Source organism: Dermochelys coriacea, chromosome 7 (genome assembly GCF_009764565.3).
Source record: "Dermochelys coriacea isolate rDerCor1 chromosome 7, rDerCor1.pri.v4, whole genome shotgun sequence".
Lineage (NCBI taxonomy): Eukaryota > Metazoa > Chordata > Testudines > Dermochelyidae > Dermochelys > Dermochelys coriacea.
The window spans coordinates 82,791,125-82,935,303 of NC_050074.1; the positions used below are offsets into that span (position 1 = coordinate 82,791,125).

Below are 144,179 nucleotides of genomic sequence, written 5' to 3' on the forward strand. Positions count from 1 at the left end.
TGCTCCAGCAGTAGGAATTATGATACCTACCAATAGATTTCATGATGCATGACAGAGAGGCCGTTCCACAGCTCCTTCATATTGACCCTGCACTGCAGTGTGTGACTGGGACACACTGCAGTTCAGGGTCAATGTGAAGGAGCTGCGGAACGCCTACCACAAGATGTGGGAGGCAAACTGCCACTCCGGTGCTGTGCCCATGAGCTGCCGGTTCTACAAAGAGCTGGACACAATACTCAGTGGCGACCCCACCGCCATGGCAAAGGCCACGGTGGATACTTCGGTGGCTTGCATGCCAGTCGAGAGTGGACCAAGCCAGGAGGAGGAAATCTTGGACAAGGGTGTGGAGCGGGAGGGGGACCCAGAGGCAGAGGATGACTTGGAGGTCAGAGATGCATGCAGCGAGGAGCTCTTTTCTACCCCAGAGGAGGCTAGCCAGTCACAGCTGTCAGAGCTTGGTGAAGCGCAAACAGGAGAGGAGGCCCCTGGCAAGTGGATTTGATTTTGTGAATAGCTGAAGCGAGTTATTGGGTTCAGGAGGGTTGCAGAAAGCAGTCTTGTCTTCCACTGCATGCCTAGTCTGAGCAGTGGAACAGGCTGTTGATTGACTCCCTCACTTCATGGGAATCTCTCTCAGATCTCCAAGAAATTGTCCTGGAGATACTGGGCAATCCGCTGCCGCAGTTTCTTTGGCAGAGCTGCTTTGTTTCTTGGCCCATTAACAGTAACTTTCCCGCACTACTGTGCCGTCACAGGGTGGTGATGGTGGGGGAGGCCATTGCTGCACACAGGTGAGCCGCATAGGGGCCAAGGAGGAAGCTGCAGGTTTGGAGAAGACCCTCTCTTGATTCCCTGCTCACCCTCAGGAATGGGATATCTTCTATAATGATCACATCCTGTGGAAAGTGTGGGGACAGGAATGATTATCAGGCCGCCCCTACAGTGCTGGTTCTCCCCAACAGCCATGTGCCCAGTGTACAGCAGGGTCCGGGAAAAGTGATTTTCCCTCCCCCTGTGGCTACTCACCATTTTGGGGGTCTTGTGGCTCATGTGTGCTTGTCTGGGATCAGCCAGTTAGTGACAGGTGTGTGAGTACTGGCTGTGTTTTAAATCACTGAATCACTGTTCTCTGTGTTGCAAACAATGCTGCTTCTGTAAAATGTTGTGTTTTAAACTTCACAGAGATGACCTTGGGAGCCCAGCCTCCCTCTTTATCAGTGGCAGAAAGGCTGTGCAGAATTAGAAAGTGGCCGAGAAGAACTAAGGAGGACTTTCTGCGTGATGTTATGATGCACTCAACCACTAGGAAACAGGATTTGAAGGAGTGGCTGGACAGCGAGAAGAGGGACTGAAAGGAGAACAAGGCATGCCAGAATGAAGCCGCGGAGCGGCTCTTAAAGGTTATGGAGCACCAAGCAGACATGCTCTGGGCGAGGCTAGCTCTGCAAACCGAGGAGCTCCGCGCCCACCCTCTCCTGCAGTCACTGTCGCAATCACAAGCTCTTTTCTGTGCTCCCGCTCCCCCCCCGACAACACCAACACACTCTTCTGACTGCAGTCTATATCCACAGCATTCCACTCCTCCCCGCTCACAGTTTAGCACTGTGGACTCCCACTGCACTCAACATCCATCCCTCTGAAGTTTGGCCCTGCTGAAGTACAGCACCTGCTGCACTTTACTCCAAAGGAGAAGGTTGGAGATGATACCTGGACATACACAAATCTTTAGATGTCCCGGGACCCCACCTTCTCCTGGGACCTTCCCTTCCCCCATCCCCCTCACTGCCGATGGTTTTTTTTTTTTTTTTTTTGGTTTGACGCTCCCCTCCAGTTGTTTTTTGATAAAAGAATGGCATGGGTTTGAAAGCAATCTTTATTCTACTAATTGAAAGCAAACAGAGCCCTGCAAAGTAGCAGACAATTATGTTAAACCTTCATATTGCATCGTCTGCACCAATCACAGTCACCTCCTAGCATTACAAGCCCTGCACTCCTGAACATAGCAACAAATATTAGTGGCTTTCAGCACAAACAGGAGATCAAATGGCTGCCTCAAGGCATCCCTGATCCTTATGGCCCCGTGCTGTGCCCCTCTAATAGCCCTGGTCTCTGGCTGCTCAAAATCAGCCTCCAGGCGCTGAGCCTCAGCGGTCCAGGACTGAGTGAAGCTTTAATCCTTTCCTTCACAAATATTATGGAGCGTACAGCATGTGGCTATAATCATAGGAATATTGTCATTGGCCAGGTCCAGCTTCCCATCGAGGCAGCGCCATAGGGCCTTTAAATGGCCAAAAGCACACTCAACAGTCATTCTGCACTTGCTCAGCCTGTTGTTGAACTGCTCCTTGCTGCTATCAAGCTGACCCATGTATGGCTTCCTAAGCCATCACATTAAGGGGTAGGCAGGGTCTCCCAGGATCACAGTGGGCATTTTGACTTCCCCTACAGTGATCTTCTGGTCCGGGAAGAAAGTCCCTGCTTGCAGCTTCCTGAACAGGCCTGTGTTCCAAAAGATGCATGTGTCATGCACCTTTCCGGACCAGCCTGAGTTAATGTCTGTGAAATGCCCACGGTGATCCACAAGCACCTGGAGAGCCATTGAGAAATACCCCTTGTGATTAACGTACTCGGTGGCTAGGTGGTCTGGTGCTAGAATTGGAATGTGCGAGCCATCTATCGTCCTTGTGCAGTTAGTGAAGCCCATTTGTGCAAAGCCATCCACAATGTCATGCATGTTGCCCAGAGTCATGGTCTTCTGGAGCAGGATGCGATTAATAGCCCTGCACACTTCCATCAACAGAAGTCCAACTGTCGAATTTTTCACTCCGAACTGGTTAGCGACCAATCGGTAGCCGTCTGGAGTAGCCAGCTTCCACAGTGCAATTGCCATGTGCTTCTTCAATGGCAGGGCAGCTCTCGTTCTTGTGTCCTTGCACCACAGGGCTGGGGCGAACTCATCACAAAGGCCCATGAATGTGGCTTTCCTCATCCAAAAGTTCTGCAGCCACTGCTTGTTATCCCAGATGTGCATCACGATGTGATCCCACCACTCAGTGCTTGTTTCCCAAGCCCAAAAGCAGCGTTCCACTGTGGTCAGCACCTCCATGAATGCCACAAGCAATCTCGTGTCGTAGCTACTACGTGTGGCAAGATCAATGTCGCACTCCTCTTGCCTTTGTAGTTTAAGGAATAACCGTGTTGGTCAGAGCGAGCAGCCCACTGGTCAGCGGTTAGAGATCCATTCCTGCAGCCCAAAGAGGCAGGGCGTGCAGTACACGAACTGTTGAAAAATGGCATCAAATGTGGATGGATGCACAGGAATTGCTGGGATGTGAAGCAATCCATCTTGGGACAGGACCCAGGATGCCCCGTGACCCCCCCTCCGTCTTCCCACAACTCTTAGTGGCAGAAGAGGAAGAAATGCTCTGTGGGATAGCTCCCCAGAGTGCACCGCTCTGAATACCACTGCACGTACCACAAGTGTGAACACGCTATTGTGCAGGCAGCTGACAGCATGAACGCACAACATCAGTTTTCCTTCAGTGCTTTCTGAGTGGCGCTGTAACTGCTGGCGCTGTAACTCTGCCAGTGTAGACATGCCCTAAGACTAACTTATTTGTGTGTCTGCTTGCTTTAACCTTGTCAATAACTCTTTAATTTCCTTTTTCTATTTAAAAAGTTTTCATGTTATTTACTATAGCATTGGCTACCGCTATCGTCTTCGTGTGAGACTAAAACTAAAACCTCTCGATTTAAAGGGCCCTGGGGTCCAGCTGTTGTGGTGGCTGGGAGCCCTGGGCCCTTTAAATCACTGCTGGAACTACCAGTTGCAGAGGCGGCTGGGAGCCCCCGGGCTCTTGGGCCATTTAAAGGGCCCAGGGCCCCAGCCGCCACTACCACAGCAGAGCCCCGGGCCCTTTAAATCGCCGCCTGATCCCTCCTTCCAGAGCCCTGGGGTAGCGGCTGTGGGGTTCCGGTGGTGATTTAAAGGGACACTGCCACTATCGCAGTGGAGCCCTGAGCCCTTTAAATTGCTGATGGAGCCCCAGGGGTCCCGGCTGCCGCTGCTACCCCAGGGCTCTGGCAGCGGGGCTCTGGAGGTAAATTAAAGAGTCCAGGGCTCCAGCCGCTGCTGGGAGTCCCAGGCCCTTTAAATTGCAGCCTGGGGAAGCCAGTCCAGTATGGTGTACTGGCTCTTGCCGGCTTACTTTCACCTCTGCAGATAGGGTTATCATACATCTGGGTTTTCCCAGACACAGCCTCTTTTTGTAGCCACCTTTCTCTGTCCAGGGCAGGGGTGAGTGGGGGTGGAATGGGTGGGTAAGGGAGAGATTTTAAAAATAACAGGCAAAGTCCAGTGTTTTTGCAGACCAGAAAAGCTGGCCTCAATTGGTCTGCTTCCTGATTGGTCGCTCCACTGCATCTGCAGCTGATTGGTCCATTCCCCTACAAGCCACAGGTACTGGATCCTGCCCCCCACCCTACCCCAGCTCTCAGCTCTGAGGAACGGGTCCCACAGGGGGTGCTGACTGATGGCTGTTGCTGCATCCTGGGCTTGCAGCAGTCGCCCTGCCCCCCATCTCCAGTGAGCACCCTGCTGCAAGTACTCCCTCCAGCATGCCAACTGTCATCATCCCCCCCGATCTCCCCTATTTCTCCCCTCCTCCAGCAGTGTCCTCTTTTGGGGAACTTGAAATATGGTAACCCTAGTCACAAAGAGATGCTTAGCTGGGTGGCAAGACAAACCAGAGTATCCAATGGGACTGTTTGTGACTTTATGTTAAGGTGGTTAAAGTGACTGAGGAGTTTGCTCTTGGTGCAATTGGTTGGTGAAATCTAAGTTTAGAACTCATGACCAATTAGGGGTTTGTGTCCTGGTTTTTAACAGTCTGCCCTGAGGTTGGTACTCATACTTTTGTGTCACCACTGGGAGCTTCACAAAGTTTATACTCCTTCCTCTCTCTTACCTAAGTGTAGGGCTGGCCTACACAGTTTTTGTGTGAGTATAACTATGTTGGTTAGGGATGTGATTTTATTAACAATGTAGTTATATCAGTACAACTGCTGGTGAAAATGGAGTTATACTGGTGGAAGTGTGCTTATACAGTGTAGTGTATTCCTCTTTTTGTAGAAGAATAAACTAAACTGTTATAAGCACTTCTATACTGATATAAGTGTGTCCGCGCTGGAGGGATTGTATTACTTTAATTTTACTGGTACAGTTAAAGCAGTAGGACTTTTGTATATAGACAGGGCCCTACACATTATGATCCATGCCTTTATTATTTCTAGGCGGACGTACTGCAATGCCTTCTACCTAAGGCTAAAATAGGAAAGGCTACTTTAACACTTAAGCCATCATGTTAGTAGTTTTCCCTGTTACACCATACTCTTCTAACCCTGCAGCATGTAACTTATACCAATTTAAATGTACTTATTCCACTATTTACATCACCTCTGTGTTATATTTGCTCATGAATATAATTGTTTACTGTGAATTATATATACGTTGTTCACATACGGCTTTGGGCATGGATTACTCTATTATTTTCAAGCAGAAACACAGGGCATGTCTATACTACCCGCCAGATCGGTGGGCAGCGATCAATCCAGTGGGGATTGAGATACGATAAATCGATCCCTGAGTGCTGTCCTGTTGACTCCTGTACTCCACCGCGGTGAGAGGTGCAGGTGGAGTTGATGGGGGAGCGGCAGCAGTCAACTCACCATGGTGAAGACACCACGGTAAGCAGATCTAAGTACGTCTACTTCAGCTATGTTATTCACGTGGCTGAAGTTGCGTAACTTAGATCGATTCTTCCCCCCCTCTCCCCCCCGAGTGTAGACCAGGGCACAGTTTATCAGAAACCTGTTTTGTAAAATTGGGCCTGCTCCTTTTCCCACTAAAGACAACTGGAGCAGGGGTGGTCCAATTTTGCCAATTCTCCTTCCAGCATGTCATACTTTGAAGTTTCATTTGCAAAAATCAGAGGTTATATGAAAGATGAGATGAGGGCAGGATTTGAAAGTAGTAAAACTAAAACTGTTAATTTATTTAAAAAAAAAAACCTAAGGAAAAAATTATATAAAAAAGAAATGTGTGTTCAGATTTAGATGAAGTATATAATAGAGTAGATTTTAATGTAAAGGATTGGTATAAAATGCAATGTAATTTTATTGAACAGCATCTGACTGGCAGATTTCAGGCATAATAATTAAATAAAATATTAAGAATGTGATCTGGAAGCCTTATTTTTTTGCAGGGTGTGTGTATGTGTGTGTGTGTGTGTGTGTGTGTGTGTGTGTGTGTGTGTGTAAATAAATACTAGAACTTTAACATACATACCAATGCTACATTTCACACATTCTTCCATAAATGTATGGGAGATTTCAAAGTGTAATTTCCACTAACAATAATAGGAGAAATACAGGTAAATCTTTTGTGCATTAGTTTGAAAATTATTGTTCTTCACATTTTAGGAGATGTAATACAGCTTTTTTATAAGTATTCATCTTATTGATAGATCTGTATAAATGGATGACGTATTCTTTGGCTGGCATGCAGGCTGGACCGTTCTTCTTCCAGAAGCAAACGTGGTTCAGTATTGTATATAGGATCAAAGGATTCCAGGGAAATTATTGAGATTTTACATAATTGATTAATCTATAAATATACAGCGTAATACATAGCTAATGATTTTGTAGTGTTAAAAGCTAAGGTCTTTAATATTACCAGTTTGTCATAAGTATATGACAAAGTGATAATGACTGACTGCAAATCTTGAAGAAAAGGGCAAGAGATTATGAAAACATTGAACCTTTTTAATTTCAGAAGGATGACTATTGTATAACGATTAATGCTTGCTGTTTCTCACATTAGTAAGACTTGGGATAAGCATCTGCTTAGCTGAGAATGCTAGAGCACATGACTGATACGCAAAAAAGAAAAGGAGTACTTGTGGCACCTTAGAGACTAACAAATTTATTTGAGCATAAGCTTTCGTGAGCTACAGCTCACTTCATCGGATGCAACCGAAAGCTTATGCTCAAATAAATTTGTTAGTCTCTAAGGTGTCACAAGTACTCCTTTTCTTTTTTGCGAATACAGACTAACACGGCTGCTACTCTGAAACATGACCAATACGATTGCTGTGGCTCCAAACTAGTAACTTTGGCACCAATCCTTCAATTTACAATGTATTGGTGGACTGCTGCGCTCACATGTTGTAAATTACAGGATTGGTGCCTTTTATTATGTAGAATAGCAGACATTATTACATATTATAATGCACAATAATAGTGAAAGACAAATGATTAATTGCAGGTGCTTAGAGATCCATTGTAGCAAGCATTTTACACACATTACAAAAGAACAGTCTCTCCTCCAAAGAACTTACAATCAAAGTTTCCTATTTTACAAAGAGTTAGGTAGATGATTAGCATTATGCACTGAGTAGTCCCATTAAAGCAAATTTCTTGTGCTTACAAGATTTAAATATGTGGGGCCATGTTCAGTTAACCTCAGGCTGACCCATAATTTTTAGATCACAAAAATACATTTATGTTTATGTTCACAAAATTGGATATGTACCTGTGTTTGTGTATGTAGTTTTTAGGTGCAAACATTAATGTATATATTTTTGGAGGGAAAAGCAAAGGGTATAGCTGAAAATTTGGCCTTAAATATTTGTGTTAACAGTGTCTTAAAACGGGTAATTGTCAACTGCACAGGATATATTGCTAAACTCAGGAAACACTGCTGAATAGTTACTAAAGCTCTGTGGATGATGCACGTTCTAATTCATGATGGATTTTGACACTTTGAAATCTGGCTTTGTTCTGAATTGGAATGAAAACCAAAAATTTTGAGATTACCTGAAGGAAAATTCTGAAAAAAAAAATTTGTTTCAGGTCAAACAATATGTTTTGTTTTAACAAGTTTCATTTCGAGTTTGACTTTTTTACATAATATTATTTATACAAGATAAAAAATGTGAAAAATTGTTTCAAAACAAAATATCAAAGTATTTCATGCACAAAAATGTCAAGTTGAGATGTTTCAACATTGTTGGAACTATTTTTTTTTGTTTCTTCTGAAATGAAATTCCAGCAAAATTAGGTCAATTTCACAAAGCATTTTGATTTAGACAGACCTGCATATTCTGACGGAATATGGTTCCGCTGAAATTTCTCCAACCAACTCAGTTGTTGTTGTTGTTATGTCTTTTAGGCTTAATATTTGGATAGTCAGCTTCATATTTGAGAACAGGGTTCTTGTAAATATTAATATTCCGTTTGCTTTGGAGAATGGAGAAAGCTGGCAAAATGGAGGAATAATGCAATTTGTGTATTCATGTACCCATGACTGGAAATAATTGTTATTGTTGGGCTGCTCAGCTGAGAAGCTTTGTTTTCTTTTGTTTTCCAGTTTTGTTTTGAAGAGCTGATAAATTTCTTAGGAATAAGAATATTTAGCACATATGTAGGACTTTATATGTTCAAATATTTTATAAAGAATAACTAAATGGAACAGTAGGGGATTAAGAAAACAATAACAATGGGCCAAGTTTCCCGTGACTTCAACTCAACCTATAGCTTTGTGGATGAATAGGGTTACCATCTTTGGTTACACAAATTCCTCGAGGTTTCATCACATAACATTATCTTTAATTAAAGATAGGTTTCAGAGTAGCAGCCATGTTAGTCTGTATCTGCAAAAAGAACAGGAGTGCCTGCCATCTTGATTATCACTACAAAAGTTTTTTTCTCCTGCAGATAATAGCTCATCTTAATTAATTAGCCTCTTACAGTTTGTATGGCAACTTCCACTTTCCTGTATGTGTATATCTATATCTATATATATATCTATATCTTCTTACTATACTTTCCATTCTATGTATCTGATGAAGTGGGCTGTAGCCCATGAAAGCTTATGCTCTAATAAATTTGTTAGTCTCTAAGGTGCCACAAGTACTCCTGTTCTTTTTTTTAATTAAAGATTAATTTTTAATTCCTGGAGACTCCAGGACAATCCTGGAGGGTTGGCAACCCTATGTATGCAGCATTGCATGCACCAAAGTTCCAGTATGCAGAATATGGAGATGCAAAACTCCCATTACCCAGAGTGGTGAATGCTCAGAAGAAATAAGTGGAAGCTTTGGTTGGGTAAGGTGAGTATTCCAGCAGCGGATAGGTCCATCAATGGCTATTAGCCAGGATGGGCATGGATGGTGTCCCTAACCTCTGTTTGCCAGAAGCTGGGAATGGATGACAGGGCATGGATCACTTGATGATTACCTGTTCTGTTCATTCCCTCTGGGGCACCTGGCATTGGCCACTGTCAGAACGCAGGATACTGGGCTAGATTGACCTTTGGTCTGATCCAGTGTGATGTTGCACTCCATATGCTTTATGAAAATATGTTTATGAATGTGAATATAATGCAACTGGACTATGCTTTATGCAAAAGGTCTCTTGTAAGATATTGTTACAAAGCTTATGATCTACTGAGTGTGTTCATCCTATTTGTTTGCACGTATTATTTCTATGTCTGGAGTTAGGAGAATAAGATATAAACTTTTATTACTGATGTAAATGTATTAAGTGGAAGCCATTAAAAGTGCTTCAGAATCAATGAACAGTGAATGGCTCTGTTTACTTGCAAACCGTCTTGTGTATGTGTGGGCCAACCCAGGAAGAATGGAGGCTGGGGTCTCACGGGACATGTGACCATGTCACATGATACTGGAATCCATCTTAAATCTGACACTTTTCCATTTAGGAGGGGTGGGGACCCAGGGAGACAAAAGATTCCCACCTGGTGCCAAAGCTATAAAAGGAGGTGGAACAGGACAAAAGGAGGCCAGTCATGAGAGAGCCCCTGCTTACTGTCTAAGATGTCTGCTGGAACTGACAAGGATTGTACCAGGGAAAAGGATTGGGTCCAGACTAGGAAGGAGTCTAGTCTATGAAAGAAGCTTATTGGAACATCTCTGAGGGTGAGATATTACCTGTAATCAGTTTCTTAATGTATTAGGCTTAGATTTGCATATTTTGTTTATTTTGTTTGATGACTTGCTTTGTTCTGTCTGTTATTACTTGAAACCACTTAAATCCTAGGTTTTATACTTCATAAACTCACTTTTGCTTATTAATAAATCCAGAGTAAGTAAGTAATACCCAGGGGAGCAAACAGCTGTGCCTATCTCTCTGTCAGTGTTACAGAGAGCGGATACTTTATGAATTTACCCTGTATAAGCTTTATACAGAGTAAAATGGATTTATTTGGGGTTTGGATTCCCATTGGGAGCTGGGTGTCTGCATGCTGGAGGCAGGTAACCTGCTAAACTGTGTTCATTTAAAGCCTGCAGCTTTGGGGGCATGGTCCAGACCCTGGGTCTGTGTTTGTAGCAGGCTGGGGTGTCTCGCTCAAGAAGGCAGGGCCCTGAAGTCCCAAGCTGGCAAGGAAAACAGGCTCAGAGGTCATTTTCAGCACGTCAGGTGACAGTCCCAAGGGGCTGTCTGTGAAGGAACCCGACGCCCCCAGTATGGTCGTAATTACGTTCCTCCCAGGGCCACAATTAGAAATTAGAGGCAGGGTAAAGGTTTGCTCCTGGGGCAGCGAAGGGACACTGTCAAACTCCAGGCCATGGCTGAAGACTCAGTGTGACTCAGAATCCTGGAAGTTCTTGAACGACTCGTGCCATAACTCCTCAGCTAGGAGCAGAAAGAAAAGGAGGGCGGGTGCCACCTTAGAGCCTAACACATTTATTTGAGCATAAGCTTTCGTGAGCTACCGCTCCCTTCATCGCATGCATTTGGAAATGCATTTCCAAATGCATGCGATAAGCTTTCGTGAGCTACCGCTCACTTCATCGCATGCATTTGCAAATGCATCCGATGAAGTGAGCGGTAGCTCACGAAAGCTTATGCTGCAATAAATGTGTTAGGCTCTAAGGTGCCCCCCGTCCTCCTTTTCTTTTTGCGACTACAGCCTACCACGGCTGCTACTCTGAAACCTGTCCTAGGAGCAGAAAGGCTCCGCGCTCAGAAGCCCTGGGCTTCTGCCTGGGCTGGTCGAATCGTTTTCCTTCGCAGCTTGAATGTAGGATGGAGGGTTTGAAGTACGTGGCCGGCTCGTGTCCCCTCTCAATGCTGCACGCTCCCCGCCAAGCGACACCCCCCCGCGGCTCTCACTCATCCCTCCCTGGTCGTCCCCCGCCCCCAGCTGAGCCACAGCTCCCGCGCCGCTGCCCCCCAGTGGTGCTGGTCGCGGCGGCGAGACTCCGCCGCCGGCTGGGTGCCGCTCGCGGGCTGCGCTGCAGGTGGCGGCGAGAGAAGCAGGAAGCGGGCCGGGCCCGGGGAGCAGGATGGCGGCCGGGGACTCGGAGAACATCCGCTACTGTGCGCGCTTCTCCTACCTCTGCCTCAAGTTCACCCTCGTCACCTACTCCACGCTCTTCTGGGTGAGCGCGGGGCCGCCGGCCGGGGACACGCGCGGGCTGCGAGGAGCGACCCGAGCCCCGCTGGGACCCGGCTGCGCGGGAGGGCTGCGGTCACCGCCCTGCCCCGGGGGGGGGGGGGGATACAGCGCCCGCCTGGAGATGCTGCGCTGAGGCGAGCTGGCGCCGGGGTCAGTGCGGTCCTGGAGCCCAGCGCCCCCGGGCCGGGCGGGTGGGTGGGTGGGGGGGGGCACCGCCTCTCCCGCCCTGGCAGTGTCACACCGGCAACACACCCCCCCCCCCCAAGGGCGAGAGCTGCCCGCGCGCTCCGCGGGACGGAGTTGTTGTGCTGGGGTTTTGGGGGGGGGGCGGACTCTCGAGTCCTCCTCAGCGTGGATGTGGGTTCCCGGCCGGGCTCACGCGGCGAAGGCCAGGGACGTTTCCCCCTCGGGCAGGGCTTAGTGGATGGGCACATGGAAGAATTCTGCAACTGAATGAGATCTCTGGCGTCAATGCACCGCGGGCCCTAGTAGGAAGCCTCTGGGGTGCGGTTTTGTGGTTGTCACTGGGTGATAATCAACTGGTTTTGGCAGTTAGCGACTTCCAGAGCTGGAAGGGTGTAGCAGGTAGCATGAAAATCAGTTGCGTACACTAACCACACCACATGGCTTTGTCACACTCAGGTGGGAGCAAGAAAGCTACGAGGGGGAAAGGCTTCAGCCGCTACAGAATCAGTGGTTTTGTGTCTGATTAATGTAGGATGATTTCAATGTTAATCCTAATCGCGGGCTGTTCGGTGATATTTCATCTGCTCTGTTCTGTGCTTTTAAAAGAGGAACGTGCGATGTTGTTTGATGTCTTTTACTGATTTTCATAGGAAAGGTAGTACGCAAACTCCGCTGTGTGGTATTTATACTAGTGTGCAAAGCAGCGGACCAGCTTTCATAGTGCTGAAGAAAATTGTTCAGGCTTGTTAGGTGAAGAGAAAGAAGTCTAATAGAAAGGAAAGGAGGACTTGTGGCACCTTAGAGACTAACAAATTTATCTGAGCATAAGCTTTCGTGAGCTACAGCTCACTTCATCGCATGCATGCAGTGGATCCGATGAAGTGAGCTGGAGCTCACGAAAGCTTATGCTCAAATAAATTTGTTAGTCTTTAAGGTGCCACAAGTCCTCCTTTTCTTTTTGCGGATACAGACTAACACGGCTGCTACTCTGAAACTAGTCTAATAGAGTTTCTGTTGAAAGAGACATCATCCAGGGTGTTACAGCCCAAATCTGACTGACATGTCTGTCCTTCTCAAAAATGGCAACTTCACCTTTGATATGCATCCTGAATTTGAAAACAATGACCAGTGGTGAACACTCATTTAGGAAAAAAAAATTAGCAAATTTCCATTTTCAGGGTGTGAAGTTCTGGATTTACAGTAGAATCTGACAGACTGTTTTCTGTGCTGGGAAATGTCACATATGTTGACATTTCAGATTCCTAGATGAGATTTGTTTCTGTCTTTGTCTTCAAAAAGCTCCAAAGTCAAGCCTACTGCATTTCTTGTTTTGAAGATCTGATAATTTTTCCCTAGTAGGGATAGATTTTTAAAGTAAGGCTTTTTGTTTTTAATGCATGAGTTGGGAGAACATGTTACCTTGGGTTTCTGAGTCTTTATAGTGTAGTATCCCTTTAGGTTTTGTTTTGAAGAAACAACTACAATTTGAGGGATGTCTGAAAATCAGAACATAAAGCGCATTGCCTTTAGTTCAGACTTTTTTGGTTATTAGGTATCTTTTAGCCTTTTTTGTTTTATTATTTTTTCTGTTTTTTAATAGAAAATTAACCTTTTCTCCTCCTTCGACTCCTAGTTTCACTCCAGCAACCAGAACCTTCTGCAAAAAAAGGTCAGGGCAACAATAATTATTGCCTTCCCACATTAGGATACTTGTCCTACTAATAATATTTTACTGATTTTGTTCTGTGTTCAAAGGGTTTCTAGTAAATTGATTTATACACTGGTATGCCTTCTGTTCTTAAACACCACATTATCTTTTTTTCTGTAAGCAAGCACACTTGTACTTCATTTACTTGTCTGCTCTTTCATTTGGCATGGTAAGCTTGTTCTAGTGTGGCATAACACGCCACTTAGTAACAGAAAAGTCAACACTGGTATCACTGAGTACCTGCCCAGACCAAAGTAGCTTTCAAACACCTTAAGAAACTTAGTCTTTATTTGTAATTCTTCCCTCCCTCCCCCTTGGATTTTCAACTAGGAAAACTTGTTCCTCCTATCAAATATCAAAATACATAAGGTGCAGTCTAACACCATGGAACAGTTGTTAAAAGGAAATTAGATAGAATGTTTTGGTAATTAGAAATGTTAGTTCATAATAATGTTCGGGTGAGCTAAGATTAGCTTATGTGAATGGAGTTTGCAAACATATAGTTTACAAATCAATCCTGAAGAGACGGAATTTAAATTTGTATGTTAATGGAGAAAATTTATACACACTGTATCTTCCTTTAAATAACTCCTTGTCACCTCAGCACAGAGCCCAGGAAGGTTTTACCATGCCACCCCACCCTCAACAAAATGACTGTAAATGTTCCAAAAATGAAAAGAAGAAAAACTATAAATAACAGACCTGCAAATACAGAATTCCCAAGGCATCTATATTTTAGTGATCCTTTCATTTTATTTATTTTAACCTTATTTATATCTAAATGCTTAACTCATTAATATATTAAGAAGGCAGTTTTCAACTTGAAAGTGGGACAGTGGCCACAATGAAAGAGCTGTTGGAGGAGGAAAGGATGGGGGCTGATGGCATTTATTCTCGCAGAGGGCTTCCTTTGTTAGTATAATTGTCTTCTTTCACAGCTTTAACGTATGATGTATTGTTTGAAATATGTCGCAGGCTTGTTTTCCCTCTAAATTCTGCATTCTCCCAGTCAAGTGAAACAGCTCTCCTTACTTGTCCAAATGTGTAATAAGTACCTAAGGCTGCATTCTTTTTTCTGTTATGCTGACACAATCCCACTGACTTTGGCGAGAGTAGAGTTTTGTTCTATGTAGTGAACAACCCTTCTAGCTTGTGAAGGAATTTCAGTATGTTATACTCACTTGCTTAAATCTTTATTCACTGTACTTAACTGCTCTATACTTTCCCTTTTGTTAGGGTTATATTTTGTTTTGTGCTTAGCACATTCACCTCCCATTACTTCTATTAGTTTCTGTGGGCAGTACCCTCTTAAGTACACTTGCAAAGCAGCCAGAAAGCTGGCCAACTGGGGCAACTGGAAATTCCTCTGGTGTCAAGAGTTTTGCTAACCTGCAATAGGGGTCAAATCACCTGCTGGAAGTCTCAGCATAGAATTGAGGCAAAGGTGAGGTAAAGCTACCTTTACCCCTTCTTTCTCCTGGTAATCACCAGAATTACTGTTCTCGTAATATTTTTTAACTCTTAACATTAATGATTTTTTCCAATAATGGGTCAGGGCTGGAGCATTTAATTAAAGAATAAGTTTAAAATTTGTAAATTGTAAGACTTTTTTTTCTTAATTTGTGGGTTTGATCAAGCAAATGGGTCTCTCAAAATCTAATCCTGTTGCTTGCGACATGCACATTTTACAGATTTTCTGAGACACATCTGTTTGATTAAACTAATTTTTGCTCCTGTAAACATTATTGAAGATGCACAAAGAAGAATAAAAATAGTCTGAAAAAACTTGTTTTGACTGTCAAAATGAATAAATTTGTTGCTAGGTCAACAATAGTGTGACTTATCACTGCTATGGTTTCAACTGTGCATCTAGAACTCTGTTCAAAAACTGCTGACTTTTCTAGACAATTGATTTCCAACACTTCCAGCGAATGAGGTAGTAGCATAATTTATCTCTCCAATGTGAAGAGGTTTTTATGTTATGCTAGCCGTAGTAACATTATCAATTCTCTTTTCTCCCAAGGCCTGCATCCTAGGTTGGCCTGTAGTAAGGTTTGTAACAATAGTGGGTGTGATGAGAACATAAAGCATTTTACAACACTGTTAGACTGTAACTGAGTTTTGAAATTCATGGCAAACACAAATACAACCTTAATGTACAACCTAAAGATCTTAGTCACTGATACAATTTCAAAAAGCTGTTTTTCCAGAGGTTCTAACCATAATTATGTTTTAAAATAAACCCATTTCCCCCTTCAAGGTTTCAAGATGAAAATAACTAGTGCTGATAGTCACAGAATTACTTGACACACCTAAACATTTATATGTGAATTAAATAGTAAATTTAGTGCTGGGACCAGTAGTTTAAAAAACTTCTTTTTCTTCCACTTGGGAAAGTGACTCCACTCTTTCCCACACACACAAAAATACAGAGGATGTCCTTATCCTTTGGTGATATATATCCAGTTAATACAAACAAGACCAAATCACTTCTGGTGTGAATAAAATATGATTTGCCAAATTTAAATTCAGTTTGGAATGGACAGGATGCAAAATATACATGTCTGTTTTATCGATAGCCTTGTCTACACCACCAAGTTTTGTTGCCAAAACTGCCCTTTGTCAATCAAAACAGTGAGTGTGTACACACTGCGAGGTGACTTTTGTTGGGAAAAATGCCCAGATTTGGTGACAAAATTCATCCACCCTCATAAGAGAGTTATGTCTTTTTCCTCTACATTTTTGTTGACAAAGTGCCAATGTAGAGACAAGGCTTGATTTCATCTCTTTAATTGGCCTCCAGGAGGTGTCCCATGAAGCCCATCCTGACCGCTGTGGTCAGCAATTTGAACTCCACTGCTCTGCAGCCAGGAAAACAACCATCCTCCCACCCCTCTTAGAAGCCCCGAGAATTTTTGAAATTCCATTTCCTGCTGGCTCGGCGTGGAGAAGTCTCATCACTTCTTCCTCGGTGACCTTCGCGAGTTATTGCACCAAACGCTCTCCTGCTTGGACCACTGCGGAGCGATTGGATCTGCTCAGTATATGGGGAGAGGAGGTTGTGCAGTCCCAGCTGCGCTTGAGCTGTAGGAATTGGGATACCTATGGGCAGATATCTTGAGGCTTGTGCAAAAAGGGCTATGATCGGGACATGCTGCAGTGCAGAATGAAGACAAAGGAGTTGAGGTAGGTATACCATAAGGCGAGGGAGGCAAACCATCGCTCAGATGCTTCACCTAAGACCTGCCTCTTCTATAAGAAGCTGGATGCTATCCTCAGTGGCAACCCCACCTCCAATGCCAAGAGCTCCATGGATACTTTGGCAGGCCTGTAGGGAGCGGAAAGAGGACATAACCTGGAGGACGAAGTTATTGATGAAGAGATGGAGTTAGACGAGGATGTGCAGCTCCTGGCAGGGTCGCCCGGTGGGGCAGGCAGCCAGGAACTGTTCTCCTCTCCAGTGGTGTCTAGCCAGTCTCAGCAGTCGCTCTCCGGGGAGCAGGAAGCAGAAGATGAGACACCTAGTAAGTGGCTGTGGCTTGTGTAATCCGGAGGTGGGTTCAGGATATAGAAATGTGGGAGGCTGGCTGTGTTTCTGTGATCTGGACATTTCCTTGTGTAGCTAATCGGTATAGTGGAACCAGGTGTTGATGCATGCTGAGATCTCATGGGAATCCTCCAGAGAGATCTCCAGGAAAGTTTCCTGGAGGTACTCGGTAATCTTCTGCAGAAAGTTCCTTGGCAGAGCTGCTTTGTTCCTTCCCCCATTGTAGGAAACTTTCCTGCGCCATTCGGCAACCACTTTTGCAGGGACCAAAGCGGCAGACAGGCGAGTAGCATAGGGAGCAGGGCAAAAGCCATGAGCATGGAGTAGATGTACCCTCATTTCCCTGCTTACCCTTAGTGACATGTCTGCTAGAATGACCCCCGCCTGTGAAAAGTGTGGGAGAATTTTAGAATTTGTCCCTAGAATGCTGCACCATGAACCTTGCAAAGAGTGTGTGCTCTTTTCCCCATGTGGAGTGCTCCTGCCCACCCCAACCAACACTCACCATACTTGGGCTGTTCGCAGAGACGTGTGCCTGGCTAGGGTCAGTGAAAAAGTGATGGCAATGTTGCAAAAGGTATATTTAACCAAAATATTTCAATGCTGGGTGTGAATTTAACAATCCTGCTTCTATGCATTGTCTCTTGTGCTTCGCCAGATGTGGCCTTCAGGAACACTCCAGGCACCCCAGCCGAGCATCTCCACCAGGCAAGAAAGGCCCAAGATGCAGCAAAGAAGACGTTCTGGGAGGTCCTGCAGTGCTCCAGTGCAGAAAAAGGGAACACAAGGAGTACTGGGAAGCCGAATGGCAGGACAGAAAAGAGAATCACCCATTTGTTAAGGACAGAACTGAGTGGATGATTAAAGTAATGGAGGAGCAAATGCAGATGCTTAATAATAATTAATTATAATTAACAGTCCTTAATAATGCTGCAGACTGAGCAGACCAGTGCTCCGCCTCCACTGCAGAACATTCAGAACTATTTTCCATGCCCCTCAAACTCCGCCCACACAGTCCTTTCCACTCTCTTGGACTTCTCGGTTTCCCCTTCACTCGACCCCCTTTGTCAACCTTCACAATGATAGCTGGACCTACACACAGTTGTGAAAGTGTGTCCTTCTCTGGTTCCTCCTTTCCCACCAAGCATCTGTGGGTTTGTGTGTGCTGATTCTTGTGCAATAAAAGCCAAGTTTTATAATAGTAAATCATCTTTATTTGTTTCCTACAAATTAATATTAGCAGTCTACCAATACATGAACTGGCAGTTTAATCACGTCCTTACTGGAATATAAGGCCCCAAATATCACCGTTGCCCCCTAGAAACTACATGTAATGTAACATCGAAGCACCTCTGACAGAGATATACTACTGGTGCTCATTGTCAAAGTGCTGCCTCAAAGCCTCCCTGATTTGAATAATCCCACTCTGGGCTCCTCTGACAGCCCTGGTATCTGGCTGCTCAAAAGCAGCAGCCAAGCTGTCTGCCTCAACACTCTACCCCTGAGCAAACCTTTCACCTTTAGCTTCACAGAGATTATGCAATATACAGAACATGGCTATGACCATGGGAATATTATCTGCAGTGAGGCCTAATCTATCATAAAGGCATCACCAGTGTGCCTTTAATCTGCCAAAGGCACAATCAACTGTCATCCGGCACCTACTAAGCCTGTTGTTGAACCGATCCTTACTGCTGTCCAGGTGTCCCATGTAAGGTTTTATGAGCCATGGCTGTAAGGGGAATGCAGGATCCCCCAGGATCTCTATGGGCATTTCAACATCCCCCACTGTAATCTTTTGGGTTTGGAAAGAAAGTCCCCGCTTGAAGCTTTCTGTACAGGCCAGTGTTCCTGAAGATGTATGCGTCATGCACCGTTCCAGAGCACCCTGCACAGATGTCAATGAAACGCCCACGGTGATCCACAAGTGCTTGCAACACCATGGAGAAGTATCCCTTCCTAATAATGTACTCCGTCGCAAGGTCGTCTGGTGCCAAATGGGAATATGTGTGCCATCTGTCACCCCTCCACCATTAGGGAAACCCATTTCTGCAAAGCCACCCACTATTTCATGCACATTTCCCAGAGTCACAGTCCAGGACACGATTTATTGCCCTGCACACTTGCATTAATGCAGCGCCAACCATCCACTTCCCCACTCCAAACTGATTTGCAACTGACCGGAAGCAATATGAAGTCACCAGCTTTCACACAGTGATTGCCACATGCTTCTCTGGCAAGAGGGCAGCTTTCATTCTGGTGTCCTTGTGCCACAGATCTGTAGTGAGCTCTGCACACATTTCCAGGAAGGTGGCTTTCTGCATCCGAAAGTTCTGTAGTCACTGCTCCTCATCCAATATCTGCATGACAATATGATCCCACCATTCAGTGCTTGCTTCCTGAGCCCAAAAGCGATGATCTACCCTATGCACCTGCTCTATGAATGCCAAAAGCAATCTAAAGTTGCTCTATCCATATCACGCAGAATGTTGGGTGCCTGTGAGTCTTCCTCAGTTAAGAACTTCACAATGAACTCCACTGCCATCCGCAAAGTCTTCATGACAGTTAACAGAACATAGGCGAGCAGGGCAGGATCCATCCCTTCTCACAAAGTTGTCAGGATGCACAGCAAAGAAGGACCATTTCAAAAATGCTGCAAAAAAAAAAAAGCCAGAAGACCCTGGAGTGCTGGGACAGAAAGCAATGCATCATGGGACATTTTAGCCCTGTCCCAAAATGCACTGTGATCCGCAGTGATTTGCTGGTTATGATTATGCCATTTGTATGCATGTATCATTTTTGTATTTGAAGTTATAAATAACTGGCTCTATACCTGGATTTCAAAGGTTTGCTCCTCGGGGAACGTCCATAAGGTAGCTAGCCAGCACATCTTGGAGGTACTATTCAAATTGAGTGGCCCATCAAAAGAACATTTAACTGACAATGAACCATGGGAGATGCCTATTACACTTAATGGAATTTCCTGCAATGACTAGGTGAAATGCATGGACATGTGACTTGTCCATGTGACTCCAACCACCATCTTCTTACTGTACTTTTCCACAGTAAGAACTATGGGATTCTCTCCACATGGCAGAAGATATCAAAGGCTCTGGAAACACCTCTGTTTTGCCTCTTTTCTGCTCCAGCCTCTGGACTTACATTAATGGAAGCATTCTAATTGTAAGCAGAGTCAGGATGAGCTCTACCCTGACATCTGGTGGCGAATCATGGTGGGTTGTGGAAAAGATCTTCAGGGGCTGATCTCATTTGCATAGACACACCCACCCTGCCTAGATGGTCACTTTGGCTGCTGTAGGAGCCCCAATTTCTCTGTTATTGGGGCAGGAATAAACTATTATTATCCTGATTATGTGACTCAAGGACAGTGGAACTATACTCGGCCTTTTGTTATGATGGAGGGACTACACATCAACTAAGCAGCCCTTGCTAGGCAAGGTTCATGGGTTCCAAAACCCAGTGAGGGGAGAGAGAGCCTGGGGACAGGTATTAATACTTGGTGGCATGGGCCCCCTGGTGAGAGCTTTACATGCTAATTGCACTTCCTCCTCTCTCCACTGTGGAATATCAGAGCTAATTTTGATTCCATTAGGAGTCTAGTTACAGGCTGCTGACCTGAATTCACTTTGGGCTAATGGTGCACCAGCACTGAGGCTCCCTTTTCTACAAGCTGAAATCACAAAAGAGCTAAACTTACTAAGAGCTGAAATCACTGACTGTTGTGTAGTGGGGGAGCCTGAAGATATATGGCGGAGCAGTTTGCGGGATGGCGAGCAGAGCAGAGCGGCTGATGGAGCAGAGCCGTTTATGGGACGGCGAGCAGAGCAGCTGGTGGAGCAGAGCATTGCAGTTTGCAGGACGGCGAGCAGAGCAGTTTTTCGGATGCCTGGAGCAGCTCATGGGGGCGGCTGGCAGAGTGGAGCCCCATGGAGAGGTGGGGCAATCAGCTTTGGACCACGTAAGGTGCCCCTTAACCCTTCCCCCCCCATCTCCACCCAGGTTGGGAGATAAAACTCTGCAGATAAACTTTCGAACTCTGGGGCTGCCCTATCAGGGACAGAGACTTTTGGGTCGTTGGACTTTTGGGACTTTGGGTGATTTTGAGTTGCTGGACTCAAGAACCAAAGGGAAACGACACGCCCCAATTTGCTTGGGGTGGATTTTTTTTTTGCTCATGGGTTGTGTTATGAATCCTGTTGGTGGTATTTCCCCAACATAATGCCACATTGTTTCTCTCTATTATTCGAAGGCTTTCTGCTACACTCAGACTATGTGCTTGCGAGAGGGGAAGTATTGCCTCTTGGAGGCGCCCAGCAATGGTGGTATATATTTGTCCCAGGTCACTGGGTGGGGGCTAGAGCTGGTTTTGCATTGTGTTATTGGAATGGAACCCCTAGATACTGAACCCGGCCCTTGTTGCTGCCAACTCTGATGAGCAGAAGGGTTACATAACCAAGGAATTGAGGACCTTCCAATGATTTGGAAGCAGCCAGAGACTTGACTTAAGCCAGCAGTTTATTCCATCACTGCTACGAGCCTGAACCAAGAACTTCGCAATTACTGTATGTATTTGATTCCTTTAACTAATTTTAACGCTTTTCTTTTCTTTTCTTTTCTTTTCTTTTCTTTTCTTTTCTTTTCTTTTCTTTTCTTTTTATGAATAAACCTTTAGATTTTAGATACTAAAGGATTGGCATCAGCATGATTTTTTGGTAAGATCTGGGTTACTGGCTGTGTGGCTGGTCCTTTGGGATCAGGAGAACCTTTTATTTGATGAATCTGGTTGTAAAGAACCACTCACCTTTAAATCCAGTGTTTTTAGTGGTGATATAAGAACTGGAATGTCTAAGGAAACTGCTTTTATGACTTCTGTTTCACCCCACTGGCTAACAAGAAGTTTACTTTTTTTTCTGGTTTGGTATATCCTATGGGGGATTATCCATCAGTCTTGGGGTGTGTCTACCCTATTTTTCATCAGTTTTTCCTGAATTTGGCATCCTCAGTTGTGGCCCATTGCTCACACTGTCGAATATGGTGCCCCCACTGTGGACGTGATCTGCTGACGGAGGGAGCAAGTGTGAACGTGCAATTGCGATTTTTATTATGTCGACTTTTGGGTGTCAACATCACTTTTGTTGACACAAATTGGTAGTGTAGACATGGTCTATGTGTGGTTTGGATTTCTGCAGCATCTGGAAGGAGGAGAAGAGTCAACACTGCCAGAAAAGGGTAAGTTGGAGAGGTTAAAGTTCTTTCCCAAACTGTTACCTCTTGGCTGAGACAAAGCAATGATGCTGTGTTTTTTAGCCATCTAGGCTGTGAGTTTTGTTTTTTAATGGTTTGCCAATAGAAATAATGAGTAGAGTAATAGAGCTGGTTTATTATGCACATTTTACAAAAAATTATTCCAACTGTGTGTAAGAGAAGTGCACACGAGAACAAGTTTGTTCAAATAATGGTATTGCTGGACAGAGGGATAATTATATTATCAGCTTCATACTTTTTAATCTAGGATTTTAAAAAAATTCACATTTTAAAAATATACAAGTAAATATAAACATAACCCACATGCACCAGGATTATAATAAAGTATCTATTCTTTCTTTAGGAATTCCTTCTGCTAAAAGAATTCCTTTATACAGTATGGAATATGTGTGTATTGCTTGATGGTATGGTATAAATGTTTCATTACCATGATTGTGGGAAGGTTGCATTACTCCTGAATGGCAAAGCTACAAATGAGTGCCAATAAATGGTTTATACCTCCCACATTTCTCTATGTCATGTTTTGTAGAATAACTATTTTAGAAATATTCTAGTGAATTTTTATAAGTTTTATTGGCACCAAGTTTTGTAACTGTCTACCTGTCAAGTGCCACTATTTTGAAGTGTGGAATGTTGGAGCCTTTCAGAAGTAGAAGTACATGCTGCATGTCCTGTTGGGAAGCTCAGACTATCCCTATAGTTGCATTTCAAGTCTTGATGAGTCATGAGATATCACATCTTAAACCTGTCATTTTTCCAACACTGAATAGTGTCCATTCTGCTTCTCAGGCAGGCCAGTGTAATCTTTTGGGGAATGGGAAGAAAGGAGACATAGTTGTGGTATGTTGATTTAATAGAGGAAAATAACTGAAACTGCTCCTAAATTTGGAATACCTAAAGTAGTCTTGGAGGAGATGAATTGGCAGAGTGCAGGATTAAGTGGACAAAAGTGCATTTTGTCATATGGCCCTGCAGTTTATTAGTTAGGTATCATCACCAGATATGCAAAATTTGTATGTGGAGCATATGTTCCTATTTCCAGACAAAAGTCTTTAAGAAGATGTGGTTAGGTTTGCAAATATGGATCAATAACTCAAGGGAAAAATCTTTCAACAGAATTTTCTAGTGTTAAAATAACAAACTTCTGAAAACCTGGGAATTCAAATGTAAGTTTCCACAAAGAAACTTAACTCTGACTTTATATCCCCACCACCATGCATGCCCTCTGTATAAGATATATACTTGCTTGACAAGTGTTTCAGCTATTAGACAAATCAAATCCTCAAATCTTGATGGTTTGGCTACAAATACTGACAGTTGAGGACATCTTAAACACTGTATATTGTACTTTAGTGTTTTGAGTGCAGTTGCTTATCGTAGTGCGCAATAAGTTCTACCAACCATACCTTTCCTAGCAGAGTATACTTGGTGTAACTGCAAGTCTATAGTAGGTTTACATTATCTGCAGTGGTAGGGAGCTTGAACAGTGTATAGTAAAGGGTTGTAACATTTACAATTTCTAAACTACCAGAGTGTAAACATACATCTGAAAATTGTTTTTCAGCTCTTACAATGTATACATTTCAAGAGATTATTGTGGACAGATTTCTTATTTTCTTTTTAAACAAATTAATTCCAAACAAGAAACATTGTATACCAGATTTCACTCTGGAGTAGATTTTATTGTTGAGATTTAAGTTCCTGAAAGTTGGAGTTTGTAATGGAAAAACTGACACAGTCCTAACTGTGGTGGCTGTAGGAGGCTTTGATATAGCAGAGTGTAAAGCAGGCATTTGAAATCATGGCAGATCTGAAGGTGCTGATTTAATCAAATTCAGATTTAGACCTGTACAACAGCAGCAGTGTGTAACAGAAAAAGTGGCGCTGTTTCTGGGCAGTAACACTAGGAACTTTATTGGCTTAATAGTGAGTGTATCTATTCTTAAAAGGCCATGTTTTTAACTTTTTATTGCAAATCATTTCACTGCATATTTATTTTTACGGTCTTGGACAGAAAGATCTAACACACAAATTAATATAAAACTTTAAGCTAAGTAAGGAATATAGGGCTGTAAGGCTAACCAAACCCAGATGTATATATTTTAACACAAAAAGGTATTCTCTAGACATTTATCAGTTATATTAATATGCATGCTATAATAGCCGAAAAGCCTGCAATTTATCCATTAAGTTGGTACTCAAGATTTTTGATAAAACAGACAGTTTAAGGAGTGAACTTGAAAAATCATATACAATTGTATTCCACTGATGAGAGACAGATTTTAAATAAACACAGGACTAATCCATTTGTGTGTTCTGTAACTGGCTTTTAGCAAACTATTTTCCCCATCTCAGAGTTCTTTGTAAACTGCAATAACTGCAAAGCATTATTCAGTTTCAACATTTTTAGAATAAGATTAAAATGCTACATTACATAATAATTCTTTTAAAATTAATGGACTTTGCAAATCTACTATTACACAATTGCTATTATAAGGTTTATTGAAGATTCTTTGGGTTGTTTGCCAATGTTCCTAAGTTTCATACCAGCTAGAGAAATATGAATTGTTATGATAAATAATATAATTTATAACTGATAATTCAAAACATTTTGCTTTTTAAAAGCTAAACTAACATTAGAGATCAGCCTTTTAAAGATGTAAAACCAGTTAAAAATAGCTACAGTAGAAAAGGGCTTGTAATGTAAATAGTAAAGTTGAATAAGCGTTGTCTGTCTTTTCTCTTCTGTGATTCATATTCTCCCTTATACAAAAGGCACTCTGAATTGAGGGAAGGGTGTTAGCCTGAATTCAGTCTTATTTAGTTATTTAATGGTTGAATTCAACAAGACAGCGATAAGTGTTAATGCACAAAGAGAAAAAAACACTAATATCAAGTACACCATCTATAGAAGTGTTGTGTGGGTGAAATTTGCTATGACAGCAAAAGGATCAAGAACTTGCAAAGCTCTTGGAAGTTGCATAGTATTACTGGCTATGTCTACACTACAGACTTTACCGCGAGCACAGAAGCTGCACCACGGTAAGGTCTCCTGCATAGCCGCTCTTTGCCAGTTAGAGAGAGCTCTCCCGTTGGCATAATTAAACCACCCCCAACGTCTGGCAGTAGCTATGTTGGAGGAAGATAGTGCTGTCCACAAAAGGCTCTAATGTCTGTCAGGGGAATGGTTTTTCACACCCCTGGCTGACAAAAGTTTTACTGACAAAAGTGCTAGTGTAGACATAGCCTAACAAGAGTAATAGAAGCTGTGACCAAATACACATGTCCATAGCAAATATGAGTCCAAATGCAATCATCTTGTGGACTGAATTGTAGAAAATTTGAATTGGCAAGTTGAAATAGCCATTCAAGAGCAGAATAACAAGTCTAATTTTTTTTCCTGAAAGCCTTCATTTATGACATAAAGGGGAAAATTGCTCATCTTGGCAAAATTGAATTATTAGAGTAACAGTCATGTCTGTAGTTTAAACGTACTTAGGTTTGACTCTTTCCAACTATAATAAAACTTTCTCCTGTTTTTGACTATCTAATCCCAAATTTTATTTTGGGATAGCTAAGAAGATCCACTATATTAAATGTACCAGGAAAATGTTTGAAATAAATGTGAAGTCCTCTAGAACTGTTGCTCATCCTCTGTTAACATGAAGTAATATATAGACTTTTTTGCAATACTGACATAGAAGCAGGAAGATCTGGTCTACCAGGAACATAAAATTCTCTCTTCAAATTCTGTTGGAAGAGGGAAGGAAAAAAGGCAGGTTGGTAAAACTTGAACATGGACTAAGCCCTTGTACATCTTATGCAGAGTTTTGCTAAGTGGAAAAGTGCCTATGTGACTGTTCTTGTCAAAATGTGGAGCTATGAGATTGGCTCCCAAAACAGTATTGTTTGTCAGAGGTGGCCAAGGTTTATCCGATTAAGTGGAAAATGAGAAGTAGCCTTTGCAGTGGAAGATAATTGGAACTGGATGATGCTTAACCAAATATTAGTCCCGTCTTTCCTAGAAAATCCTTCTTTGTATTGAGCCTAAGCATGCACTGTAGAAGTCAGTGGAGTATCTATAAAGGTCCAGTATCTACGGTAAACTTTTTAAATCAACTTTTCATAAAAATTTTCTTGGCATGAAGTGGTGTGCAAATGATTAACTATGTACAGGGTCACTTTGAACTTATTTGCTTGCAGTGTACTTTAATGTTGGGGTCTGTACAAAGAGAACATTATACAAGTTAAATTTAGAAATTAGTACTTTTAATTTTTTTCCTTAACCTAGTGCTCGGTAATTGTAGAAGTAAACGATTTGTAATTCATTCCAAAGCAATTAGTGACAATATTTGTATATGACAAGAAGTGACAAAGACAATTTAATACAATTCATCAAACAACATCTCCATATTTAAGGTAAATATTATTTGAAAAAACAATAACACCTGTTTTTCTTTTTTCATTGCAGTTGATAGGAGCACTTGTTCTTGCTGTTGGAATTTATGCAGAAGTTGAAAGACAGAAGTATAAAACGCTTGAAAGTGCTTTTCTAGCCCCAGCAATTATTTTAATACTCTTGGGCATTGTAATATTTCTTGTATCATTTGTGGGTGTATTGGCTTCTTTAAGGGACAATATATGCCTTCTTCAAGCAGTAAGTTCTCTAGTTTTTTACTTTCTTTTATAGTTTTTGTATTTAATATTACTTGAGCTCAACCTCCCTAATCATTGCATCATCTATCTTTAATAGAAAAACACATTATTTTTTACTTTCCTTCAATTAAATAATAGACAGAAACTATGTAAAGTAAGGCTGGTACACACAACTTTAGAAGCAATACAATCAAGTCACTTTTCTTACTTTTTAATTAAATATTATAAAATCCTTTATGATGATCTGATCTTATGAATATTTCATTGCACAGGTATCTTTGTAATGAATCATCTGGATTATTATTTAATATGTACAAGTGGTACAAGTACTCAGCATTGGCCCAACTATGCTCCCACTGAGATCATTATTGACTTCTGTGGGACCAGAGTTCAGGCAGTGCTGAGCATGTCTGAAAATCTCATCCAATGTGTGCATAGCGCCATAAGTGAACAAATGATGAATAAATAAAAATGTCAAATATTGAGAGATTAGATTGTTTACTTATAAGTAGAATTAATATTATAAATACTTGTAATATTTTCTAATTAGTAGTAAGGTAATAAGATTCCTATCATCATAGTATCTGGTCTCACTTTATATACCTTGAGACTAGAAATGTATCAAAAAGCATCTTCTAAAAACAAAGAGCTTATTCTTTGCAGCCCTTTGTAGCAAAAAACCGAGTTTCTCTCAAGTGACCTATGTCAGATGAAAGTTGTAAATAAACAGTTTTAAGGCTTACAGCTAGAGAAAAGCTAAATAAAGGGTTACCGTATATCTCTCTTTAAAAGTCAGTGAATGCCCAGTGATATCTCATTCTAGAGGGTTCACCACTATGAATGCCCTACCTCAAACTTGTGTGAGCTTCACCCTTGAAAGAGATAGCTGAAGCATTCTTTCTATGTGTTGTTGATATAACAGCACCTAGGAGGAGAGTCAGTCTTTGATGAGATAACTGGGACCTAGAGAAGTAAGGGCTTTATAGATAATAACCCCAATCATGAATAGTCAAAGTGGATTGCACTGACTGAAGCGTACAAATAGCCTTCAAAGTTAGCCCCAGGTACACTGTGTGTGGCATTTGGGTAGCCTAATGATAATAAAGGCATGTATTGTGCTGAGGACTGCATTTGAGAGGAAATGGCACAATCTCTTGGCCAGTTGAAAATGAAAGAAAAAATATCTGGCCACTGCTACTATTTGAGAACAGAGAAGAGTAGAACCTTGAAACTGTGAACCACTTTGATAGATGGATTTTGCAGCAGTTCTCAAACTGTGGGTTGGGATCCCAAAGTGGGTTGCAACTCTGTTTTAATGGGGTCGCTAGGGCTGGCTTAGACTGGCTGGGGCCCGGGGCCAAAGCCCAAGGGCTTCAGCCCTGGGTGGCGGGGCTCAGGTTACAGGCCCCCTGCCTGGGGCTGAAGCCCTTGAGCTTCGGCTTTGGTCTCTCCGCGCAGGGAGGTAGGACGCAGGCTTTAGTCCCCCACGTGGGGTGGCGGACCTCAGTCGGGCTCAGGCTTCTATCCCCCCTCCTGGAGTCATGTAGTAATTTTTGTTGTCAGAAGGGGGTTGCGGCACAATTAAGTTTGAGAACTGCTGGGTTAAGGCATTAAACTGAGAGGGTAGCTGTCAGAAGGAGCATTTTGAGGAGAGGGCAGACTCAGACTGAATCTAAACAAGTTGGCTCGCATCCAGATCTCTGTCTACCATTCACTGGGGAAAGCAGGGGGAATGGTTCTGTGGGGTACATTGAAAAGGAGATGTACACTGCGTATTCAGTATATTGATGGCACTGTAGCACATAGCTCCTCAAAGCCGAGACCCCTGAGGAGGAACAGCAGTAACCTAGCACTTCTCTGCTATTTCTGTGAAAGAATGAGTGTAGCTATTTGAGGGCAATTCCATTCACCCCTGCAGAGTGCTGTGGTCTCAAACTTAAGTTATAAACATACATTACAATAAGGAAAACATATAAACATAATTTTTATTCACCTGCCAAATTTTATTTAAGGAATAGTTAAATGTGATACATAATGTAGGCTAAAATCATGGGTGATTGAGATTTTAAAAAGTACACTGGAAATTGACAGATACCATACAGATACAGATAACACTGCTGAGAATCTGAGGTTGAATGAGTATAGTCTCTAACTGCACACAGTATTGCTTCCCATTCTATGCCAGGAAAGTTTACCATTCTTGCTGCTGTTCATGGTGCTTCTTTCTTAGACTAATTCTGTCTCTAGCAGAGGAAAGGACTTTAATATGTAGTAGTTCCAGGTCGTTCACAACAGTCTGAATAAGCTCAGTTTATTAATGTGGGCAGTCTGCAGTGTTTACTTCTGGGCCTTGTTTACCCTTGGTATGTGTTTGTGTTCACAAGTGACAAACTTTATCTTCCTGGTTGGGGGTTGGGAGAGGAAGGAGTAGGTCAGAAGCAGGAAGTACAAACATTTCCAGTGCTCTATCAACATAGTACAGCACTAGTTTTTGCCCCCATGTTTCTGAAAAAAGGAAGTGTGGTGGTAATTAACATCTGACCCTCTTAAAGTGCTCTCACTTTGCTATCAAATGTACTAAGTCCCAGATTTGACTGACTTTGAATACTACTGATCTTTTTGGGAAGCACAAAACCATAATGTTCTGTGTTTTTTTAGCAATTCATTAATATGCTATTCCAAGAGCTATGATGCTGATATAAAGAGAGGGAAGAGGTGTTTTGGCATGATAAATGCAATGCAAGTCTTAAAAAAGCTTTTAAATTTCAATTCAGTTGAAAAATTTTCAGTGTTGCCAAGTGGAAAAAGATACAATTAGCAATGTGGGGAAAAGGATCTCTCAAACCACAAACAGTTTATATATATATTTTAACCTTGATTTTTCCTGTTGTCTTTCAAAAGTACATTGAGATTTAGAAAATTGTTCAGTATGTTGAAGCTTAAAAATTCCTGACTTAAGGCAGAATAATTGAAGGAATAACTGAGGAAATTCGATCCTAAGTTTATTTAGGATTTTTTTTGCAATTACATTTTGCAGTTTATGTACATCCTTGGTATTTGTCTCTTCATTGAACTGGTCGGTGGAGTTGTGGCACTGATCTTCAGAAATCAGGTGAGCAAAAATTAGTTTACATTTTTACTCCTTAGTAATGTTATGTACAATATGCAAATATGTGGCTACACTGTTTAGAGGGTAAAAGTATTTAAATTGTCATCTGAACACTAAAAGGTGAGGGACTAAAGAAAGGTACTGGTTTAAAAGTTTTTTTCAAATTAGTAGGAAAAAAGGAATTGTCATAACTTGTGCAACTGATTTTGAGACTGAAGAACAAGGGAAAAGGTGATCTGTGTAACTCATTAGTAAGGATCTGCAATATGTGCAGAACTGGTTTGCAAAAGCTTTCTGTGTTGTGAAATGATTTTCTTCATTTTATCTCCCATGTCCCACAATTTGCTGTGCTCTGAAAATTTCAGCTGCCTATGGAGACTTGGGCACTTTTGGGTGAACAATCTGTTTTGCATTTTCACCTTACTTGTATATATTAGTACAGTAGTGCTTACATTATCTCAGTTCTGTTACTAGGTCGGAGTATCTTTTCTTCAATAACCAAACTACTTTGCTTTGACAGACTAGATCAACCAAACACTTTGCATATTGATTAAATTAAAAAATGGACTGATTGATCTACATGTGTGTGTGTTTTTGGCAGATAGGTCATAGATGACTCTTTTCTGTTAAAGTTTTAGGACATAAATGTATATGCCATGTTAAGTAGCAGAAGCCTATACACATTTATTTTTATTTTTTCTATTTTGCTATTGGCAAAATCAGTAAGAACATTCAAAAGGAACAAAGGAGCAAAAAATGAATGGCCACCCCCCAGTGTCCTACATCTGTCTCTTCTAAAGAAAGCGTTCTTATGGATATCTTTAAAACACATCATTTTTAAATGATAAATCTTGCCATTTTACTTCTCACCACTGTATTGAAACAAGCTTTCCCTTTCCCATCACTGCTCTTTCCACTTGATGCTACAGTGAAGTTCTGAAATTGAATTGTAACATCAAAAGATGGGTTATCTTCACTTTTAAAAATTATATTTAACAGTGACCGTAACGTATACTTAACATTGTGCAAATTATTTTTCTAAATTTCACTTAAAGTGAGAAACTAGACATCAGAATGGAACCCATCAAATGTGTTTACACTGTGTTAGAATCAAAATGAATGGATATTATAGTAAATAGAAGATTAGGTTCATGATAAATAAAATATCTGGAATTCAATTTTCTGTTTTTGAGTGTGGGGGAAGGGTTATTATTGATTTTCATAAAGAAAAGGGTCCAAATGATCATTCCTCTAACTCTCCCCTCACAACTTTATTTCTATTGGATTAATTGTCTCAGCAAGGAGATTAATAACTGAAGGGATCTGGGGGCTGTGCTACCCTCTTTTAGGGTTGGTGGAGAGCTTGGTGCTAATGGTTTATGGATAAGGAAATGATTTGTATTCAGCGATGCACTGAATAAAAACGCTGGTGTTTTGCATAAGACACTTCCCTCTGAAAGCTGAAAAGTTAAGTTGCTTTTCTTTGAGTCATACTTACTGTAAGAAATATCTTATTATGGCATTTGTTTACCATCCTTTATCTTTAATAACAGAGAAAGTATCAGTTATGTATTTATTTTTCATGCAATTATTGTGTACAACCTGCCCCCATTATTCTAGTGTCTAAGTGATGTTTGAAATTGTTATAACAATTTCATTTTTATGGGGCCATTTGTATATTCTCTAGGGGATTCTGGTTGTTCATCGAGATTTGGTATTTTTTTTTTCATGTTCACTTTACAATTTAATTGTGGCTTGAAAAATATCATGTAACACTGAAATGTACATCCTTCTTTTTTAAAACAGAGGTTATGTATTGTCCTTGAGCTTCTGACATAAAGGATGATTCCATGGAGTACTGACTTGCTTATTCATCTCAGTGTTCTTTCTTGTTCTTGAACAAGTATATTTTATACTTCCTGAAAGTAACAAGTACATTTTATATTTATTACTACTGATTCTCTAGATGGCAGCATGAAACTGCACCAGACTTCATTAGCTCTGAGTTTCCCATGGGAAGCCAAAATTGAGAATTTGACTAAGCACAAGTAGCATCCTTTCTGGTATCTAATTAGCCAGAATATTGGTTCAATTTTATCAAGAAAGAAAACCATCATGAACGTGGAAATATGAAAGTTTGGTGGTGTGTAGATGTAAGATATACATCTCTTCTCTTCTCTTCTCTTCTCTTCTCTTCCTACTTCTATTTGCCTGTGGAAGGTTGTTTTATTATTTCCTTTTGTGCAGCAGAAATGAATTCATTAGGACAGCAGCACAATGTCTCTTGCATGCAAGTCTCAGCCATTAAGATACACCAGTTGGATCTCAGCCTTCTGAAACATTATCAAATATAACTAAGATGGAGAATATTTATTCCCTCCCTCCCTTAGCAAATATCTGCAGACTTTTACAGATGTCAAATGAGCCCTCCCCTTTGCCTTTCTAGCCAAGGGTTGAGCAATTACAGTTAACTAGAAGAGAAATAGATGAGGGCTTCAGAAGGGAAAATGAGATTCCCAGAATGAAAGAGGTAAGATGACCACTGGATCATCCTTTGGGGAATAAGGTGTGGTCTGTATTACAAAGGTAGATTGACATAAGATGTCTTGTGTTGATCTAATTGTGCATGTGTTGACACTTAAATTTGTCTCCCTCTGATCTAAGCACCCTGTTATGGCTATGCAGTAACATCACCTCCCCAAGCAGCGCTGAGTCTTGTTCGATGTACTGGGGTCGACACAGCATGTGTGTAGATGCTGTGTTACTTATGTTGACCCTAACTGTCCTCCAGCAACTGTCCCACAATGCCCAACGCTGACTGTTCTCGTCACATTTGTGAACTCCGCTGCCCAAGGGACAGGGATACCAGAAGACCTCTCCACCTGTAAAACCCCACAAATTTTTTAAATGCCTTTTCCTGATTATTCAACTCGGCAAGCACACATGTTGGCTCTACATTGTTGTGTGCAAGTGCCCAGCTGTCCATGCCGGCTACATATTCCAGGCATACTCTGGCCTGGAGTAGACTGGAGATATTGGATCTCTTGGTACTGTGGGGAGAAGAGGCTGTGCAGGCACAGGTATGGACCAGCCACAGAAATGTCGATATCTGCAAGCAGGTTGCATGGAAGATCAGCAACAGTGCTGTGTGAAAGTGAAGTACCTGCGGCAGGTATACCAGAAGGCCAGGGAGGCCAACAGTCTATCTGATGCTGAGCCACAGACCTGTCCTTTATACAATGAGCTGCATGCCATACTAGGTGGAGACCTCACCACAGCCCTGCAGACCACTGTGGATACTTGTGAACAGCAAGGATGATGATAAGGATGGGGGAAATGCAACCATGGGGTCCAGCTATGCCGTGAGCCAGGACCTTTTTGAGATTCCACTTGCAGTCCAGTCAGTCATGGCAGCTGAGCCCAGGTCAAGGGGAAGGAAACTGAAGTATGTGTATAAATGTATTTCTCCTTTCAATGATGTACTGATGACACCCTCAACTTAGCAGGACACAGCTATTGATTTACTGATACTGGAAGGAGCATTGATACAACAAACAGAGATAGCGTTGTTATCTGCTTTTCATCCCCCTATAGAGTTATGTGATGGGGGCCATACAGAGCACTTTGTATGTGTACACAGGAATTTCCCTTGAATCCTCTTGAGAGATATTGCTGAAACTTTCATCAAGATACTCACCAATCCTCTCCTGAAGGTTTCTGTGAATGGCAGCCTTATTTCTTCCTCTATGGTAGGATGCTTTCCCACACAGTTGGCGATAACTTTGGCACGCACTATTGCAGTAAATAGGCTAGTGGTTTACGGACCCGTGCGGGACGCCGGTGGCAGCTGTGTTCTCTGTGCTTTTGTTACCCTCAGGAGGAAGATATCAGTTAAAATGACCACTGCCTGTGAAAATGGTGCTAGTTTTCAGTGCCATTGCTCTGTACTCATAGTCTCATGCAACCAAGCAATTTCCTCCTCATATCCCTCACCCCTGGTGGCCCATACTCACCATGGCTGGTGTTATGAGCGGTGCTGTGCACAAGCACTCTGAAGCAGAAGTGTCAGTAAGCATGTTTTGTTTAAAACTTTAGGGGAGTGTGATGGGGTATACAAACCCCACACTAGGCAACAAGGGGTTAAAGGACTGCTCTGGGTTCAGCAGCCCTGCCCCTCCACACCCGTAGGAAATGCACCAATTGGTTAGAGGAGTTAAAAGGCAGGGGAGCAGCTCATTTGGTGTCAGAGCAGGGAAGAGACCAGACTGCAACCGGCAGCCCCAGCAGAAGAGAATGGAAGGAAAGGCAGAACCTTTCCCCATGACAACTGAGGGAAGGGAGGACCTGCTACAGAGACAGCCTGAGAAGGAAGCATTCCCCTCTTCCTCTCATATGGAACTCCCAGTTCTATTAATTTCCCTTTGTTTTGTTTGGACTACCCCAGCAGGGGAAAGCCCTAGGATTGATCTGGCCCAGATGGGTGGGCTGTATTGAAGAAGAAGAAGGTAGTTGCCACATGAGAGAGAAAGAGAGCTACCACACTACATGCAGTTGCCAGAAGATGGCACAAAAGGCACAAAAATCATGGGATATGGATGAAATGATGGGATGGAGAAAGTTGCATGCTGGGAAGTTGATCCCTTGCTCCCAGTCACCCCTGCACAATTCATTACTGCCCCAAGATGCATTGCCAAAACTTGCCAAAAGAGTGTGCTGGATGGTGGTGAGTTGCACATTGGGTTACCTGCCCATCGTGCACCACACAGTGCATCGATTCAAGCACTCCTGGTGAGTATGTGCAGCTCTGACTCAAGGAGCCAAGTATGCATGTGAATGAGTGATATACTACTTGGGGCATGTTTATACTGATATGTTGCAGTCAAAGTTTGTAGTATAGACATGTAGTATAGTGTAGCCTTAGTCATGCTGAGGAACAAGCCATTCTGACAAGCTCATGGGGGCTACCTTGTTGCTGTAATGACCATCCTCTGTTTCTGTTTCTTGAAGTCTGAAGAAAGGTGCTCTCATGAAGGCTTTCTCTGAGGAGCTGACAGCTGAAGAAAATGAGTCCATCTTCTTGCATAGATATGTGTTGGCTATAATGTTAAACTACTACTAATGTTAAGCTACCAGAGCTATAGGGAAAGAACTACTGCGGCCTTCCTTGGCTGTCAGAACTGAACAAAAATGTCAAGAAAGAAGTTGAGGGCTCAGAGAGAGAGAAATTGGGAAGATAAGAGACCAAATATGTGATTAATGTGTGCAGATCTAGGTATACAGATGTATTATACATCTTTAGCTTGCTTTATGTGTGCTCCGTCACTATTGCTTTCAACTAGGTATAAAGGAATACAGGTTTATAGACTCAAACTCTAAACTATTTATTTAACTTTCAATTTTTCATAGTTTAATTTTGCATATTGTAAAGACAAATTTGGTTTTCTTATTGATATATTCTTGACTTTTACAATGTTGTTCTCTTCTTTTGGGATGCTCTTATATAAGTGTACAAAAACTAGAACTTAAAAGACCCATCAATTGAGTGCACCCACTTGCAGCATTTTGACTCTTGGTTTAAGGATGTATTTGATATTGGCAAAAAGATGAAGAGTAGATTTCTTATATAATCAATTATTTTCTGTAGAAGTTTGTTTTATTGGGATTTAAGAAATCTAATGTTAACAGAATAGAAGAAGTGAGCACAATACTTTATTATTTCTACAGACTTTTATTGTGGGGCATTCTCTACATACTAAGGAAACTACTGTACCTATTTCTGATCAGTGAAGTCTAGTCTTGATAAATTTCTTAATTATGGAAATTTTATTTGTAAGGAAGATAGAGGTGTTCTGAGGACTGCCCATTTCAGGAAGGCTATGACTGTATTGGATACTTAAAAGAGAAAAGTTCCAGACATTTTTTTCTTACCTGTTAAACTCTCTTCTTGATTCATTTATGTAATTCCCAATACATTGAGCTCAGGAGACATTGCTTCTTATATCTACATCTTCTTTTCTTGATGACTTTTATATGTGCTCAATGCCATGATTGTAAAGTATGCAAATATTCATTTCTTCCCTCTTCTTTCTATTCCATCGAAACTGAAGGTCTTTGTTTCACTAATGATATTTAGCACAATTATTTATTTTCATGTTAGACCATAAACTATTTGTATGTTTGATGAGAGATTATTCAGCTTTGTATCATTGCGAATGGCAGGAGAACAGTGAGGATAGAGACAGGAATTAAAATATTTTGGCAAGTAACTAGGGTTGCCAACTTTCTAATCCCAGAAAACCAAACACCCTTGATCTGCCCCGTCCCTTCCCTGAGGCCCTGCCTTCTCCGAAGCCTCGCGCCCGCTCACTCCATCCCCCCTCCCTCTGTTGCTCACTCTCCCCCACCCTCACTCACTCGTTCATTTTCACTGGTCTGGGGCAGGGGGTTGGGGTGCGGGAGGGACTGATTGCTCTGGCTAAGGGTGCAGGCTCTGGGGTGGTGCTGAGGATGAAGGATTTGGAATGCAGGAGGGGGCTCCGGGCTGCGGGGTGGGGCCGAGGGGTTTGGAGTGTGGGAGGGAGCTCCAGGCTGAGGCAGGAGGTTGAGGTGTGTGGGGGGGGGGTATGGAGTCTGGGCTCCAGGAGGGAATTTGGGTGTGGGAGGGGGCTCAGGGTTGGGGCAGAGGGTTGGGGCACAGGAGGGGGTTCAGGGTGACAGCTCCGGGTGGCGCTGACTGGGAAGTGGCCGGCATGTACCTCTGGCTCCTAGGTGGAGGTGCAGCCAGGAGGCTCTGCGTGCTGCCCCGCCTGGAGGTGCTGCCCCGCAGCTCCCATTGGCCGGGTGGAGCCAGCGCTCGGGGCGGGGGCAGTGCGTGGAACCCCTGTGGCCACCCCTATGCTTAGGAGCTGGAGGGACATGCCAGCTGCTTCCCCAGAGCTGTGTGGAGCCAGGTAGGGAGCCCGTCAGCCCCGCACCAACAGGACTTTTAATGGTCCAGTGAGTGGCCAAGGTCCCTTTTTGACCAGGTGGTCCAGTCTAAAACCAGACACCTGGCAACATTATGAGTGACAGGAACTGTACTAAACCTTCAACTTAAACATTTTTCCTGGCAGCAGCGAAAAGGAGGGAAGATCACTTTCCAGTGCTCAAAGACAGAGCATCCTAACATATTCTAGCCCAAAGCGAGCCCATGTTACTCTAAGATAGTAGTTCTCAACTCTGGTCCACCGCTTGTTCAGGGAAAGCCGCTGGTGCGCCGGGCTGGTTTGTTTACCTGCCGCATCCACAGGTTCGGCCGATTGTGGCTCCCACTGGCCGCGGTTCGCCACTCCAGGCCAATGGGGGCTGTGGGAAGGGCGGTCAGCACATCCCTTGGCCCGCGCTGCTTTCTGCAGCCTCCGTTGGCCTGGAGCAGTGAACCGTGGCCAGTGGGAGCCATGATCAGCCGAATCTGCGGATGTGGCAGGTAAACAAACTGGCCAGGCCTGCCAGGGGCTTTCCCTGAACGAGCGGTGGACCAGAGTTGAGAACCACTGCTCTAAGACCTACCAAGTCCTGCAGCTGTTCTAAAGTGTGATCAAGGCCACAGTCTTGTGCAGGCTACTTCATGAGGCCTTACAAAACAACCAGGCCTTACGTAAGCAGTATTGCCAACTCAAGCATGCAAAAATTGTGAGGCAGACCTCATAAAATGTGGCTTTTTAAAATAAAAACCAGACCAATTATTGCCCATCTGATTTTACAGCCTTTAAGATTCATGTTTTCAATCTTTTCTTTGCAACCTTGAGGATTAGAAACTTTTTAAAACATGAAAGCTGAGAGTCTTACATAATCACATGGTTCCATGAGCTTGGGATTTAAGAAAAACAACCAAATATGGCAAGGCTTGGGTAAAATTATGAGCGTGAACAACATTTTCTAAGGTTTCAGAGTAGCAGCCGTGTTAGTCTGTATTCGCAAAAAGAAAAGGAGTACTTGTGGCACCTTAGAGACTAACAAATTTATTAGAGCATAAGCTTTCGTGAGCTACAGCTCACTTCATCGGATGCATTTGGTGGAAAAAGCAGAGGAGAGATTTATATACACACACACACACAGAGAACATGAAACAATGGGTTTATCATACACACTGTAAGGAGAGTGATCACTTAAGATAAGCCATCACCAGCAGTGGGGGGGGGGGGGGGGAAGGAGGAAAACCTTTCATGGTGACAGGCAAAGTAGGCTAATTCCAGCAGTTAACAAGAATATCAGAGGAACAGTGGGGGGTGGGGTGGGAGGGAGAAATACCATGGGGAAATAGTTTTCTAAGTGTCTCCATGCATCTCCAGGCCCTTTCTTTAGGAGAATTGGCCTGATACCCAATGTACTAGTAAGGGGCATTACTCTAACTCCTGACCAATGTGGGGTTGAGAGCACCAGTCACGTCTCTGTTAATTTTATCTCCTGAAGGGGAATCTAACCCATTCTGCCAGGGCAAACCAGACAAAGTTGTGATTTTTGCAAATCAAAGACAAATTAATTCTATCACGTGTACCCATGAAATCTCTTCCAACCCAGGAGACCCCACAGCATGTTGTCCTAACCCACTGTGTCTAAATAACTCAGAACAGATAGAGCAACAAGAAACAAATACCTCATGCAAGGAATAACCCTGAAGGAAGGAGGGCAACAGAGGATGGCATGTGCAGCAGCAAGGAAAGTAGAGCAGGAAGAAGCCTGGTTCCACTTTGTGCCTCCCTTTATGGAGTGTGCCTGGATCCATCCAGTTAATCCTGTCAGTTGTAGGCATAGATCTTGCTGGACATGAATAAACTTGCATATATAGCTTGATTTGAGTGCAAGGTTACACTGTAAACAAGGGTGTGAGAAACTGTGTGCTGGAAACTGGTTGTGATAAACGGGAACACCCTGAACTGATAAGCTTGTAATATTAAGGTGAGGACATAAGCAATATGGGTTTACATGATCAGCAAAGTGATTGGTCCTGATGTGATCGATATGATGTAGATTCAAGAAGTATAGATATTAGTAGCTTGAAAAAAATGTCTATATACTGTGTAGTGTGTGACGTGCTGTGTAATTATGGTTTCACCCTGTACCTAACCCCTCTGTATCTGGGCCTGGCCAGGACGGTCATAGAGCTGTTACACCTAATAAAGTAACCCGAATGAGTAGCTAGAGCTGAACTGAGTTTTTGGATCCCAGAGAACTGGATAAAGTGTTTTCCCAGAACTGGACTAGGTGTTCTGGGTAAGCTGAGTGGAAAAGTTCTCAGCGAGCATTCGAGAAATGATATATTGTGAATTTACCATTTGTAGCTCCTCTAACCCAAGAGGGCTGCTTTTGGCAGGCCATTGCCCTCGAACTGCCAGGGATCTGGACCATTCCCCAATCCCACAATCTGAGCTGGCTTGTTAAGGGTCAGGTTGCACTGGACTTGGTCTCAGATGACTTGTGCAGTTTCCTGTCTCTACCACTAGCCTGGCTGGGTGACCCTGGGCAAATCACTTCTTTTCTCCATCCCTCGGTTTCCTTATCTGTAAAATGGGGATAACGGTACTTGCCTGCTTTGTAAAGTGCTTTGTGTTCTATAGATGAAAAGTGCTATGTAAGAGCTAGATAATGTTAATTATTTCTACTATCATAAAAAGTGACATCTAAGACACTGATTATCCAGAAAGGTATGTATGTGCTTAAACTTTAATCCATGATGTCAATGGGACTACTTATGTGCTTAAAATTAAGCAAGTGAATAAGTCTTTACGTGATCAGGGCCTAATTTAGTTACTACCCGCATCTATTATGACAGAATATCTGTTTGTGCTAGTTTTATGCCCACTAGTTACCCTATCAATAAGTGCTGAGTCTTAAATATTGTTGTAAAATATGTAAGTGATGCATCTTATTTTGCTTTTGTCCCCTAGACAATTGACTTTTTAAATGATAATATCCGAAGAGGAATTAAGAATTATTATGATGATCTGGACTTCAAAAACATAATGGATTTTGTTCAAAAGCAGGTTTGTTTTTGTGGAAATATTTAATTAAAACTAATTCTAGAAGGGAACATGGTAAACCCCTGAATGTCACTCTTGATCATAAATATTAAGGAGAATTTCTTCCTTGGTGTGTTAATCTAACTCCCATTAACAGGGGGAATAGACTCCCTTGTGTGAGCTGGAAAATCTCTTGTAGACTTTCTGCTGGCAGGGATTTTATAGAGTTCTAGTTGTCTTTTAAAGCCCCCTTTCCCTCCCAGGTGTGAGGAGTGCAAACTGCAACCCCTACACCTCTGAATGTGAATCTGGGACTAAGGGCACGATCCAAATCCTGCTGAAGACAATGCAAAGATTTCCTTTGAAATCCACTGTAATGGGCATTGGACTGGGTCTCACTTACAAAAGCTATGAAGTACTGTATTTTGCTTAAACAAATTCTTCAAATTTCTTCTTGAAATGCTTACTGAAGGAAATATGTCTGTTACTAAAATTCAGAAATGATGTTGAGCGCAGCTGAACAGTATTTAATAGCATATGTGGTTGACTCATCGCCTTTATTAAAGCTGCTGTGTTAAAATGTTCATTGGATTATTTAAGAATTCTAACATATACTTTTGAGACTATAGAAGAAACAGAAAGTGTTCTGATGTGTATATAGGGAGCCATACAATGTATAGATGTGTTAAAAACTTTTTCTTAAGTGGCTTAGATGGTGCACAAATTTTGTAACATCATTATGGAAACACCACAGTACTTTCAAAAACAAAGTAAACATGGAAAAAGTTTTCAAAAGCAAACCATCTAAGATATCTTGTCATTTAGTTCATACCCTTCTAAGAGTTTCTATGTTCTACAAACAGTTATATATATGGACAGTGATTATAAGTACCAGTGATAGATAAACTCACACTTTTTCCTCATTTTGAAAAAAGCAATAGCGGGGGGGCTTTTTTAATTAACTGAACTACTGTAAATTAACTAATTTGTTTTGTTTGCAGGATCACAGTCCTATTCTGTTAATTAAATCACTTTGAAAACATTCTGCTGTTTTTTATAATTTGCAAGACCATCCCTAGATAAAATACCTTTTTTGCGTTTAAAATTTTTTCATTTTTTACAGGAACCTGGTCAAAATTGACCAGCTCAAAATTCAACTAAAAAAGAAATAAGTTTTGTGTTATTCAGATCCAAACCAAAATCTATCATCTTTCAAAAATAGAGCTGGGACTGAGTATCAGTTACTTTTACTGTCAAATTTAGAGTAATGGCTTAATGAATGATGGAGGGACATGACATGTATCCATAATGCTGCTAGTCATTTTGAATAGAATAGCATATTGAAGTTGGATCCTGCTCTTCAGGAGCCCAATTCTTTAGATGTCTTCATATTCTTTCCATTTTGAGGCGCAATGCAACGTATGCATGTACACGCATGTGCGCGCGTGCACACACACACACCTGCTTATCAAGGCAAAGTTGATAGTCCCATTATAACTACAGCTTCAACACTACCCATTAATGGCATATGTACACTAACAGCAAACTGGATCTTTCAATTTAGCTTTTCCCTCCTTGTCAGTCAGATAGAAACTTTCCTGTGGATACAATTTTATACAAAATATAGTATTTAACCATTGCTACAAACATGATGAGAGCTTTTCCTCTTTCATTTTGCCTCTAATCATGTGATTTTACTGGTTTCTTCTATAAATGATGCTTGTGCTTTTTACTTGAAACATTGACTCTGATCCAATGCATTTTAAATCTGATTTTCCCTTATCCTGCACATTTTATTTGTGACTTTGACTACAATTTTGGGACATGCTGTCCTATAACTTTTGCTAATGAGTCAATGGTATGACAATCAGATGTTTGCTGCCTCTTTTCTCACTGATACTTGAACTTTCTTAAAATTACCAGTAATTCATTTTTATATTTGATTCATTCTGCAATTATTAGAAACATTTTTATTAAAATAGATTTTTTTTCCTTTTTTTTAAGTTTAAGTGTTGTGGTGGGGAAGATTTTAAAGACTGGTCAAAGAATCCGTACCATGAGTGTTCTGCACCAGGGCCATTAGCCTGTGGAGTGCCCTATACTTGTTGTATTAGTAATAAGGTATGTATACTCTATTTGATCTTACTATTTAGCTGGTTTCTGTTAAATCTCAGTGATTCATAGAAAAATAACTATCCTAAATTACTCATTCTCTTACATCTAGGCCACATTTCCATAATTTGCTTATGAGACTGTCATGTGGGACTGTGTCAAAAGCCTTACTAAAATCAATATATATTAAGTCTACTGCTTCTCCCGTATCCACTAGGCTTGTAATCATGTCAAAGAAGAAAATTAGGTTGGTTTGGCATGATTTGTTATTGACAAATCCATGTTGGCTGTTTTTTTACCACCCTATTATTCTTTAGGTGCTTACAAACTGATTGTTTTGTAATTTGTTCCAGTATTTTTTCAGGTATAAAAGTTAGTCTGACTGGTCTATAATTCCCCGGGTCCTCTTTGATCCCCCCTCTAAAGATAGATTCTATGTTTGCTCTTCTCCAATCGTCTGGGATTTCACCCATCCTCCAGGAGTTCTCAAATACGATAATCCCTAGTGGTGCCGAGATTGCTTCAGCTAGGTCCCTTCTGTACCTTAGGTGAATATCATCAGGCCCTGCCAACTTGAATACATCTAACTTATCTAAATATTCTTTAACTTGTTCTTTCCCTTTTCTGGCTTTTGTTCCTTCCCCCTCATTGTTAATATTAGTTGTATTAATAATCTGGTCACAATTTACCTTTTTAATGAAGACTGAAGCAAAACAGGTACAAAACACCTCAGCCTTCTTGGTGTCTTCCATTATTAGCTCTCCTTCCCTGCTAAGTAGTGGACCCACACTTTCCTTCAATCTGGTCTACACTATAAAGTTAGGTCAACATAAGTCACTTTGTGTCAACCTATTTGTGCATGTGTCTATGCTCAGATTTGTATCCAGACGAAGTAAGTGCCCCATTAAAGTGATGCAGTAAAACTAACTCCTTGAGTGGCGTGAAGCCATGGTCAACCTACTGTGACTGACACAGTGCAAGTGTAGACACTTTGTGACTTGTGTCTATCCTAACTGTCCTCCAACAGCTGTCTCACAATAATCCAATCTTTTTGAGAGTGACTGCTCTAGTCACCATAAATTGTACTGGCCAGGTGTTACAGACACCGGAAGCCACCTCCTCTTTAAATACCCTTGTATTTTTGAATGCCTTTTCCTGACTGCCCACCTTGGCAAGCACACCTAGCAGCTCACCCTAGTGTGCCTAGCCTAACCAACCATGCCAGCTCCATGCACAAGACATGATCCTACCTGGACAAGGAGGGCCTGTGAGGAGAAGAGGCTGTGTAGGCACAGCTATGGCTTCACAGCAAGTTTTGAAGTTGCTTTTACATAAGTGAAAAGTAAAAATAAATTTGCTTTTGTGATTATTTTTTCCAATTTTTGACATTTATTTTTTCTTTTCAGACAGACATTATGAACACTATGTGTGGATATAAAACGATTGACAGAGAGGTAATTTAATTGTAAAGTCTCTTAATTGTAAAGTGTTTCATGTTTCTTCTTTCTGGATTTTGTTAAGGTTAAGTAAATTATTAATATAATGCTTACATTATTTAACTTTTTTTTGCCAATTTTTGAAGTATAAAGAAATCAAAGATTAACCTGATTTATCTAGAGTAATCCATGAGGAAACATATGGCTTGCCTGTGAAATGCTCTCTTTCTTCCACCTTTAGGTTTGCTGGTTTGACTCAGATGAAAAATTCCTTTCCAAATAGGAGAAATACAGACCAACTTCTAATGCTTCATATTTAGTATACAACAGAACATTTCAGTAATGCTAATGCCATGACTAAAACCAGGAAATTATTTTTTAGGAAAGCCAAGGCTTCTCACTAAATAAAAACACATCTTTGTAAAGCTTACTTTTAGTTCTTACAGTATCTTATGTACCATAATAGTTGGTATAAAATATAGAAAACTTCACAAAATAATGTAACAGTGGAGAGGAAGTAGGACAAGCCATATTTTTTGTGGGCAGGCTTTTAATGCTTTTTAAGTATAGCAGTAACATATGGCCTAGTCCTGTAGATCTCACTCATGGGACTCATCCATTGACTTCAATGTTGTGGGCTTTGTTGGGACTAGCCACGTGAGAAAGGGCTGCAGGCTCAGGCCCATAGTACAGCAGTGGAGTGCATACTGAACAGAAGCCAATAACTTGATCTGCCACAGAACTGTACTTCATAGGCTTGTAGAACAAGAATTACTGTTGGACTAAATACCTCTCTCATAAGGCGTTTAGCATAAAATGCCAATTTCAATTGTTAATTTTTGTAGATTGGCAATCACCTTTAAATATGATCTTTCCCTTCATTTAGGCTCCTTGACTGAGGACTTTATCCTGCCAGCTGCTAAGCGTTCCAGTCTGGCCCTGATCCAGCAAACCATTTAAACGTGCTTAATTTTAACCATGTGAGCAGTTCCATTCATTTAAATGGGACTACTCATGGGCTTAAATGTCTTGTTGGTTCAGGTCTAGAGTGCTCAAAATCTTGTAGGATTGAGCCTTATATTCTTTTGTCTCCAGCCTACTTGGAGCCTATTGCAAGGCAGGAGAGCACTTTGTCTATGGTTTTGTATTTTTGTATTCCAGCAGAAGCAGCTTGGAAAGTAGGAATGAAAGGATGGATAGATGCCTCTGTATTCCATATGGTTTAAAATTAGGATCAGGTATATTTTTTTCAGCAAAGTACAAATGGAATGTAAAAAGCACTTGTTTAGACTTGAAAAACTTCAGAATGCATTATTTGAGAGTTGGTGGTAAGCCCTCTGTGCCAAATTCAGAGGGGTTGCACGGATGTGAATGAGACAGAATTTGACCCTTTATATTCCAAAAATACATCTCTGTTCTCTTCTAATTAAACTGTTGTTTGAAGGTATATTTTATTATTTTACAGCGCCTGAGTGTACAAGACATTATATATATCCGAGGATGCACAAATGCAGTACTCATTTGGTTCTTAGACCACTACAGCATCATGGCTGGTGTCATGCTTGGCATATTGTTACCCCAGGTAAGGCTAGGCCATTACATTGTCCGTTAAAGGGAATATTTGGTTCATTGCTTTGGTAAACAAAATGGAATTTGATTTTACAGTTAATAAAATACATTTTTATTTAAAGTTTATGTATTCTGTAAACTTATGTGGCTGGACCTTTGTGCCTGTACAGATCCCCACTGATTTAGTGACAGCAATGTCATATTTTGCATTTTTTTTATGATCCTAATCACCTCACCTGAACTCTGTCCACTAATCGGTCTCCACCAAGACTTATTCTAACATTCCATACCCCAGAGCGGTTTCAAACAGCCACTGTTGTCTTTTTTTAAAATCAGCTGGTCATTAATATTTGTCCTTTATTCCCCCCAAATGTGGATTTTCCCTTCCCCAAGATTTCACTGGCTTGATGCCCCAAATTTTATGTAAAAAAATTTAGAGTGAGAGGTGTTGGATAAGCAGTACTTTGTCTCCTATTTATATTTGCTGTTTTATTTTACAGTTCCTTGGAGTGTTGTTATCTTTACTTTACATAACTCGCGTAGAGGATATCATTGCTGAATACAAACGTAATGAGGGTCTTTTACAAGAAACGCAGCAGAAATCAGAAACTGAATTTGTAAGCACAGGTTGCTGTATGTGTTATCCTGAGTAATGTAGCTGCCGTGAAAGAGCTCAAGTGCTGTTTAAAAAAAACAAATCTTGTGTTGTGGCTTGTATATATTTCTGCAGCTCTTAAAGATCTTAAGCTAATTAATCTGTAAACCTTTTTGATTTTTTAAAAAAATGTGTATTTCAAAAACAGAATCTTAACTCTCTCACCGTGTGTTCTTAACTTCTTTTCCTGTGTATTTCAATTTTGAGTATGCTTTTGAATTTTCAGAGGATCTTAGAATCATAGAATATCAGGGTTGGAAGGGACCTCGGGAGATCATCTAGTCCAACCCCCTCTCAGGCTGTGTACTCTGGGGCATTTCATACCCTGGAGAGTGCTAAATCTTATGCTAATTGAAATGTGGGCCAGGTAATCCAGTGTGATCAAACATTTATTTTGGTGCTTTCCCCAACTCTGCTGCCCAGGTGGCTGTTTGCCTCCAACACAGGCCCTCTGTCTCCCATCCTGTCCTCATTTATATCTCTAAGGCAGCAAATGGCCTCCAAGGCTGACTCAGGCTAGCTGTGGATGGTTAACTGCATTGTAGACCTACTCTCAAAGCACAAACCCAGGGGGATGCCCTGCTTGACAGTGGTTGACTGAACTTTTTCTAATGATTACTGAAAGATCTGTGGTGAGGAATACTTTATGTTGGGAAAACTCAGAGCTAAACTTTTTTGAAAGAGCTTTTGTATTCTAGTTTGACATATTTAAATGTTTGTATTTTCATATTAATTCCTAATCAGAAGGGAGACTTGTGTGTCTTTGTATATTGAGCTAAATTGTAATATCAAATACATGTTTAATAACTATTTCATGCTGGTCCTGACTAGGGCTGCCAATTTTGATTGGACATATTCCTGGAGGTTTCATCGCATGACATAAACTTTAATTAAAGATTAAACTTTAAGTCCTGGAAACTCCAGGACAATCCTGGAGGGTTGGCAACCTTAGTGACTGATTTAATGATGTAATATAACTGCATGTAATGCTGCACACTTTCATAAATGAATCTTTTGTGCCTTTTAGTAATGTAGGTATACACTAGTGTTTGAGTCAGTCAGGTAATGCTTTGACAAACCTTTTAATGCAGTTTATTACTGTACAGATTTTGTATGAGAGTTATTGAATGTTTGGCTAATTTAAATCTTGTAAATATTGTATTTTCCCTCCAAGTAAATTAATTAGATTGCCGATTGATCTTTGGAGTTGTTCTGTTATGTGCAGATATTTCATTTTTAAATTGGATTGTTCTCATAAACAATAAATTTTATGATTTATTTTAAAAAAAACCCACTTTATTTCAGGGTAAACTTTTTGGCCTGAGGGCCACATCTGGGAATAGAAACTGTATGAAAGGCCATGAATGCTCACAAAATTGGGGCTGTGGTCGTGGAGGGGTTGAGGGCTCTGGTTAGGGGTGCGGGCTCCAGGGTGGGGCCAGAAATGTGGAGTTCAGGGTACGGGAGGGAGCTCTGGGCTGGAGTGGGGGTTAGGGAGGGGGTGAGGGCTCTGGGGTGGGGCTGGAGATGAGGAGTTTGGGGTGTAGGAGGGTGCTTTGGGCTGGGATGGAGGGGTTCAGAGGGCAGGAGGGGGATCAGGGCTGGGGCAGAGGTTGGGGCGTGGGGAGAGGCTCAGGGATGCAGGCTCCCAGCGGCGCTTACCTCAAGCAGCTCCCGGAAACAGTGGTACGTCCCTTCTCTGGCTCCTACGTGGAGGCATGGCCAGGCACCTCTGCACACTGCCCTTTCTGCAGGTACTGCTCCTGCAGCCCCCATTGGAGCACCGGAGGGGGCCATTGGAACAAGTAGGAGCTGGAGTGGGACGTGAAGTGGCCCCTGACAAGCCCCAGACCCCACTCCCTAGTGGGAGCTTGTGGGCCGGCTTAAAATAGCTTGCGGTCTGGATCTGGCCTGCGGGCCGCAGTTTGCCCACGCCTGCCTTATTTAAATCTGATTTCAATTATAGTTTTAAAGGGATCTGTTCAATCATTTAACGTTACTAGATTTAAGATACTGACAAGAAAAATCTCTCCCTAGTCTATTTTTCATGAACTCTCAGGCAAGTGCAGAGAAGTTCAGTTGTTATGCAGCTGTAGGAGTAGGGGCTATATTGTGGTGTTATAGTCAACTACCTGAAGTAATAAGAGTTTTAAACAGAAACAGAATCCATTTTTTCTTGAGAATTTTGAAGATTTGGATGTCAATAGTCTGCATAGTGTCTCAGCCTTTTTTGACTGAGGAAAAATATCCATTTTTTGTCTGAGTACCTTCTCTGTAGTATTTTCAACCCCTGTCATACTCACAGGCAAAAGGTGAAGATATAATTGGGTTCTGCAAATAAGTAAAAGCCAAGTGTTAGGCCAAGAAATCTTTTTCTGGTGTTTTGTTTTTACCTTCATGAACCCTTCCCTTTTTTCTGTGTGTGTGGTGTTGTTAATATTCTAAGTGGCATGGCAAAAATCTAGCATCACCTTTTTCTCCTTATTTCTTCTACCATTCCTATTTATTTCCTTTCCATTCACTTCTCTTGTTCTCTCTGCCCTCTTCCCGCATTTTCCCACTAATTTCTTCTTAGCTTTTCTCATTTACCAGGTGTATCTAATATAGAAAGCTCCATATTTCTTCAAAGGTCCTTGTTGCCAGAAATGTCCAACTTGATTTTAAGCTACTATCATAGGAATTAGAGAGGGGAAACTCCTACTGGATCATCCAGTCTACTCTGTGTCAATGGGATCATCCCTACAGTACATTTTCTAGAGTTGTGTCCAGACCAGTGTTAAATATTTCTGATTATTTCACAGTTTTATAGATCTTAGTGCCATTAAGTTTTTCCTGATATTTATTCTGAGTTGCACACATCTGTCTCTGATGGGTCATCTTCGATAAGTTTAAGGGGAAAGGTGTGTTTTAAAGCAGGATTTGAATAAAGAGACAGAAGGAATTGTAAATGAAAGGGGCATCTTGAAAAGAGGAATCAAGATGAGTACTGGTGAAGGATAAAAAGGGGCATTTTGGAGGGGTTTAAACAAAATCAGGAAGCAGAAAACAATGAAGGAAGGAAGGAAGGAAGGGGCATGGTATTGAACATCAGGACATAAATCTTGAACTTATTGTGAAAAGTCAGAAGAAGCCAATGTCAGATTGACCAGCAGGAGTCAAGAGCTGGAGTACCAACCTCAGGGCAGACTTAAGAGCTAGTAGACAAACCCCAATTTAGCTGTGACTTCCATACTTAGATTTCACCAACCAATTATCAAGTATAAACTCGTCAGGCACTATAAGAGTCACAGACAGCTCTCTTGGGTACTCCAATCTATCTTGTTACTTAGGCAAGCTTGCCTTTGTGATAGATGGTCCTTTACACCACGAATCAGCAATATTTAGGTTACTTTCACTCCTGAAAGACCAGTCACTTATCCCAGGTCATTTGCATCTTACATCTCACACCAAAGAGAATGCTTGTAGCCAATCCAATAATAAAATATACACAGATATATTATATAGGAAAAGGAAATTAAAGAGTTATTTACAAGGTTAAAGCAGGTAAACCTATATAGACAAATGAATTCCAATCTTAAATTTCAAAAAATAATAGACACTTTTGTAATAAGCAAGCTCTTTGTCCTTTAGGGCTAACTCAGGCTTAGCTGCTGAGGATCCCTTGCTTATGCCTATAAACCTTGCCACCAGACTCCAAGGCGCAATGAAATACAGTTCCTCCTTGTTAGGGGTTTTTATTCCTGTTCCCCCTTCTGCTTTGAGCTGTAAATTTAGCTGATGGGAGGAATTCACTTGGAAGATTCATCTTCATGGCTGGAAGGAGAGTAAACAACAAAGTCTTTTGTCCTTTTTAATGTTCTACTCAATCTGTCTGGTGTTGATGGGCCTTTCTTGTTGGGCAGGACATAACACCTTCTGTTGGAGACTAGCATTCCACACTAGTTAATGTCTCTCTCCTATCTCATCATTTACGCAGTTATCGAGGCTTACAGTGCAAATGCTCAAATATTACCTTATAATATGGGATACAGATGTTTTAAGTGAGATTAATGCATGCAGCAACTCACAAGCATTCTATAAAGTCTAAACACATTCTTATAATTCTAATACCTATTTTTAACAATATAAACACACAGGTGAGCCAGACTGATTTCAACTACGTATTTGTCAGTATTCAATTGAGGCATGGGGACCTTGGTGTTTGCTGGCCCCTGGTCTGCCAGCATCGCAGCCAGCACAGAGTTATAAAGAGGTAAAGTGATATAAGGATGATTGGGGTATTTTGCATAGATAGTGATGAGCTGAGATGTGGGATGGCCAGAAAAGTTGGGGTAGTCATAGCAAATGATGACCAAAGCATAATCAAGAATTTGTGTAATAAGGACGAAAATGCAAGAATAATTATTGGTAGCTAGAGACAATTCTCCTTTAGCTAAGGCGTTTGTGGCTTGTCCTATGTTTTAGCAGAAAACTATCTTGTGTTCTGTTAACCACATTTTGTGTGAGGTTAGCTGATTATTATAGGCCATGGATTGTTATAAGTGTATCATTTTCTACATTAAAAGGTAAAATAGATTTGTATTTAATGAATGTTTTTACACATACATTGACACTTTCCAATCTGTCAGTCTTGGTCAAATTAACTTTGCATTTACAGCCTTCTGGTGACTGAAGGGAAGAACTGCACAAACCAGGAGGTATCTGAAATCAAGACTATACTGATAGGAGGGGCCAAGGTGAACTCTGCATGGCTGCTGCCCTGGTGGATGATAGCTGGAAATTGCCCATTTTACTTCCAGCGATTCACTCTTAACAGCTGGATGTAGGCAAAGAACAGGAATGCAAGTGACAAGCAGAGGAGAGCAACCTCATTCTCCCACAAGCCCCAGGTGCTGTAATTGATGCCTTGCTGCTGCAAGTACACCTCTCCAGGGACCCTGCAACAAACAGACATGGGTGTTTGGCACGGTTCAAACAAATAAAACACAATTGTTTTTATGTTAAATGTTATGATGATAAGTTTTAGTGGTAATAAGTGAGAACATATTGATTAGAACCAGGCATAGCAAAGGAGGGCACTGTGCAAGTCTCTCCTGTTCCTTTCTCACAGCTTTGCTAATGCAACTAGGTCCTGACCTGCAAGGTTGTCACTTCAAGTTATTCCAGTCTCTGAGCCGTATATGGCTCTGTCAATGCACTGTGATCCTGCCCTGAACCTCTCCTGAACAAAGACTGCTCCCTGCAGGCTATCTGGAGAATACCAAACTCACTAGCTCTTTTAATTTGTGTAATTAGTCACAATAGCTACTAATTAGTGAAAAATGGAGTGCATTAACTTTCTGCAACATCTAGCTCTATGATAACCCCTGTAGTGAAGTACTGCAGTGCTTCATTCAGAGAGTGCCATCTTCTCTTTATTTTACAGTTGCTTGGAAGCAACTGTGGGGAAGCCTTCTGCTTGTGGGCTGCAGTAGATAAGGAATGTTATGGAAGTGATGCATTTGCTCTTGCGGACAGCTGCCAGCCTTGACCCACCCACCTGGATGCTCCCTGAATGAAGAGATGTAGTCCATGTTCAAATGCCTAGAAGACCCTTGACAAATGAACCTGGTTCTTCTAAATAAATGAGCTGTCCTCGTTAATGGGACATTGTACTGGTTTTTAATGGGCCTATTGTATGCCTCTGTGAATTCTCAAAAAGAAAAGGAGTACTTGTGGCACCTTAGAGACTAACAAATTTATTTGAGCATAAGCTTTTGTGAGCTACAGCTCACTTCATCAGATGCATCCGATGAAGTGAGCTGTAGCTCACGAAAGCTTATGCTCAAATAAATTTGTTAGTCTCTAAGGTGCCACAAGTACTCCTTTTCTTTTTGAGAATACAGACTAACTAACGGCTGCTACTCTGAAATCTGTGTATTCTGTAATTCTACAGTAGCTGTTGCTATTTTATCAAGTTATATAACTCCTGTAAGGGTGTATTATGTGTCCTGCCCAGTGAGTTCCTATAATGAGCCCTTCTAAGTACTGATGATCTGACTATGCGAGTTCCCAGGTGAGCCATTAAGTGTTTGTAAGTACTTTAACCATAATACATATGCTCCTGTAACATCCCGCTATGAACTTCCTGTGGGCCCACTCTGCATGAACCTCTGTGGTGTTCCCTACGTGCCCTTTCAATCCCTAAGTTCCATAAATGCTTAATATGACCTTGTTGTTCGCTTGCTATATGCCTCCTGTGTTGCCTAAAAATGCCATGTGAAATGCCCCCATGTATTTCTCTGGTCTGAAAATGCTTTGTACTTCCAGATAGGTGACCTCTGTGAGATCCATGTTCTTTGTTTCCTGAAAGTGCCTATGTCTTGCATCGGTCCTGACAACTTTTGGTGTGGAGGTGCAGGTTATCTGCATGAGGAACAGCCAGAACCAAATTCTAACCTAATAATTACAAGTGACTCTTTTATTACCATGCCTGCTGATTTACAATAGAGAAATCTAGTGACATTTACATATTCACCTTCCCTTGTGTGAGGGAAGAAAGAGATAATTGGAGACACTGCATTGACTATCACACTTCAGAAGGGGAAAAATATTGCACACAAGGAATCAAAAAAACACTACTAGTTAGAGACATCTACCTAATGTATTTTAAATAATTTTAGATTATACATATTGGGTGAGATTCAGAAAAGTACTCAAATTTCTTGAGCACTTCTGAAAATCTTACCTGTGGTGCGGTTTATATTTAGTGCAGCATTTAAGGTTATATGTACTAGTATGTGAAGAAATGTTGCCAAAGCATTTTGTACCCTTTATGCATGACACATTTGTGTTAAAAGAACATTTTAAAAATGGTGAAGTTAGAGATTTTGGAAGAATATTGTTACATATTGGAATGACTAACAGCTCCCTCTAATGTGTAATATTTATTACAGGATATTCCTGTGTACTGTTCTTCCTGTTTATAAGTTAGTTAAACATTGGCTCACTGCATATGTATTGACACTGCAGTCTCTCCTTCAACAGATATGATATCATGGCCTCCTCTATTTATGCTCCATTGGATACCTGTGTGGTATGTCAGACTCCTGTGTATCCAAAAATACTCTATAAATTGAGTGCTTGTATGCACCCCTGTGGTGAAGTATGTCAGATATGACAGCCTCTACCTTCCCTCGGCTCTTTTGGGTTGTTTTTGGTGGTTGGTGAACAGAGTGAGTACTTACATGGAAGAGTTCAAATGGAAAACTGCTCCTGTGAGCTCATTGATGGTCAGGGCCTAAAACAGGAAACATACGTTTAAAAAAATCTAATCGTTAGGAAATGGCAGATGAATAAACTATATAGCAAGAACAGAAGTGCCTCCCCAGAGACATGGAATGTTCCATTTTGGCTGTGGTCCCTTCCCAACCTTTGAATAGAGGGTGGTCCCAGTATGGAAGAGATTTGGGAAATGCAGCATGACCGTGATGCCGACACAATTTTAGCAATGGTTTTCAACCTATTCCGTATCGGCATCACCCTCTGTTCAGCAATTTGGGAAGTGCAGTGTGGCCATGATGCCTGGCACCTGTTCATGACCCCTGGTTGTGAACCCCTGGACTATGAGAATCAAAGATAATTAATTATGGGTTAATTATCAAATGAATCTGCTTGGTAGCTTTTAAAACATAGCTCCCTCTCTTTAATCAGGAGTTTCAAGGTAGAAAAGCATGTGGGACCCTTTTGTCTTTGGCTAGCATTGGAGAGACTCCATGGTGACAGAATGTTTGGAGTGGAGTTAGGACAGGACAGGGAATGGCCTGCTAAACCCAGGGTTGTGAGTTCAATCCTTGAGAGGGCCATTTAGGGATCTGGGGCAAAAATTGGGGATTGGCCCTGCTTTGAGCAGGGGGTTGGACTAGATGATCTCCTGAGGTCCCTTCCAACCCTGATAGTCTATGATTCAAAGGACGGGGGAGCCTCATAAAAACAAAGCCCAAAATAGCAGAACATGGGGAAGAGATTCCTAAGTCTGAATGGGAAAAAAGGACAAAACATTCAGCTAAGGGCTTTTTTCCTGCAAATTTCATTATATACATATATGAAAATATTTATTCCTAGCTCCAGAAGCAGGAATTTAATCAATCTTCATTGAAAAGAAGATAGTGATTTGTTTTACAACATCAAAATTGGATGCTGCCAGTAGATGGTGCCATAGTTTCTATAAGAATTATGTTTAGGGCAGACTTCTTATAAACTCTGTTTTATTATAAGAATACAGTAAAGTTCATGTTCTGGCATAGCTTGAGAATGTGCATGTGTGCTTATTGTTTCCTTTATTTCTGCTGAGTACCATTGTCTGTGACAAAGCACAGTACCAATTTTAAAGAGTGAGAGCCAGAAATGCAGATTTACAGACATTGTCAGTCATACAAATACAGCAGACAGTTGGCACTTTCTTGGTCAGACAGAGGTGGGCTTCTGGGACCTCTTCAGAAGATATGTGAGCAACATAGACTGGATGATATTTTTGATTAGAACATGGTAGTCAGGTGATTCTATTCTGTCTTTGGCTACGAGCTTGTGAACAATCCGATACATAAGAAGTGAGATGGCAAACAGGCTTGAGGGATTTTGTACAGTTGGGGGGATGAAGTTCACTTTACTTTTGAACCTGCTGTTTTGCACTTTGCCAAATCTTCCCTGTGAGGGCTGTGACTCACATTCATTCCATAATGAAAGATGCTGATCCATTTGATCCAGGACAGCCAACTCAGCATGGAGTTCAGGTTTACAAGGAACCCACCAAAAACCTGTAGGAGACAGTGCAAAAAAACAATGCAGAACACATTATTAACGATATGCTTGCCTTTTGTCCCCCAAAAAGTGCTTGGGAGTTGTTCCTCAGTACCAAACATCTTGAACCAAATAGTAGCCCTCATTCATGAAAGGGAGAATAGGGAAATTATTTTTTATCAAATATATGGTGTTCCTATCTACTATCTTCTGAGTAGGAAAAACAACAATGCTAAGGATGTTTAGCCAATTTCTGTGTTTTTTAAAAAAATAGTTTAAGATTATAGTATATTTATTAGCTAAAATTGTTTTGTAAAATATTTTCAGACTATTTCTCCCTAAAGTTTACTAGGACTTCCTAATACTAGTAGCTTTCATTTAAAATGATTAGCTTAGAACAGCAGCTAATGTGTGTGTTCAGAAACTACTTTTTCCATAAGAAATGTCTTTAGTTGTTTTAGAATATAGCATTTTAGGCATCTCCAGTTGTTTGTATTGTGCAGTGTATTACAATAAAAAATACAAAGGCCATTAAAGCATGGACTGAAGCCTCTTCTAATCGTACATCCTAGTGGGGAGAATAATGTACGATTAGACTGTTACTCAGGACATGGAATACAAATGTACATATTTTTCATACAATATGTGTGAGAAGTTAAAAAGTCTGTAATGTTTTCCATTTTTAAACTGCTTTACAAATATTTAACAAACAGATCTCAAATCACCCATTTGAAATGGGTAAGGATTAACCTCATTTACAAGTGGAAAAACTGAGTCAGAGACTTTGCGACTTACTTAAGATCACAGGTACGGTAATGGAATGTTAAACTGTATTATACTGTTCAGTCACTAGGTGCTGCTGCATGAAAATACCTTATTTAAGCTAAACTCAGCCATACCTGGCAGAGCCTTAAAAGATCTTATGATGAACTTATCTGGTGTGTATAATAAGCAAGCTCTGTAGCCAGTCCATATCTGGTACAGGAATGTGACCTGGTATGTGGAGTAAACTAAGAATAGAAACAGAAGGAAAATAGCAACAAAGGTTGCAGGATCTCATCAACATGCCACTCTTTAATGCCCCAGAGAACTTCAGCTTTGACAGACTGGAAACAATATTCTGCAAGATTTCATATTGCTATCCAGCTGCACAAAGAAACTGGAAATATACAGGTATCAAATCACCTTTATGCTATGGGGAAACAGGTAGAACATATGTTTAAATCTTTTTACTTTACTGAAGACAGTCACAAAGATGACTCTGAAAGGGTTCTGTCTATGTTTGATGCATGTTTTATACCTCAGAGAAATGTGTTTTATGAAAGAGCAAGTTTTCACCTGAGAATTCAAGAACCAGGAAAATGTTAAGGGCTCTGCATACATTTGAGGAATGCAAAACAGGAAAACAACAGAGACGGGCTGGTTTGGTTATTGGGTTAACAGAAAAAAACCTTTCACAGCAGCTATAGTTGAAGAGAGAGTTACCCTAGCCACAGCTACTGAAATAGCAAAACAGTCTAAAATGGTGACACTGCAAAACAGAGAAATTTGTTTACAGTTTCTAAGATAGTTTCAGGTTTTTCAGACACTTGAGTGTTAAAAGTCCTTACCATTAAACCTCTGAAGCAAAGAGGAAGAACTCCCAGGCTAAGAGGGACAAATTACCAAGAGATGATGCATGTCCAGACAGATGCACACAATGTAATACATACAGGAAATATGGACATATTGCAGGTGTTTCATCACACCAAAGCAGTCTGGAAATTGACTCATATTACAGACAAACAAGAGCCATTGTTCCTGAGATATATCACTTGTGATGACAGAGCCTGCATGCAGAGTGAAATTTAATATTCAGGACAAGACTGTTGACTTTAAAACTATCACCTTTAACCTCTTCTAGAGATGACGTGACACAACTCTGACTAGACCTGGAGGTATTCTGAACTCCATGGTCCAATTCACCACAGAAACAACTTACACAGTGTGGCAAAATACCTTGTTCTCCTCAGCAGACTCAGTCCTTGTTAGCCTTGGAGACACCAGCTTAGGCAAGGCAAATCTTTACAGGTAGCACAGGGTCCGGTTATTCCTTTCCCTGATCAGTCCCTTGTGTTTGTTTTCCTTCCCTTCTGGGGAGGGAGTGCAGCCTCCCTTCCTGGAAGGGTTCTGTGTCTTGCTACCCTTAGCCTACTGGCAACTTCCCTGCTTCTCTCACTCCCACCCCCTTTCCAGGACCAGGAGGGTTTAAAAAGGTCTCCAGCAGTTGGCGTCAGCTGAACCTAATTAGCTCCCTAGCAACCCCTTTTCCCGCTGAACCTTATTTTCCCCTGGTTATCTCCTCGGGGGACAGGGAGAGGCCTTTTAAATCCCCTGGGACTAATTACTACCCATCCCTCTTTTGTAGCTGTTTGTCCTGAGTTTACGACGCTGTTGGTCCTGGATTTACTACAATAGACAAAAGCTATGCATTCAGAGTGCATGTGACTAAAGGATCAAAGACCAACAAACTTTGCAGCTGCAGTGTGGTAGCCATGATGGGCCTAGTGAAAAATATAGAAGAACCTGATGGAGGATTTCATGATACTGTACTTTTGAAAGGACATCTAGTACAAATCAACTTGAGGTAATACTGAACCATACAGTGTACAAACACTATGAGCAGAGAAACCTTGAAAGAAACTAGTTGCAGGATTTATGCAAATTTAGAGGACATCATTACCTGGTTGTAGTGGGCTATTTTTCCAGATATATAAAAATAATGTACTTGAAAGATATAACATGTCGCAGTATTATCGAGAAATTCAAATGCACTTTTGCTCACTTCAGTATTCCAGAACAGCTAGTGACAGACAATGGACCACAGTTCACTGCAACAGAATGTAACTGAATCCAAATGAAATATGTTTTTGACCATATTACTAGCGGTCCATGTTACCCACAAGCGAATGGAACAGGTGAGAGAGCTCTACGGATAGCCAAGAAAATCCTACAGCTGGAAGGTCCGTTTCTTGTTCTTCTGAGTTACAGATAAACACCAGTAGTAGTTACTGGATATAGTCCAGTACAACAACTGATGGGAAGATACCTCAGAATGATTGGAGATACAGTCTTTTCCAAAACCAGAACAAAGTGCCCAGACATGAAGAGAGTAGCCAAGTCAGATAAAAAGGCTAAAAGAGTTTATGAACACTTTTACAACAGATATCATTCAGTTAGAGAACTGCCAGGTCTACAACTTGGTGACTGTGTTCATGTCAAATTGGATGGAGAAAAAGGATGGACAGCTCCAGCTCTTGTAAAGAAAAAGAATCCAGCACACAGATTATATGTGATTGAGACTGACAATGGAGAGTTCAACAGAGACCATCAACATCTACAGTTTCTTTCCTCAGAAAGAAAAATCAACAGAGCAAACTCTACAGATGGCAGATGCAGAACAACAAGGAAATGCTCAAGGATTCCAAACCAACTACAGCCTGTCATTGAAACTAACAGACAGCTAGATGACCAAATTGTTTCACATTTGGGTCATATAATTAGAAAACCAGTATGATACAGACACACTTAACAGACTGATATGTACTGATTTCAAAGACCATGCGTCAGTGTAAATATTGTAAATGGTAAGAATATAGAACTTAAAGGGGGAGATGTAATGGAATTCTAAACTGTATTATGCTGTTCAGCCACTAGGTGGTACTGTGTACAAAATACAGTAGAACCCTGTTTATCCGACCCTCCATTATCCGGTTCTCCATATTAACCCAACAACCAGCGCACACAGGTCCAGAAGCGGGCAATCTCTCCTGTGGCCCTAAATGGTGCTGCAGCCTCACAATTTCCCATTCTCCGAATTATCCAAATTTTTGATTAGCCAATCTGGCCCCGGTCCCAATGAGATTAGATAAACGGGGTTCCGCTGTACCTTATTTACACTAACCTCAGCCATACCTGGCAGAGTGGTAAAGGATCTTATGATGATCACATCTGTGTGCATAAGCAAGCTCTAGTAGCCAGTCCATATCTGGTACAGGAACATGACAGGTGCAGAGGCAGGATTAGAACTCAGGCATTGATGACTGCTTGTCTTGTGCTCAGACCAGACCAGACCAGACCTCTCCGCTTAGACCAGCTGTACTAATAACATATTGTTTATAGCTACAGTTGCTCTGTATCTTGCTTTCTTCTGTCATAAATACTCCTGCTTTTTAAAAATGCACCTTCCCAGAGCATTCCAGTAGAGACCCAAACCAAAGCCTCAGATCTGAGCACTCCTGGAATATGGGATATTTGAAATCCGGATCTGAACAGAATGTTGAGATTTAGGCCCACCTCTGATTCCAGTAGGATCTATACATCCTGCAAGGCTGCCCTTAAGTGGATAAAAAGTTCTCACCATCATGAAGACGAAAGGCAGTGCGATTAAGACATTAGCGATGGCGAAGGTGCTGACACTGGCGCTCACCAGGAAAGCCATGCTCACAGCTGCCAGATTTGTCAGACTGAGGGAAAGAACATACAGGAAGAAAGATCCTGCATCCTTTTTCAGACCTGTGTATGGTGACAGAGAGAAAGTGACTCAGTACTGTGGAAAGGTCTGGATCCATAACAGGCATTGCCATGGAATTGCTACAGTATAAGGTGGTTCCTGCTACAGGACTCCAACTTGGCATTTTCTGGAATTAAAGGCTTCATAACAAGCACTGCAGTGGGGATGCTTTCAGTGCTGGATCCATAGCATATCCTTCCAGGACAATGTTGTGAGAAATCTCCCATTACTAAATTTTGGGTTGTATTTTGGGCATGGTTATGAAAAAGCTCAGTGGATCCATGAGGAATTTGCAGGATTGGGCTGTGAGTGCCAGATTTACCACTAAAGAGCAGCTAGAGAGTGCATCCCTCAACATGTTTTTATTTACTAGAAATCTGGGCCTGTTTTCATCCTAGTGTATATAATCATGCTAAAACTAGCAGTTTGGCTGCGTGGGTTTGTTTAACTCTTCACATGTCTCAAATATTGAGATCATCTGACTGATTTTCCTGCACTGTTCACTAAGCTCTGGGAGAATCTTAGAAGGCCACACTGCTGGAGTCCTGTCGGGAACTGATACAGCAGTGTTTTGTGAAAACTCAATTAATTGGAGTCAGAGCTAGCGGTATACTAGAAATAAGATGATTTTGTGTATGGGTGTCTTATTATTGGGAGGGGAAGAAAAAATAATGAATAGAGGCATCCTGGGAAGTTTTATACACAGTTTGTACATAAAGAGAGAATTTTTTACCTCTGATTATGAGCAATGTGACATAACTGCAAAAATTAATAACAAAGCACAATCACCACAGAAATCTGTGCAATATGACATTTCAGACTTGCCAGAGTTTGATATTACCCCCTAAGTTTTTGTGGCATTTTCCCATGGTGATTTTTGTCCTGAATCACTTCCTCAAAGAGGTGCTGAGCTAAAGGAAATTCAGTACTTACCCATCATGAAGTACGATATGGCAGAGAACATCAACAAGGGGATGATACGATTGGGAATCAGATCAGCAAACACCTTGGCCAGAAAATATGCTGAGGTCCTGTAGTATCCCCTGGAGCGCTCATGTCTGGAAAAATATATGCAATAAATAAAAACACTGAAAATCGAAGTAGCTACTTCATACGTTTATGAGATTTAACTCTATAACCACCTTAGTATTTTAGTCCTTTCCTTACTCCTCTCTCTCTCAATTTCATCAACTTCTGTCTCCATTAGAACTTTCTTCATCTCCAAACAGATATGCCATTAAATAATTAGTAAGCACAACATCCTGAAGAAAAACTATTGCCTTCATCTTCATCTTTGATACACCTCTCTCATTTACCCTTACTTTCATAAACATGTGCATTCAGCTTTAACTTCTACTATTTCTGCTTCCTGTGTCTTCCTGGTCTGTAAATCTTCCCATCACATCTAAAACATCACCCACATATGATGTTATCCTGACTTCTCCTCTGATGAAACTCTCCTCCATGCCTCTATCTCCACTTGTCTTACTGCTTGTAACTTCTTCCTTCCTTCAGTGGTCTTCCTCTGACCCAAATTTCAATTTGTCCAAAATGTGGTGGCCAGTCTCTTCATCCATATTTAGAAAAGAGAAAACATCAGAAAGCTTCTTCAGCTTCAAGCTTCTTGTCTGCTTCAGAATCCAGTAATACAATTTCTCCTATTCAAGGCAAGGCTCTATCTTACTTTCATTGATTGCAAATTATATAGGATTATACCTTAAATTCTTAGATGAACGTGCCCCAAATACACACACACAAACACACACACTCTTTTTTTTTCTTCAAAGTAATCTTTCCCTTTTCTGTAACCCAGTCCTCGCTCTCCTCAACTATCCAATTCCTTTCTTTCCCCCTATCGTGGTTTCTCCAAAGTAGGATGTAGAAACTGCACCTTTCCTGTATTTAGTCTTTTCTTTCTGAAATGTGTCCATTCACTTCTCTCCGCTGTTATTCTGCCATGTCTGTAGATGCTACTTGCATGCTATACTGTGACTGGCCGAACAGAGTATCCTTATATTTGCATTTCCATTTTCAATTGGCTATGATTGTATTTGTTTTGAAATAATACTGAGCATTTTAAAGTTGGGAGCTGAACCAGACTTTCTCAGCTTCATGATCTTCTGGCCATTTCTAAAGTCCAGTGGGACCTAAATTCTGTGACATCCTTATTTCTGAGGTGTTCCGGTGTTGAAATCTGGAAATTCTGTGACGTCAGAAAAAGTGCACAATTTTTTTAAATGAGTGAAACCTGAAAATGAATAATACAATCTATTCATTATTCCTGGGTCATTTTTATTTTGATGTCAAAATCAAGTCATTTCACGCTGCCCCAGATTTTTAGTTTGTAAGGTGCTGCTGATTTTGGTGTTGAAAATGCATAACTGTTGTAAAAGCTGTTGGGGGAAGCTGAAGATTTCGGTAACAGGACAGGGAACAGATGGGGCTTTTGGCATCTTGGGAAGGCACTGGAAATAGTTTGGGATCTGACATCTAGAAGGCATCTGAGGCTTTTGGCATTAGGAGTGGGGATTCATTGTCTGTTTCCCTTCCTTTTTTAGACAGATGTGGACATGATTTGAAATTTTGGGAGGGCTTAATTATTGGAGCGCAATTCTGTGGTGGTGGGTAGATCTGCAGCAAACTGCAGCCACAGCCTGTTTATGCCTGTTTCCAGCATTTTGATTTGAAGGAGTTTTAGAGTCACTCACATGAAGAGTTTTCTCTCATTGATGAAGAGCTCCACTGCAGACAGATTCCCAAAGACCTGATTGATGACCAGGAAGAAGAAAGCTCCTAATCTGCAGAGAAGGGAAGAAAAGGAAAAGAGATTTATTTGGAGTTTTTTGCTGGACTTGTACACAAAGGGCAGAGAGTTCTCTCATGCTTTTTATGGCTCTAACATTACAATGCCTTGGAAGTTAGGTTTGGGAATCAGGTCCTCACTAAGGTAAGTGTTCAATTACAGGTGGAAAATTTTGAGTCTGTCACTGTCCTCCCTATTGGGAATAATCTCTGATGTCTTCAACGGATTTTGGTTCCATATCAGGTTCCCTCTCCTAACCCCTTGGGTGCCCCAGGATATTATGCTCACTTGGGCTACTTGAAAGGAACTTGTCTGCATCTCTTAATTCATTCTGTAAGTGTGCCACTCCTTTCATCTTTCCATCCGTCCTCCCTTAGACTACCAGCTGGAGGAAGGGACTAAAGATTCTGTTCTTCCTCTCACCTGTTCTGAAAGGCTTCAGGCAGAGTGGCCGGTACTTGGTAGAAAATGAGCCCCACCAATATGGAGAAGAAAGTGCCCAAAAGAAGCTGACCAATGGATGTCTGAGGATTCCTCAGGATGTTCTTCACATTGCGATTGCTCACAACATACAGCTAAGGGAACATACATGAGTGCATAATTTATACATATATAAATTAAATCTCCTCCTTGAAATATCCCAGGCCAGTCCATTGGACTTTATTTTTTATTGAGGATTCTTTACAACCCTGATGTCTGAGTCCTGATGTTCTCTTTGTTTCCCCCCCATGCTTTCTCCATGCTCAATACTGCATGTTGAAGCTACCATCCATCCTAGCAAAGGAAACTAGCTGCAAGTTCCTTTCAACTGCACTCTTCACAGGGATTTCTCTTGAGTGAAATGATGCTCAACCTCCCCCCCCCCAGACATTGAGCAAGATTGAGCCCTCCTAAGACGTGCCTGCTCTAATTGATTGGAACTATGACCCATCCCCCACATCATGCATGGCAGGTGCATAGCAATATCCACAAGGCAACAGCCTCAGATTGGTGCAATATGAATTCTTTGAAACCAAGTTCTTGGGATTTCCCAAGCTCCCATTGAGTATTATGTGCAAGCTGTAGCTAGGGAGCCTGCCTCTAGTGGAGAATATAATCTGGAAAGTTTAGCATCAATCTCAGTTTCATAAAGATGGCTTCTAAACCAGACACAGGCAAATGTCAGAGAAACAGTCTCTCCATTGCCTGCAGCAATTGTCCATTCACCTTTACTCTGGAACAATGCCAAACCACTCAACACCTGAGAGGAGTGTTTCCCAAATTTGGGACGATGGTTGTTCAGGGAAAGCCCCTGGCAGGCTGGGCCGGTTTGTTTATCTGCCGCCGCAGTTTTGGCCGAATGCGGCTCCCACTGGCCGCGGGTTACCGCTCCGGCCAATGGAGGCTGTGGGAAGCAGCGGCTGGTAGGTCCCTCAGCCTGCGCTCCTTCCCGCAGCCCCCATTGGCCTGCAGCGGCGAACCATGGCCAGTGGGAGCCACGATTGGCTGAACCTGCGGACATGGCACGTAAACAAACCGGCACGGCCTGCCAGGGGCTTTCCCTGCACAAGTGGCATCTCAAGTTTGGGAAACACTGACCAAGAGAATACATGTTTTACTTATCTATCTCCATGTAGCTATTCTTATTTAAAAATACTTCAGTCATCTTCAGTAGTAGTTCAGTGCACTATAGCAAGGGTAAACTGCAGTATTCTGGATAATTACTGTAGAATACAGTAAGGTGTTTTTTTTAAGGTATCTGACTTCTAATACTTAATTTTCTGGTACTTAATTAGGCTTTTAAACTGCCCTCCTTTCCTGTAGATATGTTATTTTGGTGGGATGGTTTGTGTAAAGGTGAGGAATTGGGTACATCTGTGCATGCCAGAGAACATTGCCTTATTTTCAAAGACAGTAATAGCAGTAGAATGCGCTCTGAAGCTCTTGTCGTTTGTTCACACATTTGCTCACACAGAATTACATTTGCAATCAGAGAGAGATTGTGTATCTGATTTTTCTCATGATTTAAAAAAACTAACACCACGCTCTCAGTGGTGCATTCTTTACAAATCCCGGCTGCCTGTACCTGAGGTGGAAGTCATTGTCATAGGTAAACATTCACTTTCTGATTTTTTGTTTTAATCTTCCCCTCTTCCCCTGCCCACCCCCCGACTCAGTGTACTCGGTTACTTTGTAAGATCAGTAACATTAAACGTAAACCCCATCAATATACAGGACCAGATCTTTAGATGGTGTAAATCAGCATGGTGGCCTTCACTTTAATGAAGCGATGCCAATTTACACCAGCAGAGGGTCTGATTCATGTTGTATAATGTAATTTACATATCTCTGAAAAAGTTTATTCTGTTCCATCCATTATATTATTGTTAAGGAAAGTTTTCAATTTACCTGCCTTAAATTGTTCCTTAATTTCACAGTTTATTTTGAATGATGGACTATAGAAATCCTTCCCCAGCATGACAACAAAAATAGCTGCTTCTTCACTGTACATTGCAACCTCAAATTACTGAAGGGGAACCTTCTGAGGTGAGTGCTTTCCTACAGGAAAAGCAGGGTTAGGCTCCTCATTAAGGGAGAAGTTCAACTCTGTGGCTGTGGAGGTTCCCTGGCAGTGGCACCTGTGCAAGTCTGCGGCACAGTGGGGTTAAATATGGGGGGAGGCTAGTGTGGCGCACAGCCCAGCTCCATTGGGTCTCCCTGCACAGCACAGAGTAAGGAGGAGTAGATCCTGAAAATCCACTGCTGTGTTAATCCTCTGGTTTTCATTCCCAAGAGCAGGGAAAACTGGGGCCTTGCAGAGCTGCTTCAGCCCAATGCCTCTGCAGAGTGACTCAGTGGGTTTCTTCTCCCAGCAGCCTCGTGGAGATACTCAGCACACAACTTGCTAATTGGCCAGGGCACAGGATCCCTGACTCTGATCCTATGTGTTTACAAAAATTAAGAATAATTATGTTGCTGGAAGGATTTAGTTGGGGTTGGTCCTGCTTTGAGCAGGGGGTTGGACTAGATGACCTCCTGGGGTCTCTTCCAACCCTAATATCTATGAAGTCTTAGACTCAGAGGTCTCACTGGAATTGCTGCACAGTGAATAAGTCTCACAAGGTCCTCTGCAAGAATCTACTGTTTGCTGCTTTAACACCACAAACCCTGAAACTGTCCTTTTCTTGTGTCTTTTATATTGCTTTTTCCTCCCTTTTCCCCTCACCTGGTGGAAGAATGAGGTGGCATAGGTGGCTTTTGTTGGAACTGCATCACTGAGGTGGCTCTTGAATGACTGTAGGTTTTCCAACTCTTCCTGCAGCTGCTCATAGTAATGGGACTTGTGGTAGTAGACGGGCAGTGGATTCTTGTCACTGCAAGAGCTGCTATGAGAATCGGACTCTCTCACTGAGGCTGCAGACAAAATGGGACAGCCCCAGGTCAAAACTTTCCATTCCTGCTTCAACTTTGCTTTTGAAGGATTTTGAAAGTGTTAGCTAACTCCCAGAAAAGCGACAAAGATTGCTAATAATCACACCAGCATTTTTATCACTGCTAGTAACTTTCTAGTCACCATTTGCATACCCTTAAACACAACTGAAAAGCAAAGAGAACCACAGCAATCTGCATATGAATTGGATGATGCCTTGGCAGGTCTGCTTCCTAAAGGGAAAATAAAGTATAAAAATGTTACTCTGAGACTGCATCTGTATGTGCGTAACACTGGCAAGTGATTGAGGTAGAAGGGAATTAGCACCATGTGTGAACAAAAATTATTTTGAGGAGAATCCAGTGTGTTGTATTCAGGCTCTGAGCTAAATGCTGGAATGGGCACTGCAGAAGTTTGGCTACCTCTATTTTACAATCCCGATGTATTTTTTGTTGAAGTGGATTTGCAAGACATTGTCCTAGCTTCTGTCTCACCACCACCGCTCTCTTTCTCAGCCAATATAATTTTACAGCACTCACCTAGCTCTGGACTAGGCTGGGACTGCATGATCTCTCCACCGATGACATCCAGGAAGAAGTCCAAAGGATTGTTAAATGCTTCACACTGGTAACCTGAAATACACCATATCACAAGAGAAAATAAAAGCTAACCTCACACCCAACTAGCAATGTGAGAAAATGACAAAATCTCTGTGCTAAATATCATCCAAAATACTATATTTAGTCTCAGGATATTTTGTGGCACAGAAGTTTTCCTTTTTGACATTTTGGGAAAATGGACAGTTGCATATTAAAACCTGTGAAAATCTGAGTTCACACATTTTAATATGATCATTTGTCCTGATGCAATTAAAAATGTTGAGATTTTCAATTAACCTATTTTTACTCAAAAATGCTTCTAATATTGAATGCAAAAAAAGAAGTGAAATTACATTAAGTAGAACTTCAAAACAATTAAGAAGAAAATGCAAAAACCTTTCATTTCAAGGGTTTTGAATTACATTGTAAACATTTTGTAGTGCCCCATACCCAGCCTTCCCAGACAACCAAAGAACCGTTCAGACTAACCAACCAACCTCATGTCAAACTAGTGCCTCCTCAGCAACCCAATAATTACCTTAGCCAAACCAGCCTTCTCTTAAAACACATCAACCAGTCTGGCCCTCTCACAGATCAGTTCTTCACAGCCAACTTCATTCCTAAACCAACTAACTTACTGGTCAACATAATATATCACACAGGAACCTGAAATAAACCTCTTGTTTCTTTTAAATGGACCTGTCTGTCTTCCCGATGTATCATGCATCTGTATGTCTTCTAATCTCGTGTGAATTGAACCATCTACACTTCTCCTTGGACCAGTTAAAATATGTTGCTGTGCATTGATGCCTGTCATTCCTCTTCCTCAGGATGCACGTGGCACCCCTTTAGGGCAGCACTTTCTTATGTTTTCCCCATCTGCTTCCCCCACTTTACTATCTCGTAAATACACCCAGTCTCTGCTGTCTTTGTGAGTTAGAGTCCTGGACAGACAGTTAAATCCAGCTCTTTTGCACGGGCCGGGTAAAGCACAACCATGAAGCAATGAAGTTGGCCTTTGCACACCGTGAGTTGGCTGATGCAGTTAAGATTTGAATCAAAACCGTTTTCCGTGGTGTCCTTGAATAGTGAACTGCTTGCCTGTCTGGCTGAGGTTCTCCTAGTGCATCCTTTTAGTAGCACTAGGTTTGTGCATCTAGAAACCTTGTCTGCTACTGTTAAGGGTTCCATTAACAAACACCCATGTGTAGCTGTCCTATAGCAGTAGGAAATATAATTCTCATCCTGCCACAGTCTCACCCCCTACCAATACTGTTGAAATAGCCAGTGGACTCTTCGGCTGGTCCTGCATAAATGATTTCTCCCTTGTTCATTAGCGTTAGATGATCAAGTAGACGGAAGATGGAATAACGTGGCTGGTGAATAGAGAAAATCACAGTTCTTCCTTTCCTGGAGAGTCTGCAAAACAGATGAAGCACGTGGTAAATATCATAGGCCAGCTAGAATTTAGGCCTTAATGTGAACTGTATTTTGGAGGCAAAGCCACATTAAGGTATTTGCTGCCTATGTCCCTAAGAAGAAAAGGAGTACTTGTGGCACCTTAGAGACTAACAAATTTATTACAGCATAAGCTTTCGTGAGCTACAGCTCACTTCATCGGATACATTTGGTGGAAATGTACTCCACAAGTACTCCTTTTCTTTTTGCGAATACAGACTAACACGGCTGCTACTCTGAAATATGTCCCTAAGGGCTGTCTAGATGGAAACCAAATGCCTCGGAGTACTACTTGAAAAGAAACTATAGCTTTATCTCAAAACAGGTGTTAAGCCTGGCTGCATGCATTATTGTTGACCTGCCTTTTCAATATTTATGCAGTGCCTATGCTGTATATAACCTGTTGATTTGCTAAATCATTGTGAGACAGCTTGAGTATGGAAAGGGGAATAATATCAAAATGAAATTCCAAAGATCTTAATGGAGTGGAGCAGGAGAAACAGAGAATGGCTCACTGGTGCAGCAGCTGCATGATGGAATTAGCTGTGTTGGCATCCAGTCCTGTAGTTGGCTCATCCAGGAATATCAGTGAAGGTGCAGTGATTAGTTCAACGCCAATGCTGCACCGCTTCTTCTCACCCCCTGAGACACCACGCAAGAACTCAGTGCCAATCTGATACCACAGAGAAAAGAAAGAAAGCAAAGAATCTCAGAGAGGAGGCAGATGAGTGGGTTGATCTGAGATGGACACAAATAGTAAACATATAGCTAGGGGCGCTCCTGTCCTTTCAGTCATCTTCCCACATTTTAACAGGGGGAGCTGTATCCTCTCTTGCATCCCATCACTCTGAGCTCCATGCTGGTTTCTTCTTATCATATCATGTTCACTAGATGTTTTATAATTTCATTTGTCATTATTTCAAACAATTCACCTGGCATTGAAATAATCCTTACTGGTCTGTATTTCCCAGGATCAGAATCACCCTAGCCAGGGGGCAAACTGGAAACAAAGAAATCGTGGTTCTCATACAAGATCTGCCCAAAGAGCCCACCTCTAAGCTCTGTGAACCTAACAAGAGCACAGTATTGCTCTCTTACTGGACCTACCCCACTCCCCATTCCATCTCCCTGTCTCCCTCCCATTAGGGTGAGGGAGTTAGAGAGAGAAATGGCAGAAGAGGCCTGCATCTCCAATGTGTAAGCCACTCTAGGAGATTGTGGGACTTTGTCCCTTTCTAATGGCTGGCCCATATGAAACATTTGAACCTGCTTCCAGCTGACAGACTCAGTCCTTTAGCTCAGGCAGTAAAACCTCATGGTTTTCAAAACTGAAAGCCCCAGACTGAAACCCTGCTGTTGGCCTAAGCAGGGTTGGATGTACAGTACATGCAAAGTTGCAAAAGCAAATACCTGTGTGTGCTCTGTTCAACCTGTGCATGCAGAGGATAGAATCTATACGTGCAACTCAAATCACCCACCGTATCATACACCTCTGTCACTGTTAATGTGTGAAAAGGGTCCTATCAGGTGCTTGTGCACACACATAAGGAGGCTACTGCTTGAAATGAGAGGTGGTGTTGCTGTGTGAGTACATGTACATCTGCCTTGTTTTAATAAAAAGATAGTACAGTAACCTTGGTGTCAGCACACTCCTGTAGCCCCAGCTCCTGTATCACTGCATTGACCTTCAGCTGCTTTTCTGCTTCACTGTTCCGGCTCTGTGGGAGGCGCAAGCTGGCAGAGAACTGAAGGTTCTCACGAACAGTGAGTGTTCCCATCAGAACATCCTCCTGTGGCAGCACAAAACAATGGAAAACACTTGATTTAAAGAGGAAAATCAGCCAGTGCTTTGAGAGAAAAGACCTCCATAGTGGGTCCTAGTATCATCAACACTGTTCTAATAATATGAAGTCCTTAGAGATAGACTGTACCCAAAGGGGATTCCCGGTGAGAGGAATACAGAGGTCTAATGGCTTCCATAGAGTTCTCAGGGCTGGTCTTGCCATGAGGCGAACTGAGGTAGCCACCTCAGGTTCCAGACTGTGATGGTGGGCGTCATTAGGACCCAGAGTGTAGAAAATTGTGTCTGCAGCCAGTGCATATGTATTCTCTCTGCTCTAGATGCACAGAGATGGTGGAGTGCTGTGCTGGAGGAAGGAGGGCACAAGAGACATAGCAGACAGGCAGGAGAAAAAGTTAGAGGGAATAACAGAAAGCAGCAGGAGCTGCAGGGAGAGAGAGGAGGAAGAGCTCTTATGTACCTCTCTAGCACCCCCAGGAGCCTGGACTGATTAACCCCAGCTTCTCAGGGAGCTTCCTGTTTCCTGCTGCTTCCCTGAACCCACTTGAGGAGAACAGGCAGTCAACTGAAGTAGTAGGAGCTGATATCTTCCCTCACTCAGGCCCTGCTACCAGCCTGCTTATTTGTCTCCTTCAACTGAGTGTTGAGAGCCACTATAGCTGGCACAGAACAGCAGTCATGAGTGAAAGAAAAAAACGCCCCTCTGGGGCAGCATTCAGAAAAAGAAAGCAAGCAAAGGAAGCTTTTCTATCTAAGCAGGAAGGAGCTCTCCTGAGATACATAGACACAAATGTTCACAATGAGCCTTCCAGCCTCCGTGAGGATGTGAGTGGTGAGGAGATGCCTGATCTTCCGGTTAGAGTGCAGGTGACCTGGCAGCTACTGCAGCATCCATATCTCCATCTCAAATGAATGTAATCATGCACATTCCTGAAGAAAAGTGTAGATCAGAGAAGAGTGTGGTGGAGGCGCAAGAAACAGCTGCTGCTGAGTTTAGTTCTTTAAGTCTAGATGATCTAGGACTGTGGACCCACTTGAGCAGTAGCCTGAAGGACTTCCTTGTACTGCATGGGCCACAGCAAGTGAAAAACTTCATGTTCCCCCAAGACAATGAAAATAGAAGTTTCCATCCAACACATTAGTGGCATGAAATCTCCAATGGTGACAAAGTGGAGAGGCCATGGCTTATGTACTCAAAAACCAAGAATGCTGCACACTGCTTTTGTTGCAAACTCTTCCAGTCTAATGTTCCAGCCACACTGTGTTCTACAGGAACAAAGGGCTAGAAATCTGGCATGCCATGAGAAGGCAGCAAATCACCAGAGAGCATTCCACAGGTGGAAAGAGCTTGAGATGAGACTAAGGTTAAAGGCCACCATAGATGATCAGCATCAAGAGAAGATTGCATCAGAGTCTCTTTACTGGCAAAATGTTCTGAAAAGGCTAATTGCCATTGTGAGAATGCTTGCTACCCAAAACGTAGCACTGTGTGGTGCTTCAGATCAGCTGTATGTGCCAAACAATGGAAACTTCCTTAAAATTGCGGAGTTGATGGCTGAGTTTGATGCTGTACTCCAGGATCATCTAAGAAGAGTCACCACCCAAGAAATGTACGCACACCACTACCTTGGAAAAACAATTCAAAATGAGATCAGACAGTTACTGGCAACAAAAGTCAAACAGAAGATTGCGGCAGATCTGAAGTCAGCAAGATATTACTCTTTTATTTTGGACTGCACACCTGGCATCAGCCATACAGAACAAATGACTTTAATGGTGTGTTTTGTAACAACAACAGAACCTAGTAAAAATGTCCCTTCAATGGTGACTGTCGGAGAGCATTCTCTAGAATTTATTGACATTGATGATACTACAGGAGCTGGTATGACAAATATGCTTCTTAAAAAGCTGGAAGATACGGGAATTGCGATAGCTGACCAGGAAAAGTCAGGGCTACAATAATGGGTGCCAACATGAGGGGAAAAAACAGAGGAGTGCAGACATGGATCCGAGAGTTAAACCCTCGAGCTTTTTTGGTCCCATGCAGTTCTCATTCATTGAACTTGGTGGTCAGTGATGCAGCATCAGCTTCTAGTGAGGCTGCTGAATTTTTTAATGTAATTCAAAGCATCTATGTATTTTTCTCTGCATCAACTCATCGATGGCAAATTTTGAAGCAATATCTGGGAACATCCTCTCTGACACTGAAACCACTGAGTGCCACACGATGGGAAAGTCGAGTGGAGGTGATAAAGCCTATCAAACACCAAATTGGGAAGATAGATAATGCCATAGTTGCCATTATGGAGGATAATGCTAGGACAGGAACTGTTCATGGGAGAACAGTTGCAGAGGGAAATGGAATCACCAGAAACATACATAACTTCAAATTTCTGTGTGGCTTATGTTGTGGCATGACATACTGTTTGAAATAAATGTTGTAAGCAAGAGATTCCAAAGTATTGACCTTGATATATCTGGAGCAATAGAACAACGGGACAAAGCAAAGTCATACCTACAGTCTTACCAGTCAGACGAGGGATTTCAAAACGTTCTGAAGAGTGCACAAAAGTTGGCAGAGGAACTTCACACTGAAGCTATTTTCCCACCCATTCAAGAATACAAGAGTCACTGAAGAAGAAGACATTTTGATTACGAGGCACGGGAGAATCCCATAAGAGACCCCAAACAACAATTCACAGTTGAATTCTTTAACCAGGTTCTAGATTGTGCAATACAGTCTGTTGAAGAATGTTTCATGCAGCTCAAGGAACACAGCAATATATTTGGAATGTTGTATGATATTCCAAAACTCCTCACTATACCTGACGAGGACCTACACCAGCAGCGCAGGGCACTAGAGGCAGTGTTGACACATGATGACTTGCGCAATATTGATGCGAGTGATTTAGGTGATGAACTGAAAGCCCTTTCAAGATATATTTCAGCAGGATCAACTCCAAAGGCTGTTCTGAAATATATTTGCACAAATAAGATGACCACCCTCTTTCCAAATGGTTTTGTTGCTCTGCGCATACTTCTAACACTTCCTGTAACAGTTGCCAGTGAAGAACACAGCTTCTCCAAGCTGAAGTTAATAAAAACACATTTACGCTCTACAATGACACAGGAGAGACTAGTCGGCCTTGCAACCATCTCAATAGAGCGTGAGCTGGCCCAGACTGTGGACCTTCAGGAAACAGTTCAAATCTTTGCAACCAAGAAGGCAGGGAAAGCACCACTTTGATTATTCAAACAGATAAAAATGTCAGTGTTTACTATGCAAACAAGAAAAGTTACATATGCTGTTCAGGCATTTGAAAGTTAAGTGTTAAAATTTTTGAACAAGGCATTTTAAGTTGTTAGTTCTCCTTTATTGGGGTAGGTAGCAGAGCAGTACCATGAGAGGAGTAGAACAGGAAGAAGGCAGAATTGAGACCTTTCAAAGTTTTGGCCCAAGCAAGGGGGTATGGGGGTGTCATTTGAGCTTCCCGCCTCAGATGCCAAAATGTTGAGGGCCGACCCTGAGAGTTCTCAATGGGAGAAGGAGACAGAGACTTGTAGTCTCTTAAGGAAAAGACAATGCTCCAAATGGAGAAAATGCCGATGATGACAGAGTCATGTGGTTATGGCTGAGTGAAGTGATATTTCAGGATCCTAAATTGATACTCTGCTGTAGCCATAAGGAATACACATCTGCGATTAACCAACATCATGAGTCCTTGCCGCTGAGCGTCCTGGGCATTTCAGGCTCAGCATACTATTCCAGTGGAAAATGAGATAGGCCTGTGCACAAACTGGGAGGCATCATGGATTCTGCCCTGACTCACCTGCACTATGTAGGCAGAGCATAGGTGAAACTGTGAGTTTGCTGACTTCCCATCCATGAAGATTTGTCCACTTCTAAGCCCCTTCGGGTCCTTCCACCCCGCAAGTACATCAAGGAGTCTGAAGAAAAAAGGGTGACTTTTCACACAGTTTCTCAGTACAGGGCTTCTCCCCATATCACTCCAACCTATGGACTCTTCTAGCCCAGTCCAGCATGCACTCTCCAAGTTATTCAGCTTTGGATTTCCCAGCACTGCTCTACTAAAGTAGCTAAGCAATTGTTTTCAGGAACCAATTTTGTCCTACGGGTATTGCTGTTTCCTGTGGTGAGAGGGAAATGAATCCCAGTATTCAGACTCTGCTCTGCCAATGTACCCAAACCCAGAGCTGCAGATACGAACCCACCCTGGGGTGGGTGGGTATTGAATCTCAGCCCTTTTTCCTTCTTTGCAATAGAAGAGAGATCAAAAGTGATGCAAGAGGCATTAATTTATACAGCCACACTTACGAGGTTTTGCCACTTCCGGTTGGTCCTAAAATGGCATTCATTCCAGGCTTCATAATGCCACTGTGAAAAGAAGAAGTATTATAAACTGTTTAGGGGATGATTTCACATGACAAGAAACCCAGAGTGGGCAAGCTGGTTAAGTGAAAGCAAGAGGCAGTTATTGGCCAAAAAGGGAATGAGACAGAAGACAGGCTTTCTGATAGAGTGTGTGAAAAGTAAACTCCAGGATTGGCCTGGGCACAAATGGCTGCCCATGCTGTGTGATGTGCACTGAGCTGTTCTCAAAGCCGGTACAGACCCCCAAAGGAATGTTTGTGTCACGGCGTGACTTGTTGTGGAGGTACTGAGCTGGAGGCATGGGCACTGAGAGCTGGAGGTAATTGTACAAGGGTAATTTCCAAAGAAAAACACCCACTCAGGCCCAATCAAAATGTTGCTGTTAAGATCAGCTTCCTGGCTTGCCCTTCTGACCACATCATCCCCAGCCCCCCGTTAAATCTCTTCACAGGCGCCCCCATCTCCACCACATCATATAGCTCCTAATTCTTATCTTTAAGGCTGTTCACAATTTAACCCCACTTTGCCCACTTACTTTGTCTTTATAGTATTGTCAGCTGCCCTCTTTCCTCCACTGATTATGCCAACTCTCATGGCCTATTTGTTCACTTCTCCCAAAAGCCATGACTTCCTTTTCTTCCATGACTCCCCTTATGTGTGAAACACCTTCCTGAATCTAATCCATAAAGTGACTACACCATCTCCTTCAGATCCATCCATGAGATCACTCTTACTGTGATCCTACCAAACACAGCCAGGTGATAGTGAGCAGGCAGGCAGGGAACTGGGATTATTGTTACCAGTATCTTCATTTAGCTCAAAACTCACCCTTTAAACACACATCTGGACCTTCAAACTATGCACACAGTTAGTGCCTATAGATATGTGTGAATACTACTGACACCCCAGCCCCACCATCCCTCCATTTATTTGTTACACCCACTTCTGGCCTCTAATCTTAAACCTAAATTGTAAGCTCTTTAAGATAGGGACTGTCTCATCTCTCTGGACAATACACAGCACAGTGGGGACCTGATCTTAGCTGGAACCTCTTTGTGCTACTAAAATATAAATAATAATAAATGATGGTCATACTAAACACGTAGGTGTTGTGTGTTAGCTGGAATCTTGGGCTCCAGTGATTGTTCATAGATCTCCCATATCCCAAGCAAAAGCAGAGCTCATCTGCTGTCTCTGGCAATTAAATGATTCACAGTGGCGTTACTGCAGCAGATATGAGGAACCGATATGAGGGGTGTTTTCTGGGAGGCATTCCAGCTCTCATAAAGTATGCACACCAGCCTGGTCATGGTTTCAGAGGGCATCAATTAATCCACAGCAAAGCACATGCACTCACTGCAGCATCTGCCCTTTGATACTTCTAGACTTTGGAATCCACGGCAGTGCCAGCCTCTTATATGCTATTTCAGATTTAACATCCTTACCATTTACTCTTGCAAGCCTGGGATTTGGCATCTTTAGCTTTGTGCCTTGAAGCCCCAGGAATAACTTGGGGTCACTAGCTGTCTGGTCCAATGAAGCTCTGGGTGGATAGCTGAAGAGATGTGATGGGTGATGACAGAGGGAAATGATAATTGCCATAGACATGAATATCTGTAGCAATTGATAAGTGCAAGGGTACTGGAGTCACTCTCTGATTGACAGGGCATACAGAGGGTGCATAAGGGTGTTTTATCTTCAAATGGTTGGTGTTAGGAGGAAAGGGGGTCTTCCTCTGTTGTGCCATGAAGGAAAACCTTTGTGAAATTCCCCGCCTGCCTGCTGTCCCACAAACTGGCAGGGGCTGGCAGTGTAATACAGCCCACATTGTTTATTATTTAAGCCTCTTGTTTTAGACACTGTACAAACATATAACAAAGAGATGGTCCCTGCCTCAAAGACCTAGCATGCTCTTCCTCTTGAGGGAGGGGTGCCTTGTGTTCTTCATCAATGACCCCTTCAGTCAATTAAGGATCCACACTGATAGGTTGATAGAGGGCATCCCTTGCTCCTCAGCAGGAAGGATGAAGGGCCTGGAAGATGGGGATTGATAAAACAAGGGGAAAGAGAGATTGGGGATCTGGATATTTCTGCAGGGGTAAAATGGTGGTTCCCTCAGGATTGAGGAGCATGTATTCCTAGGACACTGCTGAATTTCTGAGCTAGCTTTGGTTGGATCAGACACAGAGAGTACCACCTGCTTGCACTGGCCCCAGAAATATTAAAAATGTCATTTTGTTTTCAACAATAAGTTGCTCATGAAACCACTGACACACAAACAGTGCTATGAACGTCACTGCTCCTGTGGAAACCTGACCAATGGTACCTGGGGCCTGCATGGGAGGGCAGAGGGCTGGGTCTCCAGGTAAGACTGGGTTATAATAACTGGGCCTGAGCATGATCTCCCCCCAAGAAGTTGAAGCTCACACAGCAACATGCACATGATCCAACAAAGCCTGGTGTGAGCACTGGCTGCCTCTTCCTTTTCAAAATGAATTTAAATCACCAGTACTGATCTAGGAGCCACTTAATGGTCAGGGTCCAAGCTATCTCACCGCTTACCTATCTTTCCCACTGACCGCTATTCGCTATTCTCAGAGATAGCAATGCTCCACAGAGGTGCTTCAACCAGACTGGCTCAGGATAAGGCTCTCCTGTGTATGGGACACTGCAGGAGCACCTTATTGCTGGACATCAGGCAGAATCCAACCCTCTTTGATAAGACCTTCCCTGGTGATGGCATTTCCCTTGGACTATCAGAGAGATTGGAAAGGAGGAAGAAGAAAGAAAGAAAGAATAACTCAATAATCACCCAGAGAAGCAGACAGAAACCAAGCAAGGCCATGAGAATATTGCCATTTAAAGCACACTCAGTATAAGTATTAATTTTTGTGCAGTACTTAGACATTGCTGTGATAGGAACCATAGACAACCCTGAGACAGATAACTAATTTTATTATGCAATTCAATTGTGCTCTGTCAAATATGGGGTGTTCAATACTCTGATATTTAAGATTTCCTAGGTCTTTATGGATCCAGAGCCCCATGATTCCTTATTTTGGCTATGCCTTTACAGGGAAGAACCATTCTTTACCTGACATCCCTGAGAATTTCCTTTTCTTCTGCTTCTTTTGAGAAAAAGGACTTGGTGATGGGGACAAAGTAACTGATGTTTTGGAAAGCCAGAGTTGGCCCAGGAACATTCAGTTGGGTAACAGCTTCCTGAGAATCCGAGAGTTCCATCCCTGGGAGTCAGCGATCAGTTCAAACTGAAGGGGAGAGGGAATGTCCAGATGTTTCCCTTAGGATTAAAAACCTCTTCAGAAAAAAAAAAAAGACCCTCAGAAGATTTTTGTCAGTCTCCTTGCCACCAAATCTCTGTCTTGCTCCGTCTCTGCTTTCTCATGTCCTATTGTTGGGAAATCTTGTTTTTATCTGTAAAATGTGCTGCAAAATCTTATTAGAGCCAAAGTCCTTCTCAGCCAAACTGCAATATAATTGTGCAGCCAACAGTATGTTCAGCAGGGTCACAAATGCTGATATCAGACTGTAAAACAGTAGGCCAGATTCTTCCCTGATGAAACTCCACTGACTTCAATGGTCTTTACACCAAGAATGAGTTTGGCCTAATACGTGGGACATCACAAATGAATAGAACTTTGACACTAGAAAATAACAATAGAACAAAATCATTTGTGAAAGGACCAAAAAGGTATTCCTCAGCAGGGGAAGTTGCACCCCAATCTTTACCTGCTGCACATCTCACCACCTCCCTGCCTTTGTCAGTCTTGGAACTCCACACAGCTCTGCCTCAGTGTGTGAGAGAAAAAGTAAGAAAATGGCAAGGTCTGTGAATTTTATAATGCACTAGAATTTCAGCTACAGAGACATTGGTGAAAGAGGCCCAGATCATGGCTCCTTAAATTACATTTTCTTTAGTATGCAAAAGGTAGAGTGGGCATGGGAGTGTCATAATCCCATTTGGACAGTAGGTGGCACTGATTACTTACAATTTTGAACTTTGCTTTTGGCATCTGCTCTGTTCCCAGCAGGCAAAGCCTGTATCCAAGTAACTCTACAGTGCTGTCTCCTTGGAGGCATTTTAGTCCTTACTGTGGTATGGCATGTGTGTGTGCTGCGTGAGTGTAGGCCATGATGAAGGGGGTTCGTATGTTTGAGATTTCTGAAGACTGAGGGGGCACAAAGATAATCTTGTTCCAGGCACTTCCTTCCTGTCATTTTCACAACAAATGTAACATAAGATGTGACATGCAAGGGGAAAGGATCCAACTCGGAAGTGTCCAGGGGCAAGGACCCGGAGGAGTCTGGAGAGGTGCAGCGATCTGCATGCTGGATAAATATTAGACTGATCATCTTATCCAGCAGAACCTCACTAATTGTACAACAGGGAGACCCCTGCTACTAGGGTTGCCAACAGTTCCCTTATTTAAATAGAAAATTGCCTGTCCCGTACTAAATCAGTACAGGAGAACTTTTAGCCTGTATTTCAACAGCAGGGGAGCTATTCTCACGGGTGCATCTTTCCGCTCCCCTCCTGACTCTGGCCTTTCAGTGCTGCACAGGAAAGGCAAACATGGCCGTGTTCAGGAACTAACGGTTGAGAGGGGTGTGGAAAGATGTACCCAGGAGTACTGGCTCCCTGCTGGAAAGGGCCCCTTGCTGACTCCAGCGCTTGGCCCAGTCTGCTTTCCCTGTGCAGGCTCTGTCTGGCAAGGCAAGTGGATGGGGACGTGATGCTCTGGAACTCTGCTGAAGGGCTAGGGTCAGGAAGGGGTTCCATCTGGCAGGGGGTCAGTACTCCCCTGGTGTAGCTTCCCTGATCACAGAGTCTCTGCCAACATCCCCAGCAGGATGCACAGTGCCGCAGTAGGCAAATACCAGCCACTACAGCCTCCACATCAGCTCCTGGCACCGTGCAGAACCTGAACAGGAGTTGAAGTGGCTGCTCGCCCTGCACCTGAGGCCCTGGGTTCTCAGCAGCATCCAGAGCTGGAGAGAGAGAAACCCTAGAAAGTATGGTGGTCAGGGGAAAGGGACTTGCCACCAGAGGTTCAAGTCAAGTTTGGGAACCTCTAAGGTCTATCCTGTATTTTTTAACAATTATTATAAATTGTCTAATTATAAATGACTGATTTTTGCTAATTAGCAATTAAGGGGCCAGTCCTGCTCCCTCCCTCCAAAGTGAGGATGGTCTTCTAGCAACAAAACTCAACTTGGGCTGGGCTATCTGCAGCGAGCAGAGTCCAGCCCTGTGGGGTGATGAAGGGGAAGTGGGGCAGGCTGGAAGATCCATTGCTTCCTGGATTTTCTAGTCCTTTCCCAGTAGCAGACAGGGGTGGTGAGAAGGGGAGCATGGGAGAAGGGATAGCTGGAAGGCACTGAATAAGGCTTGGTGACGCAGTAGTCAGGGAAATTCCACACCTCCTGTAGACCCTCAGAGATTCATCACTCCCTCTGTAATGATCACCAGGCCTCCTCTCCCGCCACTCCATGGCAAACCAATCACAGTAGGTTTTTCAGGGGGGTCCTGATGCACATGCTCCGTCCATAGGTCCTGATGACCCTAAAAGTGATGGTCAGCACCCTGGAGTAGCCTTGGTAGGACTGCTGGGACACTAAATGGCCTATTCAGGCTTGTCTGGTAGTGGACGATATAATTTAGCTTGTCAAGGGCTAATAGGTTTCCTTGTGCTTTCAGGGAAAAGTCGGAGGTGTTGGTTGTGGCATTGAATGCTAGCAGGAGGGCTGGGCTACTCTACCAGCCTCCCAGGGCTCATAAGTGTGGGCCTCATGAACCCTTTACCATCTTCAGGTGAGTGACTGAGGGCCTCAACGAGTCTTCTAATACCTGTGGGAGGGTGTGGAGGGGATGCCTGACAAGCCTCCTAAGGCTCACTGGGGCACTGATGCAAGTACCCAGCTGGAGCTCTATTCCAGTGCACCCTCTAAAGTCCACAGGAGAGAATCTCCCCTCACCAAGCCCGCAGGAGATCCTGTGGAAGGGAGGAAGAGGGCTTCCTGAGGTTGTGCCCCCCCAATCCCTTTGCCCACTTCCTTTCCCTCCCTCCCACAGACATCCTCTTTCTGTGACCCCTCCCATGGCCTTTCCCAGCAGAAGAGATGTTCTGGGCCAAAATATATGCTCTATAAATTCAAAAACTATCCTTCCCAAAATGCTGTGGGGCCATCCATAAAGTCCAGAGGACCCACAGAAGGATCATCCTTAAAGATCAAAACCTTAGGGGAATTCCCTTTTCTCTCCCTGAACTTCATGAATCCATGATTGCATTTTAATGAACATTCACATAATGATTTGTCTTCCAAAGTTCACAGGTTTAATGACTGGCTCTGAACGCCATCCAACAAAGACTAGTAACATCATTACTAATTCTTCCTCATATATCAGGTGAGTAGGTCTGTGTTTTTCTCGTGTTCTCTGCGTAGGCACATCCCTCTGCATAGGCACATCCCCTTGTCAGAATGAAAGGAAATATCAGGAGCAGGTTTCCTTCCTGAATCCCTGGCTTTTGAACTGGAGGTGAATCACTGACAGGACTGCCATCCAGTGGAATCTGTGGTCTACAATATGCTCAGTTATTAAAGCATAGTCCATTGTACTTATGAATAACTCCACGATTGTTTTCAGTAGAAGACAGCCTGGAACATGGTAACTTTGGGCTTATAGTAATATGCATTTCATACATTATGATCAGTCTTAGCTATGAGATCCTGGGCAGAAACACGTGGAAGCATCACACCTCTTTTCTCTACAAGGTGAGCCTTTTAAAAAATGACATCTTTGGTACTGCTGTCCCAGTGTTTGCACAATCCATTCAAGCAAGATGGGTCTCCCTGTTGATTCTCTGGGTAGCTCTGCTTCAAGAAAATGTAAGTAACTATAAGGTAACAGGCAGTTCCTGTGAGTTTGTACAGTCAGAGCTCATGTCCTTCTCAGGCCACACAACAAAACCCAGGCTGTGTGAAATTCTTCTTTCTATTACAAACATAACACTCTCACTCACCGGACCGTGTGGACCAAATTCATCCTGGAGTAGCTTCATCCTTTTATTATTTTTTCCTGTGGATTACAGTGTATAACACCACCTATCTCTGAGTTGCACTGTACTTTCTTATCAGATTTAACCATATCTTTTCTCCCACTCTCTCTGAATTTTTCGAGACTAAGATTAGCCCTCTGGCAGTCTGTGCTTTGAGCTCTTTACATGTTCTGAGTGCACCTTAGTCATATCCTTAGGGATTTATGCGATTTATGTGTTAGTCTGTATTTGCAAAAAAGAAAAGGAGTACTTGTGGTACCTTAGAAACTAACAAATTTATTTGAGCATAAGCTTTCATGAGCTACAGCTCTCTTCATCGGATTTTCCACCGAATGCATCCGATGAAGTGAGCTGTAGCTCACGAAAGCTTATGCTCAAATAAATTTGTTAGTCTCTAAGGTGCCACAAGTACTCCTTTTCTTTTATGCCCAAAGTAAGAGGTTTGGTTCCTTTCCAGCTGAAAGTCTGGTAAGTAACTATTGGTGTCATTCTTTGTACAGGCTGGCATGCCGTTGAAGGCATAGACAGTTGTGCAGTGCAGTGCAGGCCCCTTAGGCCTCTCTTTCTTTGTATAACAGTTATGGCAGTTTTCTTTGATGGTGGCTGCTGTTCACAAACTAGGGGCTATGATGCAGACAGGATCGTGAGAGCGTTCTAGGCCACAGTGGTTCACTTTGTCCTGGTAAAGCCAAATGATAGCACACCTCTAGCCAAGGGTTTAGTACTGCTGCCCATCACTGGATGTAACTGAGCTCCTTCCAAGCGAAATAGAGTAATATTTCTCCCCAATCCTTGTGCTTCCTGTAAACCTCGCTCTTTATTAATCCTAGTTTGCCTCTTGCTCTTAGAGGTAATTTGACCTCTCAGGTTTCAGTGTTTTGTTCTTTTACAATAGCTGTGTTTGTGTCTGTCCACAAGTGAAATTACCCACTGTGCCTGCAAACAGTCTTTGTGAGCCTGATTTAGAGAGTAGATTTCCAGTTTGTGCCTGACCCCTGCATGTCTAAGGATAGACATGTCCATGTCCATCCTCCACTCACTCAGGCTGAGCCCTGGTCTACACTACGAGTTTAGGTCGAATTTAGCAGCGTTAGATTGATTTAATCCTGCACCCGTCCACACAACAAAGCCATTTTTGTCGACTTAATGGGCTCTTAAAATTATTTTCTGTACTCCTCCCCGACGAGGGGATAAGTGCTGAAATCGATTTTGCTGGGTCGAATTTGGGGTAGTGTGGACGCAATTCGACAGTCTGGGTCTCCGGGAGCTATCCCACAGTGCTCCATTGTGACCGCTCTGGACAGCACTCTCAACTCAGATGCACTGGCCAGGTAGAAAGGAAAAGCCCCGTGAACTTTTGAATTTCATTTCCTGTTTGGCCAGCATGGCAAGCTGATCAGCACAGGTGACCGTACAGCTCTCATCAGCAGAGGTGACCATGGAGTCCTAGAATTGCAAAAGAGCTCCAGCATGGACCAAATGGGAGGCACTGGATCTGATTGCTGTATGGGAAGATGAATCCATGCCATCAGAACTTCATTCCAAAAGATGAAATGCCAAAATATTTGAAAAAATCTCCAAGGGCATGAAGGACAGAGGCTATCACAGGGACCCGCAGCAGTGCCGCGTGAAACTTAAGGAGCTCAGGCAAGCCTACCAAAAAACCCAAGAGGTAAATGCTCCAGACATGCCGCTTCTATGATGAGCTGCATGCAATTCTAGGGGGTGCCCCTACAACGACCCCACACCTGTACGTGGAGTCCTGCAAGGGAGTCTCATGCAACAGGGGTGAGGATTTTGGAGACGAGGAAGATGATGAGGAGGGGAAGGTTGAAGATAACGCGCACCAAGCAAGCGGAGAAACTGTTCCCCCTGACAGCCAGGCACTGTTTATCATCCTGGAGACAGCACCCTCCCAACCTGGGCTCCCGGACCTTGAAGGTGGAGAAGGCATCTCTGGTGAGTGTACCTTTGTAAATATAATACACAGTTTAAAAGCAAACGTATTTAATGATTAATTTGCCCTGAAAACTTGGGATGCATTCGCAGGCAGTACAGCTACTGGAAAAGTCTGTTAACATGTCTGGGGATGGAGCGGAAATCCTCCAGGGACATCTCAATGAAGCTGTTCTGGAGGTACTCCCAAAGCCTTTGCAAAAGGTTTCTGGGGAGGGCAGCCTTATTGTGTCCTCCATGGTAGGACACTTTACCACAGCAGGCCATAGCTCATAGTCTGGAATCATTGCATAAGAAAGCATGGCAGCGTGTGGTCCCAGTGTTTGCAGGCATTCAAGCAACATCCATTCTTTATCTCTCTGTGTTATCCTCAGGAGAGTGATATCATTCATGGTCACCTTTCTGAAATAGGGGAATATTATTAAGGGGACATTCAGAGGTGACTGTTCCTGCTGGGCTGTTTGTCTGTGGCTGAAAAGAAATCATCCCCGCTGTTGGCCACCCAGTGGGGGGAGGGGTGAAGTGATCATCCCAGAGAATTGGGTGTGTGGGGGTTTAGTTGGGTTTGTGCTGCATGTTAACCCGAAAACTTCAGGAGGGAGAGGAATAGCTTTCAGCATTGGCCTGCTAAACTCAGGGTTGTGAGTTCAATTCTTGAGGGGGCCATTTAGGGATCTGGGGCAAAAATTGGGGATTGGCCCTGCTGTGAGCAGGGGGTTGGACTAGATGACCTCCTGAGGTCCCTTCCAACCCTGATATTCTATGATTCTTTTATCAGTTTTACTCTCCCTTTTTTTCCTCCCGCAGCTGCAAATGTTTCAATGCTGCTACTAGCATCTTCATCCCAGAGGCTAGCAGAGATAAGAAGGTGAAAAAGCGCACTTGTGATGAAATGTTCTCTGAGCTCATGCAGTCCACTCAAACTGAAAGAGCTTGGAGGCAGACAATGGCAGAGTCCAGGAAAGCACAAAATGAATGTGAGGACAGGAGGCAGGAGCAACAGGAGAGGTGACAGGATCAAGAGGAAAGGTGGTGGAAGCATGATGAGAGGAGGCAGGATGCAATGCTGAGGCTACTGGAGGATCAAACTGATATGCTCTGGCGTATGGTTGAGGTGCAGGAAAGGCACAGCTGGCCACTGCAGCCCCTGTGTAACCAACCGCCCTCCTCCCCAAGTTCCATAGCCTCCTCACCAAGATGCCGAAGAATGCGGGGGGGGGCAGCCTCCGGGCACCCAACCACTCCACCTGAGAGGACTGCCCAAGCAACAGAAGGCTGGCATTCAATAAGTTTTGAAGTGCAGTGTGGCCTTGTCTTTCCCTCCTCCCCTCCTCCCTTCATCCACCACCCCACCCAGTGCTTCCCTCCTCCACCACCCCTCCCAGGCTACCTTGGCAGTTATCCCCCTATTTGTGTGATGAATGAATAAAGAATGCATGAATTTGAAACAACAATGACTTTATTACCTCTGCAAGTGGTGATTGAAGGTGGGAGGGGAGGATGGTTGGCTTACAGGGAAGTAGAGTGAACCAAGGGGGCGGGTTTTCATCAAGAAGAAACAAACAGAACTGTCACACCGTAGCCTGGTCAGTCATGAAACTGGTTTTCAAAGCTTCTCTGATGCACAGAGTGCCCTGCTGTGCTCTTCTAACCGCCCTGGTGTCTGGCTGCGCGTAATCAGCAGCCAGGAGATTTGCCTCAATTTCCCACGCACCATAAATGTCTCCCCCTTACTCTCACAGCAAGTAGTAATAACAATGGGAATATTGGTTTCGCTGAGGTCTAACTGAGTCAGTAAACTGCGCCAGCGCACTTTTAAAGGTCCAAATGCACATTCTACCACCATTCTGCACTTGCTCAGCCTATAGTTGAACAGCTCCTGACTACTGTCCAGGCTGCCTGTGTATGGCTTCATGAGCCATGGCATTAAGAGGTAGGCTGGGTCTCCAAGGATAACTATAGGCATTTCAACATCCCCAATGGTTATTTTCTGGTCTGGAAAGTAAGTCCCTTGCTGCAGCTGTTCATACAGACCAGAGTTCCTGAAGATGCGAGCGTCATGAACCTTTCCCAGCCATCCCACATTGATGTTGGTGAAATGCAGTGTTTGCAGCACCACTGAAAACCCTTGCGGTTTATGTAGTGGCTGCCTTGGTGCTCCGGTCCCAAGATAGGGATATGCGTTCTGTCTATAGCCCCACCACAGTTAGGGAATCCCATTGCAGCAAAGCCATCCACTTTGACCTGCACATTTCCCAGAGTCCCGACCCTTGATAGCAGCAGCTCAGTGATTGCTCTGGCTACTTGGATCACAGCAGCCCCCCCACAGTAGATTTGCCCACTCCAAATTGATTCCTGACTGACTGGTAGCTGTCTGGCATTGCAAGCTTCCAGAGGGCTATTGCCATTCACTTGTGAACTGTGAGGGCTGCTCTCATCTTGGTATTTTTTGCGCTTCGGGGCAGGGGAAAGCAAGTCACAAAGTTCCATGAAAGTGCCCTTACGCATGCAAAAGTTTTGCAGCCACTGGGAATCATCCCAGACCTGCAACACTATGCAGTCCCACCAGTCTGTGCTTGTTACATGGGCCCAGAATCGGCATTCCACGGCATGAACCTGCCCCACTGCCACCAGGATGGCCAAATTGCCGGGGCCCATGCTTTGAGAGAAGTCTGTGTCCATGTCCTCATCACTCTCGTCACCGCGCTGCCATCGCCTCCTCACCTGCTTTTGCAGGTTCTGCTTCTGCATATACTGCATGATAATGCGTGAGGTGTTTACAATGCTCATAACTGTCACTGTGATCTGAGCGGGCTCCATGCTTGCCATAGTATGGCGTCTGCAGGAAAGCAGAGTGCCAGCGGAAGCTGTTGTTCAATGACAATGATGGTTTGCAGACCTATTGCACCACCTGCTGCCAGGACACAACAGCTGAGTGGGCTACATGCTTGCCATGATATGGTGAGATAAGAGCAGCCGAGCAGAGTTGCAGCGGAAACGACCCTGCGAGACCACCAGGAGAGCAGAGTGCCAGCGGAAGCGGTGGATTACAATGGTCATATAGAGGACCTCTGAGGTGGATTCATAGCATCAGGAGAGCAGAGTTGCAGCAGAAGTGGTGGATGATGATGATGGTTTGCAGACCTACTGCACCGTCTGCTGAAAGCAGTATGTTGCCCGCACGGAAAAAAGGCGGGAAATGATTGCCTGCCATTGCTTTCATGGAGGGAGGGGCAACTGACGACATGTACTCAAAACCACCTGCGACAATGTTTTTGCCCCGTTAGGCTTTGGGAGCTTAACCCAGAATTCCAATGGGCGGCGGAGACTGCGGGAACTGTGAGATAGCTACCCATAGTGCACCACTCCGAAAGTCGATGCTAGCTTTGGTACTGTGGACGCACTCCACCGACTTAATGTGCTTAGTGCATTAGTGTGGGGGGACACACAATTGACTGTATAAAATCGCTTTCTAAAAAATCAACTTGTATAAATTTGACCTAATTTCATAGTGTAGACATACCCTAATGTCTACATACCCTAATGTCTGACACTGCTAATGCCACTTGCCACTTGCTTTAAACAACCAAAATGGAAGAGAGTCAGTTACATAGGTAAAAAGAACAGGAGTATTTGTGGCACCTTAGAGACTAGTGAGCTTCAGGGAACAAAGAAGGTCATGGACACCTGCATCAGTTTGATGAGGTGGGATCTGATGGGAAAGAGGAGAAATGCTGCTGCTTTGCAGGATTTATGATTTGTAACTCTTACGGTATTTTGTTTTTAAATGTATATCAAGGAATTCCAGACCTTTAGATAGGCACCCTTTAGTGCGATGTTTGTTTTAGATCAAAATCCAAATAAAGAAAACCCCAGTTCAGGGATGGGGGAAGGTGGAGCTAGCAAAGGGGGAAATGTGGGTGGTTTAAAGACCTTCCTCTAGATTCAACATGAGATTTGCAGCAATTGTAACCTGTTGCATTCAGACAGGTCTATATACTGCAGCTCTACATAGATTTCCTTTCCCATTGTTATAGGAGCCTATGCATCAAATATATAAAGGCAAAGGACAATTCCAGAAAGATCTATCAGGAAATGGAAAAATCTTGTAATTTCAAGTCCTGACAAAATCTGAGATCATTCGCTTCACAAGAAACGAGCGTCCTCGAAGATGACATCAAACACAACGATGAAGTGGGTTTTAGCCCACGAAAGCTTATGCTCAAATACATTTGTTAGTCTCTAAGGTGCCACAAGTACTCATTGTTCTTTTTGCTGATACAGACTAACATGGCTACCACTCTGACACAAGAAACACTGTGATCCTTGTACTGCTTTAATTACTCATGATTTAATCAATTATTATAGGGGAAGCACAGAATCACAAATTCAGGACTTGGGTGTAAGTGAAAAAGAAACAGAAAATGCAACTCTATCTGTAGTTTTAAGTCTGCACATCCATGCTATTAATTGTTTGGGAGCTTAAACATTTTTTAAATTTTAGCTTATGTCACCATTAAATGTAGAGTTTTGTTGTTGTTGTTGTTCTAAAATGATAGGACTTTCTACGTCTGGCTTAGTTTCATGAAATGAGTAAATGTAGAGTAGAATACTGTTAGTTTGAATTGGCCAACTCCTCTTTTGGTAAAGATTTTGTAGATTGAAACGACATTTGTGTGTGGAAATGTACATGTGCACGCTTGAGTTCTGGATCACCCCAAAATATAGTCACCCCAAGCTGTGTACTCAAATTAGCCTGGAGTGCACAATTATGTATACACTCATTTGGAGGCTGGGTTGAGGCTCCTCTGACAATTTGGCCCTCTATATAGAACCGTAGAACAGTGAGCTTCCAAAATCAGACGTGCATGAAAGCAAAACTTCCATCCTTCAGGACAGGGAAGGCTCCATTGTTTTAGTACAAAACAGGGTCAGCATGCTTGGATTTCATTACCCTCCCACCAACTCTTAATTTATTCACCTGCAAGTGCCTTGTACTCTCAGATGTACAAAATTCATCCCTGCCTTTGAAACCATCAGATAAAACTGCAGAAAGAATTTCCAGTCTGCTCCTTGCAAGCATATACCCTGCTGATTAGTAAAGGCCCAATCCCGTAAATAGGGAGCGCCTTCCATTCCCATTGATTCTGGTGGGGATTGTGGCTACTCAGCACCTTATCGGATCCAGTCCAATGAGCAAGGGGAGAACAAATCATCAGAAATGAGAAATGGCTTTTGGAAAATTAGTATTGGCCAGTGTAGCAAAATCATCACTATGGGTAATGATCAATAAAACCAAATGCCAGTGTAAAGAGAAAACTGCACCCTCATGTTCTGGCCTGTGGGAATGAACAGTGAGATGAGCTGGAGAACCTCTGACTGACCACCTCTGTGCCGCATGTGGTATTCCTGGCCCTGTTTTCTCTCGCTGTCTATTCTTTTCAATAAGGGGAAGTTTCTGAATGGGCCAGGCAGTGTCCCCGAAGCCCCTTGACCCAGCGGCAGATGAGAACAGCAGGCCAGCATCAAGCCATGATTATTGTTGGGTGTCAAAATATAAATGAAAAGCAAGAGGGAGAGCTGTGAAGAGGGTAAAGAGGGTCACTCTAGTGGCTCTTTTATTTCTTGCTGAGGAGGAAGTTAGAAAAGCAGAGCCCTCAAAGCCTTATTGAAAGAAGGACAGAGATGGGACAATGTGTAGGGCTGAGGAAACGAATCTCCGAGTGCTCACCTCAGTGTCTTAATTATCTGACAACAATTACGCCTTTCAGGGTGGAACATATGGTAGATGGTTTGCTTTTTTAAAAAAAAAAGAAATTACTTTAGAAACTTAAATGATGTTAGAAAATGGTAGAAATTGCTGTAAAGAGATGGGGGCAGGGAGACATGCTCCGGACATGTGAGAGCCCAGCCTTGTAGGAGTCTGCTGGGCTTGGTTTTCCTTGACTCAACACACTGCCAAGATCTGCCATCTCGCTGATTCCCCAAAATGTATTTGGAACCCAGAAAAATAATTAAGAAATGAATTAACCTTGTTGCCTGCTCAGTGCTCAGGCTCAGCTTGTCAAGTAGTGGGATGGTCCAGTGGGTAGGACACTAAGCTGGGAGTCCAGAGACTTGGGGTTTATTCCCAGTTCAGCTACTGACCTACTATATGAGCTTAGGTGAGTCACTTAACTTCTCTGTTCCTCTGTATGACCTTTGTCAGTCTGGTCCCTCCCCCCCAGAGCTTACAGTCTTTTACTATATGTACATATAGCATAATGGGCCACTGATGGGGCCTTGTAGGTCCCAGCTGTGGTACAATAAATGTTCTGTATAAAGCTGGTCAGAACATTTCCAATGAAATGCATTTTCCTTGAAGTATGCTGTCTCCTTGAAGCTGAAATGTGTTGTGGAGATGTATCAGTTTTGATTAACTTCTTGATGGAAAGGTTTCACAGGGCCAGGTCAGTCTAGGGCCAGGGAGAGAGAGGAACCAAAAACCTGACCTCCTTGATCTCAAAAGGGATGTTTTGACACAAGTCTGCTTGTAAAAACATGGAAAAGTTTGTATTCCATTCCAGTGCAGAAATAAACCAAATGTCAGAACTTCAGAAGTTGTCACAAAATGGAATTATCGTCTTCTGCCAGCTCTCGTGCTATACAAATCATCACTTGGTGGACAGAGGCTGTATAAACATATATGGCCAAGGGGGGGTTAATGGCAATAGGATTTGTTCTTCTCATTCAGAAAGTTATTTGCAGTGAATGAGATGTTCTTGACAACCAGGGAATAGCTGCATCAGCTGCAGCCTAAAATAGTGCAAGCTGGAAGGGTGGAAGTTTCCCCCATACAGTTGGGAAGCAGTTCCAGTGCACTTAATTCTTCCTGACCTGCAGAATCAATGCAGATTTTGCTCTCTCTTCCAATCTCTCTCTCTCTCTCTCTCTCTCTCTCTCTCTTCCAACCCTAATCTTCTATGATTCTAACGATCCTCAGTCCTGACCTACAATATTCTTGATATTCCTGTCCTGGATCCTGCACATCTCTGCCAATGAATGTTATTACTGCCCTGCTGCAGTAACCTCTGCTATTCCAGTTTCAGGACACCACACAACTCAGCCAAGCACCTCAGTGTAGACTCGCAGGATCTTCAATTTTTCCAGTCCTGCACCCCATACAGTTCTGCCACTGCATGTCAGTCTGCTCCTGCAGACCCCAGATACTTCAGTTCTGAGAGCCAAATATTCTTGCCAGTTCACTATAACATAAATGTTAGAAGAATATGCACTGATTTAACTATTAAAAAGAGAGCACAAAAACCAAACAATATCACTAAATGACACCACAAGAAATCCCATTCCGAAACCTTAATAGCAGATTAGAATAGATGAGATTATACATAAGAAAATCTGTCTCTCTCTTAAAGGTGGAGTAATAAATTACGTTTTTTTAAAAAGTTACACTGAAATAAATTTTATACCAAAAAACTATTCTGATAACAAAATAGGAAGTTTCACTGATCTAAATCATGACAGGTTTCATAGTAGCAGCAGTGTTAGTCTGTATTCGCAAAAAGACAAGGAGTACTTGTGGCACCTTAGAGACTAACAAATTTAGTTGCGCTTAAGCTTTCGTGAGCTACAGCTCACTTCATCGGATGCATGTGTAACTACCGTGTTGTTTCGAAAGTGGTCACGTTAGGCTAGTTCAAGTGCAGTAACTTGAGTGTAGTAACTTGAACTAACTGTTGCAGTGAAGCCAAGCCCTGAGGGTATAAGGATAATTTGGTCACTTATTGTAGCATAGAGAATTTTTTTAGGTCCTCATGCTGTGGCTGGGCTGAAGGTTCAAAGAGTTTTATTGTCCTTCACTGCTGCTTTTGTGCAGATCTGATAGCCAGAACTGCAGTGAGCAATTAAGTTAATCCAGGCTGCCTCCACTCAGAAAGAATCAACATTTGCTCTCTATGAGAAATTGTCCATCTGCTCTGTGGATCAGGTGGATCAGAGTCAGGCTGCAATATCTGGCTCTGTGGCAGCAGAGCTGTGGATGGAGGTGGCAACGAATGAATGAAGGAGTTTTTGTGAGTTTTGTTCATGGAGTTTCTGGAGTTGCTTGGAAACTGGAAAATAGAATCAGGCCCTTCTTGTTTGGTAAAAACAAGAAGATTGGGAAGGGGGAGTGTAAGGGACTATAATTGGTAGATATTAACCTCTCCTTATGAGAGCTTCAGTCAAATGAATGTCCAATTCTTCCTGAAAAAAACCCCACATTTTGACATTGACAAGCTTGCCACTTACTGCCCTGTTTTTACCTTTCCCATTTGAGGAAAGATTATTTAGGAGATTGTGAGAAAACAGGTCTGGCATCATCTGGCACCCACTGATTTCTTTCCCCCCTTTCAGTTCAGCGTTAGGTTTGGATATGGTCATCAGACTTCGTTAGTCTCATTGCTCTGTGCTCTCCTAGGCAAAAGTCAGATGTTCATGATGATTTTCTTTATTTCTGTCAGCACACAAAGTGGTGTTGACTCACATACAGACCTTGGCAGGACTAACACTTTATTGGCTTCATTCTGGGAGATCTCAGAAGTTGATATTCTGCAGTTACTCATCTGCCCCAAGGACTCTTTCATGTAGACTACTGCAAAATTCCATTCTGTCAACCCTTTTCACTGTGTATGAGTGGCTGTCAAGGAGATAGTGAACCAATGTGGGCTGCACTTCCATCAATCTGTTCATTGTGTTGATTTTGTTTTCTCAAACTCTGTCATTTGTACTCAGAAATCAGGCTGATGTCAAAATAAATAGATAGACTAAATAGAAAGGATAGGAGCTGCTGGCAATCTCATGAGTTTTCAGCCCATTTTCTGGATCTAGAATAAGCGTACAAATATTTGAATAATCCAAAGCACTGAATCTACTGAGGTTCACCCACCATTACTTGTTGTCAAAATGCTTTCCCATTCACAGCATAGGCTAGCTGGCTCAAGTTTACATCTCAGTTCTCAAAGCTATGTTGCTGAGAAAATGACATTCAGATTAGTGTTGGTCAAAACATTCCAACAAGAACTGGTTTTTAGTGGAAAGTTGGGTTTTGACTGAGTTTTTCATGAAAAGTTTCTGCTTTCTGTGGAAAATTTTGATTTTTTTTTGTAAAAAAACCAGCCTCAAATACCCCAATCCCAAAACATTTAGATTCTGATATCCAGCTGCAGTGTAGTGGTAGTTTGATATCCTCATGTCCCCATTCTCTGCTATAGATCAGGCTCCCCAGCAAGATTATAACTCTCATGAGGCACTGTGGCAATAATTCTACATTGAAATATTTTATTTTTGGCTGAAATATTTTGATTTTTGCTGAAATGTTCTAGAGGGAAAAGCACATTTTCAAACCAGCTCTAATTCTGATTGAATTAGCAGTTACATCCTGAATTAACACATACTTTGGAACCATGTGCATTTCAGCTTTTCTTGTTACAACCAACATCACATGTTGTCTGTTCACAGGGTGTATTCTGCTCTAACTGCAGTCAGAGCTGGGCTTGCTGTCAACTGTCACTATTTCCTATGGCACACTGCACAACAATCACCACAAGATGTTTGGGAACTGTTATGCTCTTTCACCCTGCACACCACACACAATATTATTACATGGTGCCATTGATGGTCAGGGTGCTTTAAAGGCAAGTGAGAAGACACAGTTTTTGCCCTGATGACCCTGCAATCTATGTTAGGTAAGTCAACCAAAAAAGGGCAATAGACCAGGGTCTGTAGGGGAATGGGACTGAACAATGGAAGGGCAATAAAGTCATTGGGATAATATCTCTTTGTAAGGGAATAACCTGGGGTCCGGGTGGGAGAGAGGGTGATTGTTGCTATTTTTATTTTCATTTCTTGTTTGTTTCTGTGGATTTTTTGTTTTATTTTACTTTTTTACAATAAATATAAAGGTCTGGCACTGGAACAGGAGAAGAAAGCTTCAGGTGGAGGTTAGTTCTGCAAAACTTCCAGAAATAAGTGAAATAACTTCGAGGCGGGAAGGAGGATAGTCAGTGAGGTTGCATGGTGGCAGAGAAGAGAGGGAGGTTGTTGGCTGGCATGGGGGGGCAATATGAAAAAAGACCATCAAGAAGTGAGGAGTGGGCACAGTGCATCACATAAATGGTGCCTAGGTCCAGAACTGTGTAAACCCTTGAAGGCGAGGACAAGGAATTTGAACTTGATATAGAAAATTACAGGAAGCCTGTAGTAAGGAAGTTTAGGGGAGGTGATGTGGTGGGAAGAGTAGGAGAGGAAGATGATTTTGGTTGCAATGGTTTGTCTAGACTGGCGAGCTGAGAAGCAAGGAATCAGAGGACAAGGCGTTACACACTTGTCTTTGATAATCTCCCCTCTCCTTTTCCTTAACAAACAATACTTATTATTGTGCTGTCACTCCAACCTGTGTGTGAAATGTGCTACCTACATGTGGAGGTTCCTAAGGGTCTGAATAGAATTCATGACTTCACCCTCTTGTGGATCCCACTGACCACCCCACGGCTTAAAATGTCCCGGGAATAACAGAAATCACATCAAGACCTCAACTTTGCTGTCTGAAGAGCTGATCCCTTTACATGATTGTCTGGAACATCATATTCTGATATTTAATTCATTTTTGGTTGACACTATTATTAATTAGTAATTGCCCTTGTGTCAGGTTTTCCCTTACGTGGCTCAAACCTGGAAAATGTTGAGCACACTCAATTGCCGCTGAAGTTAATGGGAACTGAGTGCCCTCAACTTCTTGCAAGCACAGGACCATTGAAGCCTATACCCCAACTGCTAAAGAACCCATCACTTCCAACCAGATGCTGTCTCCAGTTCTCACCCATGACCTTGTCCTCTGGATCTTCATAAAACATTTGAAAGGTGATTACACTAGAGACTCCTTTACATGCAGATCTCTCTATTTGCTTAGGCCTTCTGTGAAATTCCTGTCTTCAATCAGACTTCAGCACATGCTTAAAGGCGATGCTGAATCGAGGCCACAGAGCTAGCAGGGGACTGAAACTAGACCTTTTCTGTGTGAACTTTTCCCACCATCAGTCCTGATAATGTGTTTTCATCAAGTGCTAAGCCCATTTCCTATTCAAAGACTCTAGTCCTACTTTTTCTCAGTGCAGGCAACAGCTGCTTTCTCCCAGTGTACTCTAATTAAATATCTTCCCAGAGACTGAAACAATTTTCTCTTCTCCATGTGTATAACTATGTGCTCTGACCAAATGTGAAGTGACTTGCTATGGTACCCATATATGCCTTTATTATAGACAAGGGTGGTGGCTCACCAATTATTAAGGTTGCCCAATACTTTCCATTGTAAGACCCTATTTTCAGTTATAATTTTGCCAAACATTAACCATTTGGGCTGAAATTTGCGATGCCCGGTGTCTGTTTTTTGGAAAATTTCAGCCAAAGCAGTTCAGTCATTGCGAAGAACAAAGCTCAGGAAAATACATTTTTTTGCCAAGTTAGAAAATTTTGGTGGCCTTTTTATTGTACAGCTTTAGTGCCCCCATGCTTTGGAGCAGGGACTTAAAATTTGGCTGGGGGTGGCCTTTGCATCAGGGATGTGCCTTTTGCCATCATCCTCATGAAAATCTGTCTAAATTTGGGCATGTTATAAACACTTTTAAAAAAATAACCACATTGTGCACTTGTTCATAGCGACTTCTTAGATTTTAGTAGCAAAATTCCCCAAAGATTCTGGCTTCACTGGGCACGCTCAGCCTGGGGTTGAGGAGGACTTTCCCTGCAATTGCAGCTCTGGGCTGCTGTGGGCTGGTCTGATCCAAGCACCTGAACTGAAAGCAAAGAGACTGTTTTTTCTGTGCTCTCAATGATTTCCCTGCTGGGCCCAGGCTGTGTGGAGGAGGAAGCTGCCTGATTTGAATGCAGAGGTGACAAAAGCCAGGCCTCTGTTGAGGGCAAGGGAAATAGATTGGGTCAAGAAGCTTTGGAAGGGAGGACAGACAGACTGCAGGCTAGATAAGGGAAAGAGGGAAACTGGGACTGGGAGTTGGGGTGGGAGGAGATTGGAATCAGGAGCCAGGGTGCGGACTAGGGCTGGGAATGTCCGGGCAAGGAAAGTGAAACTGATAATCGAGGAGGGAAATGGGGAGGGGACACTGCGATCCAGCTGGTGGGTGAGAAACTGAGACTGGATGGGGAGATTGGGACTGATAATCAGTGCACAGTGGGAAGGCAAGTGAGAGGGGTGGGGAGACAGATCAGACAAGGAGTAAAGGTGTGGAGCCAAAACTAGGACTGGATAGGAAAAGAGATGGAAAAGGTGGGGGGCATGACACTGAGATTGTATGGGAGGCTGAGGAGGGAGATTGGGATCGGAAGCCAGTGAGGATGGTCAATGTGTGTGTGTTGGGAGGAAGGGGGAATGGAAGATTGGAAGGGAGAGACCGATCAGCTGAGAAGGCGATGTGGGAAGTGGGAATGGGGGAGACTGGGATGAGGCGTGAGACTAGGATTTGCTGAACAAGGAGACTGGGACTGGGATAAGAAGCCTGAGGCGTGGAGACTGGGACAAGCTAGGTGAGGAAAATGGAAATGTGGCGAGGAGTCAGGTAGGGGAAGAGACACAAGTGGGACAGGTTGGAGGTTCTGGGGCAGGAGGGTTCATGCTTTCAGGGAAAGGACAGAAGGGTCCCCCCCGCAGAGCACAATCCTTCCAGAGCCAGGAGTGGAACATCAAGATTCCTGAGTCTCACCATTCCTCCGTTGAGAGCAAATATCTGTGAAACCACTGACAAAGTGCTCAGCCCCCTCTAATGCTGATCCAGACAGAGAATGACAACCTACTACTGCTACTACAGTTCCTCCATTAGCTCAAGTAGCAGAGTTCTGTCTGATGGAGCTAAAATTCCAACCTTGCTAATGACCCAGGTGGGTATCAATATGATTTCTGTTTTTCTTAGTTTTTTGTTTGTTTGTTTGTTTGTTTGTTTGTTTTCTAAAAAAATCTAGGAAAGTACCCACAAAAATATGTTCAGAGAACATTAAGGTTTCAAAATCAAGCACTACAAAGTCAGGAAATGCCCAAATTAAGGTTGCTTGTGTAACCTTAATTTGGCCCTCTTTGCATATGCATTATGATACAGTCTTTAATTACATGATCAAATATGATGGTTTCCCCCCAGGACCTCTTCCTCATTCAGTGCACAGGATGGATTTGCTCAGAAGTGAATCAGGGTTGTGTAGTGAAGGAGGTTGTTGTCTGTTGCCTTGCCTCATTATTGCAGAAGTTGGAAGGTATATAGTGAAAGAGGCAGAGGTTTGCAGAAAGAAAAAGGGTGGTCTCATGGGTAAGGTAGTTGAATACTGCCCAGGAGAACTGGATTCTATCCCTGCCTGTGCCAGAGTTTCTTGTATGAGGCCAAGCTAGTCACTTAAACCATACTTTTCTCAGGTGGTCACTAACTGTGTGTTTCTCATTTGCTGAGTTCCTGACTTGAGACCCTGTGGTCTGATATGTAGAAGTTGAAAGACTGTGCTGAAAGAGTAGTTAACGATGATTTGCCACATTTCCATTTTCCATTAAAAACTTGTATAATGAAGTGGAGAGTATGCTTATAAAATGTGAAGACGCCACTGTCAAGCTGTCTAGAGTGGCTAACGACCATGAGTGCCAACCTCAGGGCAGACTGTAAAGGAACAGGGTGCAAACTCCAAACTGGCTGTGAGTTCTGTGCTTAGATTTCACCAACCAAGTATCAAGTGTGAACTCCTCAGGCACTACTCCTCAGGCCCTTATTGTGGAGTCACAAACAATACTCTTGGGTGCTCTGGTCTATCTTGCCATTTAGGCGAGCTTGCCTTTGTGATAGATGTCCCTTACACCAAAAATTACACTAATATTCAGGCCCCTCCAGGAGTAGCCAAAAGACCAGTCACTTACCCCAGGTCAATTGCAGCTCAGATGTCTCACCAAAGATAACGCATGTAGCAAATTTTGTAATAAACTAAAGATTTATTAACTAAGAAAAAAAATGATAGTTATTTACAAGGTTAAAGCAGGTAAACATACATAAATGAGTTACAGTTTTAGGTTTCAAAAGGTGATAGTAGCTGTTATATATGCAAGCTCTATATGTCCTTTCGGTCTAACCCAAAATAAGCATCTTGGGGATGCGTTGCTTATGCTTAGGAATATTGCCCTCTCCAAATTCCAAGCAGCATAATGAGACAGTTTCTTTTTGTGAGTCATTTTTATTGCCTTCCCCGAGAGTTCAAGCTCATGGGATGAGTTCACACATAGATCCTCTCTTCCTGGGTGTGGGGAGAGCAATCAATAAAGTCTTTGTCCTTTGATGTTTCACAGTGGCTCATTTGGTTTGAATGGGCCGCCTTGTGTGCAGGTCCAGCATTTGGCACTAATTAATGCTTCTTTCCTTTTTGGTGAGTTATACAATTACAGAGGTTTATAATGTAAACACTCAATATAACTTTATACCATGGGCTACAGACGTTATAAGTGAGATCAATACATACAGAATCCTACAAGCATTTCATCAAGACTAAACACATTCTTATCAACTTAACATCTGTTTTAACAATGCTAACTCACAGGTGAGCCAGATTGGTTTCTACTGTGCATTTGTCAGTGTCCAAGGAGGCTTGAGGGCCTTGGCAGCTGGTCTGCCAGCATCATAGACACCAAGTTGGGAGGGGCTGCAAGCACTTTGGAGGACAGGGTTAGAATTCAAAACAACCACGACTAATTGGGGAATTGGTCTGAAATCAACAAGATGAAATTTGATGAAGATAAGTGCAAAGTACTTCACTTAGGAAGGAAAAATCAAATGCACAACTAGAAGATGGGAAATAACGGGTGGGTGGTAGTACTGCTTAAAAGGATCTGGGGTTGTAGCAGAGCACATATTGAATGAGTCAACAATATGATGCAATTGTGGAAAAGGGCTAATATCATTCTGGGGTGTTTATATATTTTACATATATGAGACATGGGAGGTAGTTGTCCCACTCTACTTGTCACTGGTGAGGCCTCAGCTGGAGTACTGTGTACAATTCTGGGCACCACAGTTTAGGAAAGATGTGGACAAATTAGAGAGAGTCCAGAGAAGAGTAAAACAAATGTTACAAGGTTTAAGAAAGCTTGACCTATGAGGAAAGGTTAAAAAAACCCTGGGCATGTTTAGTCTTGAGAAAAGAAGACTGAGGGAGACCTGATAAATCTTCAAATATGTTAAGGGGTTTTACAAAAAGGATGCGGATCAATTTTTCTCTATGTCCGCTGAAGGTAGAACAAGAAATAATGGGCTTAATTTGCAGCAAGGGTGATTTAAGTTAGATATTAGGAAAAACACTTTCTAACGATAAGGGTAGCTGAGCTCTGGACTAGGCTCCAAAGGAGGTTGTGGAATCCCCATCATTGGAGGATTTTAAGAACTAGTTGGACAAACACCAGTGAAGGATCGTCTAGGTTTACTTGGTCCTGCCTCAGAGCAGGGGGCTGAACCTGATGACTTCTTGAGGTCCCTTCCAGCTCTACCTTTCTATGATTCTGTGAAGTGCTGAGCATTCACAGTTGCAAATGAAATCAATGGAGGCTGTGCTTTGGCTGTCTAAAATGTTATATAATGCTAAGTGCACTGAAAAAGCAGGCCTTACAGGTTTCAAATTGGCACCCCAGAATTACTGGATACTTTTGCCAATCTTATCTGGGCCTCAGTTTCACATCTGTAAAATATCACTCCCCCATCTCACAGGGGCGTTGTGAAAATAAATTCATTGATAGCTGTGAAGCACTCAGATGCTACAGTAGTGAGTGCCATTGAAAAGACCTTGAGGAAATTAATAATCCTGTCTTCAGGGCAGGATTTGATTAGTTTGCAGGAAGTAAGGCAGAGGTCCACATACTGAGCAATGGGAATAAAACAAAATATTGAGTAGCTGCTCATAAAGTGATCACCATCCAGATGCAGAATGACAACATAAGAACATAACAACAGCCATACTGGGTCAGACCAAAGGTCCATCTAGCTCAGTATCCTGTCTTCCAACACTGGCCACTGCTAGGTGCCCCAGAAGGAATGAACAGAACTGGTAATCATCCAGTGATCCATCCCCTGTTGCCCATTCCAGAAAAGGCTTCTCTGGAAAAAGTGGCATGTGAACATTTAATTAAAGATTGCATGATACTGCATATGCACAAGGGGGGGAAGGGTGAATTAAGGTTGTACAGGCAACTTTAATTCTGTCATTTCCTAACTTTTTGATGCTTGACTTTGTGACTGTAATAATGTTCTTTTAACATAACTTTTTCTGTGTGTGGTTATGAAAATGTTATTCACTCTTCTGCATGTTATATTTGTATCAGATTCTCAACTTTTTTGTATTGCTAGCTGCACTTGTGTTTAGCATCTTCATTTTACATAAAGTGTGATGTGCAAAAACACAGCTAATTTTCACATCATGGCTCTTTCTTTTCCTCCTCTATGACTTATGAAATGACACGTTCATACCCCAGGAGATTCCCTTGATACTATGTAATAATTCACAAAAGAAAGTTCCAACTTTGTCTATATATCTTCTGGCAGTGTTTTACTCTGGAATTTGGAGCGGATATTATCCTGGGACAGATCTAAATATTCACTATATAGAGGAAAATTCAGTTTTATAGACTACAGCTTTTAGTAATCATTCATTACTATGCTTTGCCAATTCTCATGTGTTCTGGTGTGTTTAACTTTTGAGCAGTGGTGCTTTCATATTAGAGTGGAAGCCATTTCTTTTATTATTTTCAGAGGCCAGAAAGAATTGTGAATCTTTTTGAATGACACTTAGAGGCAGGTGAAGAGTTTAACTGCTTATAGGAATACCAGTTGGAACCAATTATAACTTGATTGACCTGCTAGGACCTCAAAGTGCCTAGAAAAAATTGTTTTGTCCAGGATGGAGATTTTGTTTAGGAAGATGATAGTTTGATATGTATATCTATATCTATATCTATATATCTATATATATCTATATCTATATATAGATATATATTAGATATATTAGATATAGATATATAATGATCATTTAGAAATAATGACAAAAAGAGGGCTTACCCACATTTATCCTTATATTAAAATTTAGTTTTCACACCAGGCTGCTAAAGGAAACTGGGGCAGCCAGAGAGTTCACCTGGTGAAAGGCTCCTTTTGCCTGAATTGTATCTGTATATGCCATTTTAATTACAATTCCTCTTTAAGACCCCAATTCAGCAAGATACTTAAGCACATGACTAACTTTAAGCAGGTGACTCCAAGTAAATGGAACTACTGGCAGGCTTCAAGTTAGGTGCATGCTTATGTGGGTGGATGAACTGGAGCCTAAGGGCCTGTTCCTCACTTACTGAAAACTGCCCTTACTTTCAATGGGAGTTTGGCTTTAGTAAATTCTTCAAGATTAAGCTAGAAGTTTGTCTTACCATTTAAAAACATGGCCCTTTGAAAACCCAGAAGGGAAGAGTATTTGATGTAAATATGAACCCCATCACTTTGCCCGGGCTTTCACCCAGCAGTAGCCCCATTCCCACAAATCTATTCATTAAAATATGTACTCTGATTTGGCATTGGATACTGCTGCCATCTGATTCCCATTGACTCCTGTGGCAGAAGGATGGGACCCTTTAACCTGACAGCTGAGTATGTCACACATATTCCATATTCCTTCATGCTGGCCACGTTTTGCAACCAGTTGAGAAAGTGCTGTTTAAAGCCACTGGGGCCTGCATTTCACAGTCAGTGTCTTCCTTTGAGTTTTTGCTTGGTGGTGACTGCAGGATCCAGCCCATTGTCAATAACTTCGCAAATGTTGAGCCCCATCCTGCAAACCTCTCCTAAGGCAGGCATCAGAGAGGTAGCTGTGTTAGTCTGGATCTGTAAAAGTGGCAAAGAGTCCGGTGGCACCTTATAGACTACCAGACGTATAGTCTGTTAGTCTATAAGGTGCCACAGGACTCTTTGCCACATTTCCTAAGGAAGGTTGTCCTTAGTCATGTGGACAGCCAATGGGTTACACCCCGGAGTAATGATTGCTCCGGGAATAAGGCTGTGCAGGACTGGGCCCTTTGGTGGCAAGCTGAGACTTTTCAATAGCCCTGGCTCACGAGCTGGGGGGTGGGCTGCCTGTTGCTAGCTAACCCACAAACATGTGTGCAAGTTGCTCAGGAAGACCCCAGAGACCTCATTCTATGTAGACAGGGCTGTTTTCTCTTGCGCTGCCTTTTGGACTCGCCACACAAAAGACACAGTTAAACAGCAGGAAGATTTACTGTGCTAAATGGGACTTGCTGGGGTTTTTAACACATCCTTTGCCTCTTTTCCTATTCACTGACTTGGAGACTGATTGTTGCACAGCGTTTTAAAGTTAGCTGAGTAATTAATTGTTTCCCAGGAAGACCCAGGAGATGTCTTTAGGTCAGTGTGTGCGCGCCGGGGGGCTGGAGAAGCGCTGGGGAAAGGGCACAGTGGGACACTGTTTAGCCAGATTGCCCACTCTGCCGCGGTCTGATGAGAAAGGGAACGGCCCCCCTTCCCTCCTCATTCCTGATCAATGAAATGGGTAGCCCGGTTGTGGGGCGCTTGCCCCCCGATCTCTGCTCTCGTGTGTTTCATTCGGTCTGGAGGGGAGGGGGTGGCACGTTTCAAGGCCACAGATCCTTCCCTGGAGGTGCCTTTTAGAGGCCGATGCTGAACTTGGCTTTAGAGCCAAAGACAAATAAAACTGCTCTGGCTGAACAGTTTCTGGGTTGATTAATTAGGAAACGAGGAAAGTGCATTTAAAGGACAAAAGAATCCATTCGCCAGCTACTGACAGTAAGGACCGGGCTATCTGAGGTCCAGTAATCGGGGTCTTATGTTTGATCCCCTCCCCGATAAGTAAACGGTCATTTGGAGTGTGTATTTATTTGATTGTGTAGGAAAAGTCTTACTAACTTTTGTGTTCTTCACATTGGCCGGACCCACTTTGAAAAGGCAGGAGGATCAAGGAATGCGTCTGCCCTGAGCAAATAATCCGCACTAACCGGCTTTCCCCAGGTTTCTTCCGGACGCTGCCCTTCCTTATCCGCGAAAGAAATCAGCGGCGGGCACCTCCAGGCGTGGGGGTGCCTTGGGGAAGCCCGGCGTTTTGGAAGGTGAGGACTTTCTTTGCACGGTTCCCAGGACCCAGTTCTGGTAACAAGGATGGTGGAGTCTATGTTCAAATGTCAATATCTCCCTCAAAAGTGGCTTGGGAAATTTACCAGCTTGCGGAGGGGGAGACAAACGGCTCCTCTTCCCTTGTTCAGAGTGTTTTACAGACCAGTCCAGTTTGATTATCAGGCTCCCCGAGGCTCGCTCCAGCCCCTAGAGTTTAATTTCATAGCCGGCTGGAAAACTTGTTTCTAGAAATTTATTGTGGTAAAGCCTTTCCAATTGGCATCCACTCTCACGCAAGGCCAGGTCGGTGGCCCCATGGTCTGTACCTCTTCCTTTCCCGCTAACCTCTCTATCCTCCGTGTCCAGCCGGACCAGAGCTCTGCCCCAGGGGCCAAGATGCCTCGGAGACCAAAGATACACGATATTTTTCCTACAGCCCTCCCAGTGATTTGGCTCAGCTTTCCCAGCGGATAGGTCGGAGAAGGGGGCGCACAGAGCGGCTGGGACAAACACAAACTTCCCCGGAGCCCAGACCAGAGAGGTCTTTGTGAGCGTTTTGTCCGAACCGTCTTTAACCCCCTGTTTTAGCGCGGTTACACCTGCCATGCCCCTAGAGTGAATGCTAAGCATCATTCATCAGGCTTCCCAGCCTTCAAGCCAACTTGCCCTTGTTGGCTCTGCTCTGGGTGCGCACCCTCGATACTCGCAGAAGGGAAGATATAGTTCATGGCACGTGCAGAGCTCCACTTGGTGCAGTTTGGTTTGGTTTTTTCCCTCGGGAAAAATATTGTTTGAATTAGCTGCCTTTCACAAAGGGGGGCATATGTGCACCTCGCGCCTGGCATATGTGGCCTTGTGTCCTAACAACACATTTGTGTCTGTGTGGGTGAGAGTTGGGGTGGGGGAGAAACGTACATCTGTTGAACTGGACAATAAAGTCACAAAATAGAGCCGTTGTCAGCAAGATTAGGAGTCTGTCATCTCAAAAGAGGGCGCAAGGATGCCGGCCACAGGTATTATATTATGGGTAGGTATGTTAGCCAGAGCAGCTGCTCTCTCTCTGTGTCTGTGAAGAGTATGCACATATTCGCTAAACATATGTCACCACAAATCACAGTATCTTTTTAATAGTCTTCCACATCCTGGCTGGGGTGGGGGCGGGAGGAAGGGAAAGCAGAGAAGTGGGGCTCTGAGACGCCTTCGCTCCCACAACAGGTGGTACGGTGCGCACCGCACCTTTTCACGCATTCAGTGCTGCCCAGCTCCTTAGCTTCCGCTAAAACGATCTCAAGAGTTTGTTTGTCATTTGCTGAATGGGGGACTCGGGGACGTATAAATAAAGGCTCTGGCCACTTTGGAGAGCCCCTTCGCTTGTCTCCCTTCTTGTGTGTTTCCCCTCCCAAGTGCTCCTCGTGCGCCTTGGGCTCGCCTGTAAAATGGCATATGGTGGCCCTCTCACCTATCCAAAAAGGCTCCCAGAGCGCATGGGGCTGCCCCTTGTGCAGACCGTTTATTTTATTTTATTAAATTGTATTTACATTCGAAGTTTGTGTGCGGGAGAGAGACAAAAACAGGCCAAGTGTTATCTCAACTCCCTTCCTTAAATTAAACAGCACCAGTTGGTCAGAGCAGCCTGCAGGCAAGCCCCAGATTGCAAAACATCCCCAACGCCTGGCAGATGAAAGATGGGATGGAGCTCAGCTGGTTACCATATGTTTTCAATAAAATAAGACAAATAGGGCAGGGAGATAGGGATTGCAGTAAACCTGTTATAAAGTAGTATAAAATAGTCCAATGTAAACGACATAAGGGCCCCTCCTGGAAGGGCCATTTAATGCCAGCTCTGTACTGAAGCTGCCCAGACAGGTGTGAGTAGGAACCTAATGCAGTCCCCCCCTAGATTTTTATCACGTTTGTGGTAATATTGTGCTTGTTATGCTAACTATGAGTAAACAGAACCGACCAGTCATTGTGGCAATAGGAGAGAGTTATCAGAAAGTGCCAGTGTGAAGGTGATTTAACAATAAAGTTGCCTTGTTTCCCAGCAGGTGATGGCTGCCCCCAGCCCCATGATTAATGTTTCCCAAAGCACTCCACTTTACAATCTCTTGTAATTATTTATTAAACGAAATCTATTTATTATTATTTTAGCAAACAGTGGTACCAGGTGGGGCTTTCTTTTCCTCTTCAGCTTTTGTTTGAAGGACGTTTGAAGTGGGCAGTCTAAGGGTTGGAAACTCGCTCACCAGATTTTTGTCAACCATTTGCACAAGCACAAAAATCTGCCAGGGCCTTGCTATTCATTTTTCCCTTGTTGCAAATCTAAAAGGGCACACAAAATTCGAGAGGGAAGAAAAGTGTCCCCCCTTCCAGTCCCCCTGAAAAATGAACGAACAAGGCTTTCAAACCCCAAGCAGCCTCCCTTTTTAAAGCAATCACAGGCACTCACCAGATGCACATGCCGTTGGGAGCCTCATGTTAACCCTGCCTCTCTCCTGCGCTTCTGGAGACTGCAGTGCGCAAAGGGGCACCATGTGCCAAGCTGGGGAGGGGGGAGCCCAAAGATCCCTGCTGAAGTGGGCAAGCAGCGAAGGGCCAGAGGACACGTTTCCAGCCCTAGAGAAGGAGCTGTTTCAGCACCACCGCTTTACACACAGATATCCGTTACAGCTCCCAGCCCGAATCCCCACGGCCAAACTTCAGTGATGTCAGGAGTGGTTTTGGTGAAGGAAAGTGAACCTTTAAAGGCTTCCAAACTACATTGTGTGTGCTTTAGAAGCACTCTTGTCTCTTCCCCCCTCTGGTCGATGAGTGGCTTCTGGACGTTTAGAAATGTCATATCCTTTAAAATCGAAACCCTGGGAAATTAAACCTGCCCCCGCGGAAACAAATCATGCTGCTCAGAATAGCTATTGCGCAAAAACCCCTGGCACGTTTTGCGCACTGAAGTGACTGCTCCTGATCCTTTGCTCTGAGCGAGTTCTTCAGGGGGGAAAAGAGTTTAAGTCTCAAAATTGGTGACGACAGCTTTCCCCGGGGATTCTGTCTGCAGCAGGGCTCCAAACCATTCCCTGCGGGTGCTGGGAAAAGCTCCACTTCGTCCTTGGGAAAGAAAGCATCTGGCTGTGCTCACGGGGCGCCTCCCCACTTCTCCCGGACGGCTCGCAGGGAACAAGCTTCTCAGCAGAGCTCCTTTTCCCTGGGCTCCCCCCAAAGCTAAACAAGTTATCTTTTTTGGCCAAAGGACATAATAGCTCTTTGTTTAGTACAGCTGAGTCTTGAGAGCAAAACTTTATACTCATCTTAAAGGGGAATGTTTTTTTCGCACGCACAGGCTGGAACACCAGCCTCCTGCAATGTAAAGAAAACCAAATTGTCCTACGACTGGACTAATAGCTGAATGCCATTGGTTTCCATCCTCACTGAGTGGATCTGGTCTGTTTTCTATTATTTTGGTCTTCTGCCTAATTTTTAGAAGCCTGCATAAGGTTCTAGTCCAGAGCTTTTGTTGTGCGCTCAGCTATTTATAAGGTTAAGCCCTCACCATCTAGTGGTGTTCCTCCACCTACTGAACTAGTGGTTCATTCAAACTAAATACAGGTATTGACTTACTTTTTCCTTATTCACATCATATATCTACATATTTTTCCAAGTTAATTGGGTCCTGTTGGAAACCAGGATCACAGCCTGGCATGAAAACCATTCTGCTCTTATAAGGGAGGGGAGTGAAAGCCTGGCCAGAGAGGCCTTCCCTCTCAGATGCTCCTTGAATGAGAGGGGCAGCAGGCCTGCCTAGTAAGACTGCCCTCCTTCCCCAAGTATCTGCTTGTAAAGTAATGGGGGGGGGGGGGTGCTGAAGGGCAGAACCGAATCTGAAGGATGGTTCCTTGATTATTGCTGGGCAAGCTGCTCAGAAACCACAGTTTGGGGTCTGTATAAGCACTTAGATATAGATACAAAACCTTTCTTTGGGGGTGTGGAATGGCCTAGGAGAGGCCTCCCCATCTTGCTTTTCTTTATGGGGAGTAGGTGAGCACATTCTGGGAGACTCCACCTGCTTTGCATTCTGCTGCATAAAGGAGGTGAAAGTGAAGGAGTTCACAGGTGGCTGCTGTCCTTTCCTCTCATTCAGTGGAGAGAGGGGAAAGGGGGCCAAAGGGAGCATGTGATTTAGGAGGTCAATTTACATAGTGGGACAAGTGTCTCACGGGCAAGGGGATGTGAATTTGAGGCAGTTATGATGTACTATCTATTTACCTTGGCCAAAGCTAAGCATATTACCCCAGCTCAATACACCTGCCCCATGTAGGCTTCTTAGGGTCCTTGTGCTGAATTCACCAAAGAGAAAAGGGGTATATAAAAGACTGTACTGGATGGAAGTAATGAAAGGGTCATCCAAGGCATCTGAGCCTACACACATAGAATCAAGTTGAAGCAAACATGGAAAAACATGAAGAATTTTCTGGGTGCCTCTACATTGGCTCTCTTGCTGGACCACTCTATGTTACTACTTATTTACTTTTGTCTTAAGCCTTATTCCGTCCAGCTGGTAGGTTAATATACATTTGATAGGAAGGTTGAGTATATCAGGAAGTGGGGACCCCACATGAGGAAGTGCCCCTTCACAGAAGGGGAACAGATGTGGAGTTAGATGTCTCTGAAGGAGAAGTCTGCATAGGCATGGCAGACTTCTCACAGGCAGTCTGCATGAGAGGTATGTCTCTTTCAGGGGCAGTAGATGTATATCCTGGGCATCATGTCACTAGTGTGAATTTCTTGGGAAACAAACCATGGGGAACATACCAGGGGGAGCATACAGGGCGTGATCCTGCAAGCGGAGTCATTTAGAGCTTTGCCATTAATTTCAGTAGGCACAGGATCAAGCCCCAAAAGAGAACAAAGCACAGCATTATCCTCTTTTTTTTTAAAGACAAGGAGAGGAAAAATAACTGGCAGTAACCTCCCACAAACATCCTCTAGGGCATCCCTTTTTGGAGCATGGGTGTCTTTTAGTTGTGTTAACTGTGGCATAGCTCTTGGGCACCTTTCTAGCAGTTACTCTGAGGCACGGCCATATGAGTCCTTTAGCTTTCGAGAAATGAAACTGCCCAATTAAAATGCCTGGATGAATGAGATTTTATAGTTTTTAACCTCTCCATTTGATAGAGTTTGCCAGTTGGTACCACTTACCATGTCATTTCGATACCATGTCATTTCACCCCAGAGATGGCTGCCTTTCAATGGTGGAAGTTAGCCCTAGTCCTAATCTGCATATCATCCTGCTGAGTTTGCATGATATAGTTTAGCTTGTCTAATACCCAAATATAAATGTAAGATATAAGTATTATTGCCAGTAACTATGATTCCACAGAGATATTGAATCCCTACAGTTTAATGTCAGTTGATCTATAGAAATATTTCCCAAAGCTCCCTGGACAGTACAAGTGTAGCAACCACAGGAATTCTTACTGCTTCAGGCTATGCTTTTTCTTTAAAGTCTCTCATTGCCTTTTTTCACAGTGTTAGGACTCCTTGTTTTATTTTGCTAATATGGCACCTACATTTTATAATACCTATATACACATACATAGAGGCACTTAATTTAAATTTAAATAATTTAAATACCTCTGTTCAGTGTTGAACCATGATGTGGAGGTGGATGTTAGGAGCTGCTAGTGGTGCACTTGGTGCAAGTGGAGGGAATTGATGGGAATTCTCTGTGATAAGAATAGGCGAACTAAACTAAAGAGCAAAGTGTATAAAATCGGGATTAGGCCAGCCATGAGGTATGGGTCAGAATGCTGGCCAATGAGGAAGAGACAACAACAACTACTTCACACTGCCCAAATGAGAGTGCTTAGTGGATGCTGGGCAAGATGAGAGCTGATAGGCTATGCAATGAAATAGTATGAGCCTGATGCAGGTTGCCCCCATCACAGAAAAGCTGAGGAGTATCTACTGAGATGGCTGTGTCATAGGAGATGCCTAGCTGTGATATATTTGGCCAGAGAGTACAAGAGCTTGTAGTCAGGGGCCAAAGACCATGAGACAGACCTACAAAAAGGTGGTTCAAGACACTCAAATATGACATGAAGAAGCTTGGTGTCAAGAATGCTTGGTGATGAAGAACAAGAACCACCAACCTGCATTGACAGGGCAAGGCAAAGGCAAAGAAGACATATATAGAACATTGTACTTTTTCTCAACATATTTTTTCTTCCTGGAAACTCGTTTTCTTGTATGAATCTAAATTTTAAAAAGTGGGTTTCAAGTATCCATCTGTGGAAACCTCCAATGTCTCTACCTGCTCCTAAAACAAATTGTGAAGTTCCTTATTATTTTGGGGGCTTGTCAGTATAAGGTAACCGTTGCTTAAGTGTCTCTGAGATCATGTTTCACCATCTTTAAAATTAGGTGGGCTTACAGGAAAAAGAAAAGTTGGCACTGAGATCATTTAATTGTACCATTTAAAGTACGTTCCGAAGTGATTTACTAAAGAAAAGAAGTGACGTTATTTGTTGTTCGTCCCACCATGTATTTCCCCGCAACCTCGTAGTTACTGGGCTACACCAGATCAGATATTCAGATGCCCAATTTTCGGTAGGCGTTGAGCACAAGAGCTATTTTGCCCTTGCCAAACCTGAAAACAAGGGGTCAAGCGTGTTTAAGAATTTTGCCCCATTCTTGTGTAGCTTTGAAAGATTGTTGCGAGTGGTTTATTGTTGGTGACGCCTAGAGGGAATCGGAAATCTGAACCAGGGTGCATGGGAACTGCTAAGGATTTTGCTTGACTTCAGGGCTAAGGGGGCCCCTCTCTCCCCACCTCCAGAATGGAAGAAATGAATAAACTGTGACCTTGTGAGAAGTTGGCTTAGCTAGTTGGGTTATTTACTTTGGATCATCTCTCCTGGCTGGAGCAGGTGCGGGCAGCACCGCGTATGGGGCACGCCAGTTAATCAGTTATAGTGAAATAGCAAGTGGCTGAAAGACGAGGAGAAGCAGTTGAGTTCAGGGGCTAAATGAGCACCGATCCTGTGTAGAGTGAGCCCCAGCCGTGTCCTGCCACAGCCGGGTGGTGCAGAACAAAATAGTTGCAAAGGAAAGTTTTTCAGCTGAAGGGCGTGTTCTCTGGTGACCCGAGAGCGGCTGAAACGATCCTTTCAGGACTATCGCCGCGGGAGAATGGGGCTGTAGCCTCCCCTCGTCTTCCTGCTCCTCCTCCCCACGCGGGCCTTTGTTGGGATTCCAGCTGTGCGAGGGGTAGTGAGGGGCTCGCGTGGCTCGGCCCCAAGCCGCCTCTCTGATTGGCCGGTGGCGGGCAGGAATGAGCCAGGCACACTCCGAACCGGGCTGATAAGATAAAGCGTGCCAAGGGGGCACACGCTGTATTGATCAGGAAATCCCCATTGTCTCAGGCCGGTATATATAGGAGCTCAAAGGCGGTCGTGTGCCTGACGCAAAGCCTTCACTCTGCTGCACTTGAGAGGAGGCTGCTCCGCATCCCCAAGGGGTCAGAAGACAGGGAACCAATTTGGCTGGGTTCTTGCACCAGTGCAACTCCCACAGCGCCAGCTTCACCCCCAGGGGATCCAGGTAAGCGCCCTCTTCACTCTTTCTGCCAATAGCAGAGGGGAATTATTGCCCACTCGGATCTAAATCTGTATTTTACGAGTACCTGGGCTCTCTCCCCCCACGCCCATAGCTTGCGCAGATCCAGGAGTCCCAGGGGACAGCTGCCTTGTTGCCCTGAATTAGACACAGGATCAGTCCCTAGAGTGTCTGTGTGAACAGGTTTTGTTGTGTAGCGTGCTTGGGGCTGAATGGAAACTGACGATTCCCTCTGCGTTGGGTTTCCCTGCAGGATGTCTCCCAAGACCGATTGCTCTCCTGGTGCCCAGGTGAACAGCGAGGGGGAGCAGTACTATGGTGTGTCTGACGATGAAGGCTCCGCTTCCTCCCTTGGCACTGGCAGCCTGCCTTCCTCTCCCAACCCTTCCCTGACTCGGCTGCAGGCAGGAGGCTGCCCTGCAGACGAGGGGCCCGGGAGAGCCCCCTCTCCGGAGTGCCCGCAGAAGAGACAGAAGGCCAGAAGGGGACGCACAAAAGCCAAAAGCGAAGTGGTGCTGACGAAGCAGAAGAGGAACCGCAGGATGAAAGCCAACGACAGGGAGAGGAACCGCATGCACAACCTCAACTCCGCCCTGGATGCTCTTCGCAGCGTCCTCCCCACCTTCCCCGACGACGCCAAGCTCACCAAGATTGAGACGCTGAGGTTTGCCCATAACTACATCTGGGCGCTGACCGAAACCCTGCGGATGGCCGACCACAGCCTCCTGAGCGTGGGGCAGCAGGAGCTGGCCAGGGAGCCTTTCCGGCAGCCCCCTAGCACCGCTTGCCTGCTGGAGCTGACCAGTCCCGGCAGCATCTCGCCTTGTGAATGGGACTCGCTGTACTCTCCAGTCTCCCAGGCTGGCAGCCTGAGCCCCACTGACTCTCTGGAGGAAGGGCGCTCTTACCAGGCTGCGGACACCCCGGCCTGCCCCAGGCACAGCCCTCATGCCTTCCCAGAGTTTGTCTGAGGCCAGAACTGTGTTTTGGGGATTCCCTCCCACCCCTTCTCTTTCTTTCCCTTGACTTGTTTGCAGCTGCAAACACAAAAACGATGCACGGATGGTCAAACCATGCACCTCTTTGGACACGCACTGCCTCCCGGCCCCAGGAGAGGAGAAATGATCTTGGAAGTGACTCTGATATCAGCTTTTCCCACTTTGCCTTAAAATATAATGGGGATCAACTCAATGGATATGCACTTTCCAGGGCTCCTGCTAGAGCCGGAGCACGTAGGGTGCGTTAGGAACTCTGAATGTTCAGAGAGGGATACTTTCTTCTTTTTAAAAAAGAACTGGAGAACTTGTGGCACCTTAGAGACTAACACATTTATTTGAGCATAAGCTTTCGTGAGCTAGCTGTAGCTCACGAAAGCTTATGCTCAAATAAATGTGTTAGTCTCTAAGGTGCCACAAGTCCTCCTTTTCTTTTTGCGAATTCAGACTAACACGGCTGCTACTCTGAAACCTTTTTTCTTTTTGTAATTGGGGAACCTCTCGCTCACGTATGGGCGGTTTGGGTGTATGTGATCAATATTTCGCCGGTTGGTAAGTTTCAGACAAAGTTCTTTTTGATGTAAGATGGTAGCACGTCTTTAAAAATCAAATTTTTGTACTTGGAAATGGTAAATTATATTAATTTTTTCACTGTTGGTATTTATTGATTATATTTCATAACGAATATATATTTTGTACATAAGATTATTTTTGGCACCGGTTTAAATGATTGTACTACACAGGTTTGGTGGTGTTAATTAAAAAACAAAAAAGGAAAATAAAGCCTGTCTCTTTTAGCGCTGTTATAGTATAGTGTTTTTTCAGAAGAATTTTTAGCACACACATTTGAGGGCTACCAACCAATGAGTCACCAAGGAGTTGAGCATGCTACTGTCCGTAGAATATTGCTTCCGGGCTCCACTTTAAACGCAGAAAAAAAGAGAAACATAGGGATTTACATAATGCCTTTGATCCCTGCCTCCAACTCCTAGTAGTCTCAAAATTTGCGGCCGATATTCTGTCCTGAAGTCCCCCCATCCTACCGCCATATCTCAGCGGATCTCCTCGCCCACTAAAAACACATGCAATCAAAGCTTCACACTGAACTCAGACTAAACGTAACAATCCTAGTTGCTTGGCTGTTGTGGGCACTATTGTATTTACACTTATGAAAACATTCTGGGAGAGTTATGCAGCTGGTATGCACGTTCCTCTCTGCAGTGTAAATCACTCACAGGGCGGCGAGCAGTTTTGAAAGTACCAAGTGCAACTGCTAAAAAACCGAGATCATCTTGATAATACAATAACCCCATAAGACTCCTGCACTTACTAAAGCCACCACCAGACGCCATTTATATATATATATATACACACACACACACACACACAAAACTCAGTCTAATCTCTTTCTTCTTATCATCTTTCACAAGTAATCCATTTCACTTCCGCTGAAGTTTTCTACTTGAATTCAGAGAGAAGATATATGGCATTAATCAAAACCCGGATGGGGGGAACAGCAAACGAGCCAGAAGAGTACCCAGAAGTCACCTACTACAGGACAGGCCCAACAAAGAAAACAACAGAACGCCACTAGCCATCACCTTCAGCCCCCAACTAAAACCCCTCCAACGCATCATCAAGGATCTACAACCCATCCTGAAGGACGAGCCATCGCTCTCTCAGATCTTGGGAGACAGACCAGTCCTTGCTTACAGACAGCCCCCCAATCTGAAGCAAATACTCACCAGCAACCACACACCACACAACAGAACCACTAACCCAGGAACCTATCCTTGCAACAAAGCCCGTTGCCAACTCTGTCCACATATCTATTCAGGGGATACCATCATAGGGCCTAAACACATCAGCCACGCTATCAGAGGCTCGTTCACCTGCGCATCTACCAATGTGATATATGCCATCATGTGCCAGCAATGCCCCTCTGCCATGTACATTGGCCAAACTGGACAGTCTCTACGTAAAAGAATGAATGGACACAAATCAGACGTCAAGAATTATAACATTCAAAAACCAGTTGGAGAACACTTCAATCTCTCTGGTCACTCGATCACAGACCTAAGAGTGGCTATACTTCAACAAAAAAGCTTCAAAAACAGACTCCAACGAGAGACTGCTGAATTGGAATTAATTTGCAAACTGGATACAATTAACTTAGGCTTGAATAGAGACTGGGAATGGATGAGTCATTACACAAAGTAAAACTATTTCCCCATGGTATTTCTCCCTCCCACCCCACCCCCCACTGTTCCTCTGATATTTTTTACTTGGAACTGCTTTAGAAGATCTTTTGCTAATCGGTGCAGCTTTGCTTTGTATGGTGTTCTTGTTAACTGCTGGAATTAGCCTACCTGCTTGTCACCATGAAAGGTTTTCCTCCTTCCCCCCCCCCCCCCCGTTGGTGATGGCTTATCTTAAGTGATCACTCTCCTTACAGTGTGTATGATAAACCCATTGTTTCATGTTCTCTGTGTGTGTGTATATAAATCTCTCCTCTGTTTTTTCCACCAAATGCATCCGATGAAGTGAGCTGTAGCTCACGAAAGCTTATGCTCTAATAAATTTGTTAGTCTCTAAGGTGCCACAAGTACTCCTTTTCTTTTTGCGAATACAGACTAACACGGCTGCTACTCTGAAAAGACGAATGAATGAAGGTGTTGTTTAATGCCTGGGGATTTAATCTAATAACACCAGATTAATGAGTTATTGGTGGTTTATTGCAATATTCAGTTGTTTACAGGACGAGAAAAGTGTGCACCTGGAAACGTCAGGCTGAAAATGTTATAGTCCCGCTGAATGAGAAATTCACAGCAGGAAGGAGGGTTAGGACAGTAATATATTTGGTTACTTTTTGTAAAAGTCGGGTTTTCTGGTGTAGCTGCTTCAACACTTGAGGAGTATTTTCATGAATGAAGGAGGAGATTTTTTTTTTTAAGCAAAATTGCCTCTTTCCCTATAAAATCACTATTTCCTAGTCTTTGGTTAGATATGAAATGATTTCAATATGTTTTTGATGTTGTTGAACTTCCCCCACTTTTCAGGCACAAAGATTCTAAACTAGTCTCCATCTGAACACAACTCATGCATTTGTAAAAAAGAATATTTCATATTTCATCCTCCCAAAGAGATCGAGGTTTCTTATACACTATGGGCCAAAGCTTCTTGCCTTACTAGAAGTCCCATTAACTTCAACGGGGATATTTTCATGAATAAGAGTAGCAGGATTTGTTCTAGGAATCGCTTCATCCTTAACTAAGATGCCCGTGGCTCTGGGGTGGAAGGTATTCAACAGGTCACAGTTTCCTCACAATGCACATCTTGGGACAGAGGATCCATAAATTAAGGAATAAGAAGTACAGAATTGTATAAACAGTTTTGTGACCTTGTGGGCAGCCGGAATGTGAATTGTATAACCTTTCCCTACATAAAACCAAGAACACAATTCAGCTTCTCTTCCTTCTGCAGCACAGTTAGGCTTCTCGCTGGCTTTTATCCTGCTTGATGTGGAGTGATTGGAAGTCATGGCCCAACTCCTGCTTCCTTTACTTTCTCTACCATTGACTTCAGTGGGAGTTTTGCATAAGGGGAGCAGAATTTGGCCTCATTATTGCAGTTTCAAATGCAGCTGCATCTCATCAGCATTTATACTCAGTATTTAAGCATCTTTAAAATCCCTGAGGCGATTGCTTTACAGAATTACATGGTCTCTTTTCCCGGTGCCATTATCATGGGTTTAGCTGAACAGTTAAACACGATATAAAACATCTTTTCATTGCTGCTATCCCATGCTACAAATGTAAGTAACTTTCAGGAGCTGTGTGCAGATGAAGGTAGCAGAGGATAGTTAATGCTTATAGTGAGAGTGCACTATAGGTATTTAAAGAGTGCTTTACAAACCATGTACCCAGCTCTGTCCTTGCCCCAAGGAATTCCCATCACTCAGCCGAATGCAGTGACACAGCACTGAATAACGCTGAAGGTGGGGAAGCAGCTCTAAGGATCAGTGTGGGCAGGTTTAAAGTTTGTCTCTTACATTAACTCGGTGTAGAATAATAAAATCTGAAATCAGACGGAGCCCTGGGGGATTTTGCAGGACCCAGACTCCGGCTAGCTGCCACGTCTTCCATTCCTTGCAATTGGAAGCACCCTAGCTTTGTCAAGCGACTTTACAAAATCGAGTTGCTAATTACAGTGTAGAGTTTCTCCAGTCCCCTTGGGTTTTGTTTGGGCCTTAGACTGGTTATCAAATGCTGTCTGAAAGCATGAATCTTGTATTTTTTCCCCCTTCCAGGGGCTCAATTTGTAGTTGGTAGATTTATGGCCGCTCTTTATTTCCCCTTCTCCGCAGATTCTCGGAAGGCATTCTCCCCCTGCCCCATTGCAATGTGGCCGAGAAACAAAGAGGTGCCGCTGGGCCAAAAGGCTATTGTGATGCTAATTGTTGTCAGCTGAGCCGATTTGCAAGCAGCAAAGAGACGCTATTGAGGCAATTTGTAGAACAAAAGAAATTTGGGTATTGGGAACAAAAACGCACGCACAGCCCCCACAGGAAAGGCAACAGTGAAAAATAACAGCTCGGGCTGGGAGCCTCTTCTCAGAAATGCATCCGATGAAGCGAGCTGTCGCTCACGAAAGCGTATGCTCCAATAAATGTGTTAGTCTCTAAGGTGCCCCAAGTCCTCCTTTACTTTTTGCGGATACAGCCTAGCCCGGCTGCTGCTCTGAAACCTTCTCAGCTACTGTCCCTGAGCCCCCGCCCGTCGGAGCAGCGTCCGCCCGTCACCGGCGACCTGGACAGCCTGGCCCCCGGGGCCGTGGGGTGAAGTGTCCTGGGCCACGGCCCTTCCTCTCCTAACTCAGCGCGCGGGGAGAAAACGGGGCCCTGGAAAGTCAGGCGCCGATGCAGCCATTCCTAGGGCAGAGACGGATTTGTAGGGTGAAGCCCAGGGACGCCCCGCTCTTCCCGAGCGAGCCATGATCCAACCCTGCCCTCGCCGGCCAAGCGCCTCCCCCCGGGCGTGTCGCTCTCTCCGCCCCGCGGCTTGCGGGAGCTAACCCTCTCTCAGGCCGTCCCTCCAGCCGGCCGCCGCTCGGAGGACTGGAGGCAGCGTCCCGTGGCCCAGCTCGCGCAAGACTCTCCCCCCCCCTCCCCGCCCCCCGGCGTAGCTCTGGCCGCCCCCGGCTTCGGCTCGCGTGGAAATGCAGGGGAGCGCCGCCATCGGTGTCCACGGGAAGGGAGGTCTCTGTGGAGAAAGGGGCACGCGGGCCTTGCCCATGTATGGCTCCTGGGCCTTGCGGGGCCCTCGCTCAGCTCGCTTTAGAGCCGCTTCTCCTCCATTCGTCTCGCTCTTTTCTCCCCCCGCCCCCGGCTCCAGCCTCTGCCCCCCCCCCCCCCCCCGACCCCCATTGCGTCTGCTAGTGAGTGCGCGCAGTTCAGGAAGAGCTGGGCTGTCTCACACAGTCAGCCCCACAGGGAAGGTCCCGTGTGGGTGAGAGAGGGAGGGGAGACGCTGAGAGTGGTAGGAGGGGGGTGAGGGGGGGGGCGAAGAGTGGCGTCTGTGGGGCATGGGGGAGGGAGAGTGGGGCGATGGGGTGAGTGGGGGAGGGGAGGGTGTATATAGGAGGGGTGTGGGGCGTGGGTGAGGAGAGGCGGAGCAGGGCTGTTGTGAGGCGCACTGGAGCGATGGGGGCGCCGGCTGTGGGGTGTGAGAGGAAGGGGAGGGTGGGGTACACGCACGCGGGGAGAGGCGGCGGGTGTGTGGGTGCCAGGTGACGGGGGGACGGTGAGGGCCTCTACTAGGCCTTTGGCCTCCTTCTGTTTCATTTAGCAGCAGCCGGCAGCGTCCCTCGCGTTGTCTGCGGGCTTCGTCGAGCACCTCCCTCAGGTGCAGGGCCACGCTGCAAGGACCGGGCCCGCATGGGGCTCGCGCGGTTCCTCGGTGCGACCGGGTCCCCTTTGGTTGATTGTTTCACTTCCCGCCTTTTTCCTTCGGAGCCGTACAGCGGCTGCGCCCGGCGCGAGGCCCGCGACGCCCTTCCCGCCCCCGGCGCAGCGCCTCTCGGTAGCCTGGGCTGGCGCAGAACGGCGGGGCGAGCGGCGGGGGGGGCGAAGCCAGGCCCGGCCCGGCCCGGCCCTGGCTGCCGGCTTTGGGGCGCGTGGAGCAGCTTCGCCCTCCGCGCGATTCTCTGGCCGCTCGCAGTTGCCCGGCGGTGCCTGTTGCGCCGACGCGCGGCTCTCGGGGCCGGGCTGCCTGCGCCGCCAGGGCCGGTGCGTGGAGCAGAGCGGGGGGAAGACACTGGCCATGGTGCTGAAAGCCGGGAGCCGTTCCCGTGCCTGGCCGGAGCCGGCAGGGCAGTGGGGGGCTGCTGGTTTGGGATTAAGCTGCCCGCCCCTCGTCAGGAGCCTGCTCGCCTTTCTGCTGCCGGACGAGTCGCCATTTACACGCTCCGCGGGCCAGAGTCAAGCCAAGGCCTGCCCTTTCCGTTGGAGAGCTGTAGAAAGTGTCTGTCACTTGCTTTGAACTCGGTGCTGCAGAGGAGTTGGCTCTGGTGGGGCGTCCCCGCCCCTGTGTGAGAGACCTGGGCGCGCACGGGGAGGGATCGTGCCGTGTGACGCGAGACCCATTGCCGGATCAGAAAAAGTTGTGGGGGCACTGTGGTTTTTAGGGGCGGGGGGAGACTGGCAATCGGTCCCATCCTCTCCTCAGCTAGCTACTCAGCCCCAGCAAATGAACTCTTCCCCACCGTGACCCGGAACTGGTTTAGGGGAATATGCATCTGGAAGCACCATCAGTCCGCCTTAGCTCCCCTCCCACCTCCCCGGCCGGCACCGGGTGCTAGCACACCGCCCCCAGCCGCTGCTAGCGTTTGAGGACTTGATTCGGCACCAGGGACCCAGAGAGCTGGTAGCCGGGGCAGCGATTAGCGAGGCGCTTTGCTGCTCGCCGTCTCACTGCAGAGCTGGGGCCTGCTCCAGGCATGGCTCCGGGGCCTTCCTCTTTCTGTGAGTTCCCCCGGACATCTGCTCCCTCTACTGGCTCCCCACGGCGGGGAGCAGCCTGGGACCTCCCTCTTTCATTGGCATTATGAAGTGCCGTGGTGTTGGTCCACTCCCCTGCCTGCACAGTGGATCGGGAAGCCACTTGGAAGGTAACTGGGCCTGGTAAAGGGGAGGGGAGAGAAAGCGTGTCTAGGTGTGGAGTGGGATGTTATATTCCTGAATGACAGGTTTCAGAGTAGGAGCCCTGTTAGTCTTCATCCCCATAAAGAAAAGGAGTACGTGTGGCACCTTAGAGACTAACAAATTTAGTTTATGCTCAAATAAATTTGTTAGTCTCTAAGGTGCCACAAGTACTCCTTTTCATATTCCTGAATGCCACCTATCCTCCACCTCCTTAGTGAAAGGCCTAATAGCATTCCCCCTTCACTCTTTCTGGCTCTTTAGTATTTTAGTTTCCACACTGAGCGTCTTTTGACCCTTCCTCCCCCAGTTCGGCTTCTCTCTGGTATCCGCCTTGTCTAAGACTATCCCAGTGCCCTTTCTGGGTATGCAGATCAGGAAAAGAAGGATAAAAAATGATGACACTTACGCTCTCAAACAATGGCTTGATCAAAATCACACTTTTGCAAAAGTCATGGTGTAAAGCTCCATGTTTGTATGAGTGACAGAAGGGGAAAGAGCCCTACAATGCAACAAGTCACAGGTATTAGAGGAGGTCTGGAGGGCGAGTGTTTTGTAAACTAGTTGTTTTTCTAGAAACAGTTCACTTACGTGGGTTTTACTGCGGTGCAGCTTTTTTCTTTGGAGATTTAGGACGTCTCTGGTCTTTTAAACTTGGTTCTGTGCACTGGCAGGGAAATTTACAACCACTGGAGAACTAGTGACTGCTTTAGGGTCTTGAATGCATCTTTTTTCTTTGCCTCCACATTATTAGGTTAATCATTGCTTGAACTGGTTGCTATGGTTTTGGCAAACCTTTGGAGACTTGATAATGAACACTGAAAGACTCCTTTTCCATTTATCTTTTTTTCAGTGTTTAGTGCATGATGGTTTCATTTCTGTTCACTAGGCTGTCCCAGATCTGGTGTCCCACCATAATAACCAAAGCTTCTTTAATGGCCTGTGCACTTTTGGATGTACAATAAACAGGTGGCCATTTGAAATGCATCCATTCCAAAGATACAGAAATTTACAGAATCTCCTGCTCGTATAAACAATATTTTGAAGACTATTTAGCATGTGTTCTGACAGATTTACTTGCTGAGAAACTTGCAGGACTGACTTTTATTTTTAAAGACAGTCAACCCCTTGTAACATATTTACATTTTTTGTGCCTGAGACACACAGTTCTAGGTAATCTCTTTCTGTTTAGATAAAAGGATTTGAACAATGAAAGAATCAGATGGAAACCAGAGGTGGCTGCATTTCAATGGTGGGAGAATGTAATCCTTTATAGATTATGCTTTGTAAAGCATTTAGGGATCCTTTGGGATGAAATATGATATGTAAAGACAAGACAATATATATTATGAAGGTGGGGATGCTTTAAATGTCTCCAATTCAAACTCTCTCTTTCCTTAATGGTACATTTTTGGCCGTTCTGGGTTTTTATATTAGTTTTCAGCCATCGAAGATTTGTTTTTAGGAACCACAGGCTTATTTTTCAGGCTGCATACAGTATTTAGCATTAGAGCAGGCTGGCTCATTGCTGGTAGCTGTAGTTTCTTACATATAGATTGCTCATGTATGTTTCTATCAAGATGACAAAAGGATAGTAAAAATAATGAACAGTGAAAACAGAGAAGGTAAATAATTTACATGGGTAAAATGATAAGCAAGGCTAATTATTAAATGGCCTTGCCAAATCTCATGACAGGGGAGCACAAAGCTGAGTAGTGAAAATGTTGGGGTTATTTTCCTATGAGAAACTTCATCAAACTTTTCTATGCTGATCCCTGCTCCAGGAGAAAGTAGCTGGATCAAATCATGTCAGATAACTGAGAAACAATTTATCTAGATTCCCATATTTCCAAGACAATTTATTTGACCTATGGCCTTCAGTCTCTGCTTAAATGTAGACTTAAGGGAAGTGCCTCCCCCCAGTATTCTGTATACATCTGGCATGTCTGTTCAGTCCCCATCAATAGAAAGCATCAAATTTTGTGAACTAGTCTCCAGTCCCTTCATATAATTAATTATAGATTGTCTGTCATTTCCACAAGTATGTCAAACCCTCTTGCATTTTCTGTACATCCTCCTTATATAAACCAGTTCTGTATTTAATCTGAGATACCACCACTGTGAAATATGTCTCCCTCATGTTTGTATTTCTCCCCAACCAATATTTAGCGGGGCTCTTTAATTATGAATAATTAATTAAGGAGAGGCCTTCATGCATAATCTGCAAATTTATACGCTTACATCTTAAAGAGAAAGGTTTCCTCCAAGTGAGGAGAAGGTCTAAAGCCCTAGCTGTAAAGGCTAAGAATCAGGATACTTTCACATGGGCAGATTTCAAAAGTCTCTCTTTTTTTCCAGCTATAATGACAATCCAAAGAGTTCCTGATAGGGTTTTAAAAGATGCTTATTCATTCACTGTCCACCAAGCATGAAAATCCAGCTCATTTGTTTCCATTCTTAGTGCAAACGACCTCACAGGGTAGCAGTTCAAGCTGAAGCCTGTTGCCCAGAACTTGTCACTCACACTTTTAACTTCTTTTTGTTGGGCTCCTTTTATTTAATTCTTCTGGGTCCCCACCTCCTTCACAGCCCCACCCTCTTCCCTAATCACAAAAAGAAGTCTGGAAATCTCTTTAAAGCTGCAGAGCCCCCTTTAAAAATCAATACAAAAAGCAATAGCTGAAAAGAGATCACAAGTATGTGTAAGATAGAAACTTCATTCTGTCTGGTCAGTGGGCTCTACACACTATAGGATTTAGAAAAGAAAATAGATCTGCTGCATGCCACAGTGCCTGAAAGCTGAACAGTTATGACCCAGGAACCACTAGCTCTTTGGATATGAATCAAGTGTCACATTGTTAACATGAGTTGGGTTTTTTTATATGAAAGGAGGTGTAATTTGAGGGTTTAAGCACATTTTAAGGAAAACACAGCAGGGTTCTTCAAGAGCAGAAATGAAGGTTCAATGGAAGTGTCTGGAAGGGTAAAAGCATCCCAGTGTGCTGGGGGCAGAGTGAGAGTGTGGTTAGCTCGTATCAGCAACAGCACTGAAGGGCTCCCTGTTGGGAAGGATCACAGCACATTTTGGCTTCATGTCTCTGTTTGTTCCACTTGTCAGCAAAGAATAAGGAACCATCTTATATTTCAAAAGGTGGATTTTCTTTTCAGTTTCGTGTTATTGGATGTTTTGGCATATTGTGAGTAATGAGTGTTCTTGCTTTCCCAATGAAATCATCACTTGCATTCCTCTTGGTGCCCCAAATGACTGTTCTTTTTGATGGCTAATAGTCCATATTAGAGAATGAACAAGTTGAGAAGTCAGTTCACCTGAATGTTGTGGATGCATTGATCCAGAAAAACACAGGTTTGTATTTGGTGTAGAGAATCTGACTAGAACCTGTTTATGAACATCTAAGCAGGGTCTGTGTGAAAAAATGACAATGTTTGGTGGGAATATTAACTTTATTTCCAACATGTGGACATTTGACCAAACCTCACCACTCTGTGAAGGATAAACATGGTAAGAGCCATGACCTCTTACTTCATTCCTTTACACTGGAGTCTTAAAGTGGGATTTTTCAAAAGCACTCAGCATTGGCCTAATTCTGTTCCCAATTGACTTCAATGGGAGCAGTAATATCTTTTGAAAGTCCTACAGTTCATGTTTTATTGTGATTTCTAGAATACTATCTCTGAAGGTATCTGAGTCAGATGATTGGCTGCCTGTGGTATAATAGGAAAAAAATCTACACTCCGCTAATTTTACAACAGTGTGCAGGTCAATGTGTCTGTTTTGAAGCAGTCATTTAAAGATGCAGCTAACACTCAGGAAATCCTGGCAACTGATTGAACTGAATGGAAAATTGTAGTGGGAAGAGAATGGTCATCTTCTAGAAGTCTGAAATGGGGAACTTCACACTGTTAAACACTTGTTATAATGCAAAGCACATTGTATCCTTTTCTTTTCCCCCATCACCATGCTGCTTTGCTTTCCTCTAGTATATTATAAGCAGAGGTACGCCTGAGCCAATAGCACAGATCTGAGCAGCCCCAAACTCTGGGGAAGCTGGATTCAAATGTGGCTCAGGATAAAACCCATCTCAATGGCAAGGGTCAAAGATGACAATAACTGTTTACTGTCTCTGTATCTCATGGTAAGATTTTAGATGGAAGAAGCTCACATTTATGGTAGTTCATACGCACATCACAATGGCGATTTTCAAAGGCACAAAGGGGAGCTGGGCACCCAACTACTACTCATGGCTTTGAAGATCTGTCCCCATGTTTCTCTTTGATCTATCCACTCATTTGTCAGGTGATCATATTCTGTACAGAGTTTGCTTTCTAGCTGCCTCTAGCTGTTTTTTTAACTTGTTCTTGGTTATATCTTTTATTGCTGTTGTCGGCAGATTGATCCATTCTACACATTGTAATTACTGTATGGGTAAAGCAATTCCTCATTACTGTTTTAATTCCATTTTGTACCTTCAGCTCATGCCTTCTGTTTGAACCCATCATCCTTCCATGAAATAGTTCAATGGAATTTATCTTCCTAATACTCGTCAGAATGCCGCGCACCTCAATCCATTACTGTCTTTTCTAATGGATATAAATGGAGCTTTCCTACTCTCTACACAACACTAAATCCCCTGAGACCCTTTATTATCTTTGTTGCTCATTTGGCTTTTAATTTAAAATATTTACACCATTCCATGTATGGTAGAGAGACATCTGCACAGTCGTGAACTTTCCCCTTTCCTTTCCAAAAGAAACAGACTGGAACCGAAGAAAAAAAAAATCTTTACCTGCCAGGTACCAATCCATCACCCATAAATACTTTGGAAAACAAGGAGTGTCAAATCCATCTGGTTAGCATCTGCAGGTAGAGTGAAATGGGGACCCTACCTCTGATTTTGCTCAATCCTTTTGCTTGGTCAGCAAACAGCTTGTTTTAAATACAGAGACCTCATGTATGCGGGACAGAAGAAGATTAATTAAACAGGTGCTTTAAGCCCAGAGCTGGAAAATTCACTGATAAGGTTTCTAACTGAGATATGGCTAAGTCTATACTTAGTTACAACCACTGTTGTATCCACCTGGAGAATGTGCCTGGGTATGAGTAACATGCAGAGGGGGAAACAAAGGATATGCTCTTCTTTGGGAAGGAGCAAGGACTAGTTTGTTTGTTCTGCATTTTAGATTCTACCTGAGGAAGCTGACTAGTTTTCAGGTTCACAGTGCTGTGAGACAAGAAGGAATGAGAGGAAGATAGAGTAAAAGAAAAGAAAAACATTGTTTTCTTCTGGGTGGTGGAAAGGGGTTTGTGGAATAATGCATCAGTGTGCTCTCTACTCTGGAGAACTGAGCTGAAATCTTGGATTAGGTCACTGGCGAAGGTGAGTATCTGGGTCTCAGCATAAAGCCTTCTGAGCTTTTGTCTGCATTACACTTCTTCCCTGCCCTCTGCCCTCCCACAGTTTGGCACAATTTAAAATGATTGTGAGTTTTTCCTCAAGAGAGACTCAGAAGTTGAATGCCAAGTAGCATGGGAGGGCAGCAGGATTGAAGAGATTTCACAGTACTGTGTAGGGATCAATGACTGGGACAGCAGGGATGCTGCAGGTCAGAACTGAGAAGGATGTGGAACCCTGAACTGAAACAGCTAGAGTGTTCCATGTCAGGGAGGACATGCATTGACTGGAGCTGTGTGGGTGAAGCTTACCCAGTGCTTGCCCACTCAGGCCATGTCTATATTACAAAGTTAAGTTGACTTTATGTAAGTCGACATCGAGCCTCCAATTTAAGCAAGTCAATCTTGCATGTCTATACTACGCTCATTGTGTCGGTGGAGTGCATCCTCACTATCAGGGCTTGCATCGACACACGGAGCACTGCACTGTGGGTAGCTATCCCACAGTGCATGTAGCTGAGCGGAATTTTGGGTAGCCGAGTGGAATTTTGGGTTGGGCTTGAAATGCCTTATGGGACCAAAATATTGGCCTGGGTGATTATGGGAACACGGCGTTAGCCTCCCATGATGCACTTACCTCCCTCCCTGAAATCAATGGCAAACAAACCAAGCCTTTTTCACGCTTTTTTGCATAAGCCAGGGTTACCCACCCAGATGCCATAAGCATGATAAGCATGGACCCTGCTCAGCTGTACAGTGTTGTGAGCATCACAAATACCTCGCACCTTATCCTGCAGTATTTACACAGCTGATACAGGAGCTACTGTGTGGAACAATGTGATGCCACACAAACAGCTCTGCTGGAAAACACAGAGCGGAGCAATTCGCAGTTGCTGGCAACAGTCACGCATCACCTTGACATGGTTGAGTGCTGATTCTGGCTCAGGAAACAAGCACTGACTGGTGGGACCACATCGTTATGCAGCTATGGGATGATGAGCAGTGGCTGCAGAACTTTAGAATGCATAAAGCCATTTCCCAGGAACTGTGTGAAGAACTTTCCCCAGCCCTGAAGCACAGCAATACTAAACTGACAGTTGAGACGTGAGTGGCAATAGTACTGTGGAAGCTTGCAACTCCAGACTGCTACTGGTCAGTGGGACATCAATCTGGAGTGGGTAAATCTATCGTGGGATTTGTTGTGATCCAAGTTTGCAGAGCCATTAACAGACTTCTACTAAGAAGGGTAGTCACTCTGGGCAACGTGCAGGACATAGTGGATGGTTTTGCCACAATGGGGTTCTCTAAGTGTGGTGGGGCAATAGACAGAATGCATATCCTCATCTTGGCACCATACCACCTTGCCAAAGAGTACATAAACTGCAAGGGGTACTTCTCAATGGTGTTGCAAGTGCTGGTGGATCATATGGGCCATTTCACCGACATCTATGTGGGATGGTCATGAAAGGTGCATGATGCATGGATCTTTAGGAACACAGGTCTGTTCAGAAAGCTGCAAGCAGGGACTTTCTTTCCAGACTGCAAAATAACCATTGGTGATGTTGAAATGCCAATCGTGATCCTGGGAGATCCAGCTAACCGCTTTCTCCCATGGCTCATGAAGGTGTACACTGGCAGCCTGGACAGCAGTAAGGACCAGTTCAACCATAGGCTGAGCAAGTGCAGAATGCTGGTGGACTTGCCTTTGTATGCTTAAAAGGTCGCTGGCACTTTTTGCTTACTAGGTTAGACCTCAGTGAAAGCAATATCCCCATTGTTATTGCTGCCTACTGTGTGCTCCATAATATCTGTGAAACAAAGGGAGAAAAGTTTCCACCAGGGTGGGAGGTTGAGGCAGATCTCCTGGCAGCCAATTTTGATCAGTCAGACACCAGGGCAATAAGAAGAGCACATTGAAGGGCTCTGCGTCTTCGTGAGGATTGGAAAACCAGTTTCAGCAATGAGCCAGAGTAACGTGACACTTATCTGTGTTGTTCCTTACCAAACTGATTCCTCCATTGAATTTTCTCCCCTGTAAGCGTCACCCCCACCAACCACCATGTGTTGAATGAATGAAGAGCCTTTTCTTCTCAATCCGTTAACTGTTGTTATGCACACAAACACAGAGAGACAGCAAAAAAAAGTAAGATAACTTGGAGCAAAAGGGCTGATAACACTGTGGGGGGAGAAACAAGGAGAGCTTGCTTACAGATGCCCTGCAATAATCAAAGGTGTGGGAATGGGCACCTTCTGGTCCTTGTACCCTCCCGTAGTGTTGAGTGCAGGGGATATTGAACTTTCCTTCCCTCACCTCCACAGGATGTTTGTGGGAGGAGGATGTAGAACTGGGCCATGATGGCAGCAAGTTCAACATAGGCTGCAGAGGGACTCTAGCATCCAGCTGCCTTTCTTGAACCTCAGCCATATGTCTCAATATGTCTGATTGCTCCTTCATAATCTGCAGCATCTCTTCCTGCGTCGCATGCTCTTGTTCCCTGCATGCTGTCCTGTCCTCCCTGTCCATGTCCAGGTTCTCAGACAATGTAATTCTCCATGCTCTGAGCTCCGTCTTGTCACTCTCTGAGATGTGCATTAACTCACTGAACATGTCCTCCCGAGTCTTCATTTTCCGCCTTCTAAACTGGGAAAGTCTCTGTCTCGGTGTGGAGGATGCACCGATGGACAAGGTTTCAGCTGCAAGGAATTCAAAGGACAAGGGTAGCATTGACAGTACATACATTGTTTCTGGAGTGCAAGGTTAATTTTTTTTTATAACAAAAACACCCCACAATACACTTCCCTGCAAACCACAACATAATCACAACCGCTTACAGGCCACTTAGATCAGCAGAAGGGACTCAGTAGAGTAGGCACATACATTATTAGATCGACCTAATGCGGCTTATGTGTACCTACGTTTGTAGTGTAGACTATGCCTCAGTGACCAGATTTTGGCTTTAAGCCACTAGCCACATTTGAGGGGTGTGATCAGAAGCTGTACAGCAGGAAGCCCCAAACGTTTTCTAGCTGACTCAGCCACATTCCACGAGGGGGAAAGAACACATGGTGGAGCAAAGCTCCTACACCCTATTGTAGCAGTCAGCATGTATTCTCCCCATAGGTTAGGCCAGCTGTGCTGACTGGTGTGGAGTGGGGTGGGGGTGGAGTGGGGGCTGGGGGTGGGGCATCCTGTGCCTCCTGCATAGGCAGCAGCACTAGTCTAGAGCAGTGCACTGTGATTATGGCGGGCTCCTGCACAGGGATGTGTAGGAGGTGAGATGGCTCCTTGTGCTGTCTTTCTGTTCCCCTTGCGCACCTGCACAGGATGGGCCACAATCAGTCCCTTCATCTTGCTTTAGGGTCTGATCCTGGAAAGAGATCTTCAAGAACAGAAGCTTATGCCTGCATAGAGCCCCATTAACTGTAATGGGTCTTGTCTCTTCATGTGCCCGTATAGCTTCTTGCTTGCAGATCCCTTTGCAAGGTTTGACCCTTGACCATACTATCAGCTTCTCATTTTCTTGAGAACCACATTCAGGCACATATACAGAAACACACATGAAACTAAAACAAAAGTACCTTCAACTTTAACACGCCTGGAACTGTTCATTTAATTAATTATTTAATGAACTATTTAATACCTCTCGCTTATATAGCAGTTTTCATCAGTCAGTTTCAAAGGGCTTTACATAGGAGGTCAGGATCATTATTCCCATTTTTACAGATTCGGAAACTGAGGTGCAGGGAGGTGAAGTGACTTGTCCAAGATCACTCAGCAGGCCAATGAGAGATGTGATGGGTAAAAAGTAGTCTGCTTAAGCAGGATGTGACTGAGATGTTAATGGAATCTTTTCAGCTGGGTCCTAATCTGGCACTGTTTTGACTGAGTAGATCTCTGTATGTAAGTTAGAGAAGTACCACAGTAGTCTGGTAAAGCCAGCAGGGACGCTAATGGAAACTCTTTGTGTTTATATGTAGGAAAGCCAGTGGGCACTCATATGATGGACTGACTTCATGAGCTACGATCCTTCTTGCCCAAATCTTCCCAAGCAAGCACCTAAAAGAGATACTATAAATGAACTATAGCTGTGCATCACATCTTTGACCATGGTCATTCATGTGGCAAGGTAAGAAAAACTGGTGCACTTTTTCCTGTTAGCTATCAGTGAGCTGCACTTCTTTCTCTTTATTTTGAATGTTTCTTTCAATAGATTGAAGATGTGAAAACGAAGTAGCTGAGTTGTTCTCCCGCCTGAGAGATGTATGAAATGACACACATTAAAAGTGACAAATCCGCAAAAGGATTTGGAGACTCTTGAAATTAATAAATAGTTACATGTTAATATTTTCATTATACCATGTATTTTAGCAATTTACCGACCTCACAGGGGTATTGAAGATTAATTAATCTTTGTGAAACCACATATTATATTATTTATTTAGATCAGGATTTTCAAAGTGGCCTAAGAAAGTTAGGCTTCTAAATCTCATTGACATTCAATGGGAGTTGGATGTATGATTTTTTTTAGACTGCTTCAAAAATGATGATTTGTAACCCATTAACAAATTAGCCTCCAAAGGAGTGCCCTGAAAGGTGGGAGTATATTTGAATGTCCACTCATGTCACTGCTTTGAAGATGGAGGAAGTGTTGCCCCTCTTTTAGCCTGCAGACATTTTCTACATAAAAATTAAACCAGGAGAAGAAAACGCCACTTTGAGAAATGTAATTTTTTTTAAAGGCATAAGCATCTAGCTCACTGAGGTCTCTGTGCAGCATGACTGAAGCTAACATCTTACGTTCTTTTTTTAGTAGCTAAGATTCCAGTTTCTAATAGAATTTATCAGCTTGAGGTTAACCTTATCATGGCTTCACTGATTGAGACAGACCGTGACAAAACAGGACTTTCACAGTTTACTTAGTCTGATCTTATGAGTTAAACCTTTCCTGCAACTGCATCTCATCCCTTTTCTATCCAGAAGATAGATAGATAGATATTATACACACACACACACACACACAGAGAGCATGTAGTGGTGGCATCCATATGATAAATTTCATTTATTGTGAACCTCTGATGGTCTCATTTGTGGTCTGGCCAATAATCCATCTCCACTAGGTCTAATTGTAGAATTCCATTCTGAGGAACCGGTTCAGATAGTTGCCATTATAACAGTTACAATAGCAACAGCAAGGAAAAAAAAAAAGAAAAGAAAAAGGAAAAAAAAGCCAAAGAAATGTTTCCTCTCCCCTCTAATGCATGTAACAAATTACACCTGCCTGAGGCACAGCATGGGCAATAGTCCACTTTCTTGTGAGCCTTTAGGGCTAGAATTGGGGAACTTTATATCATTGGAAAGAGGAGATTTCTAGCTTTCCAATGGGATATACAGCATTATTTTTATCAGGCTTCATAGAAAAACTATTTTAAGGTAAGACTTAGAGAATTTTAAAATGTGTTAGGCCTGATTTTATTCTCACTTATATCACTGTAGATAGAGAGTAACTTGATAGAAGTCCCATGACTAGATTATTGGGTCCAGCCAAGCCCAGCTCAAAACAGAGGAAAAGGGGGCCAATGGTGGCTGTATGCCTGTTTCCTGGGATAACCTCACATCTGGAATTGTGCTATGCTAATTGTTGTGTAAGCTTGTGAGCCCTCTGCTCCAAAGCCACTAGGGCAGGGGAGCAGTTTGTATTAAAGCAGTAGAAAGCATGCATGTATGTGTGGTAGTTAACGGAGACTGGAACTGGGGTGCAGGAGCCCTGTGTCAAAATGGCCTTTGCATCAGACAGTCTGAAAGTGTGTGCGTGTCAGGAGGCCTCTATGCTTAACAGTATTTCTATAGAAGCTAAAGAAACCAAGCCCAAACCCTCATACAAACAAGCCAAGAAAAGGTCGATTTAGCCCTTAATGTGAGGCAGCCGGCTTGGTGTCTGACCTTGTGGCTCTGGTAATGATTTAACTCCCTGAACGAGACATTCGTAAACCTGTCAGGAGTGAGGTTCTTGCTCCCTGTCACTGTGCAACTCCAGCCAAGCACTCTAACTAAGGGGGAGGAATAGAGGGGGAAACCTTCAGCTCATGGACATAGTCTCTGTCCTCAGGGTCCCCCACCTGGCCTCCCTTCAGCCATCTGCTCTGGCTGGCTGGTTCTATTGATCAAATTCCACTCAATAGCCCTACTCTCCGGCTAGACTGGGCAAAGCAAAGGTTTCAACCTCCCTCCCCATTAATGATTCCAGAGGGACTGCTGACTTAAAATTTATCACTACTCCTTTAAAAATAAACCATTATTTATCTCCTCTCTTTTTCTCTTTTTTGTCTCTCTTTCTTAAAGCTCTGGTATTTCATCATTCTGACCAGTGACTTCCAAACACTCCCCCCTCCCTTTTCTTTTGGTTATATGAGGTCTCCCCCACCTTCCCTTGGGTGATTGACGATTGTTTCATAATTGCTACTGACATATATATTTTCCTGTTATTTCTCTGAGATTGTATCTATCCCCCTCCCTCTTCCTCACTAGCCTCCTGTTGTGATATGTAAGTGGCTGTCTACCCAGCCTCTCTCCAGTTCATCCATAGCCCAGGCCACAATAAAGCTGATCCATAACCTCCAAAGCATCAGGAAACATCTTTTGAAATGGCTCTTCCTAAGAGAGATGGAATTCTGATGGTCACACATGCAAACTTTGACACCCTGGAGAACTGTAGGCACTAAACAATATTTTGAATTGTGCTGCAACTGAGTTAGAGCTGGGTTCACACTAATGAAAAGTATGGGTTTTAGTTTAAATAAATACCAAAAATATTAGATGCTTATCTCGATATGGGCACCTACATGACTTGATATAGTTTCTTTTAATACATCCTAACTACCAGTGACATGGCCTGAAACAGAGAATAATGTATTCTGTTTGTTGCACGGCCTTCTGTATATGTCATGTTCCTTACAGGTTCAAAAACCACCATTACTGCATCCACCTCTTGCCAAATAATGAACTATACAGTATAGTATTAACTTCATGTAATTCCTACATATGCAATTATGCCCCATCCTCTGTAAGGTATAATTGTAAGGCCCATGTAAACCATGCTGAATTTTGTTCACAAAATGGTTTTCAAACTGAACCCTGATGGAAGAAAACCAACTCCTGTAGAGGTACTTGAAGGTACAAGATAGAAAGAACTTCTCACCCCTAAGCTCTACTGTTCCCTCCATCCTGTAACAAGCCTTAGGACTTCTTTACCTTCAGCATCTTCAGGGGAGTCTGGCAACTTATTATCAGGAAGGCTGTCAGGTTGGAGCAACAGAGCATGGCATAGGGAAGGGAGGTTTGCTAGCTTAATAGTTCTGAGAAAAGAAAAGGAGTACTTGTGGCACCTTAGAGACTAACAAATTTATTTGAGCATAAGCTTTCGTGAGCTACAGCTCACTTCATCGGGTGCATTCCACTGTAGCTCACGAAAGCTTATGCTCAAATAAATTTGTTAGTCTCTAAGGTGCCACAAGTACTCCTTTTCTTTTTGCGAATACAGACTAACACGGCTGCTACTCTGAAACCTGTCATAGTCCTGAGAGAAAATTAGGCTCATGGTCATTGAACTTTCTTGAGCATGGGTTGAGGTTAATGCATGCAGGTCCACCTGGAACCAAGGATGATTTTAAGTGCTTTGTGTTTTGAGTCAAAACATTTTGCAGAGCTCTAATAACTACTCTTATTTTTTTTCCTGCTATGATCATTTATTATGTATCCCTCTGTGATTTTTTAATTTTGAAAGTGATCATCTTTGAAATCATGTTTGTCAGGTACCCACTCTGTTAAAAGTTGTGGTTAAAGGTTCTAGTTTCTTTGTATTTTATTTACTGGTTTACAATACAAAGCTAATGGGTCAAGTTTGCAGTGGAGATGGGTCCAAACCAAAACTCTGGATAAAAAATACCCTGAAATATGGGGAAGTTCAGATAAATGCCTTGGCTGAAATCCTGGTTCTGTTGAAGCTAATGGGAGATTTGCGATTGCCTTTAATAGGGGTTTCCTCTCTAGCCTTTGTGACTTGCCTCCATCCCTAACTATCAGTGATACCATGTCCATGGCACTTGTGACCCTAAATTGAGCCACAAATTCCTAGCCTGGCAACCTCAAACATTTCCAGCAGCAAAGCAGCTTTGCAATGGGTACGTGAAATAAAAAAGCTACCGGAAGCCAATACAGTATAATTGGAGATAATTTTTTGTCACTTTTACAATGTTAAGAGTTTTTTTATTTTGGAAATATGTTACTTCAGTTGTCCTTACATACTAATGATCTGCCTTTAAACACCAAAACCAAGTTTGCCAATATTGGTACATGAAAGTTTAAGCTTTTCTGTTAGTGAGCTCCCTATGTGGGATTCTCTGTGAGGAAGGGCAGCCTCGGGTACCCTCTTGGTCTTTCCATGTCACCTTTCCATTTTGTGCCACCTGCTTTTGGGGCCTTCCACTTTCCATCACTACAACTTCCCCTCCTCGTGGAGTTTCCACAGCTGGGGTATCAGAAACTGATATAAACCAGGGCTATCTGGACCCAAGCTTGTAAGGAATAGCTTTGAAAGGTGGAGTTTATAAAGGAAAATGCTGGAAACATTATTCACCATAATGCTGTCCCTGCATTCATGGTACTGTATGTTCCATATGGAATGCTGTTGTCTCTCACAAGCATTTCCAACCAACCATGGGCTTTGGCTATATTCAGCTATAATGCAGCCATGGATTTTTTCTTTGGGGGTGGGGTAGGGGGTCAAAGAAGAAACCCAAGTCAGAGAGGAAACTAATTCAGAAATAAATAAGTGTAGCTGGTGATGGAATAGGAGCACAGAATGGTCACTGTGCAGAACCAGTGCATGCTGGACTGGAGAGTGGTCTCAGCTTCCTGCTGGAAGATGTGGACATGTCTATAGAGTATGGCAGCTAATTGCAACTGAAAGGGAAGCAGGAGAATCTCAGCCCCTGGGAAGGGAGGAGTACCCTGCAGGGACTAACTTGGCTAGCTAGTTTCTAACTTTTGACCCTGGAGATACTGTTTGGGACCCTAAGATCATTCATTGGATTGGAAAAGAATCTTTACCCACCCCCTTCTCCCATTTTCTTCTATCCCATCCCCGCCCTCTGTCCCATGCCCTTCACTGAGAAACCCCATTCAGTCATTCTGGGAGAGGAGTTCAATTAGCTCAGTCAATCGTCAGTAGAAGAAAGACACAAAGGGGCACAATGTGTGGGCCTCACCCAAGCCTGCGATGGCTTTGAAGCTGTGATTTGCTCACCCTGGGCAGAACCAAACGAATGCTAATTCACCTGCAGCTCACAGGGGCTGGGGGAGGGTAGGTGGGAGGTGCTGCGGCAGGGGGGTGGGGGGTGTTCTCAGGCTGTGGATGGTTGAACAGGCTGGCTGAATCTGATGGAGCAACTAGAAAGGATATCTAGTGTATGAACGGAGCCCCAGAATCTCATTACTTTCTTTTCCCCTTCCCCCACTTTCACCCTGCCGTCTGGCCCCAGCTTCATTTAGGGTGACTGATGAAAGATATAATCCTTTTTCCTTTTCACTCCTCTGTGCTGGTGAAAGGGAAGCAGTCTGCAGCCAAACGAGAGAAGCAGTGGAGACAAAGCAGTGACTGATGAGTGTGTGTACTGATACTACTCCTGCCACACAGGCCTTGGCCATTGCTGGGTAATGTCCAATTTTAAGGTATTTTTGTCTCAAAGATCTATAGAGAGAGTTGTCCAGATCCTCTAGTCTGGTCAAGCTGAATTTGGCTTTATCCTCCTTATACTTTTCTGATTCTGAGGTTTGCTGGGGGCTGATCAGTTCCTGATATAAATTAGAGCAGCCTACAAGTTGCTGTAATTTGTACCCAGCCACCCATGGCCCCACAGAGCTGTTATGGCATCTGAGAATTGGCAGGGTATTGGAATGCCAGGACCATCCCCTCTTTCTTATGGATGTGCCTTCTGGGTTGAGTCTGGGGAAGGAGAACACTCTTGGGGCTGATTCTGCTAGATTCTGTCTATTTTGCGCTACCACACTGGTGAAAAACAACTGAAGTGGGACTAGGACTTGGCCTGGTCTCTCTCTGGGCCAACAAATCTTCTCTACCCAGGTCAAAAATGAGAATTTGCTTTGAAGTGCTTTTTTTGTTCTTCTTGGTCCTTTCAAAAAAGATTTTGCATTTAGAGACGTCCCAGGGCTAGTTGCATCTGTCCCATACTCATACAGGTGGCAACATTTTAATAATACTTTGCACAGCAACTTTGGTCCGGGGGTGTCAGACACTTTACCAGTATTAATTAAGTAACACTCACAACACCCCTATGGTTGGAGGGGGAGTATTATTACCCTCATTTTATAGATGAAGTTAAGTGACACACAGCAAAGTCATATAGCCAGGAGTAAAACCCAGAACTCCTGGCTCCTAGGCCCATGTTCTAACTAGATTCCCTCTCTTTTTATTTCTACGGCATTTAATTCTCTAATTAACAGCAGGAATTAAACTTTCTTAGAGCTTTAATGAGTAACTTATATGCTGAGGAACATTTTTAGATACCTCTCATGTAAGCATAAATCTATAGACCATTCACATATTTCTAATTTTTTTTGGATACTTTGGCTCATTTTCAAAGATATTTGTGTTTAAATAAGGGGTTTTCTTCCCTCACAGTTCATCTTCTCCCCCAAGAGGACATAATAATGAACCTGTCACATTACATCTGCCTTTGAGTTGGTTAGTACCCTATGTGTGCCAGCAGAGCCTGGGCAAGCTGCAGGATGGCTGGTCCCCTCTGTAATTTGATGCAGAAGGTGGCAACATCAAAAAGATGAACAGAGAAAGAAGATTTGAAGAAAAACTTCCAAGAATTATAATGCTGGAGAACATATAAACCCAGCCCATGTTCAGCATCTGCTTTCACTGGCTTTCTTTGTTTTGTTTCGCTTTTTAAAATAGTTTTTGTAACAGTTAACCTTGGGATTTGTTACACTGCACAGAACACCAGTTGCATATTTCACCACAGTTCATGGGTATAAGTACGGGCTGACTAGAGGGGGAAAAAAGACCCATCTTCTTGGCTTTGCAGCACAAACTGTTGCCCTTTTTCGGAAGTGGGTTAGGAAGTTTGCAGAGGATGGAGTAAATAGGATTCATCTACATTTCAGCCTTCACCATATTGTTTGGGCCATGTAGACACCACATAGATGCTAAGGCCAGCATGTTTTGTCTGAGTGAAAATGACTTTCAAGTTGCATGCCGCTGACTGGAATTCCAGTGCCTGTGGCTCTCTTGATGCTTTGTTTACTGTACAATGCTCATTCAGGAAGGTGTTTCTTTCAGTTGCTCAATTTGCTCAGGCTGTGTTATTATTTATTGTGTAACAACTTTGCTACAGCAACACACTTAGCTTGGTTACGGAAATTCGCTTTTATCAGGGCTTCTTGGTTGCTTGCAGCTTGTTCAAAATGCAGCAACGTGTTTGTTCTCTGGTCTGAGCAAACGTGATCATATTACGCCCATCCTACATTCATTACACTGGCTGCCCGTAAGTGGCAGAACTAGATTGATTTTAAATTGGCCTTAATGGTGTTTAAAGCCCTTACTGGTGTAAGCCTATATCTGTGACCTCTTTGAGCCTGGCCCTGAGGGAAACTGATACCACCTACCTTTCAGGGACCTCACTGTTTCCTCTCATGTTAGCAGGTGGGCCCAGGGAGTGCAATTCACTTTTACATACCATCTTAAAAGTGTGACTTTCCCTCCCATTAAGACTCTTGTGGGCCTTTTATCTATATCCACCCGTCTCTGTCTTTTTCCTGTGTGTCACATCTGGTTTTATGAGACTAATTTTATGACACTTCTATATATTTACTGAATTATTGTGCAGCACCCAAGTGCCCAAGATATGATCCATGCTGGAAACATAAATGTCAAGATCGACACTGGAAACAGATATTGCCATGATCTTGATGAATACATTTCTCAGGGTCAGTGAGACAGTGATCCTCCCCCTTCAAGCGAAAAAGAATATATTTTTGGAATCAAGTGATGATGAGCAGAAGACTTATGTGAAAAAGTGCTGAGTTTCTTGATTTTGGGATAGGATGGTCACATCAGTTATTAGTCTACAGTGGCCTAGAAATCTTAGTGTGAGAGGCCAGTATTTTTTCCTCAATAGCAAGAGAATTTTTCATAGGGACTTTTTTTAAGCCTGACCCCTGGCATCTGTCTGGCCTTAACCCAGTGTTGCTGCAGCCAGCAGTCCCTTACTATGGCCTGTTCTTCTGTCTGCCGGAACGCTACACACATTGTTCCTATCTGTGATATGTGGACACTGCAGATCCCCCGCCTCCCTAGACTTGGTTTTGGAGAATGCTACCCCACCTTTTCTTGCTCCCCCCACACACTCTCCAAGTTGCATGGCCTATTAGGGAGCCCCTTTGTGATGTAATTGGATTTCTCCCCTTGTTAGTTTGCAATGAAAATGTCATCTATATCGGGGAGGCACTCATTCATCTCGAATTAAATTCGGTCGTCTCTTCGGTGAGCTGTGAAACTATTCACACAGCAGCAGGCAGCTGCAACTGGAGGCTTCTTTGACAATACCCCACACTGCTGTCTGAGTGCAGCTTCCCCAGTCCTGCAGAGCTGGCTTGCTCCCATAGGGTGAGTCAGGGGAGTACTCTGATTCCTGAAAGCTGCAGGTCCGCCCCAAATATATTACCAGGGACCAACATCCTGGACACACATGTACACACACACAAGAGAGAGATAGAGGTGTTCTGCATCTACAGTTTCACTGTAGGCTACTGATTTTACGTGTCCAACAAGAGGTAACTTGAGCCCCCAAAAGAAAAGGATCCAAACTCAGTAGCCAGTTTTGAAAATGTCAGCCACAATGCATTGATTAGTTTACAATGAGGGAAGTACCTGTATACATTTAAAATTAAAGGCTGTTGGTGGCTGAGTACAAGATGTTGTGATTAATAATTCATAATTTTATTAGGCTTTTAGGGAATTTTATATCGCGGCTGTTCTAAGGGAAGTGTGACTTTCATCCACACTAGATGGAGAGCATTACCATTGCAATCCGTAGGGGAATGAATTTGATGGGGATTAGTGGAAATTGCCTTTGTAATACAAAGTCATGAAGTGTTTTTGTATTTTTGCTCAGATACCTTGCTTTAACATCACCATCAGATTACCTTTTGTTATGTTGTCCATTTACAGAGAAACAAAGAGCCAAACTATTTTTTATTATGTGCTTTCACGCACAGCTAAACTTTTGGAATAGACAAAATATAGTAGATTAAGTCTGATTTTCATGAAATTGTACATATGCATTTATCTGGGTATGAAGTAGGTGAAAAATGTGACATATTTGTGACATATTAATTTTGTATGCATTTTATTCATCATTAACAATATCAATAGACTGGGATTGCATTCTAAATACAATATGATTGCCCTCTGGTGGCCAAGTTAATGGCTATAATTTTTCAAACAACACTAACCTACTGAATACAGGGGAAAGTTTGTTTTAAATTTCAAAGCTATTTAATTCACATCCCATTGGGGCCAACTACATGTTGCTTTTTTTTTCTGTCAAGTGATCACTACAATTTTAACATTTAATTATCTTTATCCTCTAAAAATACTCAGCAATTAAAAATATCTAAACGACTTTACATATATATGACAAATATATGATAAACTTTAGTTACAAAGATGAATTTGCAATGAAAAAGCAACTCCAAACAAAAAGGCTGGATTTTAGGGGATTTCAGTGCTAATGGAGTAGAGGGAAACTCTGGAAGAATAAATAGGAATCTCTGTTAGTTGAAACTTGTGGAGTTTGCTCTCCCCTACACTAAGGGAGAAGTGGGGCCCCAAACCAGGGTGGCATTGGTATACAACACAGCTGTCTAATGGGATAGTTTGGCTAACCATCTAAATTCTGAACCTCTTGAAATTTCCTCATTTTTCAATTGGTAGGCTGGTTTGCTGAGTGCATTTGGTTTTGTTCTGTGGAGGCTAGTCTACTACGTGCTCATATGTAGTCTGTCTGAGATTTTATTTTTTTTTTCAGTTCTCTTGTAATGATAGAAGCAGAGTAAGAATAATTTAAAGTGGACAAGAAAATTATTATTTCAGTTTAGCATTAACTGGGTAGTGGAAAACTGTTGGCAGTTCTAAGAGAAGTGTAAGCCTCCTGTCCCAATGTATATTCAACGTATGTGTTTAGTGAAGCATATACAGGTCAGGTTCAGTAATGCTTTCCCTAAATACTTTAAACAGTGAGGAGGATTCTAACTGGGAAATCACAGGAGACCTGTCTACTTCTGTTACTGCTGATCCCGTGCCTGACTTTATTATGTCAATTTTATGACTCATTATCACTCCTGTTGCTGTATAGGTGCAGACCATAGATCATAGGACTCAGTAATGCTTTGTCGTGTGTGTACACAATATATTGTAAATTCTATGTGTGATTATCTGTGTGTTGCTCTGCCTTCCCTTGTCATCTCTCTGCAAGCCAAAATTGTGACAAATAGCTGTCCTTGACCCCTATTTGTTCTTGAAATTTTGAAAATTGAAATTGATCCATAAAAAGTTTTTGGGTCCTCACAATTTCACAAAAGGCTAAACTGAACAGGCTTGAACACTACATGGAACAAACTGGTAAAAATTCCCCCAGAGCATTTTTCAGCACTTTTGCTCAGGACTAAATATGATCACATTAAACTCCTAGAAAGTTGCCAGCATGGTTTATCTGGCCAATATAGATGGAACCTGCAGTATGTGTGGGGCCTGTAGCACAAACAGAGATTGCACATTTTATCCTTCAGATACTTGGAGGTGGAGAGATTGATTTTAAAGCCAAACCCAAAGGGATTTCCAGGAGTAAGAGGGCATCTGCAACAGTTTTAAAAGTAAGTGAAATGTGTGGGCTAAAGGGCTTGACAATATCTCTTTAAGGTTTTCTTTATTTCTGAAGGAGTGGGGGAAAGGGATTAATGTTGTGGTCCTAAACTCTAAACCAGCTTTCCCCATTTCCCTTTTGTTTTTTGTCTGTTAGAAAAGAAGGCAGCAATCTGTTAAGAGGATTAACTCCATCACTTGAGCTCACAGTTGGGGCCCCCCAACGAAGAAGGTCTATCTTTGTGAGTATCCATCTTGGATGCTTTTCTTCTCCATGGAGGTGCAAGCAAAGGGAGACCAGAGGAGATGAACAGGGTCACCACCTTGTCTCTCTGTCCATGTCACATGGTCCCACCAGTTGGTTTCAACTAAGCTGATGCCAAAGGCCTAATTAGATACAGACTGACAAAATATAACCCATCCTTATGTCAATAAACATGTCCCATGTAAAGTTTTCTGATCTAGAAAATGAACTGTTACTGTGAACTCTACACAGGGTAATTTGGACTAAGGAGAAATGGAGTGCCTCTACAAAGCAACATTTGTTACATCAGAACCTAGTAATACCCTCATGGTATTATAAAGCATTGTATTCCTGTGTGGACGGAATTAACCACATTACTAAACTGTGTTATAGTCCTGGAATTTACAAGTCTAGAGCAGCCTAACTGTAGTCTGAACCCATGAACTCAACAGCTGCCAGCTGCTAGCTAGGACTCACAAACCAGTCTCTACACTAAACCTAGCCTAGCCCCACAAACTGCTACCAAACTTTATTCCAACCCAGGTTAACAAGCATCCCCAAACCATATCCTAGCCTGCCATTGCCTACAAATTAGCTCTAAACTAGTCCCAATGTTAACCCTAGCTTGGTCCCAGAAACTTTTGCCAGATCTCACACTCACCTGAGCACCCCCGCTGCCTCCCAACCTTAAACCAGTCACAAGCCCTACCCTAGTTTCAGCCTACAAACTGGTCCCCAATTGGCCCCAAATTCAGTCCCATACCATCCCCAGCCCATGAATTCATCCCAGTTTGAGGCACTTTAACTGCCCAGCAAACCTGGCTTGTGGGTTAGCTTTGTGAAAGTCAGGACAGTCCTTCAGATTTGGAAACAAATGGTCAGTATTTCAGATTTCTGCTAGGCTGTAGCCTGGGCCGTGGCACTGGAACCCTTTTAATAGTAGGGGTGCTGAAAGCCAGCCCCTTTACCCCCATCCGCACCCCCCACCCCAGCTGGGGCCCGGAGCAGTTGTCCTGTCTCAGGGTGGGGTGGGGTCGGACAGAGGTAAGGGGCAAAGTCTGGGGGCGGGTATGGGGCCAGAAGCGGAGTCCCGGGCACAGGGCCTGCAGCCGGGACCCTGCAGCTGGGGTCAGTAGCAGAGACCTGGGAGTGGGGGGCTGGGTGCGGGGCCCCGGACATGGGGCCAGTGGCTAGGGAGCGGGGCCAGCGTCCCAAGAGCAGAGCCCCAGGCTCGGGGACCTGGTCACAGGGCCAGCGGCCAGGAAGCGGGGACCGGTGGCAGCTGGGACCTGAGCCCCGGGCACAGGACCAGGAAGCAGAGTCCAGGGCCTGGGAGCGGGGCCCTGGCATGGAGCCGCAGGCACGGGGCCAGCGGCCGAGGAGCAGGGCTGGCAGCTGGGACCCAAGCCCCAGGCTGGGGAGTAGAGGCCTGGATACTGGGCCAGTGGCTCAGTGTAAAATCTGAGGGTGCTGCAGCACCTCCCGCACCCCTAGTTGCCACGCCACACCTATGCCTGGGGCGTATTGCCCCATATTCCCTTCTCTTTGTGCCAGGGGCACTCGCCATGCCTAGATTTCAGATGCATTGGGATTATTAGAGTTGTTTTGAGCAGGGTGATCAGAGTCATGGTGTGAATGAACATGCAGGCCACGGGAGAGGAGTGTAGCATAAATACTGTGGAGACAGAGGGGTGGATTTCAAAAGAGCTCACTTAATCTCCACAGCCAGTTCAGAGAACTGCAGTTTACTGTGGAGCCTGAAGAGGGGTTTGCTCAGCTCTGGAGAGCCTGTGGCTAGAAGAGAAGCTGGCTGCTCACTCACCTCGCTCAACTAACTTCCTGTGATGTCAGCCCGGAGGAAGCAGCAGTTTGGGTACAAGTCAGTCAGACTGTATGGAGTGAACAGAGAGAGAGAATCGCCTACGTGAGTATGCTATTTCTGTCAGTTTATCGGTAATCTGCTCAGGAAGCCCTACGGCCTCTTCTGCTTTCCCTTCTTCTGCCACCGCCCTCAGGGCTGCTTCTTGCAGGATGTCAAAATTATGTCAAGAAACGTGAGGCAAAGAAGAAGAGTTTCCGAGTACCGTGCAGAGTGACCCAGGCAGTGTCACTTGGATAGTACAGTGTTCCTGCTCATGCTAATTTAAGCCATGTACCTGACCCAGAGGAATCTGTTAGTGCTTTGCCTCTACTTGCCCAGCATATGTGGTCTGATCAGCATGTTCATGTGTCTGTGCATCTATCAGCCCTCCTGGGAATGGCAGAGACTGGCCTTCAGATTCATATGACAAACTGGGTTTCAGGCCATTCTGAACCTGGTCTTGTAGAGGGGAAACGCATTGCTAGCTGTCTCTTTGAAGGGGCGGGGATCCCTATGCACTGTGCACTGTGGTGGTAAGGCATAGCTGCTATGTTGGATCTTGCTCATCCCTGGGCACTGGATGGAAGTTTCTAACTATCCCTTACCGCCCCACCCCCACAAAAAAACCCATAAGTTTGCATTATAGGCACAGGTTCAGGTCAATTCCAGTTTTCAGTTTTCACCCTGTGCTTTGAGCATTGCTAGTTCTAATAGCTTGGAAACCACAAGTGCCAGGTTTTAGAAACTAGATCGCTGGGATAGATGTGTTGTAATGGTCAGTTTTCCTGTCTGTGTTACAGATTTGACTGGTCAGACCAATTTTTAATTTATCAGCAGAAAAGTGTTTGTTAAATTGCAGCACATATTTTTCTGTGCAGAGCCCTCCTGCATGTTTTTCCTAAGGTTCTGCTTCTTAGAGATTTGCTGTTACAAGAGGAAAACCTTATGGTATTTTAGAACCTTTTTCTAACTTGTAAAACAGCTGACTTTATTTCAGTTTCTAAAATTATGTTCATATGACACTTTCAAAAGTAATTTTTGACAGCTTTTCAAAAATATTATTCTCTGGGGATTCCATAGCCATGAAAAAGTATCTTTTTCATTTTCTGGCAGTGGGATTTTTTCTGTGTCCATAAAAAAAATACATTTATAGTGTGGGTAAGTAATAGATAAAACAACAGAGACAGACACACTTATATCTTCCCATTCCCCAAGAGGCTAGATTGTGGCATTTACATCACTACCTTTGGTATGGTGTAATGTGGAGCTGCATCACACCAGGATGTATGCTGGGGAGAAGGTGCCATGATGTCTCTGGGCTTCTCTGTGGGCATATTCCTTAGGATGGAGCAGATTTCACCCCTATTGCATAGGCCCTCCTCTGCAGGCTGGTGAGGAATGTAGGTTGCACCATGACCCCTACCTGCTCCCTACTCCTACCAACCCCTTGTTTTCTGTCTTTGCTCCCTGTTAGGCATTAGGAGTGAACAGTTTCTACACTCCCCAGAGGCCTCTTGGGGGGGCCCTTATGCAGTCGTGCAAAGAGTGGGGGAAACTTCTTGTATGTCCCTCCTTGACTGCACTCACAATATGGCCCAAGATGTTTAACTGGTTTCCCCTGAGCCTCTCTTCCCTCCTGAATCAGTCTGAAGTAGCTAATAATGCTCGGAGGGGAACTACAGGTCCTTTCTCCTGTGTGTTACAGGTGTGACAGGGTGGGTATATTGCGTGAACCTAACGATGGTCCGGATTTTGGCCAATGGAGATATTGTACAGGATGATGACCCCCGGGTGAGAGCAAATGCTCAGCAAAGGGAGAACACCTCCTGGCAGGTAATGAAACAGAAAAGTGTGAAGAAGTGCAGGGTATTTTTGTAATTGCTTAGATTTTTTGCTGAAGGAAATGGATGTGCATCAAGATTTACATCTTCAATGGATGCTTCATAATTAACATTCCCTTTAAGCTGTGTGCATGTGCGGCTGCAGAGCAGTGTGGTACCTACAGCACACCTCCTGTGGCTGGAAGCATGGCCGGTAGCTGGGCCCTCCTTCCAGAACCTGCAGCAGCTCCTCTTTTGTGCCATGTTAAACCTCAAACCAGTAGGGATCAGTAAGGTGTGTGTGTGTGTGTGTGAGAGTGAGTGAGTGAGAGAGAGAGGGAGGAACCAGGATTGCCATTTAGGTAGGGCAGGGGGGTGGCTGTTCATGGAGCCGGCTAGTCCCTGCCACTGGGAGCAGCCTCCAAGGGCTATCAGTGCTGAAATGAGCCTGGCCTGGCAGGGAGCTGTGGTATGGGGGGAGGGGGAGACTGTGCTGTCACTGCTGCTGGGGCAGGAGTGCCTGGTCTATGTGTTCCTGCCCGCTCTGGGCTGCAATGGCAACACCATCCCGGGCACCCTGGTTTGGGAGGCAGGATTTCTTGGGAAGGTTTGGTAGCAGGCTCCCTCAGAGGCTGAGGCTCCTGGGAAGGGCTGGATGTAGAAGCTTATGATGGGAAAGATAGGGGCTCCTGGTTTCCTAAATGTGTGTGTGTGTGTTTTAACTCAAGCTCTTGAAAGTTAATGGGTACTCAGCATGCATGTCTGTCCCAGATGCATGTGTATTACTAACATGTTGTTTTAAAAATCCCTTACACTGTTTAATGCAATATAGTGTAAAAAGATTTTTTTTAAAAAAATCTCAGATTGCTACAAAAATGTAGCTCTCACTGGAATTTGGAACCCACTCAGAGCAAAGAAAATGTAGAGGGAACATTGATCGTAATGTTCTGTCCAGAGGGCTAGGCAAGACAGAGTTGGGAGAAGCAGCATTCCACATTTTACTGCAAAATACTAGAAGAATCTTTGGGGTAGGCAGGGGAAATGACAAGTGCTGTTGTGGGTGCAGAATTTGGGTAGGAATCTGAGTTCACGTTAAGGGCCCAACCACCCCTGACCAAGGAAAAACGCACAGGAGGGGAAAAGATGCTGCACATCATGGTGCGCTGTGACTGCTGGGCTCTGTAATGTGGGTATGTTGGCCTGAAGAATGGATTGACTGTTGAGGCCAGGGATCTGCAGGAAACATTGGTTTAAGCTCTCTAATTCCCAGACATTGGTTCAGGCCAGTTCTAGGGGTGGGTGATCACGGCAGTTGTCTTGGGTGCCAACTCCCAGAGGGCACAGCACTTTTCTGTTTGTTTTGTGTTTTGCTTGGCTGCTCTGGGGATGCAGAAAATGTCTTTCATCCTGGCCAACAAAATGCCCCACGTTATTGCATTGGTTGTCCCTCTGCCAGCCCTCCTAGAACCAGCAACATGGCAGCCTGGCTCTGGGGGAATCTTGTTGCTATCAGCTGTCCTACTGCAGTGGTGCATTGTAAGTCCCTTTGTGGGCAGTTGGTAATGTGCTGGGGGAGCTAATGCTGGTTTGAGCAGCATTGACTCCATCTTGGATTTAAAAAATCTGGTAGTAGTTAGAGGAGTACGATCCTTGGCTCCATCCCCTTCTCTCCTGGCACCCCCTACCCCTCCACCAGTTCCATAAATCCCTGACCATACAGAGTTTGGAAGGGCTTTAGGTTCTCAGGGAAGGAGCTGCTGTTTCCACCTGGCTGGGTTCCCCTACACTTGTGTAAATGGGTGCATGCACCTGGCCCCAGGGGATTTATATACAGGTTGGGTGGGTGAAATTGTGTACTGTGAGGTGTAGCCCAAAAGGTGCAGCCCCTGTAATTGTTCTAATGTACCCTCCTCTCCATTCCTCTCTCCCCACAATTTCAACTTCAGTTTAGAGCGTAAAAGCCAAGCAGTTCCTAAGAAATGTTTGTGAGAGGAGGGGCAGTCAGTTGTGGTGCCTGCTCTCTGCCGCATTGTCTCTCTTGATGACCTCGGGATGATATTTTACTCTGAATTAAATAAATAGGAATGTTTCTGAAATTTTTGCCTTGTTCTTTCCTTCAGCTTCCACCCTTCTGTGAGTCTGATTCAGCGGGCTGAATTCCTTCTCTCTCTTGTTATGTTTGCAGGAGTTTTTCAACGTGGTGCCTAATGCAGGCCATGCTCGACCGCAGCAGCAGGCTGCCAGGCCTGGGGGGCGCTCTCCATTTTCAAAACTGAACCAGCAGCTAGTGAACATGGGATTCCCCATCTGGAACCTCGGGAACCAGGTGGTGGAGC

General features: G+C 43.7%; 4 protein-coding genes and 1 long non-coding RNA gene across 6 annotated transcripts in view; 3 read left to right on the top strand and 2 right to left on the bottom strand.

The window, feature by feature from the left end:
* Nucleotides 1-425: 425 nt before the first annotated feature.
* LOC122461127 lies at nt 426-19,676 on the bottom strand. Its single transcript, XR_006282876.1, has 3 exons — nt 19,666-19,676; nt 18,199-18,201; nt 426-561 (listed from the first exon to the last, which is right to left on the bottom strand). It is a non-coding gene; the product is annotated as an uncharacterized LOC122461127 (long non-coding RNA).
* Nucleotides 11,236-45,857, top strand: TSPAN15 (tetraspanin 15). Its single transcript, XM_038410360.2, has 8 exons — nt 11,236-11,465; nt 26,681-26,866; nt 29,903-29,977; nt 39,901-39,996; nt 41,977-42,093; nt 43,491-43,538; nt 44,986-45,102; nt 45,590-45,857. Exons 1-8 carry the CDS (start codon nt 11,370-11,372, stop codon nt 45,740-45,742), a joined length of 888 nt encoding a protein of 295 aa, XP_038266288.1. The 5' UTR covers nt 11,236-11,369; the 3' UTR covers nt 45,743-45,857.
* A 4,102-nt stretch (nt 45,858-49,959) lies between these two features.
* LOC119859010 (broad substrate specificity ATP-binding cassette transporter ABCG2-like) lies at nt 49,960-77,195 on the bottom strand. The gene is made up of 15 exons (XM_038410615.2): nt 76,632-77,195; nt 73,481-73,540; nt 72,975-73,092; nt 68,978-69,133; nt 67,859-68,016; nt 67,153-67,304; nt 65,826-65,918; nt 65,083-65,270; nt 62,301-62,452; nt 61,783-61,872; nt 60,008-60,132; nt 58,922-59,076; nt 54,450-54,539; nt 52,971-53,023; nt 49,960-50,681 (listed from the first exon to the last, which is right to left on the bottom strand). The coding sequence occupies exons 1-15, from the start codon at nt 76,778-76,780 to the stop codon at nt 50,534-50,536; spliced, it is 1,887 nt and encodes a 628-aa protein (XP_038266543.1). The 5' UTR covers nt 76,781-77,195; the 3' UTR covers nt 49,960-50,533.
* A 30,685-nt stretch (nt 77,196-107,880) lies between these two features.
* On the top strand, nt 107,881-110,338 carry NEUROG3 (neurogenin 3). The gene is given in 4 exon segments (XM_038411041.2): nt 107,881-107,997; nt 109,175-109,277; nt 109,280-109,352; nt 109,621-110,338. Coding segments are annotated over 4 exon segments (1,011 nt in total).
* Nucleotides 110,339-138,075: 27,737 nt separating this feature from the next.
* The window catches only part of FAM241B (family with sequence similarity 241 member B), a 7,903-nt gene continuing 1,799 nt past the window's right edge, over nt 138,076-144,179 (top strand). Inside the window, exons 1-4 of one of the 2 annotated variants that reach the window (XM_038410041.2) lie at nt 138,076-138,160; nt 139,888-140,086; nt 141,729-141,856; nt 144,029-144,179. The exon at nt 144,029-144,179 is cut by the window's right edge and continues 1,799 nt beyond it. In XM_038410041.2, the coding sequence (XP_038265969.1) occupies nt 141,764-141,856; nt 144,029-144,179 (244 nt within the window). In that variant the 5' untranslated portion in view covers nt 138,076-138,160; nt 139,888-140,086; nt 141,729-141,763. Of the gene's footprint in view, nt 138,161-138,783; nt 139,207-139,887; nt 140,087-141,728; nt 141,857-144,028 lie in introns of those variants that run through there. The other variant, XM_043519347.1, reaches the window with a different exon arrangement.

What these genes read in the sequence shown, in the direction of transcription:
- TSPAN15 (XM_038410360.2), top strand. Translation starts at nt 11,370, where the DNA reads ATGGCGGCCGGGGACTCGGAGAACATCCGCTACTGTGCGCGCTTCTCC. An exon ending in TGGATTTTGTTCAAAAGCAG is followed by an intron (nt 39,997 to 41,976) that starts GTTTGTTTTTGT and finishes CTTTTTTTTAAG; the next exon opens with TTTAAGTGTTGTGGTGGGGA. An exon ending in TTGGCATATTGTTACCCCAG is followed by an intron (nt 45,103 to 45,589) that starts GTAAGGCTAGGC and finishes TTTATTTTACAG; the next exon opens with TTCCTTGGAGTGTTGTTATC.
- LOC119859010 (XM_038410615.2), bottom strand. Translation starts at nt 76,780, where the DNA reads ATGGAACTCTCGGATTCTCAGGAAGCTGTTACCCAACTGAATGTTCCT. An exon ending in GCTCTGCCTACATAGTGCAG is followed by an intron (nt 69,134 to 72,974) that starts GTGAGTCAGGGC and finishes GTGCTGCCACAG; the next exon opens with GAGGATGTTCTGATGGGAAC. An exon ending in ATCATGCAGCTGCTGCACCA is followed by an intron (nt 67,305 to 67,858) that starts GTGAGCCATTCT and finishes TCTGTTTTGCAG; the next exon opens with ACTCTCCAGGAAAGGAAGAA.